The sequence below is a fragment of the Malaclemys terrapin genome, chromosome 10 (assembly GCF_027887155.1).
Source record: "Malaclemys terrapin pileata isolate rMalTer1 chromosome 10, rMalTer1.hap1, whole genome shotgun sequence".
In the NCBI taxonomy this organism is placed as follows: Eukaryota; Metazoa; Chordata; order Testudines; family Emydidae; genus Malaclemys; species Malaclemys terrapin.
This window is the reverse complement of record NC_071514.1, coordinates 74081196-74199575: the sequence shown is the minus strand read 5'-3', so window position 1 is coordinate 74199575 and position 118380 is coordinate 74081196. Positions and strand designations below refer to the sequence as shown.

The 118380-nt window shown below is 42.2% G+C and overlaps 1 protein-coding gene and 1 long non-coding RNA gene across 2 annotated transcripts; one reads left to right on the top strand and one right to left on the bottom strand.

The window, feature by feature from the left end:
• Positions 1–19742: 19742 nt before the first annotated feature.
• FAM20C (FAM20C golgi associated secretory pathway kinase) lies at positions 19743–107780 on the bottom strand. Its single transcript, XM_054042115.1, has 10 exons — positions 106180–107780; positions 103702–103880; positions 92095–92173; positions 40942–41034; positions 37794–37909; positions 27869–28049; positions 27106–27215; positions 22781–22862; positions 22074–22133; positions 19743–20876 (listed from the first exon to the last, which is right to left on the bottom strand). The coding sequence occupies exons 1-10, from the start codon at positions 106725–106727 to the stop codon at positions 20624–20626; spliced, it is 1701 nt and encodes a 566-aa protein (XP_053898090.1). The 5' UTR covers positions 106728–107780; the 3' UTR covers positions 19743–20623.
• On the top strand, positions 107069–116935 carry LOC128844401 (uncharacterized). The gene is made up of 3 exons (XR_008446471.1): positions 107069–107131; positions 115161–115270; positions 115534–116935. It is a non-coding gene; the product is annotated as an uncharacterized LOC128844401 (long non-coding RNA).
• Positions 116936–118380: the final 1445 nt, after the last annotated feature.

Here is a 118380-nt window from a genome sequence, read left to right as displayed (position 1 = left end):
ATGAAGGTGAAACTGATGATGACTTGGAAAAATTGAGGCTGATGGTATTATTGAAAAGAAAAAACACAGACATCTCTGAAGAAAGAAGGGGAGAGAAAATGGCTGTGTAAAAGGGGATAGGTGGGATAAATCAGAAATTTACTTTTCCATCTTGCTCATATAGTTTGAATTTAATTGCTATTAAATTCGGGTCTGGTACATTTTTAACTCCCCTCATAAATGCTATCTGTACTTTGAAAACATTGATATTTTTACATTGACTGTGCTGATCCATTAGGAGGCGCTAGAGGGTAATATGTGCCCACCAGTATGATAAAGTTTAAGGCTGCATACGTGACTGGGAAGTCATGAGATTTGGGTTCCATTCCCAGGTCTGCTGCAGATTTTCTGTGCATCTTGGGGCAAATCGCTTAACCTGTCTGTTCCTCAGTTTCCCCACCTATAATACTTACATACATCATAAGGGTGCTGTACAGTTAAAATAGTTACCAGTGATCTGAGATCCTTGGAGGAAATGTGGGATATTAGCATGAGTGAAAATTAAAATTAAGTGGAAGGGCCAGATCCTTGGCTTCAATGGATTTAAGCCTATTTACACCAACTAATGATCTGGCCCAACAAGTCTGCTTCAGGATACCTGGTGGAGCTCTGTTGCTGGGATATTATTAGTTTCAGATTCGAAAAACACGTTAATTCCTTGTAAATGATGATGATATGCCAAGCAAAAAAATATTCTTTTCTTGCACTTCTAGTGACCTCAGCCTGGACCTGTTAGATTTATCTTCACGCTGGAAGAGACATGGTGAGAGGAGTTACTTCACCAAAGCAGCTGGGAGTCCCTTCAGTGCAGGGAATGCAGTAGCCAAACACATGGTTGTTTTTGCAATAGACTATAGACTTCAGTCCAATGGGTTTAAAAAATGTGTTATCAGAAGTGAAAGGCTGCTTTTAAAAATGGATAAGCAGAGGCTCACAGCGCTGCGTGCCGCCATTCATAATTCACCCATGCTCATTTCCAAAAGAAGATTTGATATTTTTATAAGGTAAATGTATTTTAAATCCATTCTTTAGTTTGCAGTGAATATGTGATTCTCTGAGCTTACCAGAAACAGGGGGGCTGGAAGGAGAGCAGACAAAGAGGGATTGATGATTTTTTTGTAGGTTAACCAAGGGTGGGCAAAAGTTACCATGTTTGGCCCCATAATTTAGTTATAGATTTTGCATCCCTACAGCAACTTTCCTCCAAGAATCCAGTGGCACATTACAAAGGTGGATGGGTGAGTGGGTGTTATTAATCTCATTGTATGGATTGACCAGGTGAGCAGGGAGTGGAGGTTGGGTGCATGGCCAGGGTATGCCTATGTCCCAGTCTTGCATCTGAAGAAGTGAGGTTCTTACCCACGAAAGCTTATGCTCCCAATACTTCTGTTAGTCTTAAAGGTGCCACAGGACCTTCTGTTGCTTATGTCCCAGCTGTTTCCCAGCAATGCAATAGCCCACATGTTCTCTTGAAGCCAAGACACAAGTTATGGCCAATCACAAAGTTGCTCCAACATGCACCCAGGGCTAAACTAGCCCTCAGCGGCAGCCCAGGGTAGTGGCGGCACAAAATACAGCACCCTCAGACCCTGGGCCAGGCTCAACTTTGAATAACTCCCCCCAGAGAGTCTATAGATATGTCTTCCCTGCAGGGTTAACTTGGCCTCTTACTTGGGTGTTGCCTCTAGCTTCGCTGGACCTCCTCCTGCATCCACACACAAATCCCTCTCATCTGAGTTTAGTGGTGTTTTCAAGCCAGGCCTGCTGGCCTGGCTGAGCCTGTAGGCTAAAATCCATGTGAGCTTTCACTCATGCCAGTAACCTGCCCCCTTTGTCGTGAGGACCGAGGTTACCTCACTTGAGTGCTGATAGCCCTCCACTGTATTTCGATGTGTGCCAAGAAAAGACAAGTTCTCCCACAAATCGCTGTGAAGGAATCATAGAGCAGTTCATCTTGCTGAAGAACAAAAGAAAAATGGGATATGTCCCCCCAAATCCTAGCCACACGTGTAGGGGCATTCAGCACCAATGAAGTGGCTGTAACTTGGGTAGCACTTTGCAGGGGCTGCTCACACCCAGGCTATGCTAAGCCGGGCGCCCAGACTAGCTGCTGATCACCCGAATGAACTCTGCAGTGAAGACATACCCTGAGTTACCCTATGCCACTTTCAGTAGCAGAGTCAGGAACAGGACTACAATCTAACCAGAACCTGGGCTCCCCCTGGGGTGTTGTAAACATTATCACATCACACCACCCACCCAGCAGACCATCCGCCTTGGGAAAGGAGTGCGAGTGGAAGTGTAGGGTCAACATGATGGGCAAGTGGCCAATCCTTTGCTGTCATCCAGGCCTTGGGACCAGTTCCCAGAATGCTAGTCTCTTTCTCTGGCAGTGTCATGAAGCCTGTGATGATGCTTCAGTGCTGATGTCAGCACATTGTTATCACCGCGTCTGCTGAACTTAGCCCTGTAATGTGAAGTATGTCTGATGGTGCAAACCAGCCTGAATCAGATATGTTCCTATGATCCTTCAAACCATTCACCCAGCCCTAATTTTAGCCCTGCTTATCAGTGTGTGTGTGTGTGTGTGTGTGTGTGTGTGAGAATGATGTTTACTCTTCAAGAAAGAGCCCCATTGTTTCAGCCCCCATATAATTAGCGGTAAAGTACTATTAGAGCACCTTCCCTGCACCTATTATACAGTCACAGTGTGAGGTGCAGCCATTAATCAGACAAACTGCTGGAGAGAACTACTAATTGAGAGAGATTTGAGTCCCTGAAGTTCCTTTCCTTTTTTTCTCCCAGGGTTTAAATATATAATTAGTTCTATATCATTGGCTCTCATCGGTACATCGGGAGGTTGTATTGTTATACTTTTGTCCTGTGGGAGGCCTAGGGGTGTTTTATTATTTGCATTAGTTGTGTTTACAGGAGTTATGCACATAGGGTGAACCTTCATACATTCATGAAAGGCTATCACTGCTGTGGGGTTTGCATTCCAGTTTGGCTGGGTCCAGTGAAAAGTGGGTGGCTACTATTTCCGGGGGGGCAGATTGCACGCCCCTTTACTCTCATTGGTGCCTAGACCTAAGGTGCCATGTAGAAGAGAAAAGAGCGAGTTCTCTTTCTCCCTTGTTCCCCTCCACTGGCTTACAGTCCCAGCCGCAATCAACCCTCTTTTCTTTGTTGGGGAGATAGGCCCGAACACATCTTAGCACAAATGAGAACAACTGGAGGCATTGAGTGTAAAAAAAGCTGGTCCAGTTTAATCTCCACACCAGAATTTGCTCTCTTCTTCTGCTCTGCTCATTTCCCCACCCCCGCTTTAGGCGTTTCTAGAGCTTAACGATGAAAGCCAGCTTCATTCCCTTGAAGGATTCAATGCTCTTGGCCTATTTTCAAGCTTGATTTATATTTATATTTATTAATTGTTCTCCTGAAATCCTACCGATCTCACAGAAAACGCCAAAGAAAGAAACCTTTGATGGAGAGCAGCACATGTCAAAGGATGACGTACCACCTCAAAAGTTGGCAGATAAATAGAAGATTGAATGTATTTGGGTTGGGAAGCTGTTAGTTTTTTCCCCCCTACATGCATTTTAAAGAGTCTGAGTCCAGGCATGAGGCTCCTGTCTTTTTGGCTTTAGATATTCTCTTTTGTTCTTTGGGCTCTGTTCAGGTCTTGTGGGTCCTGCTAATCTTGGCCTCAATTAACTTTAATTTTCAGTGTTCAATGAATTCTTCCCAGTCACATTGTGCTTCTCAGCTTCAGAGTGCTGTCCAAGCATTAACTCATTATTTCTCCCCATTTCCCTGGTAGGCAGGTGCTGCAAGTATAATGCCCATTGCATTGGTAAGCAAACTGAGGCAGAGACATTTCAAGTGACAAGGCCAGAGAGGGAGTAGGGCTGAGTGCTGGCATTAGAACTCATAGACGCATAGATTCCAAGGCCAGAAGGGATCACTGTGATCACCTAGTCTGACCGCTGTATAGCACAAGCCAGAGAACTTCCCCAAAATAATTCCTAGAGCCGATTTTTTTAGATCAAACATCCCATCTTGATTTAAAAATTGTCACGATGGAGGAGCCAACACAACATGTGGGAAATTGTTTCAACAGTTAATTGCTCTCACTATTAAAAATGTACACCTTAATTCTAGTCTGAATTTGTCTAGTTTCAACTTCCAGCCATTGGATCGTGTTATACCTTTCTCTGCTAGATTGAAGAGCCCATTATTAAATATTTGTTCCCTATGTAGGTACTTATAGACTGCAATCGCCCCCTAATTGTCTCTTTGTTAAGCTAAATAGATGGAGCTCTTTGAGTCTATCACTATAAGTCATGCTTTCTAATCATTTAATTATTCTCTCAACTCTTCTCTAAACCCTCTCCAATTTATCAATCTCCTTCCTGAATTGTGAGCACCAGAACTGGAGACACAGTATTCCAGCAGCGGTCGCACCAGTAAAATAACCTCTCTACTCCTACTCAAGATTCCCCTGTTCATGCATCCCAGGACCACATTAACTTTTTTGGCTGCAGCGTCACTCCGGAAGCTCATGTTCAGCTGATTATCCACCACGACCCCAAAAACTTTAGGGGTCCTGGCTCCCAGCCCATTGTTCAGAGATGCTCATTCCCAGTCAGTTTGGTTCCATTCGAGATACCAGCAAAAGCTTTGGTAATGGTCAATCACTTTTCACTATTGTTTGGGTTGAGGTAAGCACATGGATTTCTAACAAACCCAAATCGTTATCTGGCACATCACGTACATCATATATGAGACCCACATCAAAAGAGAGTTTGCATTTCCTTAACAAATTGAGGTACCCCTTTTGCTGATCACTGCTAAATATCTCCCCTGCCTTCTTTTGGTTTCCAGTCATGTCTTCCTTATTCTGATGTCCCAGTGCCCACAAAATAGCATTTTCCAGTTAGTTTTATGTGCCAATTTTAGATTACAGCCCTTTCCATTTCCTCTCTCTCTCCTTCATGCTCCCTTCTGGCAATATTCTGTCCTACTTATGGATAAAGCTCTGTTTAGCTCAGTTGGAGAATGTCTCTCACACAAGCTATTTAACTGAAAACGTAGGTCATCTTGCTTTTGTTCAAATTAATGTCACATTCTCCATTCTTAGCATTTCCTTTTCTCCCATCAAACTCCTGGTAAATCAGGAAAATGCAAATGAGAAATGCCCTCCTGTAATCTCCAATAGAAAAATGATTTAAACTGCACTATCCTCTCCTCCTGCCTTTGGTAAGGAACCAAATTCTTGTTCCAATACTTGGGAGCATGCTCCTCCCATTGTGACAAGCTCCACCCACATACATACCCATGAGGAGAACAGATTTGCACAAATGTATGGAGGGTAGAATTTGGTCCAGCATATAAGATGGAAACTGCACATACGATTTGACCCAAACCTTTAAACGTATTATTGGACAAAGTGGATGCTTCTCTTCACAGACTGCTAGATCCAATGAAATGCTGCAGATGTTTACATTCCTTTGCAAATCTTTCACGTGTCTCAGGGGCTTCTGAGAAGACTCTGAATTTGTAGACCTCAAACTCAAGTGTCACACTATACTCTTATCTAAGCTATGTCTTCTCTGGGTCTGGAAGCCGATGACTTCACTCTGGCCTTTATTCATTATAGTGCCTTTAAGACCATTGCACTATACAAAAAAGTAGCTCATTAAACATTGGAAAGCAGAGGGAGTGAGGGACCTTTCCTTTGATATGTCTGAGAGGATGAATGAGATTGCAAAAGTCTTGCTTATAGAGAGAAAAATACCACTATAGTAAAGGCACAATTGACATTTTTTCTTCTTTTTCATTTTTTTGTATATAGACTACTCTGCTAGGCACTGCAACTAGCTGAAGCAAACTTTGCACTCATATAATTAATTAATGCTCCTCTTCAGGTTCTTTTACCAGGTACATCACAAGGTCTAAATACCTCTTGTAGCTCTCAGTTAGGCAGGTCTTTCTTGTGTACACTGTGTCATGCCAAAGCTTGTTTTGCCGGCTTTTAGTTTGAATATTTTGTTATCTTTTCATATTTATATTCCTAAAAAAAAAATCCAGGAATAAGGAATTACTGGACAATTTTACTGATACCATGGCTGAATATGTCATATATTTGTATGTCTGACAGAGAGCGATTTGTTACTGTTACTGCAAAAAGAGTCTAGAAGAAACCCTGGCTTCAGATTACAAGTGGGAAACTGCAATGCCAAATTGTTTTTCATTGATTCTGACTCGCAGATCTTCAGCTGGTGCATATTGTCATTGTGCCACTGAAGACCAGAGTCAACAACTCAGCTTCTCTGGCAAAATGAAACTTTCTAACATAAGGGCAGTACAGGAGGCAAAGCCTTCTTGGGGGCCAGTCTGAGTCTGTGGAATGAACTTACACAGGAACTAAAGACTACAGCAAATATCATTACCTTCTGCTCCCAGTGCAAGGGGCACTTTTGTGACCCTTCCTTCTTTAGTATAATGTGTACACTTAAAAAAATCCCCCAAACCAAAATCCTAACAAAATAAAACACTCCACTGCACACATAATTCTCCCCTTGGGGAGAGGATAGGAGAGAGAGAGAGCCGCACAAGACAGATGTTAGTCACATCGCTTAATGCATTACTGGAAGGTGTTCGGATACTACAGTGACAAGGCGTATAAGAACCTGAATAGAACAGAATAGAATAGAATAACTTGCTGATGAGAACTGATTGAAATTTGACATTGTAATGACGTGGTCATTTAAGATATGGAGATATACCTATCTCATAGAACCGGAAGGGACCTTGAAAGGTCATTGAGTCCAGTCCGCTGCCTTCACTAGCAGGACCAAGTATTGTCTCTGATAGGTTTTTTGGTTTTTTTTTTTTTTTCTTTCCCCAGATCCCTAAATGGCCCCGTCAAGGATTGAACTCACAACCGTGGGTTTAGCAGGCCAATGCTCATTTGGACACTTTTGTAAATAGTCTCGACATTTTCTGATGAAACTTTGTTTTTCACTTTTTCATTGACCATTTTGATGTTTGATTTTCATTCTTCATTTTCATTTTGAGTTCTGCTTTCAGAGAGGTTCATGCCGGTTTGGAGTGGTTTAGTGGCTGGATGGGATTTAGCAAAATCAAACACCATTTAATAAAAAATAAGAGATAAAAATGGATTTTGGAATGATTGCTTTTGGGAGGTCCATCTGTACTGCTGAGCACCCACTGCAAGACCCTCCCTGGATCCGCCACATCTTGAGCAGGAAGTGGAGACCTGGATTGCATTCCATGCATTTTCCTGATCTTTCTGACATTCTCTCCTAGCCACCTTTGCAGTTTCAATCCTATGTCCCCACCTGTACTCTAGCTCTTTATATTTTCAATATTGGAGTTGGAGTGAGGGCCGGGGGGATGAATTAAAACTGCCAGTTAAAGAGGTAGTCATGGACACAGCCAGGATCTTTGTTTATACTGAAGTGATTTGCACAGCTTTGAGGTCCTTCAGCATTTTTCAGAAGAGTGTAAGTGACTGATTTGTTTTTTCATCTACAAACACGGCACAAATTACCATAGCAAGGCATGGAATGACTCTGTCATGACCAACCCTTATTTTCACCATTATTCATGCTGAAATTAAAGATTGACATCTTTCTCCACAGTAGAATACTTATCTGATCTATTTCAATGTATGAAAGGACCCTATCTGCTGCTTTAGGCACCGTGCAATCATTATGAAGACATCCAATTATCAATGCATCATTTTAGTTTTGATTAAATGGTGGTAATGATGAATAGCCCTATTTATATTATGTCCCAGGCCCCTCATCATCTACTTTGAGGTCCTCAGATGGAAAGTGCTACAAAAGTGTAAAATGTAACTGACAAAATCACACACTCAGCAGCTGATGGTCATGAGATAAGCAATAAATGTAGGGTTTGATCCAAAGCCTTTTGAAGTCAATGGAGCCTTTCCATTGACTTCAATGAGTTTTGGATCAGTCTCCAAATCTGAAGTGTCAAAGAATGTAGCTTTAATAGCTTGCTTTTCCAAGCACAATAGACTCCATACTTCTAGATACAGCCAGATCAAGCAGATATATATTCAAATAAGAAGATATCATCGGGAGCGGAAGAAAAATTATAATCAGACCCAGTTTTGCTGTTGCATTTGTCCTCTAGGAGCTAAAACAAAATTTCTAATATATTTATTACGAGTATTTGCATCTGCTTTGCTGTTTTTGCATAATGAGTAAATTCCTGATACTTAAAAATTAGCTTCCTTGCTCTCTCCAGGAAATAGACAAAATGAAGCATGCTGTTATTCATGTATTCATTCATTCATTCATTCATTCATTCTTTTTCCTTGAAACATATTGGGATATATATCTAGTTCCCAGGAAAACCCCAGGGGATAAGAAAAGACTTGGCATTCAGTTGTGAACTCAATTACTACACATCTTATCCCATAAATTAGAACACATTTTTTAGGCCAGGAGAAAATGAAACTCCCAATTTCTTAAGGGTTATAAATTCTGCAATAGAGAGAACAAAAACACTTAAGGATGGCAGCTTTGTGAAACACAATAGGCGGAATTTAGGGAAGATCCCCTCTATCATTGCTACATCAAGATGAGATGCTGCTCGGGGCAGTTCCCAACACATTTTGCCATGTCATGATTTGTTACATCAAGCTGAGATCAGCATGGCAGCAATAAGCACGCTTGACATAGATCAACATCGGCACTAAGATCTGGGACACAAACACGATCCGAGCATGTAAGAAAAAGAGCTTGGTTTGCTCTTGAGAGATCTAAGTCATCATCTTGGTTTTTCCTAGCTAGCACAGAACGTTCCCAAAAGATGTTATTTTCAAATGTAATTAAAATGATAAAATGCCATTAGGAGATCCTGCATTCTGATAGGTTGAGTGTAACAGCCCTGGCGACATCTTGGCACAGAGACCCCCGTGTTGTATCTATGTTTGTGTGTTTATTGCCTGAAATATTAGCACATAGGCCCAAGCTCCAGTGCTCACTGCTCCCCACACCTAGTTCTGTGACCCCCCTCACCACCACGGCAATAGGGCTCATTACTTTAATCCTAGGCTTAGAAAAGGTGCATGTAGGGGCCTTCTGTCCCTCTTGACTGAACTGTGCAAGTGGAAGCATGACCTGCCAGTCTCAGGCCCAGCAGCATAGATGCGGGAACTAGGGGTGCTGCAGCACCCCCAGGTTTTATGTGGGGCCCTGGCTGACGGCTCCGCGCCCTGCTCCCTGGCCACTGGCCCCATGCCTGGGGCTCCAGGCCCAGCCCTCCGCTCCCAGCCCCGCATCTGGGGGCTCTGGCCCCACTCCCCAGCTGCAGACCCTGGGACCAGCTTCTGACCCCACACCCCACTCCTGGGGTTCCGCTCCTGAGGCCCTGCTTCCAGCCCCCCACTCCCGGGGCACCACTACCAGGGTCCTGGCCACTGGCCCTGTGCCCGGGGCTCCATTCCTGACCCCGTGCCCGCCCCCAGCCTTAGCCCCCTTCCCTCTGTCCGGGTCCCCCCCTCCCAGAGACATGGCCCTGCTCCCAACCCCAACTTTGAGGGATGGGGAGGGCTTGGACGGGGCAAGGGGAGGCATGAGGTAAAAGGCTTTCAGCACCCCCACTATTAAAAAAGTGTCCCAGCGCCACTGAGCAGCTGTGTCAAGCACAGTCCTCTTTACCCCAAACCATCTGGCAACCCACAACATGGATTTTACCTTTTTTAAATCTCTCACTTTTGGGCTTGTTTTCGGGGGGGGCTTCAAATCCATTTTTCCAGTTGGTGTTGGAGAGCGCGTCAGACAGCTGTGCCCATTCAGGTTCAGCGCCCTGTGCTTCTGACCAACACACCCCAAATCAGGAACTCCTCATTCAGCTCTTCTCATCCCTCTCGGTACTTCTAGTGGGCCCATCCCTAGAGCACCATATACCTGAGGAAAAGATCACATGATTTTTTTCCAAAGATAAGCTAACTCCTCAGCTAGTGCAGCTCAGCATAGCTCCTATCATCAACCTCCAGCGAGGTCTCTGATCTCATGTTAGCTACTCAGCTCAGTGGCGTCTCTTTTGTGGCACGCTTCCAGGAAAATAATGCCACCTTATGTTTTAGTTCTGTTATTGGGGGGAGGCAAGAAGGTTCTTATGCCATTTTCTACAGTTACAAAATCAGCACTAGCTAACAGACATGATGGTATCTGAGCTAACCACAGTTTCCGCCTATAATTGGAGATATCAGTGGCAAGTGTACAGTAATGGGTGGCAAATATTGGCTTTTTAATGGCTTAACGAGACCTGGGCACACAGTGGTCTCTGGTGATAGTGAATGTCACCCCTTAGGGATGTCAGTCAAGAGCACCATGTGACTGTTCCCAAAGAGTCCCTCCCATGGGACTGTCAGTCTCCTTTCCCCTGTCTATAGTAAAGTCTGGCCATGGAGGAAAGAATAGCCTTTGAGACCATTCCAACCTTGCATATTCAGGGCTGTGAAGATGAGGCCAGACATCACTCAGAAGTGATGAGAGGCAGTGAAGAGCTTGGAGTACTGTTGCATGCTCTGGTATGATAAGCAGGGCCGGCTCCAGGCACCAGCCCACCAAGCTTGTGCTTGGGGTGGCACCTGGAGGGGGGCGGCGTGGTGCGGCGCTCTGGCTCCGGCTGCCAGGGAGAGCGGAGCCATGGCGGGCTCGCCACCCCCCCCCGGCCCTCCGACCAGTTGGGGAGAGCGGCCCGCGGCCGGGCTCAGCGCCCTCCCCTGCCGCGCGGGGGGGGTGGAGGGGGGCGGCCGGAGGCTTTTTTGACTGGGGCGGCAAAAAAGCCAGAGCCGGCCCTGATGATAAGCCTCTCCTGGGTCCATCCTCCAGGCAGGCAAAATGCATGATGAATATTAATTTAATGAGTCCTATCATTGCTGCAGTGATGTGGGGGGAGGGTGTGACATGGAGGGAAAGGTTTGGATACAGTGGCACTAAAGATCTTCCTTTTAAAAATAGCAGATATCTCTAGGTTTTTTTTATTTTTTAAATTAACTCTATTTTGCTTAATGTAAAGGATGTTATTAAAATATATATTCTAGTTTTATTACTGATGGTTTCATTATTTAAAATTATTTGAATCAAGCTTTGTAGAGGATCACAGTTATATCCCTTGTTATGCTGGAAGCTCATTATTTCTTGAGTGGCTGCAGGTTAGAGTAGAAGGCTGAGGAGGGAACAGTGGACCCAAGAGATGCGAACAATACCCCAGCACGGCCTACACCAGGCTGTGTCATATTGACTTAGACCACTTCAGGGTCCGCTGCAGAAGAGTTTGTCCGCTGAACAACTGATAGATAAACAAGAAGTGTGTTGTCTGGAAGTAATGGTGGCTAATCAGTCAATTCACCACAATTTATAGCAAAATAGATGAATGCATAATGACTAGGCTGTCATGCTAGCGTGGGATGTTATTAGACAGGAAACATACCCATGAGTCCTCTGCACTGAATGTCTGAATTACCCATTTTGTGGCGCAAAGGGTGGAGACCAGATAAATAAATGTCGGAAGCTTTTAAAATGCTAATCAAACATGACAGGTCAGAGGTAGGGTTCTGTAATAAGAGAGAGGACATGTGCAATGCTCTAATAAATATGCAGTAGCCTGTTAGTCGGGTTGTATTCTCTCTCCAGACTACACAAAACTTGATGCCTTATTTTTCCTTTGACTTCTTGGCCTCATTGCTTGTTGCCTATTTTATTTATTTCTCACCTGTTGCAACACTTTGAACCCCATACAAATAGCTAAAGGGTTATTTCTTCACTTGTAACTACAGAAAGAAACACAAGAGCAAATAAAATGCTATCACAACCATCGATCCTTTTAATTTTCAATATGCTAATTTGAAATGTGTTTTCTGAAGTCTCACGCAAGAACCTCTGTTTCACTGATCCTCACAGTCATTGAGGGCCTGATCCAAAGCCCTCAGAAGTCAATGGGAGGTTTTCCATTAACCTCAATGTGCGTTGAACCAGGTCGTAAAATGAGAAAATCCTACTGCTCTTCCCTGGGACAGTTCTGATTCACAAGGGATGTGGCAGGATTTGGAAGCGCCATGGAGGGGGGAGTCCACGTCTTGTCTTCCATGGAAGCATCCTGTGCGTCAGGGAGAAGTGCGCATTTAAGAGTGGGCCAGGTGAGAACTTGGAGATCCCACAGTCCTGTCTCCACCCATCTCAGAACGAGTTTAGGCTGCGGTAGGTCATCTCCAAAGCCTGCGGGAGGTGGATTTTTCCCACTCACTGTCTTAAATCAATAGGAAGCCTACAGGCTGCACTAACTTGTGCTGCCTGCCAACAACCCTACAAGGCCATTAAGGTAGCCAGGAATCCCTGGAGCTCAGGGACACACCACCCTCAACTCCTTTCCCCTGGCTGTCCCCCCAGTGCTAGCCAGAGGAAGGAACATGGCATATGAGTCTCTCTGGCATTACCCAATGATCTTCTGATGCTGGAATAATCCCACTCAGGTTCCCAGCAGTTTCAGGCCATCTTTGCGGTAGTGGAGCAGCCCAAAGCTGTGCAGTGGTTTCCTGTGGTCTGCTAGGATTGCCAGGGCATAGGGAGAAGTCCATTCCAATAGTGCTTGCAGCCTCTGTCCTGGTGAAGACAGGCCTGTGCCATACTTAATGCAAACGGACATTCTTTACTGGGGCTGTCAGACACACACAGGCCCTGTAGTTCTCCCTGGGTCTTTAGCCTGTCCTGTGTGGTGTTACCGTAAATTCTGACCTGGATTAATCATTTATGAAATACAATGATCTGTTGATCAGATCCTTTTTTTGATACACCCAGGTCTAATAAGACTTATCCATCTCAGAGATTTTGAGAGGCTCACTTCATTAATATCTGGAAATTTCTTTGAGATTCTTAACTGGAAGGTGCTACAGAGCACAATTTATTATTATATACAGACTTTTTCGCCTCTCAGGGAGATTTAATCAACTTGTCTGAAAGTGACTTCCTTTCCATATAGGATCAAGATACAGAAACTTGTTGCGACTAATTTCTTCTAAATGCTATTGTCATCTTTTAAATGAAGCTGCAATTACAATGCAGGGACTCAGCCATGGATGCCTCGATTTATAAATAATGAATTTAGGAAAGGTTATTCAGGCCAAGAAAGCATCCTTTCAATACAGCAATCCAGTGCAATGCAGTGAAGCAAACAGGAGAATAAATATCCAAAGCTATATAGAGAAGACAAATAATAATAAAATCTTCAAGCATATAACTAAGAAGCCTATGAGAAGGTCAGTGAGATCATTCAGCTGTGAATGGGCAGTCAAGAAGGAAATTGGGCCTAATCCTGCTTCCATAAAACTCCCATTTTCTTTACTGATTAAGAAGGAATTATTTAAAATCAGCAGAAAGGGCCATTCATATGGAGAATGGTACAAACTTCACTCTATGGACTAACTGCAAGAGACCTTTATCTTAGTTCTTTGTAAAATTCTCCCAATAGCAGAGACTCTGGGTGCAGGGATAAGACAAACCATCCAACCCTTAGCATTCAGGGAGGCTCTAAAGAAAATACCACTGCAGAGTATATTTCATAAAGCCCATCTCTGACCAAAAAATATACATTTTTTAGCTTCTGTGCAGTGTGTCTAAGGTTAGAGAAATAACACCATGAAACCTGACATCTTGGTATTCCATATTTATTCTCCATCAATGACTTGCATATCAAATTTGCTCAATTTACAAGTCAAAACAAGATTTGTTTCTAACTGCCAGGGCTCAGTCTGAGACCAGGACATCAAGCTGTGTTCCTGGCTCACACATCAGCCTGTGATAAAGATCCTAGAATGAGCTTGCCATACTAGTTTTTATTTCTGCTTGGATCTTCCACAGCTGTATATCTTGTGTGGTGTTGACAGCTTTAATATTAATCTTTTGTCCACTATACACTATTCATCCTTTGAACTATGCACATAGGACTGAGACGTTGCACACAGAGTGTAGGTATTAAGTGATATATAGAGCCTTTTGCAAACATCCAGGTGCTTCACAGAACTGTACATATATAGAGAGCTTCCTCCACTTCAACATGCAGCCACGTCTGGAGTGAGATGCAGCAACCATTAAAACAGCACCAGTCTGGTGGTGTGAGCTTTTAAATTGCCTGGCTTACTGGTGGTGAGTTATCTTGAATTGCACTGCTTTTACTATATATTTTTAAGCTACGTTACGGTTACCTCAAGTGTATGGGTAAGCATCCTTTTTAGCATTTCTATAAATGTAATCAATCAATCAATCAATATCTTACCTAGCTAAACTGGAAGGGGAATTTAAGTAAAATATCCCTGTCCTACCGCCCCAGATCACAAAAAAGTCTTACACTTGGAGGTTTCATATCCAGATCTGATGCTTTCCAAATTTTGGGGTGTTCTGATTCAGCCCAAGCTACCAACTCCAATCTGAACCTGGATCCAGAGCTGAGATTTTGAGTTTGGATCTACCTCTAGCTGAGACCCCAGTGGTTAACAATGCTGTTCTTGTGTTAAATGTAATTGTGTTAAATGTAATTTTTACGGACCACAGCTAATCAATCATAGAATCATAGAATATCAGGGTTGGATGGGACCTCAAGTGGTCATCTAGTCCAACTCCCTGCTCAAAGCAGGACCAATTCCCAACTAAATCATCCCAGCCAGGGCTTTGTCAAGCCGGGCCTTAAAAACCTCCAAGGAAGAAGACTCCACCACCTCCCTAGGCAACGCATTCCAGTGCTTCACCACCCTCCTAGTGGAATAGTGTTTCCTAATATCCAACCTGGACCTCCCCCACTGCAACTTGAGACCATTGCTCCTTGTTCTGTCATCTGCCACCACTGAGAACAGCCGAGCTCCATCCTCTTTGGAACCCCCCTTCAGGTTGTTGAAGACTGCTATCAAATCCCCCCCTCATTCTTCTCTTCTGGAGACTAAACAATCCCAGTCCCCTTAGCCTCTCCTCATAAGTCATGTGCTCCAGACCCCTAATCATTTTTGTTGCCCTCCGTTGGACTCTTTCCAATTTTTCCACATCCTTCTTGTAGTGTGGAGCCCAAAATTGGACACAGTATTCCATACGAGGCCTCACCAATGTTGAATAAAGGGGAACGATCACGTTCCTCGGTCATAATCAAGGTTTCAGTAATAAGGCTTGGCTGAAAGACTGCACCTCTAGCTGCCTGCTCGTTCTTTCGCACAAGTGTTCTCAACCATTTTCATAACGTGGAATACATTTGAATATAGAGACTGTTTAGTGGGCCTACCTCCCCTTCCATTCACAATTCCTTAACATCCACGGGGTGACTACATAGCTGCATGAATGAAAAAAATCCAGGAAAATATTTAATATATTTTAACGCAATTTAGCAATTGGAAATAAGGCAGAACCAATAAAGCATGTCCTCAGAGAGCTGGGTGGTCACAAGTGGCCCCCAGACCATAGTCTGGGAACCTCTGCCTTAGCACCAGGCTGGCATATCGGTTCAGTAATGGAGGGAAGAGTGACAATTACTAAATCAACACCACCACCATGTTGCCAGCTTACATGTAGATTTTCCTCTGGAGGCCTTCTAACCAAGCCCTGACCAGGTCTGAGCCAGCGTAGTTCTTTAGGTCTTTTGACCTATCAAACTGAATTGCTTATAGTTTTTCCACACAGTCCCCAGAGCACTGGATGGGTGTTTTGGTGATATAAATATAGAAGCAAATAGTTAATCCAATCTGACAAGTCCACAGCCTGAGGTGGCATAGCTGTAGGCTATCAATGTGCCACTCTTACAGGCACATTTCTGTATGTAAAAATACTTGCAAATAGATCCAGAATCATCTAATAGGCAAAAAAATCAAAGACCCTTGATGCTAACTTGCCCGGTGCTGCTAAAGTGTTTCCTCCTATATTAATTTTACATTTTAAAATGAATTTGTTTAGACTATGTTTGTGTCTGCCTAGCAACAAGTGCACCTGCAGGAGTGTTCATGGACACTAAATTTTAAGGCAACATTGGAAAAAAATTCATGGGAAGTAAATTTTTAATCTGCAAATGTGTTAGCCCTGGAAATCTGATGCTGAGAATTAGGCTTATTCAGGTCCCAATTCAGCAAGGTACTTAAGCATGTGTCTAGCTTTGAAGAAGTGAGGCATCCCACTGACTTGAATTGAGGGCCTCAACACACATGAAGGGCTCCAATCACAACAGTGAGAATGCTCATGGTGCTTATTTGACACTCCTCCATCTCTTGTATAAGACAAGTCTCACTTGAGCTCAGCCCTTGCCTGCTCATCCAGTAGGACACTGGGAGACAGTCTACTGAGGGCTGGTCCACACTAACCCCCCAGTTCGAACTAAGATACGCAACTTCAGCTATGTGAATAACGTAGCTGAAGTTGAAGTACCTTAGTTCGAACCAGGGGTCCACACGCGGCAGGCAGGCTCCCCCGTTGACTCCGCGTACTCCTCTCGTGGAGCAGGAGTACCGGCGTCGACGGCGAGCACTTCCGGGATCGATTTATCGCGTCTAGACAAGACGCGATAAATAGATCCCAGAAGATCAATTGCTTACCGCCGAACCCGGAGGTAAGTATAGACGTACCCTGAGTTTCCATTTCCAGCCATTGTTTATTTCCCACATGAGAAACACTTTGTGCTGTTGCAAGCTCCTTAAGGTAGGCATCTTAGCTACCCTATGCTCTGACCAGTGCTGACCAGGTTGGCAGCATGCAACAAATACTTAATTCACACTAGAACCATTTATTTGTGAATTTCCTTTAACGGTTAAATAACAAACAAACAACAAAAAAGTCTCTCTCACATCTTGATTACTCAAGAAAACAGCATCACTATTCCAGGCTGTCCGGTAAATTTGCAAGTAGGCATTTTAAAAACCACATGATGTATCTGATCAAATATTTACCACATGCATTTTGCTGAACATGTTATGTCCCTGATAGACTGTAGAAACTTCTTTGGGTGTATTCTTCACATATCTACACATTCTAATGTATGGTATTTTGAGTAATACTGCATTCAGGTACTTTTTTCTATAGTGAATATTTGGCCTGATAGATGTGCAGGACTCCTAAAGAGATGTTCTGCTCTATCATGTTAATCCTCCTTAGTTCATGGATTATTGACCTAATCAACAATGACAGCCCCTTCAGAGCCATTGCATCTCATTGCATTAATCTGGCTGTCACACATGCTTGATAAGGTGAACAGCCTCCATACAGTGTGCACATATAATTTCATCAACCTTAACAGCAGGTACACAAGACCACCCATAGTGAAATCCACCCTGTGCAAAGGGACAGCACAAGGCCTATGTGCCAGTTAAGTCCCCAAAATAGACTTTAAACAGGATTTAAGTGGTTCATAGACCTTGGGCTGGCTCTTTGCCTGTGGATTTCACCACAACTTAGCAAATCCCTTTGTCTGAATGGGAAAAAAATCAGTACATATTTTCAGTGTTGAAAGATAGGGACAGATCCTGAACCCAGACTTCTGTCCACTTTGCATCAGCAGTAAAGAGGGGCAGAGAGCTGTCTTAGCACGACACTGAGTCCTCCTTAGGCTGCTCTGAGCTCCTGGGGGAACTGTTTTGGGCCTGAGCATCAGGGTAGCAGAAAGGTGGCGTCGAGTCACATCCCTCCCCCATGTGCATGTACAAAAACTAAATAAATCAAAACATTGAAACAAGACAAGTCAGTAATTTGAGGGTTTCCCCTCACTGATACCTAGAAGCAGCAAAATGAAAATTAACACACAGTCCCAAATTCTAGTTCCTAGCCTGAGCTCCTGCACATTGATGTGAGCTTCTTGTAAGACATGGAGTAAGGAACTCCTCCAAAGCCCGCTCAAGTTAATTAATGAGAGTCTTTCCATTGATTTCAAGGTGCTTTAGCTCAAGTCATGAGTGCCTTCAATTCCCACTGAAACACAGCTGAGGGTGATAAGCAACTTGCTGGATTGTAGCTGAGGTACTTGCCTACCCTCTGTTACCAGAGCGTTTGATTTGAGTATCACACAATCTGTAATGTACTTATCCTCACAATACCCTTAGGAGGTAGGGCAGTGCTGTTACACCCATTTGACTGATAAGGAACTAAGACACAGAGAAACGAAATGATTGGCTGAAAAGAAGGAAGCCTGTAGGGTAGCAGGGAATTGAGGCCTGGTCTCCCAAGTCTCCAGCTAGCTACCTGCCCATGGGCTAGCCTTTCTTTCAGCTAGACTTTGATGTACAGATCATAAAAAGGTAATGCTATTCTGAAGGTTGAAGCAGAAGGGAAGCACTTCTGGTTTTTGGAAGTGTAATAGGTTTTGGAAATGTTTTAAACACAGGAAGGCATCTATTGGGTTAATTATAGAGCTGCAGCATTATCACACTATGGTCATGTCATATAGTCAAAGTGTAGGGAAGGAGACAGAGAGCAAAGAGTCAGGAGACCATTGAAATAGAGGAATAATGAGTGAATTTTAGTCTAAGATCCCCTAGGAAGGCGGTTAACAACTTACAGACCAGCAGCAGTTTCACATAAAATAAACATCCCTCTCTAGATTCCCCCTATTGTAACTAAGACATCTTTTAATGGAAGCCCTTAACTGGAATCTGCCAGCTCTCAGAACCAGAGTAGGCTCCTGAGCTACTCCACACTTTCAGGAAGAAGAGATCTTCTCAGCTCTGCTACTCCCCCCAGCCTAAACTAAACTCTTGAGGTGTACTAAACTCACAAGCCACAATGAGCTTTTTCAGGACTGGGGGCAGACTTCTGACACAACTGAACTCCTATGCTAGAGAAACCTATCTGATCTGAGGCAGAACTCTGTAACTGAAATCAGCCCCTTCCCTGTGGAGCAGGCTTTATAGTCTGTTAGCCCCAGGTTCTAGCCAATCGGGTTCCTCCACCTGACTCAAAATGGAGTCTCACAGCTAACAACAAACACCACAGCTTCCCCTGCTCCCAGGAAAATCCTACCAATGCATTGTTTACCTCTCAGTTAAATTAAGAGAAGGAAAGGAATAAAATAACAATAGTAATAAACCCTGTAGAGTGCACCCTGTGTTTGCTCTCCTTAGCAGTCGTTAAAGGATTTGAATATACATAGGTCCAAGGGGAGGGGATATAGAGCCTTCCGCCCCTTACCACTTTTGGGGAATATTGGCATTTTGTGCTTGGGAAGAACAAGGACTGCTTCCTCTATGCACTCCTAGGCTGGCTGCAAAGGGCAGGCAGGGAAGAGGGGGGGATATGGCTCTGTTAAAACTTCTGTACCAGTCTATAGGTTTAGCCCAGCACACAAGGAAAAGCAGCTGCACTCTGTCAAAGGGGACTGGGGAAATCAAGGAAGCACAGTGGTTCTAGGAGTCACGTTACCTCCCAGAGCTCTTCCTGGGCCAGTAACCAGCTGTACTCAGGGCTGTAACTAAATACCACAATTGCCTACACAGTAGCAAAGCTGCTGCAGAATTTTCAATGTATATTACCCATCAGTTGTCTGCTCTGGCACAACCACCTCTATCTAGAACTGCAAAATGCGATCACAAATTAAACATCTACTTCCCAAATATGTGTCTATGTTAGTGTATATTTTTCCTTTGAAATATATTTGCAATTTAAATGAATCCATTTAGACACTCTGGCTACACATTTGCCATATCTTTATTGCACTTTTACCACATTGCAAACAATTCCACAAAAATGCTGCAAAAGTAAGCCTAGAAGCTGCCGAAAACAGCTTTTACCCATATATGTATATATTTACACAAAACTATCAAAAGCAAAGTCGGAAAAGTAACAGCCCTACTACGATAGTCTAGAAAGATCAGAGCTGCTACTTTCTTATGGATAAATAGTACAACTTGTCATTTTACATCACGCTGTAAAACCAACATTCAAGTATTCTTGTCAATGCACAGTTATCGAAATCCCCTTCCAGCTAATCACGGTACTTATTATTGTTGTGGCTGTTAGTTTTGCTTTTAAAAAGTTCATGTGTCTTAACCCTTTAAATGCTGAGTAGTTGAAAAACAAAGCATTCAGTTTAAAGTAGGTACAGTGAATGAGAGCACTTAAAGGGTTAACACAAAATACTAAGTGGACTGTCACCAAGATTAAATTGTGAGTCACAAAACTATGCTGTCCCTCTTTTGTTAAATTTGGTAGGTAGGTGCCTGTGGTTTTCATAGATATACCATATATAAATACAAAATATTAAATAAAGGCCTCCTTTCTATACAAAAAGAGTAGGAGGTGTTTTGCCACGAGACTAGCGTCACCTGTCAGTGACCTCAATATTTTCCAAACCTTTTCATATTCTGATTTAGGAACTATTTAAAAGCATCACATTAGACTTATTTTTCTTAATTAACTAATCCTTCACAGAGTCTACACTTTACCTACTTTGGGAACAATTATATCTCATTTTTGAATTCATTGAATTCACAAAGTTGCATACACAGTCTTTTGCAAGACTTTTTTTATCTTCTTTACTTAGCTAGTAAAAATGCAGTCATGTGATTTCACTACCTCTTGGTTGTAATAGTGTTAACATCAGTGTCAAAGTCATTTTCAACCACATTAACATAACCATCTTTTTCTATACAGTCACTAACAGCTTTGAGAACAATCCGTAGCCTCCTGTCCATTGCCTCTAGATGTAGCTGGTAAAGGATGGGTGCAACTTTATCTTTTAGTAAAGATTCCTCCATCAAGTGACTTAGTTTGTATTCCTCCTTGGCTAATAACTGTAATCGCAGATAGGTAGACTTCCTTATTCTAGGAATGAAGGAAAAAGAGTAAATCAGTATTTGAGTTACACTTTATTACATGTGGAATAAAAGACAGAATTGAAATAATCCTTCTCATGATATCGTAGAAGACACTGACATAAGAAAACATGGTACACAAGTAATATGTCAGGCATATATTCTTAACGAATGGCCAACATTTTCAAAAGTCTTTAGTGGTTTTGGGTGGCTCAATTTTTAAATGCCCTCTTGAGATGTATTAAAAAGGCCTGATTTTCAGAAAGTGCTGAGCACTCACCATCTGAAAATCGATCCCCTTTAAAGTTTCTCAGGTTGGGCACCCAAAAAGTAAGGCACCCACTATCACTTGTCACATCTGAAATTCTTGGCCAGTGACATTAAGGATAAAATTTCCAAAACTCTCTAAGTGAGTTAGGAACCTAAGTCCCATTTTTCAAAATGTCCTTAGGTCAAAGAGACTTGACAATCACAAAAAGTTGAAGAAATCAGAAGTTTGCTCTGGTAGTAACTGAAATAGTTTTGCTGAAAATCTCTTTCTACAATTGATGCAATTGAGATATGTACATGAAAAAAAGACTGAGTAACATTTCAAAGTACTTAAATGGCGTCAGAGCCCAAGTCTCATTTTCAAAAGGGACTTAGGTGCCGAACTCTCTCTGAAATCAGTGGGATTTAGGCTCCTAAGTGCCCAAAGAGCATCAGTGCAGAACTTTTTAACAAGAACATACTGCCCATAGCTTTTAAATAAAATTCATGGAAGACTAAAACCAACATTTAGAGACGATTTCTGTGCCCAATAAGCAAGCATTTTAAAAAAAATCACAAAACAATTAAGCTGGAAAGACATGCATATGAACTTCTCAGGCAACTACAGTACATGGGCAGTGGTGTACAATCTACATCTGAAATCTCCTCTTCTAGGTTGAGCTCAGCATGGTGCACATCTAGATGGGAAATCCATAGACGGAAAACCTCTTTTGCATCTGTTTTCACCACATTTGACTGTTGTCACTGCCTCAGCTTTGTAAGCGCCAATTAAACAAACAGATTGTGTTGGACAACAATAGATGCCCAACAATACCCAGAGCACCTTAAATGCGTGGTTTATTAAGCACATGGCTCACTCCTGAGCATTTCAGTCCTGCCACCTGAAAAAACACAGGGCTCATTACAGATTAGGAATAAATCCCAAAATAAAACATACCTGCAGCACTGGTTTAAAGGCACCAATATGGAGAGTTCATCATGGGAATATTTTCCAAACCTATTGAAAAATAAAGGATGAAATGACAAAGGGTATCTCAATGTCTAATTCACACCTGTATCTTTTGATTCCAGAAAATTAAAAAAAGCTCTTTAGGTATATATGGCCTGCTCAGTGAAGGCAATGGGAGTTTTGCCACTGGGTGTACGATCAAGGACTGGCAAGATGGGGAAAAAGGGAGACAATTGTACCAAGTCCCTGAGCTTAGCTCCCCGCCCCCCCAGACATCTGTAATTGGGGTGAAATGTGGGTGAAGTGGGAGCAGGTGGGGCCCCAGCAAAAATGATGTACCAGAGCCTCACATTTTTCTCAACATGCCTTTTCAAGCCAAAGAACAAAACAAAGATTGTGTCGTAAAATGATGGGGATTTACTATTCTGGGTGAAAATTGAATGTAGGTAAATTATATCACCAGAGCAGAAGAATAGTCTTATGATTAATGAACAGGACTGAGGCTCAGGACATCTGGGTTTAGTCCCACCTGTACCACAACCTTCCCCTATCAGCTCAGGTAATTCATATATATTCAGGTAATTCATCTCTCTTGGTCTCAGTTCCCTATCTGTGAAATGGGGATAATAATACTTCCTTTCTCATACTCTGGCCAAAATTATTCCATTGATCAATAAAATTATTAACATATTTACCCTCTTCCATTATCTAAGTGGATAATAAATGTTTCATTTCCAAACTTTTCAAAGGTTTCATAGTGATGTCGATCCATGTTTCCTAGAGAATAATAATAATAATAACAAAAACAATGATAATAATAATAATAGTGATAATAATGATAGAACAAAACCCCACCACTCTAGACTGTTATTCCTAAAGTTTTGTTGCAGGGAATGCAAATCGGCAGACAGTCCAGAAGCTACTTATTTTAGCCATGATCAGAATATTTCTGACTTCCTTAGTTAGCTATGACTTCCTTAGTTAGCTATGAAAAATTATTGTCATTAGTCATTATTAGCTATGAAAAATGCTAACAGATGTGGCAAATTACAGAAGAAGATATTTTTGTTCAATACTTTTTAGCTTGATTCTATATTATCTTCCAACTGAGGACTTTGCACATCAATTGGGAACTCTTTAATATTTATTTCTTTTGATTTATTAAAAATATCACTCTCCTTTCATTTGGAAGCTTTTAGATAATTTACAATGTGCATTCTCATATAACAACAGATGATACATTTCTCATACCATTTTTGAGGGCTAATTTAGGTTTCTAGGTCCCTCTCTCTGGACAGCCTTATCTCTAGTGCAGGCTACTTCTAGTATTCTGGCTGGCTGGCACATTTATGAGAACGAGGCTTGTCTTCAGCCACTCCCACCTTTGCCTGCCCATTCGCCACCCATATGTGTGGGCAGGGGAAGTAGCAGTTCTACAGAGCTCACTCTCCCCCATATGCTGAGACCCATCACACAGGCAGCCCAAGGGGATAAGAGATTTTTGTGCTCCCTTATTCCCCTGTGCAGGTGTATAGGGCAAGCCCTAAATAATTAACCTCCCAGCAAACCCTGTGAAATCCCCAGCATCCCCCTCGGAATTCCTCATCTTCAAAAGGCTTGGAGAAAAGATGAGCGTTTCAACCCGTTTGTGATTAACATATCCAAACTCTGGAGGACCAAGCGAGAGGAAGTGAATTCCCTCACTGAGAATGCCTTGCCAGCTACCCGGTCTCTGTTATAATGAGGGGTTCTGCTCAAGCACCTCAGTTGACCTCAACTTCACAGGGAGACAATCTCTGAAGTAACCAAGTCCTAAACCAGTAAGACCTTTTACAGTTAAAATCAACATTGATGCTCCACCTCCCAGGCAGCCAGTGAGCTCACAAAGCACCAATATTGTATTCTCTTGGTGTGAAGCTCTATTCAAGGAGCCTGTGTTTACACTGGACAAAATGTATCCCATTAGAAAAGGCATTAACTAACATGACTTAACTAACCTGATTTTAAACACGACTTAGTGTCCAGGATTAACCAGGACCAGCTAAACCCAGTGTTCTTATCTACACTAAGGGTGAAATAATATTTAATGTCATGCTAGCCAAAGTTAGGCTGCTAGATAAGAGATTGAAGTCCAGGACCTCCATGGTAGCTTTCTTTGAAATACTTCCAGTTCCTCACACAGGGCCAGTTAGACAGATAGAACTGCAGGGTCTTAATATGTGGATGAGACAATGGTGTTGGAAGGAGGGGTTTAGATTTATTAGGAACTGGGGAAACTTTTGGGAAAGGGAAGCCTATACAGGAAGGATGGGCGCCACCTAAACCAAAATGGAACCTGATTGGTGGCACTTAAAATTTAAAAGGTCATAGAGCAGTTTTTAAACTAAGGGCTGGGAGAAAGCTGACAGGTGCAGAGGCACATGGTTCGGACGGAGGCATCCTTTAATGGAGATGCTCTATGTCCTAGTAAAGAGGAGAGGATGGAAGATGATAAAATACAGAAAGGATCTGATGAGAAACAGTCAAACGAAAAAGAGTCCCATTCTGTAACGGCAGATAGCTAAAAAATGACAAGTGCTTATATACCAATGCTAGAAGTCTAAATAATAATATAGGTGAACTAGAGTGCCTCATATTAAATGAGGACATTGATATAATAGGCAGCACAGAAACTTGGTGGAATGAGGATAATCAATGGGACACAGTAATACCAGGATACAAAATATATCAGAAGGACAGAACAAGTCGTGCTGGTGGGGGGGTGGCACTATACGTGAAAGAAAGCGTAAAATTAAACGAACTAAAAATCGTAAATGAACCAAACTGTACTATAGAATCTCTATGGATAGTAATTCCATGCTTGAATAATAAGAATATAGCAGAAGGGCTATATTACAGACTACCTGACCAGGATGGTGATAGTGACTGTGAAATGCTCAGGGAGATTAGAGAAGCTATAAAAATAAAAAACTCAATAATAATGGGGGATTTCAACTCTCCCCATATTGACTGGGTACATATCACCTCAGGGCGGGATGCAGAGATAAAGTTTCTTGACACCTTAAATGACTGTTTCTTGGAACAGCTGGTCCTGGAACCCACAAGAGGAGAGGCAATTCTTGATTTAGCCCTAAGTGCAGCACAGGATCTGGTCCAAGAGGTGAATTTAGCTGGAGGACTTGGTAATAGTGACCATAATATAATTAAATTTAACATCCCTGTGGTGGGGAAAACACCACAGCAGCCCAACACTGTCACATTTAATTTCAGAAAGGGGAACTACACAAAAATGAGGAGGTTAGTTAAACGAAATTAAAAGGTACAGCGCCAAAATTGAAATCCTGGCAAGTTGCATGGAAACTTTTGAAAGACACCATAATAGAGGCTCAACTTAAATGTACACCCCAAATAAAAAAAACAGTAAGAGAACCAAAAAAGTGCCACTGTTGCTAAACAACAAAGTAAAAGAAGCAGTGAGAGACAAAAAGGCATCATTTAAAAAGTGGAAGCTAAATCCCAGTGAGAAAAATAGAAAGGAGCATAAACTCCGGCAAATGAAGTGTAAAAATATAATTAGGAAGGCCAAAAAAGAATTTGAAGAACAGTTAGCCAAAGACTCAAAAAGCAATAGCAAGAAATGTTTTATGTACATCAGAAGCAGGAAGCCTTCTAAACAACCAGTGGGGCCACTGGACCATCGAGATGCTAAAGGAGCACTCAGTGAAATCCATGGTACACCCATAGCTTGAATACTGCATGCAGATATGGTCGCCCCATCTGAAAAAAGATATATTGGAATTGGAAAAGGTTCAGAAAAGGGAAACAAAATAGTTAGGGGTATGGAACGGCTGCCATATGAGGAGCGATTAATAAGTCTAGGACTTTTCAGCTTGGAAAAGAGATGACTAAGGGAGGATATAATATAAGTCTATAAAATCATGACTGGTGTAGAGAAAGTAAATAAGAAAGTGTTATTTACTCCTTCTGATAACACTAGAATTAGGGCTGAAATTAAATAGGCAGCAGGTTAAAACAAACAAAAGGAAGTATTTTTTTTTAAACAACGCACAACCAGAGGATGTTGTGAAGGCCAAGACCATAACATGGTTCAAAAAAGTACTAAATAAGTTCATGGAGGATAGGTCCATCAATGGCTATTAGCCAGGATGGGCAGGGATGGTGTCCCTAGCCTCTGTTTGCCAGAAGCTGGGAATGGGCAACAGGGAATGGATCACTTGATGATTACCTGTTCTGTTCATTTCATCTGGGACACCTGGCATTGGCCACTGTCAGAAGACAAGATACTGGGCTAGATGGACCTTTGGTCTGACCCAGTCTGGCTGTTCTTATGTTCTTAGTTAGACATGTTACTTAGCATGTTTTCTAACATCTTGCTCTCAGTGGGCAGCTGCAATCTGTACTGGCTTCAGTTTCCAAGTGGTCTCAAACTGTAGCCCCATGTTCAGTACATTACAGCAGGCCTAGGATATGTTACTCTTGTCTAGTGTTTGTAAGTATGTTATTATTGAATGGGTTGCACATAAAAAAAGACTGTTTGTGGTGTGTTCTCCATCTTTCCTGATTGAGATTCAATGGTCTTCTGTTTATCTACCACACCTTATGCACTAGCACTTGGGTGTACAGAGATCTACCAATAATGTATAGCCTGGACATGTACATGTAGAAAGCATCCATTACAACAGAATGACATTCACTGTAAACTGTGTTGTAGAGGCTCTGAATTTCCATGAAGAACATTTCATGTGACTGTCAAAAAGGACATTAATCATTGTGCTTATTTACAATATAGTTCTATAAATCTTTGTTCTTTTAATCTGCACTGATGCAAATATGTCCAAATAAATGTGCAATATTTCACAATTACCCAAATTGCACATACATGTATTTGCAATTCTAGGTGTGCATCAGAAAATTGCTGAACTATACAAAACACTGTATGGAGAACTGTTTCTTACTATAATTAAACACTGCATTTAATTTTAAAAGATCTGAAACATACCCATTAGAAAATCAAAAATTGTCATATCCATTATATCCAAAATTCTGGTCCCACTGTCATAGGGTGGTGTTTGTTTAACTTCTTCACAATAATCCGGATCAACTTCCCATCTGGAAAAGAGATATTGTTGATTGTTTATATCTGATCTAAAAGTTACTTGGTATAACAAAACCTTTCAAAGATTTAGTTGTACTGCAGTGGGTTAGGATTAGCACATGTACAACCAACTTTACAGGCTATTTTAAGCAATACAAATTCTGATAAAGATTGTGCCTGATGAATTAAGGTAAATTTTCTAGAATTCCTAGAAGAATCATGAGTTTAAGGAAAATATCTGGTTCCCAGAGCCAAAAATTGGGAGATCAGGTGTGCCTTCTAAGTAATTACAAAGTCAGATATCTAAACTACTCAACACTTGTTTAGGACTGACTGGTTCACTACTGGACACAGATACAGGCCTTGATCCTGAAAAGACTTATGCAAGTGCTTGTCTTTAGACATGGGCATAGTCCCACTGAAGCCCATTCAAGGATCAGGTGTTTCTTGCAGATTCTAAATATTCCCCCCCCCCCAAGTACATCATTGTCTAGGGGCCTGATTTAATGCCCACTGAAGGCAATGAAAAGGCTCCCACTGACTTCAATGAGTTTTGGATTAGACCTCTGCAGAATTTGTGTTTATTTTTTAATTAACCACTGCTTATATCCTACCCAGCAATACATTAGCTCTGCTGCTGGAAATCCCTTTGGTCTCCACTACTCACTCTGCTTTCTTGCGTTTATGGTAGGAGCGCCGCCATGGATTTCTCCAGGTTTTCCTTTTAGCTAAAGACAGGTCAGGTAGGAAAGCAGCAAGAGAACCTTCGATCTGATCTGGTTTTCCACAAAGAGCATGCTCAGTTGAGCAGTAGTATGAGCACTCGCCATAGAAACAGATGTTGTTTGCTGACAAAGGAAGGGAAACATCTGAAAACTTTCTCTTTTATTAGTGTTTTAGAGTAGGTAAAACACATAGAAAAACACAAACAACCATGAACAAATGTACGATCCTGACTCAAAGCCCACTGATGGCTGTGGTAGTCTTTCCATTGCCTTCAATGAGCTGTAGGGGCCTAATACAGTGTCCACTGAAGTCAATGGAAAGGTTGCTATTGATTTCAGTGGTTTGGAGCGGGGCCTGCATCAGGCCCTCTGTGAATATTTCCAAATTATGTAAAATAAAAAATAGTTTCCTCTATACTTTTCCAACTTCAATATGCCTTTTGAGCAATATTAGTCCCTACAGACACTGACGGTAAGCTCTAGATTTAACATAGTTCCCTCAAATACAGTACCTGAACATTAGATAATAACCAATATTGCTAAGAGTTTGCGCAGCACTTTCTGGAAATCAGGTCCCTTTGATATGTTTCAAGTTGGGAACCTAGAAATTAAGGTATTCAAAATCAACAGTCACTTTTTAAAATTCTGTCTCATTTCTTTGAACACTGACAGCATTTTTTGGTATAAGATGTTTTCATTTTTACAAGGGAGAATTGTTTGTGATACATATCCAATTTTCCAGGGAATCATAGAACTAGCTTTGGCAATAGATATCTTAAATTTCCTCTTTGCATGCTGCATTATTCCATTAGCCAACAAACAGAATGCCTCAACAGCAACTTATCATATTTTACAGGGTCTAGTACTTTAAAATCTCACAACTACCATCATATATTTGAGTGTACTAGGAGTGCCATAATCCACTTCCCAAGGGAATACACTAGAAGGCTGAAGGATGAGTATGTTACCCCCTGAAAGCAACCCAGATTATTAGCAAGAAAAGCAGAGTGATGTTCCTATCATTGCTGTTTTACTACAGGGCTTTAAAAATTTGCTTTGCACAAATGTGTAAAATATAAGTTGTGCAAGATCGTGTCCTCTCCTTACGCTACTGTGCCACAGAGATAAGGCGTAAGAAGCTCCACTCTTAGTACAGCTCACCGCAAGGCCACGCAGTGTAGCACCGCTGGGCTTGAGTGCTGGTTGCAGAGTTGCTCTTCCTAGGGAGCAACTCACTGAAAATGGGGCAGGGATGGGTGAAGCCAGGGCTCAAACACACACATCCCTTCACAGGCTGGCCTGCAGAACCTGCTGTCTGCACACGCAGCTCCGTGCTACACTGTAAAGAAGTGTGGCTAGTTACTTTCCCCCTTATGCCATAGGACAGTTCAAGGTCTCTTGGCCAAATGTCTCCTGGAGCTTGCTCTGCGGTGATGCAGCTCTGCATAACCATTTCGTTGGAGCTCTGTGCTAATGGCATGATCTAACCCCATAGCAAAAGAAAGCATCCAAAGTGGAAACAGAATAGTATGTGGATATAAGGTAGATAATGCAATGAGGAGAAAAGGTAGGGAGGAAGAATGCTAGCACTGTACTGTCAAGGACCACATTGCATGTTTGAAGAGGACACTCCCTCAGACAGATGAAGCAGCTACAATAAGGCTGATGTGTCCTTTTGTAAAGTAAGGCTGAACATACTTTTAAATTCAGGAGACTATGAAAGTGCAGTAAGCTTGTGATGATTCCTTTACTGATTGGAATTGCTCTGGTCTATTATTTAGAGGACAGACTGATTACCATGAAATTGTCTCAAACAATCAGAGTGCAGGGTTGGTGGATTATTACTTAACAGTTTTTCCTAGTTATTCATTTCCAAGCATTTTGGTGGTGGGCATCTGATTTGTGCATTATCCCTATGGTTATTACTTAGCGGCCACATATCATGCAAATCCCTGTACTCTGATAGGCTGGCATCCATTATTAGTCAATGAGGGTACATGAACAATTCCCTAATTGTCATATATCGTGTCCTCAATGTTTACTTACATTGGCTAAGTCCCTTCTGATTTGGTTCCGAAACACAATGTAAACAAATATATATTATGTTTATCCTGAGGGCAAGAGCCTTTTTGACCAGTAGAAAGAGAGAGAGAGAGAGAGAAAAAACAGTAAAAGAAAAAAAAAGAAGAGGAGAAATGATAATAGGGGGGAAAGAAGAGCCAAAAAGATATTTTTGAACTTGAAATAATAATAATAAAAATCTTATGGCAATTTGAGCACCCTTCCTTTTAAAAAATAGTTTTTCCTTTCATTTAAAATGTGAGCATTGCCTTAACAATTTCAAGATAAAAATAATAACTTCAGGAGATTTCCCGTAACTCAGAAATAACCACATCCTTGGCTGATAAGCCCCTTGGATTGATTATTTCCTATAATCACCTCAGCCTTCAGTCTTGCTGCGTGTTCAACAAAGGATATGATTAATAGGTTTCAAACAGGAATAACACTCAATTTATCCTTTAAATAACTTGAAACAGTCCTGTAATTCATATCTATACACTGGCACCTTTGGAAAATATCTTTCACATTGCATAGGAATACAGATCTATCTATCTAATCTATCTATTCTACAATTTAGCTTAAAAGCAAACTACTATAGGCCACAACCTCAGGATCCACATTCTAAAATGTGTACGGGGGTTTATTTCCTCTCTTAAGGCTCTCCTCCAAACTGCCACTATAGTGCTAGTCTGGCTGCAGTTTTCCACAAGGCTACACATGCCCTGAAGCTTTTTAGCTTTGCCTTTGATCACGACTGTTAAATCAGGAGGGTTTCATGCATCCATCTGAATTTTTTTCATAATCCATAATGAAAGGGGGCTGTGGTCTGAACATTGGCTAAATGCTACGGTAAGCTGCAGTGAACTAGGAAACTGGATTATCGCATTGTACTAGGCAGTGGTACTATTAGCTAATAACTCCTGAGGAAAAACATTTGAGATTATGCCTTTGAAAGAAATTAATCTAGACAAACTATTGCAATAGACACCAGGCTAAACACAAAAGAAGATTTGCACAAAATCACACACAGGATCAGATTGTGATCCTTGCTGCAGGATAAAATAGGGGAGTGAGGGGACATAAAGAGACCCCCTGCCTTCCCCCATGCGTCCTACCCATATTGAAGGGGGCAGTGCAATGGGAAGAACAGCCACCCTCTAGCTACTACTCCCCATCCTGTACTGGTGGGCATGGAGTGTGGAGGGCAGGAGCAGGGAATGGGCAGACCCTTGGCACAGCTTACTTGGCCCTGGGCCCCAAACAGATTAAGTGGGCCCTGCTGTAGTATTACCCCCCAAAAAACCTTCATCTTATTTAATGTGGACTTTTTAACAAGTGTATTCGTATGTGTTTTGTTGGTATATTTATTGGTTTGAGGAAATAATACAATTAGTGTTTTGGGGGAGGGGCAAGGGCCCCCCAGAAAGATTCCTGCTTAGGCACCCCAATGGCCTACCACCACTTCTGTGTCTGCTCTTGGGTCAGCACAACTGTGCGTTGCCCCATACTTGGGACAGATTGTAAGATTGCCATCTAGCCCCCATGTTTTAATTTAGTCGAGTGCCAGCATTGCCTGTTCATTTGCTGATGGGGATAATCCACTGATATTTGTCTTGATAGTTTGAGATACTTTCTCTTTAAAGTCTACATGAATCTGCTTACACCTGGAGGGAGGAAACTTATCATCCGTTATCCTGAACCATAACTGTTTTGTAAAGAGCAAAAGACACAACAATGACATTCGTCTGCTGTCATATTTGCCTTTCTTAGAAAGGAATGACATCAAATACCACACTTTGTACTGCAGGATGAATGTGAGTATGACTTGGAATCAACAGAATGCAGTCAGCAGCTTTCCATATTGTTAGTGCAAGCAACCGGGAATAATAATTTGGCATTCATCACGTAGTAGTATCTAAATAAATCCACAGCAAAGTTTCTGGCATATCACCACAATCACATCAACCGCTGCATGGGATGACAGAGCTAACACGAGATGTGCTGGCTGCACTGTGTTTTCCAATCAATCATTGTTCTTATTGGGGCATATCCAGCTATTGATTTTTACACAGAACTCCCATTGACTTCAATGGTCGTCCCACACATTGAAGGATGGCAGGATATGTCCTGTTGTTAGGACAACAAATCTGAAGCAAACCCACAAGAGTATTTCTTGATGATAAGTTACAGTCAATAACAAGGCCTTTACTGCCACCAATGGCATGCTCTGTTGGCCCAGACTAGTTCCATTGGCTTCAAAAGGCTTGCGCAGAGGACTGCAGGATTCTGGCACTGTAGCTCACATTTTAGCATTGTTGAAATGAGAGAAATGCGTTGTGCAAATCTCTTATGAATGGGCGTTTTGCCATTAAAAATATTTGTACCGCTTCTTGCATGCAGGGACTGAGGCAAGGTTGGTTGTATTATTATGGGGGTATATCTCTCTGAATAGCATTCTTCAAAAGGATTTCTTAAAAAAAAAATTCAAAAACACGGATGCCGAATATTTGTAATAATCCACAAGCCCCGTTAAGATAAATTCAAATCGGTTTTTTTTAAAAGTCCCCTTTCGATTAAAGTAGATCATCTGCATTCCCACATGACACATTTATGGACAAATCCCACCTTCCTATGATTATACAGGCGAGTCTCATCTTACGCGGGGGTTCCGTTCCGCGGTTAGCGCGTAAAGCGAAAACCGCGTATAGTCAAAATTACATTGAGCTGAATGGCGGGCAGAATCGTCCGCACTACAAGTATGGTATTAAAATTGTTATTTTTCTCTCTCTCTCTCTTTTTTTTTTTTTGACAACCGCGTAAAGCTGAAATCGCGCATGTTAAATGTGCATAAGATGCGACAGACCTTATAGGACATTAACAGGAGCCCCCTGTGAGGACCCAGGGCAGTATTGGTTTTTTTAGTATATTGTGTGGGGATGCAGCCACAGGGAGAGCACAAAACATCCGCAAAGGATGCAACTCTGGTGCAAGCTGCTTGCACTCTCCTAGTGCAAAGGGTGGTGGGGTGCATCAGCATTGGCATCCCGGAAAGGGAGGGGATGCTTCAGATGGGTGGATGCAGTGAAACATTTCTGCCGTGTCATGTATCAATGTGTAAACTTCCATTTCATTAAATAAAGAACATGAGCAGCAACTTTTTGAGGGGCCCAAAGCGATACTGCAGTACATTTGTGCTATACTTAAGGCATCTGAATATGAATTGACAAGATTTGTGGGTTTTGACAAACTGCCCTGTAATCATAATCAAGTGATCGAAAAATAGGAGTATTAAGGCTCAGCCTGATTATTACAATTAAAATTCAAAATGTGTCTGTGCATCTATCCATCCATCTTGTGGCTTTCATAACGTTACCGGAACAATAATTCTGCTCAGGTAGAAAAGAAAGATTTCAAGATGCTTTACAATCAAATGACTTGGCAGTATCTTTATTTCACTGAAAGTAGTGTTACTTTTAATACTGTGCATTTAGCAATCTCTTTGCAATCACAAGTCTAGAAAGAGGATATAATCCTGAATGCTTACTACAGCAGCACATGAAAAGATCTTTAATCTACCTGCTCAGAATAATAACAGACCCAGATTTGCTATTGTTTGCTAGTGGGGGAAAAACCCCATCCACAATCCCCTGGAATTGGTTACTCTGAATGAAAGCGCTAGTGCTTACCAGCTGTGTAACATGGATTTCTTTAAACTGCTGCCTCAATTATTCCTAAAACGATGGCTGAGATTAATATGTCTCTTTTTGCTACCTTAAGAAGACCTGTGCATAAGCTCGAAAGCTTGTCTCTCTCACCAACAGAAGCACGTCCGATCAAAGAGATTACCTCACCCACCTTCTTTCTTTTTGCTAGTAAGTTACTATTTATTTGTAAGAGTACTAGAGTTTCCATAGCCTCCCCTGCTGCAAAGGATGTACAATTAATTTAAATGATTACTCGTCTATTTCCATGTCTCATGTTTAGTCCAAACTGCCTGCAAGTGCACTTTTTCTGCAATGTGCTTTCTCTTGGAAAGCAGTATAACGTATTGACTGACCCTATTGTTGTCTGATTTCAGGGTTTTACATTTCTCAACATAAGAATGAATGCTTCCCTGATGTGTAGTTCCAAACAAGAGCTGCCTGCCAGTTATGGGCATAGCCTCCTATGATAGCTCTGTCCCAAGGGACAACAGTAGGAGGTGGCCTCGGGCATGGAAACTCTGTGAGGGTCTTTCCCCAAATTGTTCCATTGCAGGATGAGGTTTGCACACTCCACACATCATAGAACAAGCTGAGGATTTGGCCCTAACACCTCCTGGAGTGATCGTTAGATGCACAAGGCCATTTGAGGGTCTGTGCCTCTTCATGTGGCTCTCTCCACACCCCTACAGCATGCTGGAAGTGTGGGTCCATTGTATCCATGCAGCCAGGGATTCCCCAGTAAGGGGTAGTTTCCTAGTCTCGTGGGGGCTCTGTGCAAAATGAATGCCACTTACTGCTGCAGTGACTTTAAGGGGTGCGTGTGGGGAGTTATGTTTATGGAGGAGACAATATATGTCTCCACAGGCCTTACCTCTCCCCATGCACTGGGATAGAGCTGCAGAGACAACATACTCTCTCTAACATTCAGCTACGGGGGGAATCCCATGGAGATCTTGAGAGTTCAATGTGACACAGAGATGTGAAGTATTCTGTGGTTTCTTAGTATGTTCATATTGTATGTACTGAATCTAGCCAGTTTAGCACAAAATACGGCAGAGGAGAATCTTCTAGAGGCAAATCAAGCCCCCACCTACGCTTCTGTAGAGGTACCCCCTGAGAATAGGGGAATTTCTAATTGGGGAAGCTGAGGGCTGGCTTTGATCTAGTCAGATGTTTCACCACATCATGAATCCTGCAGCAGGGGTCTATCAGAGCTATCCAGACTCCTTCAGCTACTGGCCTGAGGTAGCCCCGGTTGATATCTGAGGATTCCCATTTGTGAAGCTAGCACTGAAATCAGTGGGAGCCTTTCAAATGGGCTATTTCGGCTGGGTGTTAAGTCCCCGGATTTGTCCAAAGTGCTTAATTTAGGAGCTTTATTACTTCTGGACCCCACATTAATTAATTAATGCCTTTTAAGGACAAGTATGAGATACAAGATGCAGGCTGTTCTTACAGTAATGTGAGTCTGGCTAATTAAACTACGGATTTGCAGAGAATGGCTTTGCAATTCACTAACATGCTATAAGGAAGGTATATTGATTTAGAAAATCTATAATGCAAAAACACACAGGTTAAGCATTTTATTCTCCAGCAAAGCCTGAGTCACAGTTAATCAAATATTTTAATTGGATGTATCTGAATCACATAAATAGAGGTGGATAAAGGATTATGCTTGGACCTTCCTTTGAATGTCTAAAATTGTAACATGATGAGATAAAGAACTTTATCTTAACTCGCAGTCTTATCTCTGAATTTTGTTGCTTCAGTTGCTTTAAACTGCTCAGATATTTTAGCATTGTTTTATGATTCTACTTTCAGAAATCACACAAGGTAGGTTTCCCTTAAAACCTTGAAATCTAAATTGGAAAATCCAAAAAACAAAGGACCATACACTTTCAAATCTTGCTGACAAGCACGGGAATACAGTGGTTAACATTTCAAGTGAGCAAAACAAACTACATTAACTTAACATTATCCACCAGATTTTCAGCCTAAGTCTTATCTCTAAATTTTGCCCACAGTATTTGCATCCATAATTGATTGCAGTGATTGTGCACTTATTTTGTGCATGAAAATTCACATTACTCCCTCAAGGGCTTGACTGGAGTACCCGCATTCCTGTGTGTGTACTCAAATTGGCTGCATACCTTGGTTTTTGAGCATGGTCAATTAGTTGTATATGTAAAAATGGACACTCAAAACGTGAGGGCAGATTTAACTTTTTGCAGTTATACAATTTGCCAAGTGAAGGTACTGCTATAAATAACAGCATGTTAAAAATGTGCATACAACAATGCTGAAAATATATCATGATCTCAAAATGTAAACATCACAGATGACTCTATAGGTGATTTTATGTACAGACGTGTGACACACACAATAAATAGCTATTTTTGTAATGAAAACCCAAAATGGAGGGTTATGGTTTTCATGCAGGCAGGTAACAATGATGTTCATGGAAACTGAGAGGAAGGATTCTCTTGTGATTAAGACTTGGGACTGGGACTCAAGAAACCTGAGGTCAATTCTCAGCTCTGTCAGAGATTTCCTGAATGATCTTAGGCAAGTCACGTAGACCCAATTCAGGAAAACACTTAAGCACACGGCACATCTTGTAACATCACTTAATAGTAAAGTCAATGGGAATTAAGCACATGGTTTTTACTCTGTGTTTGCATAGAGAGTAGCCCAATGGGGTGTGTGGAGTATTAAACTCTTAAGAATGAGCCTTTGAAAATTCAAATGTTGCATTTTATGAGGCTACTAGAGCTGGGCAAATACCGAAGAAAGCTTTCAGGATCATACTGTGAATAACACCCACCGGTTCAGGGGCAGCTCTATGTTTTTTGCCACCCCAAGCACAGCAGTCACGCTGCTCACACGGATTCGGCAGCATTTCTGTGGGTGATCTGCCGGTCCCGCGCCTTCGCTGTACCTGCCGCCGAATTGCTGCCGAAGTCGCGGGACCAGTGGACCTCCTGCAGGCATGCCACCAAAGGCTGCCTCACTGCCGCCCTCATGACGACGGTACGCCACCCCCCCCCCCGCGGCTTGACGCCCCAGGCACATGCTTGCTGCGCTGGTGCCTGGAGCCACCCCTGCACAAGTTCACTGCAATGATATTCACAACCCTTTTATTGGCTATCCTCAATGTGCAATTTTATTATTTACAAGAATGTTTATGGAGGTTAATACTCTCCCTGGTTCAGACGGCCAGAACAAGGGCTATGCACCAGTTAGGTCACAATTAATCCCTATTCTGAGGATATAAATGGGACTTACATGCTACATAGGCCCTGTGGTAGCCTTTGGAACATAGCTGAATTTCACCTGGAAGGAGTGTCCTTTGTACATATTTGGTCAAGTGTCACACTGCCTTGTTATTGATACCAATGTAAGCATGTGTCCATGAGAATGTTTGGGACCGAGATGATGTATTCAGTTCTCTTCCCATATATAATAGTTTCAGCCATCCAATCAGGGAGCAGAAACAATAGCATGTAACCTATAGTGGTGATCAATCACATAGCAACCAATAGCCAAGCATAAATAATAAATGTGCTAAGTGATAGTTGTTTTGAATAAACTGCAAGTATCTGATGAAAATGCTTTATATAAAACACTTGTTGAATAATTTGCATTAACAAACAAATACACACAAATAAAACTCATTTGATTATTTGTGAATGGCAAAAGGGACAATGTGGGTGAGGTCATGTCCTTTACTGGACCAACTTCTCTTGGCAGAAGGTACAAGCTTTCTGGGGAAGGAAGCAGAGACCTGAAGAAGAGCTCTGTATAGCTTGCAAGGTTGTACCTTCCACCAACAGAAGTTGGTCCTATAACAGATATTATCTCACCCACCTTGTGTCTTTCATATCCTGGGATCAGCTCGGCTACAACAACACTGAAAAAGGGGACTCAGTTCAATACAATAAATTGTTTGCTGTCAATAGAGTTTGACCTGATCCCACAGCTCCCCAACAAACCATATTTGTTTTTATTTAAAGGTATATAAAAAGAGACCTCATATTACAATTAAACAATAGGTGTCTCCCTTGTGACATAGGAAGAGGGCAATGTAATGCATAAAAACTACCTGGTGAAATGAAAAATGTCCTCCACAGTTTCTTGTCACGAGTAACATCCCTAATTTCTCTGGTCATATTAACCAATCTACCTGCAACAGGTGGAACACGACGAAAATCTAGGATCCTGGAAGTGAAATAAAAGGGGCAGTTTACTTTTAAGATTCTTTAAACTACAGCAACAACACCAACAAAACCTCTGATAATTCCTGCATCTAAAAACGTAATTGTGATGCAAACTAAAGAGGTACATTATACCCAGAAGGCACCACCTAAATTTTTCTGTGGCCTTCATATTTCAAAGAGCCCCATCAGATCATTCATGGTGCATAGTATACATGCTCAAGATGTAATGTTAAACGTACTTTGTTACGAGTCTCGATTTAGCCTTATTGTATAAAGCATAAGAACGGCCATACTGGGTCAGACCAAAGGTCCATCTAGCCCAGTATTCTGTCTTCTGACAGTGGCCAATGCCAGGTGCTTCAGAGGGAATGAACAGAACTGGTAATCATCAAGTGATCCAAGCAGAATCACTATACGATTAAAAGTATGGGCATACAATGTTTCATGAAAAAATTAAGCAAAGTAAAATCCTAGAAATCTAAGATACAAGAGACCGGTTTGCTAGTCCAGTCCAACTGCTCACCAATGCACGATTGTTCCCTAAAGAACGTTATCCATTGCTTTTTCACTCCTGTTTTGAGTGACTCAAGACATGGGGTTCCAATGTCTTCGATTGGTAACCTATTACCCTCATTCCAGGATATCCAGAGAAGCCCAAAAGGCCCCAACCCTAACCCTTGTCTGGGTAGCCCTAAGGGTCCCAAACCTAACCCTAAGCCAAGGAGGCCTATAGGCCCTAGCCCTAACACTACACAGGCTCCAACTCTTACAGCAGGCTGGTATTCCTAAGGCCCTCAAATCTAATCTAAGTAGAGAGTCCCAGGGGCATCAATCCTAACCCAAGAAAGGAAAGCACGGTGGGCCTTAATCCTAACCTGGAAAGCCATACAGGCCCTAACTCTAAACTGGGGAGCTCTACAGACCCCATGTTTTACAGTAGGCTGGGGATCCCTAAAAGAAGAGTCCTATGGGCACCAACCCTAACCCTAGGTTAACCAATCTTATGGTATGTCTACATTGCAGCTTGGCGCAAGCTTCCTGACCTGGTAGACAGACCTGTGCTAGCAGGGCTCTTGCTAGTGCATTAAAAATAGTTACAGGGACATCGTGACACTGGTGGAGGCTCAGGCTAGCCACCCAAGCTCAGATCCAGGGTGTAGGATGGGCTTGAGCTTGGGTGGCCAGCTCAAGCCTCCACTGGGATGCAACATCCTCACTGCTACTTTTAGTTTGTTAGTGTGAACACCACTAATGCAAATTTGTCTACTGGGCTAGGAGGCTTGCTTCCAGATGCAGTGTAGACATATGCCTCGGGGCCCCAAACCTAACCTTAGACTAGGGTGCCCTATGGATCTCAACCCTATCCTTAGGGCAGGGAGTTCTAGGGACCCCAACCATAATTCTAGACTGGGAAGCCCTGGGGACCCAATGCAAACCCTAGGTTGAGAAGTGAAATGAGACTCAACCCTTATACTAGGTCAGGGAGCTGTATCAGCCCCAATCCTATCTTAGGCTGGGTAGCCCACCAGATCCAAGGTCTGGGAGCCCTATGAGTCCCAATGCTGTACCTAGTTGGAGAAGCCTTACTGCCCCCAACCCTAACCTTATGCCTGGAAACTTTATGGCCCTCAACCTGTCCCTAATCCCTACCATCCACTACCATAATCTTAGCCCAGGAAGCCCTATATATTGCAACCCTAACCCTAGGATGGATAGCTCTACCATCCCCAAACCCAACACTCTACCAGCCCCGACTCAAACCCCAGGCCAGGAAGCCCTACAGGCCCTGACCCTAGCCCTAGGGTGGGCAGTCCTATGGCTCCTAACCCTAGCCATAACTCTAGAATCCCTATTGGCACAAACCCAACCCTGTATGTGGAAATGTTATGGGCCCCAACCTTTATCTGAGGACTGGAAGTCCAAGAGGTTCCAACCCCAAACCTTGATCTGGAAGCCCAACTGGCTCCAATCATTACCCTAATCTGAGATGTCTGATGGGCTCCAATCCCAACTCTAGCCCAGAACAGTCCCCCGGTCTCAATCCTAGTGTAAACTATGGTATCCAAATGGTCTCAAACCATCATCCTAGCTCCGACTGTCACTCATACCTGAACTTTAACTCTAGCCTGGTGTGTCTCATGGGATCCAACTGAAACCCTTTCCCAGGATTCCCTACAGGTCACTACCCTAACTCTATTATGCATTGTCCAAGAGACTTTCACCCTACCCCCTAGGCAAGAACATTTTATGGCCACCAACTCTGGCCCTAACCCAGGATGTGTAAGAAACTGCAACCCTAATGCTAATCCAGAAAATTCCATGGTCTCTAACTGTAATCCTAGATTGCCAGTAAAACTCACCCATAATCTCTGCTCTGGAGGCTAAATGAGCTCCATTCCAAAGGTTATCCTGGACACACAGATGGCTCCATCAGGGTCCAGCCCTAATCCTGTCCTAGACCAACCAATGGGCCCCATTCCTCATTGTAACTGTGCACCTAGTTATGACCCTAATTCTAAACTTTGTGCACAATGGCCTTCAGCAGCCGGTCCCAACCCCAACCCTATGAAACCACCATCTCTTCTCCCCTCTCTGTTCATCATTTATTTTACTCTTCTCTGAGTGCTCTCCTGTTTATCAATATCTATCTCATATTCATGTGCCTAGAACTAATTGAAGTAGGACAGGTTCAGTCATACCAATGCCATGTATCACCCATGACATGAGACCCTCTCCATATGCAACTCAAGATCACATTGTCATGTGTAGCATTAGGAGCTTCTCTTTAATATCGCCTCTAATTCATTTTGACCATTACTTTTTTCATGTATCTTCCTCCCAAAGTAAACCTTTGTTTCTAATTATTATTCCCCAGTTTCATTCTGTTCCATTCATTTCTTCATGTCGATTGCTCACCCTTTTTATGTTATTTTCTATTTTTAAAGTAACTAAATTTTTGCCAGGCAGGAGGGTTTGGAATAAAATGCATATCACATTTATTTTTTCTTTTAAATATTATTTCGTTTTCCTTACCTGTCCAAATGAAATGCTGCTATTTCAGCATTATGCCTTTCATAGTCTGAGAAATAAAAGAAGTCAGGCGGGGTTTCCTGTTCCCTGGTTTGCCTGCAAAGAAAAACAGGCATGACAAATAAGGGTTAGTATTTATAATGAGCAATGCTCAAAAATCAAGCCCTTTATTCAAAAATTCAGTATTGGTTGCTTAATCGAAGGCCCTTAAAAATACTTCATGTGCGAATTATTCACCATACATTAATTTTATCTTTCTTACTTCTGTAACAAAATTCTGAATTCCAAGCCTATCCTCCTGCATGAAGGCTGCTGTCACAAGTGTTGTTCCACTCAAGATGCTCGCTCTATTTAACAAGATCTGTTTTATTACTCAAACATTTCATTAGTGATAGCAGTGAAGAGAATGTCATTTCATTAAATTATCATTAACTGTAATTATAAAATTTCCAAAAGTAATAAAATTTCGCTTTCATCTTTGGCAGTTGTGGAGCTGCTATCTAAAATATGACTCTTCTTTTGTATTACTTGGATCCAACAATGACATGTTTTCTTCATTTCAGAAGAAATGGAACCATTCCAGTTTGACTGCAATGACATATGTCACATTTCAAAGAACATTAACAAGACTGTGCTCCACAGAAGTGTCAAAAATTTGTTGTTCCTACATTTTAAGCACAAATAAAAACTGTTTTTTTAAATTGAAAGATAAAGCTCAAACATCAAACTCTGCTAAAAATGGAAAGATCATTACATGTAACATAGGGGCAATCTTTGGGCCCTGTGAAGCCAATGGGAGTTTTGCATTAACTTCAGTGGGTCCAGGAATTGGCCAGGGGATGAAATTCACCCTGTGCAGTTGACCAGCACAAGACCTATGCCTCAGTTAAGTTCCACTTATACCCTATTTGGAGGACTTAAATGTGACTTAAATGTTGCATAGATCTTCTGTAGGCCATCTGCTTGGGGTGAATTTCATCCCAAGAAAACTGCCCTATTTATAGGCATTGTTTTTCTTTCTTCAGTATTGTACAGTACAAAGTAGTCTATGCCTTAAATGAAGCATAGCTGCAGACACGTAGAGACCATCAACATATTTATTTTCATGTCACGTGTAGTTCAAATTGTGGGCCATAAGCATGCCTACTGAGGGTACAATACTAGCACTGCAACCGTAATTTTCACACATGTGGTCCCCTGCTCAGCAGAAGTGCTGCAGTGTGGCAATCAAATAAGCAATCACTGCTCTCCATTTGCTCCTGTTGTTGCAAAAAGGCAGTAAAGGATAGAAGCTAGAAGTGAGACCAGGACAAAATAAAAATAATGTTTTCCAAATAGGAACAAGGAAAAAGGTGAAATAGCCACAGGGACAAATAAAGTTGAGTTGGCTTATGGAACAGTATATAATAAAGACAAAACAGCTAGGTTAGCTGCAGCCTCATTGTACGGTTCCATATCAAGTGTATGTTGTAACCTCAGTACTAGAGAAATGAATTTTGACTGTAAATTTCAGAAGAAAGAAATTAATATATTTCTATTGGGCAGAAAAGGATTTTGATTGTTTATTTTTTTTCTGATTTTAATAAATTTTGGTAACTAATTGAAAGAGAAAAAGACACATCTCCAGTATTTTGCAAAGCTTACACCAGTCACGCAATGCAGCTGATAAGCTTCAGAAAATATTAATAATTAGCTAATCAGTACCATCTGCTTTTTATCTTCTAGAGAGATTAAATATATCATGGTTGTTCCTTTAAAAAAAAATCTCGATTGAGAAAATAAGTCCCAAATAAAGGGTAGATCTTAATCCTGAAAGTGCAACTATTCACAGAAAACCATCATAGTTTCTTACTGCTGCATATCTGACATATGTGGCGATCAACTCACTACATAGCTGCAGGAATAGTATATTATCACAAATTTCACTTTTCTATTAGCCCCTTGAAGCTCCAGGCAAAGGTAATGGATATTATTAATTGTAGAATCAGTACTTTTTTTCCCTAGAGGCTTAACTTTGTTTATATGGGTTTTTGTTCTGTCGTTATACATTTTCAAATGGCAATGCACCATCCTAAAGGCCATGATCTTGGATACGTAGAGGAGCAAGACAAGTGGTGGGCAACCTGCGGCCCGTCGGGGTAATCCGCTGGCGGGCCACAAGACAGTTTGTTTACACTGACCGACTGCAGGCACGGATGCCCGCAGCTCCCAGTGGCTGTGGTTCGCCGTTCCCAGCCAATGAGAACTGCGGGAAACAGTGGCCCATGGGATGCAGGTTGCCCACCACTGAGGAAGATACTCATGGAAATGCCCAAATGAGGACAGGACACTGAACTCATGGCTAAGTCTTGACACAAGAGTTACCCATACCTTTTAAATCTTGACTTGATGGCAAAAATAAACTACAGACACTAATTATTTAAAGTCCTGTTGACAGTCCAGCTCACCTGCTCTCTATATATACAGAAAAACACCTGATCAGCAGAAGTGACCAGCATGCATATTCTCTTCCTGTATTTTCACAGAAATAAACATTGGGTACTTTTTGAATTGGGCCCTGATTCAATATAAATCAGAAGGAAGATTTTTCAAGTCCCAGAATTTCTGCAAACCTATGCAGAGCCAAGTTGGGGCAGGCATAGAAGAGCCCACTCAGGGGCCTAAGAATGAAACTCCTCTCCCAAACAACCTCAGCAGGGTCTCCAAATGACCTCAGTGTCCTCCCTAGCATCAGAGTTCCCCCAAGATCCTAGCATTCTCTAGTGACCTACTAGCACTTTTTTAACCTTAGCTTGAAAGCAATTAGAAAACCCAAGAATCCTTTGGGGCCTGATCCCAAGCTAGAACCCACCTGGCATCCCGAAGCCTTCATCTCTGGTGACCTATTGTAATGTCCCGTGGTAGGAACTGACTACTAATACTTAAGAAGGAAATGACTACAATTCATATTGTAAACAACCTCTTGGGCTGACTTTGATATCCCTCAATTTTATTTAAATGCCTGTTTACAGCTAATTGCAGTACACACTAGCAACTGAAAGGTTTGTTGACAACTCCTCAGCCACCAATGAGCTGGATGCCACTCTATGTCTCTAGAGAAAGGTGTAAGAGATGCGATGTGCGTGACAGTAGGTACGCTACAGAATTTAAAAGGCCATCTGCACCTGGCACCATTTTTTGACAATGCTTTCTGAAGAACCAATGGTCACTTCCCAGGGACTGTGTTTATCTGTGTTACAAAGGCATGAAACATCAACAGATGCCCACAATTTAAAGTCTCCTTATTCAAGTTTGTATTATTTATATTTGAATTTATTTTACCAACAATTCAAAACCCGAACCAGTGTGACTATTATCTGGTGTGTGCAGTCAAATTGCTTAGCAGCGTGGTTAGATAAGAATTCTCTGGGCCAAATTCTATTTGGAGTTGTACAAGTGTAGAGTCAAAGCATCAAATTCAGCTCTCAGTTACACTGATGAGACCCCGTTTAGCCCTATGGATTTACTCTGGCTTTAGATAATTTTAAATGAGATCTTAATTTGTCGCCCAATCTCTAAGTAAAGTGTTGGGAAAGGAGTCCTGATTTTTGAATCCGTTCCAGGTCAATTACAATATTACATGAAACCACACTTGACTTAATCCCTCCTGTAGCATGTTTTAAAGCAGAATTGCATTTTTAAATAAATGGAAAAAAAAAGCCTATTGTTTCTGGTTCATTAAGTGATGGTTATTGAACAAAGACTATCTCATACAATGACAAAAGCAATTAGATATTTGAGCAAACAGACCAAGAAGGTAAGACCTCTGCAGAAGTTTAGACCTCTGATTGATAATACATTAAGGATAATGGCAGTAGCTTCTCAGTGCCAGCAATAAAATCGCACACCATCCACTATTTCAGGATCTACTGGTTGCGGAAGGTGGGAGAGAATTTCTGGCTGGTCTTCCTATTTTGCAAACAGTTGGAGTCCAGTACTCCTCACTTTGGGGGAAGATTTGACAGATTTCTATAATGACCGAATGGGAAGTTCTGGAGGAGAGACAGCTGGAGTTCTGCTCATACTGCATAAAGTTAGAATTTGTTCAATGGCACTAGACCAAATGAATTACAACACTAGTAGAAGACAAATCAGAACTAGCAACATTTGTAGAGGAGAACTATCATGAAAAACCAAAGCCACTGAAAATCCTGAACATAACTGGGAGAAAAATAAGAACAAAGCAAAAAGTGGAATTTTAAATTAATGGGAACACATACGGTTTTACATATGATGAGCTTTATCCATGATCTGACCTAGCAATTCACGCTAAAGAAGGGAATAACTAAAACCATTCAAATTAATGAATGCTTTCTGGGATAATCATGGAGAGCTGACTCCATTTCTATTATTATTACCACATGCTTTGTTGTTCAAGAACATTTTGACATTTGACATGACAATTTATGTGCGAAAATATTTGCAAATCCCCCCAAATTTAAAAAACGTTAGCATACTCTTTTTTTGGTTCATAATTTTATACCTGAACTGCAATGTTCATTGTTTCCTGTTCATTACTGGCAATTCATGAAACTCATCCACACATTAAGATCAGCAGCAAAGAAAGCTCATGCTCCAATACGTCTGATAGTCTATAAGGTGCCACAGGACTCTTTGCTGCTTTTACAGATCCAGACTAACACGGCTACCCCTTCGATACTTGACATTAAGATCATAAAGCCATCTCTGGCTCGTTGGTGTTTTTCAAAGAAAACTTCTACAGAAACTAAATCTTTAGCCTAGTAATCTAAGGCTAGCTTCCAAGACCTCTCTCCAACGCCTACCTGTTATCAGTAGTACTAAAATGCAGCACGCCTGTGGCTTCCTCCTCACCACTCAATAGAATTCCATCTACATGTCATACTTCTTCAGCACAGACTGCGGTAAGTTTCAAATCATATGCATAGCAGTCAAAAAGCAAGTTAGACATTACTGATATATATAAGGCAGGGGTAGGCAACCTATGGCACGCGTGCTGAAGGCGGCACGCGAGCTGATTTTCAGTGGCACTCACACTGCCCAGGTCCTGGCCACCGGTCCGGGGAGGCTCTGCATTTTAATTTAATTTTAAATAAAGCTTCTTAAACATTTTAAAAACCTTATTTACTTTACATATATAACTAAACTATTGTTGCATTATAACTTATAGAAAGAGACCGTCTAAAAACGTTAAAATGTATAACTGGCATGCGAAACCTTCAATTCGAGTGAATAAATGAAGACTTGGCACACCGCTTCTGAAAGGTTGCTGACCCCTGATATAAGGACATACACAGTTTGCTGGCCATCCAGAGACATTCCAGAAGCAACTTTGTATCCAAACAACTGTATTTTAACTAATCAAACTAATCAAAGGACTTGTCGTTGGTTTACTATTATGGATTCAGAGGTCATTTCTTTTTAAGGAGGCTATGCTTCCTACATTTTTTTTTTAAAGGAGCACCCAACAGGAATCAGCAGAATCAACTAAAAGGATTACAGAGGACCAGTGGATTACAACAGCATACATCCACAAGGTATCGATACGGCTGAGTGGCTGAGTACAGCGAACAGGTGTCTGGCTCCTTTTGTATGTTATACTCTGGTTTCAGATGAGAATCTGAGCTCTCCAAGGGCAGCGACTATGTCTAGCTGTTGTAGACCATCTAGCACAATGGGGCCCTTGTCCTGACTGGACATTACCACAATACACATAACAACAATAAGTATTTTGGCAGCAGAGAATGGGATTGTTTGGGGAGGAGCGGTGTTAATTCTACAGCAGCAGGACCAGTATGAGACTTAACCGGCCAATGAACACGGATAAGAAAGTAGTTTGGGCTTTCTAACAGATAATTGGAGATTATCAGGATGTACCCACAGGTATCACTTCTTATTATTCTCTTTTTGAAAAGCGATGTTCCTTTGATATGTCTATTCCCATCCTCTGTGAAATATTTAAGATGCTCAAATCTTGTTTCCTCTTAACTGAAGCCACTTTGGCATAACATAAATACAATAAATAAATACAATTATCAAATACAATTAATATAGTACTAAAATATGCCACTTAGTACTAGCTTGCTGTTTTACTAACCATTTTTCATGAACTTATTCTTCTGACTAGCTGAAGAAACAGAATGGAAGTCCAGTGATGGCTTGCCTTTTTTTCTTTTTCTTTTCTTTGTTTCTTGCTTTTTCTTTTTCTTGTTGTTATGTCAAATTGGATTGTGCAGCACTGGAATCTAAAGTGCCCCGAGATAATCTAAAGCTTATTATTCTAAGTGAAGGAGGCAGCCGATAGAAAAAAGGATATCTCTGAGGCAGCTGCAGTCCTGAGTAGGGCACTTAAATTTTGCATGCAGTCATATCACCAGGGAGAGCTTTCTATCAGCAGTTGGCATCAGCTAGAGCAGGTGGAAAAAAATGCCACTTAATTTTATAATACATTTTAGGGGCTTAGTATGTCTTTAGGAAGATAAATGATGTTGCTAATGCATTGACATCTACAGTAGCAAAGATATCTGGCGCCTATTTCCAGCTCCTTATGGAATCTTGGCAACTGATAGCTTTGGCTTTATCAAAGCATTCCGTTATAAAGAGCACTCCTAGGGACTATCCGAGCTGTTTACAAGAACAGAATATGGTCCCAAAAATGAGTGGCCAATCCCGGAATGCAAAGACATGCAATTTAATGTGCTACAGAAAGGATGTTTGGCCCACTCAACTGCTCTCATCCAAATGACAATATGGATTTTTGCAAGATGTTTGGACTTCTCTCATCTCACTACAGTTTTATTATTAGAAAAATGGAAGAATGTTTACCATGGCAGAAAGGCAGAAATTCACACAGGGTTGCAACAGTATAGGAATAGATAGCAAACTACTAAAAGGATAAATTCCAAGACCATGCTACTGCATGTGGGCCTCTTTATTTTCTTTTTACAGTATACAGAAAAGGAAAGCTTGACACATGCCCAAAGACTAGCTAACTTAACATGAATAGCAGAATTGCAGTCAGATGAATGGTGTCCAGCTAAGGAAAGAGAGAAAATTGTATATAGAAATCCTATTGTTATATACAGAAAAAAAACAAACAAACCATGAATTGTCCACTGAACCATCTAAAATGCAGTTGCTGAGATTATTTTTCCTTTCCCACTGCTTTGCCCAATACGTCTTCCTTCCTGAATGCGCATGCTGGCTCCACTCTTCTACCATGTTAAGTTCAAGGCTTTCCTCATTTTCAAAGGTCTCCATGACTTTTCCCCTTAGTACATCTCTATCTTCATGTCTGCCTGCCCCATTTGCCCTCCCATGTTGCTCTCCTTATTCCACCAATGCTCCCTTCTTGATTCTCCTTTGCAGATTTTGTGCCATCTTTCATACTGCCTTGTACTCAGGGCAGAACATCTCAACAGATGTTTGCCAAACTTTCAAAAGAACCTGTTCTCTGAAGTGTTCTATCTAGGGCCCATGTGGTTCTCTGCTTGTGTTCTGTGCTTCAGAATCTTGGAACTTGATCTTTCAAGGTGCTGAATACCATCAGTTCCTATTGCCACAGTGCTCAACACCTTGCAGGCTTGCAAACATTTCAAACTAGGGGCTCCACTGATTCCTTAGCAACAGTTCAGCTGTTGTGCAGAGCTGTGCATACTGGATGGCCTGTATACATGTTAATCCATTGGGGTTTTTTGTTTGGTTCATTAGAACAACATTACAAAAATATTAGAAATGGGACAAAGCCAGGACCATTTATTTTAACACCTCCTTCTCTCCAAACTGTAGTGGTTTGGATAATATGGAATCCAGATGCAAACAAACCCTGATTTGGATATGCAAAACCAAACCTCATCCCAGGAGATTTTGCAATACCCAGACCTCCTCAGGCCAATGGTAATAAAATGTTACTCAAATCCTACCCCCAAAAAAGAGAAAAAATACAAATATCATGCTGCATAGAACACAAGTTACTAACCTTGATTGTAAAACCCTATAAACTATAACTGCATGTACAGTACATGTTTCAATGTCAGAAAAGCTATGTAAAGTTATTTAGGGATCTCCAATAAAACATCAGAAAAAAATTAAGAGGGTCTTTACAGATGTACATTTTTCCAGCCATGAGATTTTTATTTTCTCTTGTAATGTTCTGGATGTGGGTCCCAATCCTTCCCTGGTTTATACCCTGTCCATCCCATTGACTTTATTGGGATTGTGCTGGGTATAAAGTCAGGGACCCAGTTTGCCATACCGGCTCTAATCTAAAACCCTATATAGTTTATCAAAGAAAGGGCCATTAAAGCATAAGATAATTCTGTGAGATGGAGCAGTTTTTACAGTCATTCTGTCTTGCTTTCAGATGCACAGAACAGGAAGGGAATTTTTGATTGGAATAAGAAGCATGACGTTTGACCAGTTTGGAAAATGCAATTCTATTTCAAGATCTGCCAAACAAGTAGCTACACTTCCTCATGAAAAAAGCAATGGCAAAATATTAGTATTCGTGTAAACGCATTAGTGAAGATGTCTAACAGATCTATTAGACTTTTTGGCATGAGCCGGGCAATATTTCATTCTCATTCTTTCTGGAACCCTCTTGACACACCAATGTCACACCTACAAGATTTCAAAGCTAAAACAAAAAGTTAGCTTGATGGAAAATATATTGACAGGAAGGTGAGATTTTCAATTCACAGATTTTTTTTTTTTTATTGAGAAACCAACTAAAAAGGATCCAAAACAAAATTAGATACAACCCATGTAAGCCACACTAAACAATTACAGAAAACGGAACGGAATATAATGGTACCTAACTCTAAGCAGATGTATATGCGTACCTTTGCTGTGTACACTACATGTACCACAAGATCAAATACTCTGCATTCTGTGGTAGCTTCTGACATAATGAAATCAGACAAGTAGGATCATTTCTTAGACTTTGTCTATACCACCCTTCTTTTCTGCAGCAAATATTTCAAATCTAACAGTCAGGCCTACAGTGTTTAACCACGCATGCAAGTTTAAACAGTTGAGGTGAGGTGAATTTTTCCAATATCATGGGCTAGATTCTGCTCTGGGTTATTATTACACCAGCGCAACTCTGTGGAGTACTGGTATGACTGAGAGCATTATTTGGTCTTATGCTTTTTTAAATTACTATTTTGTATTTATTTAAACATATTTAAAATACCATAACAGAGGTGGTTTTCCTCACTTGTAAATGTCCCCATGACTTTCCCCCCTTAGTGCATCTCTATTTTCATGTCTGTCTATTCCACCCTTCCTCCCATATTGCTCTCTGTGTTCCATACATATATGGTTGGAACTACCAGAGAATACAGAGTATTTGATCTTGTTGTACATGTAGCAAATATAGCAAATTTACATGCATACATCTGCTTAGAATTAGGCATCATTATATACAAACACCATAACAGAGGCTCAAAATAAATGTATACCTCAAATTTTAAAAAAAAGGTAAGAGGAGCCAAAAATATGCCACCATGCCTAAACAACAGAGTAAAAGAGTCGATGAGAGGTAAAATGGCATCCTCTAAAAATTGGAAGTCAGCTCATACTCAATGAAATAGAAAGGAGCATAAACTCTGGCAAACCAAGTGTAAAAGAATAATTAGTCAGACCAAAAAATAATTTGAAGAGCAACTGGTAAAAGACTCAAAACTTAACAGCAAAAAAAAAAACCGTAAGTACACCAGAAGCAGGAAGCTGCCAAACAATCATTGGGGCCACTGGATGATTGAGGTACTAAAGGAGCACTCTAGGAAGATAAGGCCATTGTGGAGAAGCTAAATAATTCTTTGCATCGGTCTTCACTGCAGAGGATGTGAGGGAGATTCTCACACCTAAGCTATTCTTTTTAAATGATAAATCTGACAAACTGTCCCAGATGGTATTCACCCAAGAGTCCTGCGGGAACTCAAATATGAAATTGCACAACTAGTAACAGTGGTATGTAACCTACTGCTTAAATCAGCTTCTGTACCAAATGACTGGACGATAGCTAATGTGATGCCAATTTTTTTTTAAAAAAAAAGGCTCCAGAGATAACCCTGGTAATTACAGGCTGGTAAGCCCAACTGTAGTACCAGGAAAATTGGTTGAAACTATAGTAAAGAACAGAATTATCAGACACATAGATTAACATGATTTGTTGGCGAAGCGTCAACACAACTTTTATAAAGAGAAATCATGCCTCACCAATCTATTACAATTATTTGAGGGAGTCAACAAACATGTGGATAAGGGAGCTCCAGTGTATATAGTGTACTTGACTTTCAGAAAGTCTTTGATGAGATCCTTCACCAAAGGCTCTTAAGCAAAGTAAGCAGTCCTGGGATAAGAGGGGAGGTCCTCTCCTGGATCAGTAACTGGTTAAAAGACAGGAAACAAAGGGTAGAAATAAATGGTCAGTTAACAGAAAGGAGAGAGGTAAATAGCAGTCCCCCCCAGGATCTGTCCTGGGATGAGTGCTGTTCAACATATTCATATATAATCTGAAAAAAGGGATAAACAGTGAGGTGGCAAAGTTTGCAGACAATACAAAATTTCTCAAGATAGTTAAATCCAAAGCAAACTGCAAAGAGTTACAAAGGGATCCCACAAAACCGGGTGATTGGGCATCAAAATGGCAGATGAAATTCAATGTTGATAAATGTAAAGTAATGGATAATGGAAAATATAATCCAAACATATAAAATGATAGGGTCTAAATTAGCTGTTACCACTCAAGAAAGAGATCTTGGAGTCATTGTGGATAGTTCTCTGAAAACATCTGCTCAATGAGCAGCGGCAGTCATAAAAGCTAATAGAATGTTATGAACCATTAGGAAAGGGATAGATAATAAGACAGTAAACATCATAATGCCACTATATAAATCCATGATATGCCCACAACTTGAATACTGAGTGAAGTTCTAAAAAAAGATATATTAGAAATGGAAAAGGTACAGAGAAGGGCAAGAAAAATGATTAGAGGTATGGAACAGCTTCCATATTAGGAGAGATTAAAAAGACTGGGACTGTTCATCTTGGAAAAGAGACAACTAAGGGGGGATATGATAGATGTCTATAAAATCATGAATGCTGTGCAGAAAGTGAATAAAGAAGTGTTATTTATCCCTTCACAAAATACAAGAACCAGGGGTCACTCAATGAAGTTATTAGGCAGCAGGTTTAAAACAAAAAAAAAGGAAGTACTTCTTCACACAGTGCACAGTCAACCTGTGGAACTCATTTCCAGGGGATGTTATGAGGGCCTAAAGTTTTATTAGGTTCAAAAAAGAATTAGACACGTTCATGGAGGACAGGTACATCAGTGGCTATTAGCAATATGATCAGGGATGCAACCCCATGCGCTGGGCTTTCCTAAGACTCTGACTACCAGAAGCTGGGACTAGACAACAAGAGATGGATCACTTGATAATTGCCCTGTTTTTCCCTTTGAAGCATCTGGCACTGGCTGCTGTTGGAAGATGGGATACTGGGCTGGATGGACCATTGATCTGACCCAGTATGGCCATTTTTATGTTCTTAATAGCTGCTATTAACAATTCACACACTCACACCCCCCTACACATTAATTGGGTAAGTAATTAATTATTATTATTATTATTATACGCAATGGCCACTTCTTGGTCAACACTGGGGACCTACAGTGCGACAAGCATGAGACTCTACAGCTTGAACTAAACTCTCAGGATGAGAGCTGAAAGAAATCCTCCTTGCATCAGGCACAGAGAGTGATGCATAACACACTTACCAGCAGGTTACATGTAGACACTTAAATTGGGTGTGTTATTACAGACAAAAGGATGTATCTATAGTGATTTACTGTAAATTCTCTTTCTTTTTTAGATGGGTGGGGGGAAGAGGACCAAGTGGGTATCAAAGCCACATAGGCTAACTGGCTATGCAGGTTAGAAATAAAGGATTCTTAGCCATCAGCCATAAACCGCAGTGCTTCTATGAAAATGAAGGACTCATGGTATGAAAAGAAAGACAAGTGCTGGGAAACCCCTGTCACTAATTTACTTTGTGAATAAGAAAAATCTTAATCCAGAAATAACATTTGATGAATCTTCGAGATAGAAACCTGGCTTCACATACAGGAATCGGAAGATTAAGAGGCACTTGACAGCACTACAAAACAGTTCTCTGTAACCACATTAATATGGTCAATGTTGTTGCCACAGCAGGGAGAAAAGAGTCTCGTAGCAATTAAATAAGCAGAAGAGATCATTAACGAGGGGCTGCAATGATATTTTGTGCATCTATTTAATGCATCTGCATTAGGAAATTGTAACACATGCAAATCTTTTTGCCTATATAATTGACTTTCTCTTTTAGATGCTTTCATTTTATGAAGATGGTGGTGTGTGCATTTTTGCCAGGACTAGCCCATGAAATCTGTCATTTCTCTCACACACACCCATCTCCTTGGAGGCCCTAGTTATATATTGTCTGCTCACCATAAACAGCAAACATGAAAAATGATACAGCTGCAAAAAAAGGGCTTTGCAAAAAATTGCCAATGCAAACATAAGCGTAGTTTGTGCTCTTGCTGTCTCAGATTTCCTTCAGAGAAGGAAATATAGAATATTTTGTACAAAGAAGGGGTTTGAATATTTAAACATTTGTAGTGCTCTGGCATGGATGGAAGAAAAACACCATAAAATCAGAGGTTTAAGCTGTCCTTCAGCACAGAGAATGTTGTATAATATGTACTGTGTCTGGGGTCACTCAGGGGTAAAGATTTAAAGGAACAATAACATTAAACGAATTAGAAACACCAAATAGCTCGAGTTTCCTTTGACAAAAAGAGGGAGATTTTTGCAGTACAATGCATGTGCCACAGATACTCCAGGTTTGAAGAGAACTACTTCTTCTATTTCTACATATATTGCAAAAAAATAAAAATAAAATAAAAAAATAAAAAAGACCCTTTGAATATGTTATGAACATGATGAACTGAAAATCAGGTATATAATGTCTGTCAACCTATTCATCAAGCTCCTAATGTAGCCCCCACCACTGTGGTATCTTACAGCATCACAAATATTAATGAATTTATCCTCAAAATGCCTCTGTGAGACAGGAAAGTGTTATTCTTCTTTTACAGGTGAAGAACTGAAACACAGAGATATTAAGGACTCAGGTATGCCATGAGTAAACTCATCTAGCAAAGCACTTAAGCTCATACTTAACTTTAAGCACCAAGTGGGCTGTAGCCCATGAAAGCTTATGCTCTAATAAATTTGTTAGTCTCTAAGGTGCCACAAGTACTCCTGTTCTTTTTGAGTAGTCAATGTGTCTAACCACGTTCCTTACAATTAAGCACATTCTTCCGTGTTTTGTTGGATCTGGCTACAACGCTCAGTACTTCGCAAAATCAAGCCATAGGTGACGTGACTAAAGTCACACAAGCAGATTTTGGTAGAGCCAGAACCTAGAGCTCCTGACACCTGGTTCAGTGCCTGGACTTCAAGATCTTCATGCTTTCCAGTGCATGCATCCGATGAAGGGGGTTTTTGCCCACGAAAGCTTATGCCCAAATAAATTTGTTAGTCTCTAAGGTGCCACAAATACTCCTCGTTCTTTATGCTTTCTTCTCTTATTCATGGTACCAAATATTTTGGGTGAAATCCTGCAAACCCATGAAAGTCAGTGATATATTGGCCAGGATTTCACCATTTAGATTTCATTCAGGTTTTTGTGCAGTGAGTTGACACAGCACAACATGTAACCAAACACTCAGCAACTTCAAAATAATTAAGTCCACACGAAACTCCTCATTTGCAATGTTATTTACTATGACTGCTTGTGTAAGTAAGGGTACGTCTATACTACCCGCCGGATCGGCGGTTAGTGTTTGATGTATCAGGGATCGATTTATCGCGTCTTGTCTGGAATTAGACAAGATCAAGTGCCTGTACATCCAAATCAAGTGCCTGTACTCCACCTCGGCAGGAGGAGTAAGTGGAGTTGACGGGGGAGTCACAGCGGTCGACTCGCCGCCATGAGAACGACCAGGTAAGTCGAACTAAGATACTTCGACTTCAGCTACGTGAATAGCATAGCTGAAGTTGCGTATCTTAGTTCGAACCCCCCTGCTAGTGTAGCCCAGGCCTAAGATGAGGAGAATTTGGCTATAAAGAGGCATCAAATCCTGGCTCTCATGTTTTCTCCATGAGGAATACACATTTACCACTACGGCCCATAATATCTCTACACTGCCCTCTGAGTGCCAGAGACACGTAGACACCACGGATGAATAGGACGTAGTGCAAGGACATGGACACTAGTCCTAACCGATATGATCAAGCAAACTCCTCTGCAGCCTGACATATAGAAGTTGCATTAAACAAGTGTTGGAGGAAGTAGAAGTGGGTCTATTTCTTTACACTCTGTACTGCTCCTATTGGCCAGAGCTTTTGGGGTTTCAGAGTGGTAGCCGTGTTAGTCTGTATCAGCAAAAAGAACAAGGAGTCCTTATAGCACCTTAGAGACTCTAAGGTGTCTCTAAGGTGCCACAAGTACTCTTTGTTCTTTTAGCTTTTGGGGTGTATTTCAAAATGTAGCTCAAAGTCAGAATGTCTTCCTCACTCTGTCTCTTTCTCTATATATTAAATGAAGTGCTTGTAATTCTAAGATCTAATAAGAACAGATTTCCGTCTCTGTTAGCTGTAACATGCAATCTCACCATTACATTTTATGGTAGCATTGCAAAATCAATCAATACATAATAAAAAGTCCCTCAGATCCTGGTTGTGAAATGGTTTAGTAGCACAATATCCATCTCTCCTACTACGCGGTACCTCCAGCATCGGCCAACCATATATTCACAGCTGTTCCAGGAATGTTCCCATGCCCAGTGAGTTCCAAGCAGCTGAATATTCTGCAAAACAGAATAAGGTGGGCCTCTAGGTGAGTGCAGTGCTCTGTATTTATAGTTTCCCATTGCAGGGCTAGCTGATAATTGTGTTGTACTGAGCTATGATATTTATTCTGACAAAAGCCAAGTGCCTAAGATTTTGCAAATATATCTGTTATGAATCAAGTGTGGAACTACATGTCCTATATGTATATACTGAATATAGAGTGGAATCTACTGATATACAATAACAGTTCTCCTTTCTGCAGAATGCCTACCCAAGGTTTATTTGCCACTTACTAGTAACACCTACCTCTTGTGTAGTGCTTTTTAGCTATAGAGTTCAAAGTGCTTTACAGAGGAGGTCAGTATTATTATCCCCATTTTACAGATGGGGAAACTGAGGTGGGAGAGTGACTTACCCAAAGTTACCCAATAGGCCACAGCAAGAAATAGAAATCAGATCTTTTGAGTCCCACTCCAGTATTCCATCCACTAAGCCATGTTGGCGCTTGCTTAAGTCCTCTTTAAATCCTCAAATAGGGCTTAAGTGGGACTTGAGTAGCTCACAATTCTTGTGCTGGTCATCTGCCCAGGGGACAATTTCACCCTTACAGAACTGCAAGTTTTCTTTCAAGATTGTCTTTGTACAAAATCCAGAAAAATCTTCAATAATTATGCCATAGATGAGAGCAGGCCTGTGGTTACTGCAAGATAATCGCTCCCTAGGGCTAAGCGTTTCTAATTCTTCAGAGGTGTGATTGCCCAATAAAGTACACACACCCTTGAACTTGCTTTATTAACATGCTTTAATGTGTGGCAAAGGGTGATATGCCTCTCTGAGCTGGAAAGAAGATGTAATTGCCTGTTTCAGACTCCCTGGTGGTTACAAAAGAAATGAGAATTGCTTTGATATGGTATGATATTTCATTACTCTAATAAAACAAACTGTTCCACCGCCCTCTTTTTATTGTTACTTTAGGTCTGCTGTACCATTGCCGCTCTTCTGCCTGGCAGCAGATGTGATCTCTGCGAAGGGTATCTAACCTTTTCCGTGCTTTTGACTCACGCTGTGACTCAGGGCAAACTTCCATTTCTTCCACTGGGAGTTTTGCCTAAACGAGGAATGTAGATTAATACCCCCATTTACTTCATTGCATCTCCTGTCTTTGTGTGGACTGCCTCTAACTCAGGCTGTATCTCAGCAGAAAGATGAAACATCCATAGAGCTTTAAAGACTTGTATGGGCATGGGCCATCTACTGCTATTGAAAAGAAAGCACCATTGATCTGTTAATCTGCTGGGTTTTGTTTAATGGATGGTAACACACAGCATCTACCATGGCTAAGCCATTCTGTTCAAAGTGTTACATGTTTAGGAGTATCATGACATCACTAATTTGTCATTCTGAACATTACAGATTTAGGAGCACAAATCTTCCAATGGACTTGCGCTCCTAAATCCTTTAAGTCCAGATCCTCAGAGGTATTTAGGTACCTAGATACCTTTAAGGATCTGGGTGTAAGGTGCTGTTGAAAATCTCGCCCCACATCCTATCTGTTCCAGGCTATCACAAACGCCACTGCTAGCCCGTACTGTAAATCAGGAGCACCACGTTACTCACAATTAGACTGGAAAGTGTATATAAAGATCCATTCAGTTTCCTATTCTCTGGATAAATGGCTGGATCGCCCTCTGCTAGCCTCCCCATCTCCCTGTACCTGCAAGGGCCCTTGCCTTACGGGAAAGCTTTATTCACCTCCAGAGAAATTCAGGCAGTATTGGTAACACTGCCCTCCTTCGCATTTCCACTGAGGAAGGGGTGCTGTGACTTCTCTGAAGGCTGCAGCCGAGGTGCGGGGAGTCAGTGTTTTCCTAGCTCACCAAACAGAACAATTTTCCAAGTGTCACTGGAGAATTTTTAACTGTTTTACTAAAAGATCTGCTCTAGGAATTATTTTGGGGAAGTTCTGTGGCCCATATAAAACAGGAGGTCAGACTGGATGATCACAATGGGTCCTTCTGGCCTTGGAATCTATGAATAGGATGGCTCTCTACGTTTAATCCTAGTTAGTGGACGTTGCCTTAATTAGCTAACTGATTGTGAAGATGGAGAAGAATGTAAGGAGCTACAATACTTTCCTTATTAGACGGACCCTAGGGGTTGGATATTCAAAAAGTGCTCAGTGTTAGCCTAATTTTACCCCCATTGAAGTCAGTGGTAAAACTATTGAAACCCTTTAAAATCTTACCCTATAAAGAATAAAGTGCACTAGGATGCCAGAATAACTATGCTGAGCAACACTAGGTAGAAAGAAAGAGATTATGTCTTTATTTCAGCAGGAACTCTTGAGGCGATTGCTAGTTTATATCTGCCATCCAGGGAGAATGTGTTCAGTGAACTACCGTTCTCAAAGTGCACAGTAGTATATTTATTCATGCTCCATGGATCACAAAATGTCTACGCCTAGACTTCAAGCAAAGTTTAAGAAGGGTGGGGGAGGGAGAGGAAATACTTACACTGAAATGATTGAGCTCCGTACATGTAAAATTTGACACAGGTGTGCTGGTTTTAAATCAGTTTAGGTCAATTTTAAATGAAAGTGCTATAGCGTAGATTGTTTTGTAAAATGAGAATAAGTACATGTTAAGGCCAACAAAAGTAGGATACAAAAGAAAAGAAAGGAAAGTTTATGAAAGTTGGGCAGTAAATCACATGTAAGTGACATACATGAAATACCATTGTTGCCAGCAATGTTTTATTAAGCTGATTTATGATATGCACTGCTTTTCAGTAACTGTATATATTTGTCAAGTATCAGAGGGGTAGCCGTGTTAGTCTGGATCTGTAAAAAGCAACAGAGAGTCCTGTGGCACCTTAAAGACTAACAGATGTATTGGAGCATAAGCTTTCGTGGGTGAATGCCCACTTCGTCCGACGTGTGGACGAAAGCTTATGCTCCAATACATCTGTTAGTCTTTAAGGTGCCACAGGACTCTCTGTTGCTGTATATATTTGGTCACTCCTAGAATATTTAAGTTTTATTAAAATGTCTCTAAAATATGCAACTTACTTACAGTACAGTGTCATATATATGTGAAACCCACATGAGTTCTTGATCACTGACATTCACATCTAGTGAGTTATCCTCATATTTTTATAGTGCATTTAATGGACCTACCAAAATATGCACATAACAAAATTGAACGGTCATCTGATTTTAATACTGTAATCCCTATCCGTCCTTGTTCCTCTCCCCTAATATTTATTATTATTTCGCTGGTTCTGATCCAACACCTCTTGAAGTCAGTGGAATGCCTCCCTCTGAGGTCAAGGAGCACCGGATCAGGCTCTTTTAGAGCCATGTCTTAAATTAGGATCCAATCCTTTACACACTAGCACAGCACCTGATCTAATGCCAATTGAAGTCAATGGAAAGTTGCCCATTTATATCAGTAGACTTTAGATCAGGCACTTGCTTAAGTCAACAAAACTACACATGATATGAAACACTATATAAATACTATTCAGATCTGGCCCTATGCCTTTGATCAGACACTATGAGAAGGCAGGGACCATGGCATATCTATATAAAGTGTCTAGCCTAAATTTGGTCATTGCATAAATAATTATTAGACTCTAGTAACCATCAGGCTGGATGCCCTTAAAGTGAAATATAAACAAGAAGGGGTGAATTGATTCTCATATAATAATTAAAACTGGTACCTCAGCCCTGTCTCACAACCCATCAGGCCCTTAGCATTTTTAAGGTTGAGATCTGTGGACAAAAAAATAATCCACAAATGATGTTTGCATGACTTCTAACAGGTCACTCCAATATTCTCCTTCTGTGTCCTCCGATAGGAGGGAACTACCAGCTGCCAAGGCTAATTCCAATAGAGCTGGGTGAATATCTTCATTTTAGCATGAATATTTGTTTTAATAAAACATTGAATTGGCTCTGGATGCTTTGCTTTCCAGGCATATTCTTGCCAGTGAATTTGCTGGCAGGGAGATACAAGGAAGCAATGAACTTTCAGCAAATATCAGAAAACTTTCTTGGAAAGTGAATTATAAACTCGTAATACTGAATATTTGCATTGGACACCTGGTTCTAGGGATGATGCTCATCCAGTCAGGAGACTGGAACGATACCATGTGACCTGCTCCAGTCAGAACTAACCATCACATTTCAAATTATGAACACCAAGTTCTCACAACAAATTGCTCGTGTCCACTCTAACAGGCTGAGGTTTATTCAGGGAAATTATAGGGCAGATAATTTTTCAATAACGAACTCGACAAAGCTGTAATCTGCTTGCTGACAAATTGCAAATAGAAAAAGAGGCTAAACTCATTGAGCAAAGTATTCACTGCATATTATCATCCACCCTTTCAGAGGTTTTGACCCCTTCTTCACCTGCTACCTACACCCTGGGGCCTGGCAAGTCTTTGGTCCCTCTCCCAAGCCGTAGGTTGGGCCCCACTGATCAATTCACACACCTTTCTCTGTCAATTTCTCCTTGATTGCATTGCCTGCCAGATCCTTCTGTCTCCATTAAAGCTTTTGATCCTAGCTGAAAAATGACCACCCAGTGCATTCTAGGGACATAATTTATGGGAAATCCAAGATCATTTGATTTTAATGGCTGACCCAGACTCCTCCAATGGAGTGAGAGATCTGCTGAGCCAACAGTAAAATCTTCAGAAAGCAATAGTGGTATTTAATCTAAGTTGCCACTGTCAATACCAAAGCTTGGTCTGGGAGTGTGGCACTAAAGACTTTGTCACCTTCTGCTCCAAAGGCAAGATGCACTTCTTCAACCTCCCTTCTCTAAAAATAAACACAGAGCCGTGTATACATTAAAAAAACAAACTCACAAAACACAACCCTACCAAAACAAACCAGTAAGCTGCATTTACAATTCTTCTTCTGTGGAGAGGATGAGAAAGAGAGAATGAAGCTCACATGATAGATGTTAGTCACATTGTTCAATGCCCTACTGGAAGGCGCTCAGATACAACAGTGATGAGGGCAATATAAGAACCAATATAGAATAGAAAAGAATAGTGCTGCACGGTGCAGTGGTGTGAGCCAAGACTCCCGGCTGTTATGCACTAATTCAAGCCCCTTTATAGTTTGACAGCAAGAGCTCCAGAGTGATGGCACCAAAGGGTCAATCTTTAGAAACTCCCTTTCAATAAAGTTATTTCTTAAACTGTGCAGTCCAGTGTGAATTAGTGTATCTGAACAAAATGCTTCCGATTGATTTCCATTCATTTTTATCTACTGTGAAGATCTTTTAAGGTAACATTTCCAGACATAACCTTTCTATCCCAACTTATGGTGAGTCTTGAAACTGTTTCCAAAATCAGACTTCCTTTGTAACAGTATGATAAGCTGGTAAGTCAAGTCACTGGGCAAATAACGCATCTATTTTTAACGTAGCCCTACAGGCTATATTCTGCCCTTAGATATGCGCACACAGCTCCTATTGACTAAAATGAGAGTTGCCTCTACAAATCAGAGCAGAGTTTTTTTCTAATGGTTAATGTGATATAGTTTCATCAAGTTTAATTAAGACATTGTTTCAAATCATTGAAAAGGCAGACGGTGCTTGCAAAACAAGTTACTTGCTAGAGGGATGGAGACTCCCTGCTGAAACAAATGATTATTGCTGCACATTTATGCATTTCCAAAGACTTGGTCATACTAAATTATTTACTTTTGCCTTTTAATTTTATGCTTCTGATTGTTTTTCTTGCCCTTGTGCTTTTCCATTTAGAAGCGGAAGTTAGCTACAATGCATCATTAATGATAATGACTACGTATTACATCTGCGTTTGTATTGTTTTTGATACCTCGTTCTGCAAAAGGCATCAAAGAGCCAGTGACTGCAGTAATTGATTTTAATCATAAAAGTAAAGATGAAAAATCAGATAGAGACCTTTTCTTTAAAGCAGCAAGTCATTAGGGCTCCTTGAGTCATTCTGAGAAATCCAGCAGAAACTCTTTGAAGCAACAGTGAAATTTAAGGAGGTAGTCGAAATCTCATTTTGTCACCCCTGAGCAAAGGATCGACACAGGGCTTATGCACTAGTTAAGTTCCACTCAAGCTACAAAAATGGGTCTGTTACAAAAACACACATCTAGGATTGACAGATAGGAAAAAGAGACAAACTTCCCAAAAGTGGGTGTGGTCCACTAACAACCAGAATAAGTGCATCCAGGTTGGCAAAACTGGTCAAAGTGCTCTTCACGCAGCATCCAACTAAATCACTTTACCTTGGTGATGGAATAAGTAAGGCACATGGATATATTTATCTGCCTTGTGAGGGTTTTAAGCAGATCACTGAGCCACAACTCCCTTGCACAAGAATAACTATGCAGCCAAATGATGTTCAGAATTCATGGGCTCACAGGAAATAGACAGAATGTTACCCTGGATTTTGAAAATGGTGACACCAAGAAATCTCAGGGAATTGTTTTGTATGAGGGTGCCAAACAGAGGCGCCGACTTCCTGAATTTTCAGGGGGTGCTGGACTCCCACTTCACCCCTTCCCCCAAACTCCCCCCCCACCCCCTCTCCTGCCTCTTCCTATCCCCTCTCCTCCTCCTCACCTCCAGCACCTCCTGCACACCGCTGAACCGCTGATCACAGTGGGAGAGAGGGGGGAAGAGCTGATCAGTGGGGCCTGCCGGTGGGCGAGGGGGGTGGAGGGTAGGGGGAGAAGCTGATCTGCGGGGCTGCCGGTGGGCGAGGGGAGTGGGGGCAAGGGGAGAAGCTGGTCTTTGGGCCTGCGGGTGGGCGAGAGGGGTGGGGGTAAGGGGAGAAGCTGGTCTGTGGGCCTGCGGGTGGGCGAGGGAGGTGGGGGGTAGGGGGAGAAGCTGATCTGTGGGGCTGCCAGTGGGCGAGGGGGGTGGGGGAGGGGGAGAAGCTGATCTGTGGGGCTGCTGGTGGGTGCTCAGCACCCACTATTTTTTTCCGTGGGTGTTCCAGCTCCAGAGCACCCATGGAGCCAGTGCCTGTGGTGCCTTAGGCCTGGTCTACACTACGACTTTAATTCGGATTTATCAGCTTTAATTCGAATTAACCCTGTAACCGTCCACACAACGACGCCATTTAATTCGATGTAAAGGGCCCTTTAAATCGATTTCTGTACTCCACCCCAACGAGCGGAGTAGCGCCAAAATCGATTTTAGCAATTCGAATTAGGGTTAGTGTGGCCGCAATTCGATGGTATTGGCCTCCGGGAGCTATCCCACAGTGCATCATTGTGACCGCTCTGGACAGCAATCCGAACTCGGATGCACTGGCCAGGTAGACAGGAAAAGCCCCGCGAACATTTGAACTTCATTTCCTGTTTGCCCAGCATGGAGAGCACAGGTGACCACAGATACCTCATCAGCACAGGTAACCATGCAGGCTGATAATCGAAAAAGAGCACCAGCATGGACCGTGAGGGAGGTACTGGATCTGATCGCTGTATGGGGAGAGGATTCAGTGCTTGCAGAACTTCGTTCTAAAAGACGAAATGCAAAAACTTTTGAAAAAATTTCCAAGGGCATGATGGAGAGAGGCCACAATAGGGACTCTGAGCAGTGCCGCGTGAAGGTCAAGGAGCTCAGACAAGCCTATCAAAAAACAAAGGAGGCAAACGGTCGCTCCGGGTCAGAGCCGCGGACATGCCGCTACTACGCCGAGCTGCATGCAATTCTAGGGGGGGCTGCCACCACTACCCCACCTTTGTTCGTGGATTCTGGGTCGGGGATAGTCTCGACGCCTGAGGATTCTGCCGATGGGGTAGAGGAGGAGGAGGAGGAGGATGAGCTTGCAGAGAGCACACAGCACTCCATTCTCCCCAACAGCCAGGATCTTTTTCTCACCCTGACTGAAGTACCCTCCCAAGCCTCCCAAGCCAGTACCCAAGACTCTGACCCCATGGAAGGGACCTCAGGTGAGTTTACCTTTTAAAATATAAAACTTGTTTTAAAAGCAAACGGTTTTTAATGATTACTTTGCCTGACTTTGCATTCGCGGTCAGTTCAGCTACTGGAAAAGTCTGTAGCTACTGGAAAAGTCTGTTAACGTGTCTGGGGATGGAGCGGAAATCCTCCAGGGACATCTCCATGAAGCTCTCCTGGAGGTACTCCGAAAGCCTTGCCAGAAGGTTTCTGGGCAGTGCATCCTTATTCCCTCCTCCATGGTAGGACACTTGACCACGCCATGCTTGCAGCAAGTAATCTGGTATCATTGCCTGACAAAGCCTAGCAGCGTATGGTCCCGGTGTTTGCTGGCATTCAAGCAACATCCGTTCTTTATCTTGTTGTGTAATCCTCAGGAGAGTGATATCACTCCTGGTAACCTGGTTGAAATACGGGAACTTAATTAAGGGGACAGAGGTGGCCGTTCCTACTGGGCTGTTTGCCTGTGGCGGAAAATAAATCCTTCCCTGCAGTTAGCCAAGCGCAGATGGGAAATTGGCCCTGAAGTTTTCCGCGTTTGGCTAGCAGGGTTCTTCCCTGTTACCAGCCACGCGGTGGGGGGAGGGTACCGTGATCATCCCAGAGAATTCATGGCGAGGGGGGGGGTCGGCGGCGGGGGGGGGGGGTAGTTTGGTGCCTGCAGGGATCTTCCCTGATACCAGCCATGCGGTGGGGGGAGGGGTACCGTGATCATCCCAGAGAATTCATGGCGGGGGGGGGGTTAGTTTGTTTTCTGGTGCTGCTGAATGTTAACAGAAAAACCGCAGCACTCTACTTGCCTGAAGGGGCCCAGACAAGCCCCCCCACACTGCCCCCCCCCCAACTGGCTGAGATTGGCCAGGCTTCTGCAGCACTCTACAGGCTATGCTTGGTATGTGGGAAAGGAGGGTGCATAAGCTGTAAAACAATGGCTTACCATGGCCGCATGCAAGCCGAATTCTGTTGCCCAGACCTGTGATCTCTAGCAGCAAAGCCACAAGCACTCAGCATTAAGAGGCAAAATGCGACCTTGCACAGAAATCACATGTGCTATGTAATGTGAACAGTGTTGGTCACCGTGAAAGAGTATAAGCATTGTTCTGCAAAATGTAGCTTTTAAAACAATTCTCTCTTTTTTCCCCTCCCTACAGCAGCTGCAAATTCCTCAAGCCTCCCTCCTCCATCCCGAAGGTTATCACAGATAAGGCGTCGTAAGAAGAAGACGCGGGAGGACATGTTTTCTGAAATTATGCAATCCAGCAGGAGTGACAGAGCTCATCTGAATGAGTGGAAGGAAACAGTTTCAAAGTATAGGAAAGAAGTCAGTGAACGTGAGGAGAGGAGGGACCAACGTGAGGAGAGGAGGGACCAACGTGAGGAGAGGAGAGACGATCGAGATGAGAGATGGCGGCAGGAAGACCAGAGGATGAAGGATGCAACGCTGGGGCTGCTCCGGCGTCTGGTGGAGGTTCAGGAGCGGCTGCTGGAAAACAGACTGCCGCTTCAGCCCCTGTTCCACCCTCCCCCCTCCCCATGTTCCGTATCCTCCTCACCCAGACGTGTAAGAACGCGGGGGGGGAGGCTCCGTACACCTTCCCATTCCACCCCAGTAGACAGCCCAAGCAAAAGGCTGTCATTTTTTTAACCTTTTCTTTGTGGCTTTTTCCTTCCCAGCAATCCTCCTCCCAAATACCACCCGGGTTCCCTCCCTCTTTTTCTAATCTATTAATAAAGAATAAATGATTTTTAAATGATAGTGACTTTATTTGGTTTGAAAGAAAGCTGGGGGAAGGGGCAGGGTGGGTTCCTTACAGAAAATCAGTCAGTAAAGGGGGAGGGTTTTCATGAAGGAGAAACAAACAGATATTTCACACGGTAGCCTGGCCAGCCATGAAACTGGTTTTCAAAGCTTCTCTGATGCACAGCGCTTCATGGTGTGATCTTCTAATCGCCCTGGTGTCTGGCTGCGCGTAATCAGCAGCCAGGCGATTTGCCTCAGCCTCCCACCCCGCCATAAAGGTCTCCCCCTTACTTTCACAGAGATTGTGGAGCACACAGCAAGCAGAAATAACAATGGGGAGATTTCTTTGGCTGAGGTCAGAGCGAGTCAATAATGAACGCCAGCGACCTTTTAAACGGCCAAATGCACATTCTACCACCATTCTGCACTTGCTTAGCCTGTAGTTAAACAGCTCCTGACTCCTGTCCAGGCTGCCTGTGTATGGCTTCATAAGCCATGGCATTAAGGGGTAGGCTGGGTCCCCAAGAATAACTATGGGCATTTCAACATCCCCAACGGTTATTTTCTGGTCCGGAAAGTAAGTCCCTTGCTGCAGCCCTTTAAACAGAGTAGTGTTCCTGAAGACGCGAGCGTCATGAACCCTTCCCGCCCAGCCCGCGTTGATGTTGGTGAAACGTCCCTTGTGATCCACAAGTGCTTGCAGCACCATTGAAAAGTACCCCTTGCGGTTTATGTACTCGGTGGCTTGGTGCTCCGGTGCCAAGATAGGGATATGGGTTCCGTCTATTGCCCCACCACAGTTAGGGAATCCCATTGCAGCAAAACCATCCACTATAGCCTGCACATTTCCCAGAGTCACTAACTTTCGTAGCAGCACCTGAGTGATTGCTTTGGCTACTTGCATCACAGCAGCCCCCACCGTAGATTTGCCCACTCCAAATTGATTCCCGACTGACCGGTAGCTGTCTGGCGTTGCAAGCTTCCACAGGGCTATCGCCACGCGCTTCTCAACTGTGAGGGCTGCTCTCATCTTGGTATTCTGGCATTTCAGGGCAGGGGAAAGCAAGTCACAAAGTTCCATGAAAGTGCCCTTACGCATGCGAAAGTTCCGCAGCCACTGGGAATCGTCCCAGACCTGCAACACTATGCGGTCCCACCAGTCTGTGCTTGTTTCCCTTGCCCAGAATCGGCGTTCCATGGATAGAATCTGCCCCATTAACAACATGATCTCCAAAGCACCGGGGCCTGTGGTTTCACTGAATTCTGTGTCCGTGTCCGTGTCCATGTCCTCATCATGCTTGTCGCTGCGCTGCCGCCGCCGCTGCCTCCTCGCCTCGTTTTTCTGGTCCTGGCTGAGCATAAACTCCACAAGAACGCGCGAGGTGTTTGCAATATTCATGAGTGCTGTCTTGACCTCAGCGGGCTCCATGCTTGCCGTGGTATGGAGTCTGCAGTGTTCACCCACCCAGGAAAAAAGGCGCGAAAATGGTTGTCTGCCGTCCGTTGCTTTCATGCAGGGAGGGAGGGAGGGAGGGAGTGAGGCTGTACCCAGAACCACCTGCGACGATGTTTTTTGTCCCATCAGGCACTGGGATCTTAACCCACAATCCCAATGGGCGCAGGAGACTGCGGGAACTATGGGATAGCTATGGAATTGCTACCCACAGTGCAACGGTGCAGAAATCGACGCTAGCCCCGGTACTTGGACGCACACCACCGAATTACTGTGCTAGTGTGGCCGCACTCATTTCGACTTTATACAACCTGTTTCTCAAATCCGAATTATCTAAATTCGGATTAATCCCGTAGTGTAGACATACCCTTAGAAGAAGAGTGTTGCTTCTTTATAAATGCCGCTACTGTAATGTTATTGAACTAAAAATAACTGTCAATTCGAATGCAAAATTGATCATCCCATAAATAGGCAGATCATTTTTTCCTCTTCTAGGTACATAATTCATGTACTTTCTATTTGCCACATGCATTTAAACTCTGCTCATGTGTAAGTAATGCTTGTGTATGATAGACATTCAGTTCCTTTCTAACGTACAGTGCACTCCTATCTAACAAATAAGATATTCAGGACTCAACTTTGTCTTTATGTGTTGGATGATCTTTGTCTTCTTCACACTGCAAGAATTAGCAATTCTGTTCTGAAAAAAATATTGTACGTTGTTAACGAGGGGCGGGGTATTTCAATTACATGATGTGTTCCTAAACAAACAAAGAAACAAATAGATCTATAATTAATTCATCATTAATTCGAAAATGGTACAATCAAAGTTTCATTCTTATCATGGCTATTGACTAAAAGGTATAGCCAACTAACCGACTATGCTTGCAGGTCAATATTAAAAATGGCCAAGAAGCCAAGTACCAAGCTCAGCCAAATGGATTGTCTAAAGAGAAAGCAATGTGGTACAGGAGAGAAAGAGTTAATACATCACCAGTCCTTCCCGAGAAGTGGAGTCATGCAGCGTATTCAGTTTACCTTACACAGAAGATGTGCTTCCCAACTGCCCCCTTAAACTAGCCATCTTTGATAGCATGGCTGTTTACAAGTTACAGACCACGTTCACATCCCTTAAAGTTTACATTTAACTAGCCAGCTTTGTCTTTGGTGCCTCCCTGTACTCTCCCATCTTTCATTGGAATATAAAATTTCAAACATTAAGGGGCATGATATTCCCTGCTACAAAGCACTCATATATCTTACCTTATTTCCTGGTACCACATTGTACCTTTGTTTCATAACACTCATCCATCTAGCTTTTGACAGTTTTTGTACTTGCTTAAGCCAAGTGCTGAGCTATATTTATCCCGGGGCATTGAGGAATATATACCTTAGCATAGGTGAGCAAGAATAAGCATGCTACAATTTAGCACAAGTACCCAACACATATATATATTAATATCACATGCATAATGCCTATTCATGTGGTGTGTATATAACCGAGATGCATGGCTAACATGGCTACCAATTGTATGTATTTGGGATGCTATAGGGGGAGCAGAGACATGCTTGGTTTAGGATATAAATAAACATCTCTGTTTATTTTACCACTCCAAATCCCAGTACTAGGTTTATAAATTCAATGCCCTCTTTGATGGATCACAATTTAGATTTGAACCACCGTGTATTAAGTTAAATGCCAGTCTCATTCCTCGCTATAATTATTGCAAACAATTTCATTGTATTTCATTGAATTGAAGCTTTATGTATTAGCTGATGCTGTTTCTGTCACTGTTCATCACATGAACATTCTTTTTACCTGCTGTGTGTGTGTAGCAGAAAGAACCCTGGGATTTTTAATAGCATAATATCCTAGGAAGAACTGAAAATCAGCACAGCATGCTTTGCATTATTTATAGATGGAGTCCTACAAATGGCTAGAAAATATTGTAGATTTCCCGGAAGATAAATATATTCATTACACTGGAGTCTTTCATATAATATACTACATGTCACTGAAGGAATTTAATTACTATCAAGAAAATATCTCCATTTCACTAGATTTGTAACAACAAAAGTTGTGATAAGACACTTTCTAATTCAACTGCACAAGAATCCTTGCCCATCCAGAACAGAAAAATAACCCATGTTGATAGATTGAGCAGTATGTCCCACTGGTGTTGCTAATCAGTAGAAACATTTGAGCTTGAAATAAATTGTTGGTCTTGCCAATTGGGAATACTAATGACAAGAACCATAAACTATTTTGTAACACCAATTAAAACTAAAGGGAAAAGAGAGTTTTATCATAGATCAGCAGAATATTTTGGTACTGTGCTTGATTTAAAAGTAGGGCTCCCGTATATGATCTGGGAGCAGATTTGCAGAGAAGGATGCTCACAAATTTATAATTGGCAGTTACTTAATGGTGGTGATCCCATAATGCATCTGGGGGATACATGGTTAGCTAGGATTTGGTGCGCAAGCTCCATTTGGGTCCTACTCTGGCCGAGACTGATGATTTGTCAGATCAGACATTGAGTGAACGTCCGCCAAAGTCCACTGAAACCAGTGGAAAGATTTATACTGAAATTGAAAGTTTTGGAGGGATAGCTCAGTGGTTTGAACATTGCCCTGCTAAACCCAGCGTTGTGAGTTCAATCCTTGAGGGGGCCACTTAGGAATCTAGGGCAAAATCAGTACTTGGTCCTGCTAGTGAAGGCAGGGGGTTGGACTCAATGACCTTTCAGGTTCCCTTCCAGTTCTATAAGATAAGTGTATCTCCATATATTATTTAGTGGGCTCTAGATCAGGCCCTGAGCCAGTCTGCTATATGCAATCTGGTCATAAAAAGGGATCTGATAATTGGGAGAATATCTTTTTCCTGAGCCTCAGATACACTTGCTTATCACCCCTGAGCAGAGCAGCCATCTTAACAATGCCAAACAGCCGGATCCCATGCTAAGCAGTAATACTGCCTTCTTACCTAACAGATTACGTTCTACAACATTCATCAGAGGAAGTAGCCATTTTCTATTTTTCACAGTAAAACATAAACTACAGTGAATTTCAGTACAGTGATGTAATTTCATCAGCCTAGCTTACAACCCTACTCTTAGGTGTTCTCGTTAGTAATCTGTTCTGAAGTGCCTGTCATTTTAAAAATTCAGAGGCCAAAAGATAAATTGAGAGCAGGAAGAAAAATCACTGTAAGTTACAAAATAAAATAAAATAAATATATATATAAGACCCCTCTCCCCCAAATTTAAGGGTAAAATCATACTTGCCTTATTCACACAAATAATGCCATTGACTTAATAGGACTAGTCATAAGGGGAAACATCAGTACTGCCAACTGTTGCAAATTCATCATGAGTCTTGTGATATTTGATGAGTTCCTTACAGCCCCACTGGATGAAATGAAGAAACTGCAGGAGAATCTCCGCTTTCTTTTTTTTTTTGTTTTAAGTAAGTTTCTAGCCCTCATGGCTGAAGAGAAAAGCTTAAAAACACAAAGCTAGTGCACTCTAAAGGCTCAGAACCAGAAGGCAAACAAAAAGAACCAAAAATGTATTTTAAAAAAATTCTCATGATTTGTAACACAATCTCATGAATTTTTGGGGGGCTGACCCATGATTTTTGCATGCGGAAGGTTGGCAATATCGGGTGAAATCCAGCACTGTACAGCCAACAGAAGACCTATGCAAGCCTTAAATCCCACAAAAGTCCTCCTAGTAGGTCATAAATGAGGACATAAGGAATGCACAGTCCTTGTGCCAGACGTCTCTGTAGAATTTCACCCAAGGCAAGCAACATTTTCCCATAAGTTGGTTAAAATAAATCTCTCTCTTCAACACTGAGAAAAGTGATCAGTGTTCAGCTGACAAGTTTCCAGCTAAATAGCGCTTTGCTAATGATGTCTGCATTTAGATGACAAATCACACTCTTTTAATTGCTTCAGCATCCATGTCCTTTACAAGCAGGGTATCTAGGTAACCATTCTAATGCTGCTTCTAGGTGGGAGGGAGAAGGGAATCGCTAATTTCTTCAGCTAGGTGGAAAATTATTTCTGAAGAGATTTATCTAGCTTGGTATGGTCAATTTGAAGAAAATCAATTTAAAAATAATTATTTAAAATGTATTTAAAATTGGTGGTTATGCAAGAAGGAACAGAATAATCATAGTTTTAAAAAACTCTAATTTTCAGGCTTACCTGTGCAAATATTTTTAAAATCTATTTTTTTCTCAGCATAAAGCCTCTGATATTTTAAAATATTTCAGTATTAACCCACTGAATAGATAAGGGCATGACTGAAATATTTTTATGTAGAAAAGAGGACATTCAGAAACATGAATGTTGAATTTCAAGTGTAATTTTTAATCACCTTTTATTTAGTATTACTATACAATAGATCTTTTAAAAATACCAGCAACTACTTTTTCTTTTCTCCAATGACACGGCAAGATGAAAGTGTTAACACTTGGCTAAAGATGTGTTTGGATTTATTAGCCAAAAACAAGCTATTTGGTTACATTAGAGCATCATTTGGAATTCTGAGTTACACTTGCTCCTTACTTATATTACTGCTGGTTAAATCTTTCAAATCGTGCCTATGATGACATTTACCTGGGTGGGGACAGCTGGCCCTCTACAGTACTTAAACCCTGCACAGAGTCTGTTCATGGCTCCATTCACTAAATGATCAGACAGACATTCCTACACACCCTTTACATACTGAAGAATAGGTCTTTCCACTGGCCATTTGTAGATCAGCATGGCAGGCCACATTGGGGATGGGTCAGGAGAGGGAAGAGGAGCTGTACAATAGACCCACATCCTGGTCCTGGGTTTGAGTGGGTAGATTTCTCCTCTTCTGCACTCCATCCACATGGAGTCCAAAAACTTGGGCTTTAGGCAGGTGGACTGGATTACATCTGCATATTTTTTGCTGGATTGGGCCCAATCTTACAAGGTTGTCTGTGAGTGAATGTAACAGATGTTATCAACTTGGCTTTCCATATAGCTCCTGTTGAAATTCTTCCATCATTTTCAAAGGGAACTGGGTCAGCTCCTAAATCCCTAACGGCTAGATGTCACAGCCTTATATTCAGCCGTATAGGCGACTGAAAGGGGAGTAAGGTCCCTGCTCAGATCACAACTTAACCATGATGGGGAGAAAGGGGCTGCTCCTCCTATTCCTCCTGCCTCCTATGAGCATGTAGGCAGAGAAGGGGTAGACAGGTGCAAGGAGAGGGAGAAGTTCTGGCTCCACTACCCTCCAGCTCACCTGCCTGAGTACTTGTCTGGGTATGCAGAGGGGAAAAAATGTTTATCAGAAGTATCTGAAGCAATCTATTCCCTCTACAAATTAAAGGGAGGGGGGGAGTTGGGGCGGAAATGTCCCAGTCACAGTTTGCACCCTTCTCTGGCCCTGGATTGGTGCATTTATGCCTTGCCCCTTACTCAGGGCAGACTTTAAAGATATTATGTAGCTATAAATTTTCATTCCCTCACCAGAGCAATGATAATGTTTAGAGTCTTTCTTGTTGCTCTGCTTAATCTGACTCCCTTTTGTAATGCTATAAAATTTTAAAATACACATGAGATCTATTGTAATATCAACTGCACAATACAAACAACCTCTGATATCCCTTTCCTTGAAAACAATTTTGGAAAAAGTGACTCATTTACTTCTCTTCTAAACAAGAGAAGTAATATTTTCCAGTCCTCCCTGAGGATACATTTAACAAACAACTAAGCCAGATGTAGAAACGCCTGCAAAGCTTTTGATTCTCTTCATAAAAAAGCGGCAGAGTGAGGGAATAGGTATTATTGTGTTTTAAAACACTGTTAGCCTTTTGGTTGGCCTTAAAATCAGATCAGATCACAAAGAAAACACAGCCTATGACCAGCTAGAGAAGGTCACATTGAAAAGGAATTCAGGTGGTCTCATTTTTAACAGCTAACCTAACAGAAGCACAAATTCTAGTCACCACCTGGTTCATCAATTGCCACGTATAATGTCTGATGAACTGAAACATCTCACTGCTACAGGATCAATTCCCAGCAGGCTATGGCTGAAGGAACAGCCACACAGTTCGGGGGGGCAGGGAGGGAAATCTTTCATTATTACAGCCGCCACTTACTTTATTCACCAGAATTAAAACCTCTTCGCGGATAAAACTAGGGGCTTTTTTTCACCCTACAAAGTAATTTTAGATTTCTATAGAATCTTTCAAAAGCAAGCTAATTAAAATCCTGCTCCTGTTGTTGGATTCATATTCCTCGCAGTGAGAGCAGTTTTTGAAATTCAGGACTGTTGTATTTAATTCCTTAGAGCTCAAGATACCAGAAAATTCCTACCACACATTCACAGATATTAAAATGGATTTGGTAACACAAAAATACCTTGCAGGCCAGCAGGTATTCAGATATAATGACCCACTGCTATGAAGAACCAATGTAACATAATTTCCTTTTTTAAAATGGATGATTCTTTTTCTGGGGATAGAGAAGCTAATAAATACAACAGCAATACACTTAGGTAAGAGATTCTATCTATCTATCGATCTATCTGCCTTTAGATTTGTTTTTATATATATATAAAAAAGTTTAGTAGGGTTATATATAGATATAAAGAAAACAAATCTAAAGGCAGCATCCCGACACAACCTTTGTCATGGCAAGGCAGGATGAAAGACAAGTGGCAATCGATGTGCTTTAATTAGGCTGCAACTTCATACACTTAACATAACCAGGAATACCCAGCAATAAATCCTGCAGGGCAGGCCATCATTCTTTCCTTAATCATTTCTATCTATGTGGGAGTACTGCCTTCAGCCCCTCTTCCTTCCCAACCTGGTCCCAGTCATCCCATTGCTGGGATGCCACCACCGTCCCCTCATACGAGGGTTAAGGGGGACTGGACAAAAAGCAGGGGGTTGCCTCTCAGCTGTACCAGAGGTTGGGAGACCAGTATTCTTAGGGGATGCCTCCCCTTAAATCCACTTCCAGCTCCTGTTTATCAGGAAACAACGAGTACCTGCTACTATAATGAGTACCTGCACTGGACACCTACCAAAAGGAAGTGCCAGGAATTAGCTTGTCTGCTTACCCTCTCACTGGGTTTCCAGATAGTTAACAGTTGCCTCCTTAATAGCAGCCAAAACTGTCTCCACTCCCCAGCTGGAGAGGTATACCCCATCGTCCCTCGATAATGCAGGTACCAAATATTGAGATATCCAGAGAGTCTCTGCAGGGTATAAATACCCTCCCTCACCCCTTGGTGCACATGGTGGGTCAGTGGTCCCACTTTGTCCAGCTCCTTCCTTTTTCCCACTTGGATCTACTCAGTTACGTCTGTCCCCAATTCTTCTCCCTCCTAACCTAAATACAATGGGGACCTTTAAAGGAGCCTCGGGCTGCTGCCACGACAGAGTCCCTGCATCCAGTGGTGGTGAGTAACTTAGACTCATCTAGGGCAGAGATCTTCAATCCAAATGTGCCTTGAATGCTGGTGCTTGTTTTGGCCCCCTCCTTACCTAACAAAGGATTCTTTTATTTTATTTTTAAAAGTTAATTCAGGCAACTGCCAGCAAAATAGGATACCAGGAAGGTGTAAAGTGACAGGGTTTATCTATTCAATCTGAAACCACAGGGGCAGGGGGAATGTGGTACATGGTGCATTGTGGGTGAAGTAATATGAGCTGAATAAAAGGAACAAGACATGCCAAATATTCTTGCTCCTCAGAACTGCCTGTCATACTAATGCCATCTTGTACACTGGGCAGGGCTCATCCCCTGACAGATGCTGCAATGTAGCAACAGGAGAAGCATTGGGACAACAATGGATGATGCAAATCTTGGTAAAGCAGTAGCTAACAACTGATAGGTGACTGGCTATATCGGCTAATTGACGCCACTGTATTATCCGTATTGGAGGCCTCTCGATTGGGAAAGCCTTTCAGGAGGCTATGATATTTGTGGCCAAGCAGAGGTTCTGTTTTTAGACCCTGAAGGCAACCCCATATACAGCCATTGAATGACTCTATTGTATGTCCTTGAAAAGCCAAGGCAGGGAAGGGAAATAAGGTAGAGCTACAACTGTGGTGTTCTCTGACTTATGAGACCATTCAAGGCTACAGGGCACAGGTATGGAGCAAGCTCTAAATAATTAGAGACAAGTTTGTTTCCCAGCTAACTTGGTATAAAACTTGACTGAGGTCAATAGAGTCACTCTGGATTCGCACTGCTGTAGATGAAAGTAGAATCTGTCCCTTTCATTTCAGTTCTACACGATGATCCTGTGCAAGTTTAGACAGTGTTTTATGCAATTTGGTCCAATCTGGACAGAAGCAAACCATTTTATAAACAACTTTTGGGGAAAACTACTTTTAGGTGGGCTTTTCCTGTCCAGAGGCAGGACCATTCCATGTTAAAACTGAGATGAGAGAGCACTAGGCTGGGACTCAGTGACCGGGCTTGCTGGATGGTCTCTCTGTGTCTCATGTGTAAAATAGGGATAATAGTACTTAGCTCCTGTGTCAAGCACATTGAAAGCTGCCGAGTCGAAACACTATAGAAGAGCGAGGTATTGTTATTACTAATTGTGTTGAGCAACCATGCTTATACAGAGCCAATTTTATAGTGTAGCTGGAACCCTTATTGCTCACAAATCTAAACCCTATATCTCAGGCGATAAGATGAGATGAAAAGACGATGAAAAAAGAGTTTTTCACCAACCTCAGGGTAATGGATACGTATATATTTCCATAGGCACGAAATCATGTTTGTATAGAGGCTGCCTGGAAATGAATGTGGCAGAAGTGAGGGGCTATAAAAGGTTTGCTTACCAGCTCTGCCCTCTTTATGAGCTTCTTTGGTCCAAAGGCCATGCCAGTCTGAGAGGGACCTGTGGTGTAGTGCAAACATAGATTCCTAGGTTCAAAGGAATCATAGAGTCCAGGCCTACAACCACAAGAAGTTCCTTCCTCCCTCAACCCCTCCTGATGGGATGAAAGCCAATTAGTGAGCTGTGAGTCAGCACAGAGAGCACACAATGTGTGAGAGTCCATTAATGGCTATTAGCCAGGATGGGTAAGGAATGGTGTCCCTAGCCTCTGTTTGTCAGAGGGTGGAGATGGATGGCAGGAGAGAGATCACTTGATCATTACCTGTTAGGTTCACTCCCTCTGGGACACCTGGCATTGGCCACTGTCAGAAGACAGGATACTGGGCTGGATGGACCTTTGGTCTGACCCAGTATGGCCGTTCTTATGTTCTTATGAGAGTAAATGAGCTAAGAAGCTGTTTTGGTGGTTGTCTTTGACAGGCCCCCCTCAGAGCGTTTTCCTCACTTTCCCTAACTTACTTGCAGGCACTGAGGCAGCGAAGCCTTTAAACACTGCTGTGCCGCTGTTCTCAAGGAGCCCCCTGGATGGTCTCCAATCCATTGGGCATCAAAATGGAAGGCAGCTATGCCTCTGACTGAAAGCGAGTGCGGAGCTGCTCTGGATTAATGCACCCTGGGAGAAACATCTAATTCTAATCCAAGCGCTAACCCTTCTTCAGTGCAAAACACCTGGGAAAAATAAAGAGAAACTCATTTCCATGGGGGAGAGAATCCCTCCTAAAAGGCTCCTCCCCATAGGGTGTGGAAGAGGAAAAATCAGCTTTCCTCAGGGGAGAGGGAGACAGATAGTGGGGAGGGTGTGGTGGACAGTTTAAAAAACATGCCCACAGGAAGGTCGGGATGGAGGGAGAGGCGCTCTCTCTGTAATGTCTCTGGTGTGATATTAGACTTCGACACAGCTAGCACAGACACACAACCCAGGGGGTTCCTTTACTGCTGCTTACTCAGAGATCACGCTGCAATTGCATGTGCTACACCTGGATCCAGCCAGCTGCACTTCCTAGCGTGGGCAATCACCCAATCTCTTAAAGGGACAGTCCTGTACTCTCCTTCTAGTTGGATTAGCTAGAAAGCCCCATGACTTATTACTTCTGTCCAGAGCAGGGAATCAACTGCGGGAGACAAACATTTTGTGACCATGAATGCTAAAATGTTCTCCCTGAATAAAGAGCTGATGGATTAAAGACAACACCTGAACCTCTATTTTATTTAGTTTACAAATCACTCAGATTGGTTAGAGGACATGTTTAACTGATGTTTGTGAAATGTTATTGTGCCTGTGCCTGAAATTATATGCTTGGCACTACAGTGCCATCTATACTGCTAAAGAGAAAACCGAAATAAATAACCCTAAAGTACTCTGTGTCCAAACTGGATTTAAGGTGTCCTTATTTCCTTCCGCTCCTCTCCCTGTGTAACTAAAGAGATATAACCTCAAGATGGACAGCCATTTGGACAGTCACAGCTAGAAGTTCTGCCCTCATTACCCACACCAGATGAACATGAACGGTCTCTTGGCAGCCCATACATTCATGCCCATCTGTTTGGATGGCACTGTGCCTGCTCACAAGTTGTCAGACACTTTAATGGGTGCCAGAAGAGCATGGATTTGAATCGGTAGCCAGAATACATTGCAAGAGCCATCATCTCTTCTGCACAGAGCCCTGCGTCTCTAACAGCACACAAACATTGGCTGTAAACATGCCTCCTTATGCTTATGGAGTTACTCCCGCCTCACACTAGTATGAGAGGAGAATCAGGCCCATAGTACTGTAACAGTAAGTGCACAGACTTTGCACCTTCTTCTGCCTGCCAACAAAGCAAGGCTCTAATGTAAAGAGTGCCACAATAATACATAAGGAGCAGCCGCTAAAACACATGGTAGGATAACTCCAACTCATCATGGTCTAACCTGAAACCCAAAGGACTGGCTCTCTGAGGCTAAGACACAAGACGAGCAAAATTACTGAGAATTACTTAGTCAGTGAAGGCTATGTCAAGCAGAGCAACTAGGGCACGTTTGGGGCCAGATTCTTAGTTACTGCATTCCTGTGCTTGGGGCAAGAATGGTGGGAAAAGTAGGAGTAAAAATGGTTTTAAGATATCTTTGTGCTCCCTGAATTCTGGGGCTGTGCAGGGCCCTGCTCAGCACCCCTGCCATGCATGTTAGAGCACCCTCAGGGCTGCTCTAAATGATGCTCTGCTTACGAGGTCCCTCTGTGAGCCCCGTGAAATAGAGAATAGCTATAATGCAGTGCACGCCTGCCACCCCCTCAACTTGCACACAGCACATCCCTATTTCTCCTCCTACATCTTGGACTGGAAACAGGGATGGTTTGGAGCTATATGCCAGCTCTAGGGTTGCCAACTTTATACTTGTACAAAAACGAACACGCTTGCTCCGCCCCCTGCCTCGCCTCTCCTCTGGGGCCCCGCTCCTTCTCCAAGGCCCTGCCTCTTCTCCGAGGCCCCGCCCCCGTTCACTCCATCCCCCCTTCCTCTGTCACTCGCTATCCCCCCTCACCCTCACTCACTCACTCATTTTCAGCGGGCTGGCTCAGGGAGTTGGGGTGCGGGAGGGAGTGAGGGCTCCAGCTGGAGGTGTGGGCTCCAATGCGGGAGGGATTTGGGATACAGGAGGGGGCTCTGGGTTGGGACAGGAGGTTGGTGTGCGGGAGGCGGGGTGGAGGGCTCCGGCTAGTGGTACGGGCTTTGGGGTGGGCCTGGGGATGAGGGGTTTGGGGTACAGGATGGTGATCCAGGCTGGGACCCGGGGGGGGGGGGTTGGAGGGCGGAGGGAGATCAGGGTGTTGGGGCGTGGGAGGGGTGCAGGCTCCAGGCGGTGTTTACATCAGGCAGCTCCCGGAAGCAGCAGCATGTCTTGCCTCTGGCTGCTACGCAGAGGCACAGCCAGGTGGGTCTGCATGCTGCCCTGTCCGCAGACATCGCCCCCCCATCTCCCATTGGCCACGGTTCCCGGCCAATGGGAGCGGCGGAAGTGGCACTTGGTGCGGGGGTCATGCTGGGAGCCCTTTGACTGCCCCTATGCCTAGGAGCCGGAGGGGGGACATGTCACTGCTTCCGGGAGCCACGCAGAGCCAAGGCAGGCAGGGAACCTGCCCTAGCCCCGCTGCACCGCCCACCAGACTTTTAACGGCCTGGTCAGCAGTGCTTCCCAGAGCCACCAGGGTCCCTTTTCGACTGGGCATTCTGGTTGAAAATTGGACACCTGGCAACACTAGAGCAGGGCAGCTCTGTGCCATCTGCACCTAGGGTGACCAGACAGCAAATGTGAAAAATCGGGATGGGGGTGGGAGGTAATAGAAGCCTATATAAGAAAAAGACCCAAAAATCGGGACTGTCCCTGTAAAATCGGGACATCTGGTCACCCTATCTGCACCCCTCTTTGCTGGGGGCATTCTTTGCAGGGGCTGCTTCTGCCCTCTGCTTTACATTGACAGGGTCCCATAAAAAGGCCTTAGCCTAACAGAGAATCAAGCCCCTTTATTCTAGAGAAGAAAGTTTCCTGATAGTGGGAGGCACAGCTAAACGTCAGAACAGAGAAGACTGACAGCACGGTTCTCTCTCTGAGCATGCTCTGTTGAAACGCCATCATGGCATCACATGGATCTTCTTTCTATATCTGGGTATGGGAGAAAACGTGGCCTCCTTTTTGGTGGAGTTGCCAAAACTTAAATGTTCAGCTTAATGAGAGCTGTACTGAGAAACATTTAGTTCCTAAACATAATTGAAGTCTGAAAGTCTATGTAAACTCTGTGGCTTAAATGACAGGCGTCAGACTTTCTGGTGAATAAAGCGCTGAAGAATCAGATGAAAAATAATTCTTATCCAAAAGGCTTAGACAAATCATATGGTCTTCCATACACAGTAATGTAAATGACAATATAATATGTTTCCTTTAGGATGTGGGAGGGTAATGATTGGATAATATGATAATAATGATAAGCTGAATGTGAAATTTTATTACCTTGCATCACATCACAGTATTACAACAAAACCAAACAACTACAAACAAAAGAAAATATAATAATGATTAGATTTGCCTCTAAATGAGAGAATTAATAAAGCATTTTCATCTCCTTTTTTGATTTGGTGGTAGCATAGCAAATAGGTCCAAAATACAAGCAATAGATATATTGACAAATTCACTTATTTCTGAAGTCAGTATTTCTGCCAACTTTTATATATGTCCTCTCTCACTCATCTCCTTAGTATTTCACTGGCCAGGTAACTACCATTGCAGTTGGAAGGTGGACCACAGATTAGCAAGATTTACAAAGAGGTTTTATAATGCTGACAGAGGATCATCTTGATTCTACTTCTGTGAGTACTATCTGGTTTAAGTGCCAGTGTGAGATATTTTACCATTCATAGGGCACAAATGAATGCATTTATTTACAACTGTTCATATGCACACATAGAAAATGTATTTAGGGCTTCTTTTTTATTCTTGCATGCAAATTAGTTTTTCAGGCCTTTTCAGTTTTACATACCCACGTGCAGAACATTATCATTGACAAAGCCCTGGCTGGGATGATTTAGCTGGGGATTGGTCCTGCTTTGAGCAGGGGGTTGGACTAGATGTCCTCCTGAGGTCCCTTCCAACCCTGATATTCTATGATTCTATGATCATAGGCTGGAAAATTGTACTATCATTATTGAGATAGACACTTGACATGACAGAAGTGTCCAGAAAGTCTTAAAGATATATTTTAACACATTACTTAGTGAGATTATTAAATGCACTTTTTTTTTGTTATGTGAGTCATTGGCAGCATAATTTGGGCAGGCACTGTGCAAGCTCTCCTAAGCTTCTCAGCTCTGTCAAAGCCCTTCTGTCTTGACCTGCATTACCCTCTTATTTCAGATCTGGGTCTCTCCTGAGCGGAAGCTACCACTCATGCCACAATTGCAGGTTGGTTTTTGTGTCACTAGCCAGTGTGGGACTGTGTCAAGTAAACTCATCTGGCTCCTGACCTTTGGCAGATTTGGACCCAGGTCTCTAGAAACTATAGATGCTGCCTTGTCACCCCTTCTTCACCCACTGCTATTTGTTCCCTTTTCCTCTTTTGAAAAGCCACATGCGGGATGCTGACTGTTACTAAATACATATGCAGAAATGGGAAATGAGTTATGGAAGATGGACGTTTAAGGAACAAACATGAAGCTAAAATAAACAGTTCAAAGAACCAGATCCCCAACCCTCTTCCCTCTTTCCCCCTGCCCTATTACCCTCCTCCACAGCAGTGGAAGGTCCCAGATGCAGCAGAATCAATGCAGTTCTATTGCATGAAGGGACAGGATGGAGACGGGGCTAGTGAACTTGTAGACCCCAAGCAAGGGTGCCTGCACGAGCAAGCTCTGCTGCATGAGGATTGCCTGCACATGGACGCAGTGTGGCCTAGTAGATAGAGCACAAGACAGGAGACGGGCGTTCTATTCCCAGCACTACCACTGGCCTGCTGGGTAACCTTGGGTGAGTCATTTCACCCCATAGGTAAAATGGGGATAATAATGCTCATCTTCTTTGTAAAGTGTGATGGCAATGCTAAGAAATAGGTATTATTAATATGCAGAACCTGCTTGCTTGAAATGAAATACTGATGGCACTTCTTTCATGGAGTAACGACTAGGGTTGCCAATTTTGGTTGGACATATTCCTGGAGATTTAATCACATGACATACTCTTTAATTAACGATTTAATCTTTAATTCCTGGAGACTCCAGGCCAATCCTGGAAGGTTGGCAACCCTAGTAACAACATGACATTAATTAGTGAATCAGGATCTAATCCCTGACAGTAAACTGTCATTCAAAGCAACAAGCAAAGCAAATAGCAAACACCATTACCTCTTCACTCCCAAAGACTAATTAATTAGAATCTACAAACACCTATGATGGAGAGAGCTAATCAATAGAGCCCTAAAAAATCCAAAGTCATGCTACCAGTGTAAAACAAGGCTACCCATTTAGTTACAACTCAGAAAGCAAGCAGGTACTGTCAGTGCCTAGATACTGTGGTGACTGGTGCTATATAAATGCCTTAGTGAGACAAGAGCAAGAAATAGATGTTGTAGTGTTCCTGGACCATTAACAGATCTTTCCACTGCTGGAGTGGCTAGGGACAACCTCACATTTGTTGTAGCCACTGTACAAGGCCCATTTCAGGACAGATCATTTTGGAAAGACGTTGATATCCACGGGGCCGGGTGGACAAGACCATCAGTTTGGGGATACATATACATTCTAATCCTGCATCCTATAAATCCTTGTGAAATTGGGGTCAGAGAGTTAGAAAAGGAAGTGCTTATCATGGGGACATAAACATTTGTAACCCCAGAACATCCCACTCAAATGCAAAGGATCCCGGTCCAAGACTAGGGTTCCTAGATGCTACGATAATACTAAGAATAAATAATTAATAATAATAATAATAAGAAGAAGAAGTAAAAGGCTTGCATGCAGGCACACTCTTCACAAGGCACATTCCAGCCTTGACTCTGCAGATGCTATTAATTCTGACACCTTCCCAAGTTGCAGAGATGCCTAAGTCCCCAACTTCTCACTGCTACCTCATGCCGTCTGCCATTACACCCACCTTTGTCAAGAAGTGCTCATTATACAGAAAGTATTGTCAGAAGGAAGCAAGACACAAGAGAAAGAAATTGCTAATGTTCAACAGAAAACAACCAATTTGCTGAAAACACACGTCTTGAATGATTGTTACAACTGTCAACTGGAATGACCCATAGGATAATCCTAAATAACACCACCATGGGTTGAGCACAATATTGCAGGTGTGGAGAGACAGGAAAAGGTGTTCCCTATTTTCCTTGTCATTGCCACCAGCCAAGTGAAATGGTCCAGTTCTGATCTTGCCAAGTGGCTCTTAACCAATGATGTCACTTAGAACCTCTAGGTGCTACAGTTCTATGACTACCACTAATAACAGAAAATATATGTGCTGTGACATCATTCCTCCACAGGAGAACATTTCAATGAAAACCCTTTCTAAAGATGATCAAAAAGAACGGATGAATCTTGGTATTACACCCTGATGATACTACAATAATAAATAAACATCAGGGATGTTTTCTTGAAACTCATCTCACTGCACTGAATAATCCTCCTCTAAGTTACCTTGAGTATGAAAATGTTTACATGGGAGTAAATATCTAATGATATTTCTAAAAATCTTAGAACAAATTGCACTATGACTGAATGGGTCTAAACACCAGCCAAGACTTTCATTTCCAGAGGTGAATCTCCATGACCAGGGCCGGCTCTGGCTTTTTTGCCGCCCTAGGCGTAGCAGGGGAGGGCGGCGAGCCCACCGCGGCTCCGCTCGCCCCGGTGGCCAGAGTGCCAGGAGGAGGGCAGAGAGCCTGGCCGGGGCTCTCCGCTCTTTCCGACCGGCCGGAGCGCCGGAGCACATGCTTGGTGGGCTGGTGCCTGGAGCCGGCCCTGTCCATGGCAAGGATGGACTACACTGAATGGGCAATATGGAGTAGATTGCATTCCTATTTGCAATGCTATAGAGCAGTGGTTCTCAAACTTTTGTACTGGTGACCCCTTTCAAATAGCAAGCCTCTAAGTGCGACCCCCATTATAAATTTAAAACACTTTTTAATATATTTAACACCATTATAAATGCTGGATGCAAAGCGGGGTTTGGGGTGGAGGCTGACAGTTCGCGACCCCCTATGTAATAACCTCACAACCCCCTCGGGAGTCCCAACCCCCAGTTTGAGAACCCCTGCTATAGAGGAATTTAGTCTGAACAGGGCTATCAACTTGGGCCCTCTTCAGAATCTCATTGAAAATATTGGAAATTCTCCAGTTGACTTCAATGGTCCTTGGATTGGGCCCCCTCATGATTTCTAAATCCATTTAAAATTTGTATTGAGATGATGTTTTATATGGAACAAGTACAGTCTGATGAAGATATGATAGGGAGAGAAAGTAACTTAACACGCAGTATGTGGGATGTTTAGGTAGAAGTTCTGTTTTATGCTACTACGTGCGCTGGCGAATGTACAAGCTAGGGGACAAATCCTGCTGTCCTTACTCAAAGTCATAGTCACATCCCACTTGTACTAGTGTAAATTTGGCATAACTCTCTCAGATTTACACTGGTGCAAGTGAGATCAGAATCTGGCTGTCAGGCAAAAGTCCCAGTAGGGATTGGAGGGTAAGAACAGTAGGATTTGTCCCTACAGAGCCAGTAACTCATGTATGGGGCCCTTGGAATGTCTGTTTATTGACTGATACTTGCATACCCAAAACGAGGTGTTTCCTTTTCATAATTTTGTGAGATGTGATGCCTATATATTTTAAGCAGGCAGATAAGAGCTGAATAGTGTGATTATCAGTGTCAACCCTTCGTGTCAGTTTGTCACTCCATATGACTGAAATAACAGCCCCTTACAAGGTGCTAGATTTCTGCAGTGACAACCACAGTAAAAATTGCTTCGAGCTGATTCACCAAGCAGAGTGGTTTTGTTTGTGCCTAGACCATGGATTGCTTAGTAGGGCTTTATGCAATGGATTCCAATCTGCCAAAGTGATAATCCTGATAGGCAGATAGAATAGCAGCTACTGAATGGATATCTCACTTCTGTAGCTGCAATTTGATTTAATTGCTATGTTGACTTATAACAATACTGCGCAGGAATTTAAATTTGACCCCTTTTGGAGGGGCATGTTCTGTTCCCCTGCCACGGCCTCAGGCTGGGAAGAGCTCACTCTCCCCCCACCCACAGCCGGGCCCCAGGAGGAGCTTGGTCCCTCTTCTCCCCCACACCACCACCTTGGCCCCAGGGCCAGAGGAGTTCTGTACCTCTGACGATTATGGTGGGGTTTGCCCACCCTTGTGCACGCCCTGTAACAGCATGTTCATATTGGATGTCTGCCAGCTGAAACCCAACAGGTTTGCAAAATGTATTTCCTCAAAACAGCAATATATGCAATGTACTAAGGCAAACGAATCATGCAGTGTGTATAGACAATTGGCCCTGATTCCAAAGTTCACATATGCCTGTGTAAATCAGAAGTAATGCCACTGAAGTCAATAGAGTAACACCAGTGTAAATGAAGTCATAATCAGGCCTAGAGGCTGTATTTCACAGGTAAGTAGTCACACTACAACTTCAAAATCTGGATATAATTGTAGAAAATTAAAGCAATTAACAGTTGTTTCTATTAGAGCAGTTTTATGTCTTATATAATGCCACTACCCTAAAATGCAGTATTTGTATAGCACTCTCAAAAGGCAAATCAAAGAGAAATTTTAAAAATGCTGCTAATTGTTTATTTGTAAAAGTGTGCAATTTAAAAGCCAGTAAAATAGCCAACAAATATATTTGAGCATAAGCTTTCGTGGGCTATATATATAAGCTTATGCTCAAATAAATTTGTTAGTCTCTAAGGTGCCACAAGTACTCCTGTTCTTTTTGCGGATACAGACTAACACGGCTGCTACTCTGAAACCAGTAAAATAGCTGTCCTTTGCCAACTAAAACAACAATATTCATTTCCCTACTACCTTGGTCTGAAATAGCCCAAATTTAGTGACCTTCAAACTATGGTGCAAAGCCCCTCCCTTTGAAAGGAATTCGAGGTGGTCTGAGAAGATAGCCTTTTTAAGGAATATGAGATGGGAATGTATTTATTTTATTTTATTTTTCCTGCCTGGCTATTTTTTCATTCTGTGGGAACTGCCATCATTTTATTTCATCTGTTGTTACAGATAATATCTGCAAGGATACTTAGAGCTTGTCAAAGATGAGAAAATGCACGGTATTAACTAAAGTGCTAGTTAAAATATGTTTCTTGACAGGTCTCTAACACGACACATTTTTCCAGTAAAGACAAATCCTTAGACACCAGGACTCCTGTTTTTAAGGTGTTAAATTGGAATGTAAATAATTAAAAATAATAAAATTCTTGCACCTGAAAAAAAATGGGAATACTGGACACTGATTAGCTACAGTCTTTTATAGATGACTATAATGATGCACCTTTTATCTATCCTGTGTTGGTACTTACAAAAATAATTCACTTATAAGAAAAATATGTATAAAAAACATGTAAGGCTTAATTTTAACCTCCTTAAACCACTGTAAATCTGGAATAAGATTCTGGTTTCATCCCAGTTTAAATCCAGAGTGACTTCAATGATTTCAAGGGCATTTCTCTGGATGAAACAAATAGGGGTCTACTGACATTATTCTAAAATTCACAGATTTCATAGTGAATGGTGCCCTTTGTATAGGGATTTTAGAAACAGCCTGTAAAATTGTATAGGAAAGATATAATTCTCTATTAAATTCTGTAGGATGGCTCCAAAAAAAACTCTAGAAAAGATATTTTATGTTCAGTTCTACCTGGGAATTTTGCCATTGACTTCGATGGAGCAGACTTTCACCCTTCCAAAAAAAAAAAAGCCTTCAAGAGAGAAAACCGTTGTCTCTTTTGTTGCTAAGCTGTTTCACTCCCCCAGTTAACAACAGCAAAGAGAAAATAAATAAAAATATAAAAACTAGGATAGTTTTTAGCCAGATAAGCCAAAAGCCTTTTAAATTTATGACCACTCTCTCTCTCTTTCTCTCTGAATAAGTTATATAAGGAATCTTGACTTGAGACATTGCTGGGCATCTCGATAAATTTTGTTTACAAAGCTAATATACTAACAGGAAGGAGCTTTAGGGTTGGTGCGAGTTTGGGGTTTTGTGATGATGACAGTAATATAGTACAATACAGTTGTAACAGGCTGAACAAAGTTACATATTAACTGTTAGACACATTGCAAGTACATTCAAACTTCCCTTAAGTTTGCAAGCACTATGATTCATTTCTGTGACTTCTATGATTCCTTTGCAATTAGCTATGGAACTTACTTTGAGCTATGGGATTTTTAAATAGAAATGGCTCACCTTGTAATCCTTTATGTGCAATTATTTCACAGTGGAAAATGCAGAGCTCCAAATAAATAAAATAATTGTAGATGATCAGGCTTTATTTATCACAGTGACATTCTCTTGGCAATTAAACTCCTCTTTCCTGATTTTGCTCTGCTTGCCTGAATAAATGACCCGATGGTACAAGATTTGTGAGGCACTGTCAAACAGTTAGCACAGGGGATGGATGGTTTCTCCATTTCCAAATACTGGCTGTGCTGAAGGATTCTTTCATGAGCTGGCTCATTTTATAGATGTAATCAACAAAGGATTCGGCCGCTGTGAAATGCAAACTAACCAAGGCCTGCTCATGAGTTCTCCAGGAGTTAGAACAACTTGCCAGTTTCATTTCACTGTAACACTGCTGCAGAAACCATCTCTGAAGTGCTATGGAATATCCATTTAGTTAATAGATATCTGCCTGCATTAGTAAAGAGTTAGCATGTTCTTCTCATTCCACCCCATTTGCACCAATATCATTGCAACTCTGAAGAATACTGAGCAGGTCAACATGTGTCAAGAAGGGTTCACCGATATTACAAATGGAATCAAGTGCAGACAGGGGGCTGTTCCCTCACTACCTGAATCTGAGTCCTGCAGAAATAAGGTGTTTAGCTTTAAACTGACTAGAATAATAGACAGATTGGGACACTTTTGATCAAGAATTTTCTTTAGGAATCAAACTCAATATCCTGCTGGTTCCAACCCCCTCTGGTATATTAAAGAGTAGCTCAGTTCAAACTTCAGGGACAGAGTTGCAACTCTCATTGTCTTCACCCCTTTATTTGACAGCTGAATTGAGACCACAGTATTTATTCACAGGCAAGAAATGCTACATTATTTAACTGCTGTTCAGACTGGGCTAGAAGCATAGTTTTTCACAGGGAAAGGCATATCCACTCAGACGGAGACAAACACATCATGAGTCCTTCCCATGTTCCATCTCTGATGCTGGGAATATGCATCCCACAGGATTTCCTAAAGGCTAGAATAGCTATTGTGCACATCTCCAGAAGAGTAAATGGTCCTGGATGACCTATGGGACTTCTTGTGTAGTGCATACTCCTACGTGTTGATCGGTGGAATGCAGTCATGTGGCTTGTATCACAATTATGGAAGAAGAGTGCAGGGGCCCATGATGCAGGTCACTTTCCTGACTATCAAAGTGAAAGCCTCTTCAGCTTGCCGATCCCAGAGCTGAGAGTCAGGGAGTTGTTTTGTGGTCCATAAGACTCCTTTAAAGGTCTTCTCTGGCTGTGACTAAGGTAGGGAGGAACCTACCCATTGCATTAGCACTGATGATGCCCTAAGAACATGTAGAACATTCTTTGACATCATCCACGTGAGTATCATTGCCATATGACTAGGGCTCCATCAAATCACCGGCCATGAAACGTGAAATCTGGTCTTTTGTGTGCTTTTACCATATATTATACAGATTTCATGGGGGAGACCAGCGTTTCTCAAATTGGGGGTCCTGACCCAAAAGGGAGTTGCAGGGGGATCACAAGGTTATTTTAAGGGGGTCGTGGTATTGCCACCCTTACTTCTGCACTGACTTCATAGCTGGGGGCAGCTAGCAGTGGCTGTTGGCTGGGTGCCCATCTCTGAGGACAGCGCCCCACCACCAGCAGCACAGAAGTAAGGGTGGCAATACCATACCATGCGCTGCTGTCAGTGGCAGCTCTGCCTTCAGAGCTGAGCTCTTGGACAGCAGATGCCACTCTCCAGCTGCTCAGCTCTGAAGGCAGCGCCGCCATCAGCAGCAGCGCAGAAGTAAGGTCTGCAGTACTGCAATCCCCCCTACAATAATCTTGTGACCACCCAACAACTCCTTTTTGGGTCAGGACCCCTATAATTACAACACCATGAAATTTCAGATTTAAATAGCTGACATCATGAAATGTACTGTTTTTAAAATCCTGTGACCGTGAAATTGACCAAAATGGACCATGAATTTGGTAGGGCCCTACATATGACACCTTGCCTGGGAAGGAGTCAGACATAAAGCCTGAACCAAAAGTGATATCCCCTCAAAAGAGGGAACAGCTTAAATTTAGAGAAGGCTCCTTTCTGCTGGATAAGGCCCTTCCATGGGAAGTCCTGTAGATTTAACAGACTGTATTTTTAAAGTTTTAGGATGGAAGTTCCATGGAAGGAAATCACTCCATATATCTCACCAAACAATTCACAGGAAATAGATCATAAACTGTGGGAAATTGATATAGTCCCATTTAACTCAATAGAGCTACAGTAAAAGCTGTTTTATCCAGGACTTCACCAACCAAAAAGCTCTATAAACCGGCATTTCTGATCTTCAATGCAATTCCAGTTTATAGTCCAGTTGGCATGGGGCCGGCAGGGGTGTGGGGTGTGGCAGGGGGTGTGGAGTGCAGGCTCTGGGAGGGAGTTTGGTTGCGGGCAGGAGCATGGGGCACCGAAGGGGGTGCGGGGTGACGGATCCGGGGCCACTCACCTTGGGCAGCTCCCTGCAAGCAGCGACTTGTCCCGGCTGCTCCTAGGCGGAAGCGCGGCAGGTGGCTCTGCACATTGTCCCTGTCCTGCCCCAGGTACTAGGAACACAGCTCCCATTGGTTGGGAACCATGGCCAATGGGACTTTCAGGGGGCGGCACCTGTGGGCAAAGGCTCAGGCAGTGTGCAGAGCTGCCTGCCACGCCTCCGCTTAGGAGCAGCTGGGACAGGTCACTGCTTGTGGGGATCCACCCAAGGTGAGCGGCCGTGAGATCAGACACCCCCACACACACGCACCCCGAACCTCCTCCTGCACCCAAACTCCCTCCCTCTTAGTTAACTGGCATTTTTCACATACTGGCACCCCCCATTCCCCCAACATGCCGAATAAAACCGTTTTTACTGTATATTGATTTGCACCAGCTTAGGATTTGGCTCCCTGTTCATAATGAAAACAAATGCTCGCAAATGTCCTTAATTAAAAAAAACTAAAGTATTCTACAGCGATCATCTGAAATACAGTCGTGTTGCCACTGTAAGATGGAGTATTTGGGAACACAGTTGTGGAATGCTGCAGTGTTTTTTTCCTAAACATCTATTTAATCAGTTAGAAAATAGCATTTTAACACCCTCAAAATCAAGCTGAAGGGGTGATTAAGACATCGTCATTTTCTGCTATTGTCCCCATGGATGGCAATAATTGCTTCTGTATAGGAAACTGGTTATACATCCATTGTCATCCATCATCTTGCCAGTGGTGTATATAAAGCAGTACACATGGTAAACTTTTGATTTAACCTCATTAGCATTCCCAGAGCTACAATGTCGCAGCAATGATAATGATTTAAAATATCTGCATCTAAGTAAATGGAGACAAGAGGAATCTTGTACCATGTGGAAAGCCACCAAGGCCATCACTCTTTTACCTAATAATTAAAGACAGCTAGGCCCTGTCATATTCTCAGAAATTTCCCAGGGAGGGAATAGTGATAAATGATTTGGAATAGTGATAAAATGTGTCAGATAAAATGTGCTGGGAAGGGAGTGGGGAGAGGAGTTAGAGCCTCAATGGTATCATCCAAATCAATGCTCTCAGCATTGCTTTTATAGTTCCAGTGGTTTTGGAATGGTCCATTTAGGACATGCTTTGGCAACATCTCCCTTCAGACTTGTCTACATCATCTTATGTAGATTCCCTCTCAGAGATCTGAGCCTCCCAGCCCCACAAGAGGAACCAAGAAGAATGTGAATCCAGAGGAAGCCAGCCTGAATGGGAGGAATTTGGAAATAACGTGGGACCACTGGGCCTTTGCACAAACACTTTGGGGATCTGAGATCTAGGGGATTTCTTATAGATCTCAGGACGCACGTGAATAAGAAGATTGATGCGAAGGAAACTCATTTACCTATTCCTTCTGAAGTCCATATAAGGCCTGATCTACCTTAGGCACTTATATGGATTCTGTTACTGTAGTATCTGAGCATTTCACAGTCTCTAATGCATTTATTCTCACAATATCTCTGTGAGGTAAGGTACCTCCCTTTATTATCGCCATGTTACAAATGGGGAATAGAGGCACAGAGATAGTAACTGACGTACCCAAGGTCACATAGGAAGTCAGTAGCCAAGCAGGAAATTGAACCCAGGTGTCAAGCTAACCCCCTGCCCACTGGACCATCCTTCCTGTCTACATGTACAATATAAAACAAATGCATACTGAAAACCACATGTTCTGTGCTGCTTTATTCCTTTACAGACCACCTTAAAGGAAATGAAGTGAACTTCCTTATAGGGGGAACAAAGAAAGGAAATGAGTTTATTATTATTCCAGTAATACCACTGACACAGAGAGTGAGTAGCTTCATTAAACATTCTGCAGCCTCAAGTGATTTTACTAAACCCTGTACACTAAGCACACAATAATTTTCATTATTATAATACAAACATATAGGGCCTGATTCAGAGCTCACTTACATCAGTTTTACACCTGTGCAACTCCACTGACCTCCTGCTTTACACAGGTGTAAGTGAGAGTAAAATCATTCCTGTTCCATCCAAGTCTTTTCTCCTCACTCCTGCTTCTCAAAGAACCTCATTTTCACAGCTACAATACAGCCTTAGCAAACAGTAGAGTGCACCTCTAATACCAACAGCAATAAATCAAAGGATGAAATTATAATTCATCAAACAAACACTATTTATGTCTTCCTCTCTAATAAATCTATTCTGAAAACCTGGCCAAAACTCGCACGCTTGCTGGTAACATTTCCAAAATAAGTGATGCAATACAAACTGCAAAATATTGGAGCAAGTGTGTTTTGAATAAAGATCCACATAAGAAAGGAACTTTGAGCACATCCTGTATTTTTGTGAGTCAAAGAATTCACAGAGAACAGTGTGCATGACATCTCATATAAAACCACAATATACCTGGTGTCATTTAAGGATCTAATCCAAACCCCATTGTAGTCAATGCAAAGACTCCTATTGACTTCATGTGGATCAGGCTCTAAGAATGCTGAAATTCCTCATGCCTTAACATGCCTCCTCTTCTTAACATGCCTACAATTTACATTCAGTGGGAAGCTTAGATAACTAAGCACCACAAACTTAGAAGACTTAAAAACTTAAAAGTGATCTTTTAACAGCTGTCAAGAGGGTAACATGCCACGGCTGTGTAAATCAGCTTTAAAATGGAGCGAAACATTTCTTACTTACTTCATTGGTTTAAACAATGCTTGTCCATAATTTTGGAATGTCATGATCAGTTTTAGTTGGGTGCCTCCGGATTTCATTGCTGTGGGAGAAAAGTAAAACCATTTAAAATCACAGTGTACATTTCTACGTACAGTCAGCAGTCTTACACTGAAAGAGCACATCTCTCTCTAGCTAAGCTTTTATATGTGGTGTCTGAACACCCACTTATATGTGTATAGGGCACTCTTAAACAGGGATAAAGACTTCATTAGTGGATGAGATGGGGAAATGCAGTCTAGAGTAGCTGCTCACACTGCCTGAACCGGAGTAGAAAGGGAATCCTGCATCCTGCATCAGCTTTCCCACTGTTGGCCCAATCCTACAAGTGCAGAAACACCATTGGCTTCAGTGGGAGTTCTGAACGCTAAGCGTGTGTAGGTACAGGTCCCTACATTCTCACTTCCCCCACTCCCTATGTTCTTTCGACTTGAAACCATGAAAAGGATGCATGATGGAAGAAGAGATTGGGTGTGTCTTGGCGAACACCAGAACCATGGCTGTACAAACGGGTGAGTAGCAGCCAGCCTTTAATTAAAGACACGAACAGATGTCAATTGCAACTCCTATATTATGCTGTGATTAAAGAATTTATTATTCCTGAGCAATATGTATATATATCTTTTATATTCTCCATGGGCATTATCCAAAGCTACTGAAGTCAATGGATATCTATGCATTGACTTCAGTGGGCTATGGATCAGGCCCTGCATTAGGTGATATGTACATAAGCGAGAAGTGACTTCAATGGAAGCTTTGAGTAAGGAATGAATAGTGACTGAGGGCTTGGCTACACTGTGAGTTAGAGCACATTAAAGCATCCCCGGGTACCCTAGCTCACTACCCGTCCACACTGGCAAGGCACGTAGAGCGCTCTGACTCCAGGGCTAGAGCGCTCCTGGTACTCCATTTCGGCGAGAAGATTAACGCTTGGTGCGTGTTGACTGAAACGCCTGGGTGTCAGTGTGAACGAGGTGTTGCATTACTGCGCTCTGATCAGCCTCCAGAAACGTCCCATAATCCCCTTAAGTCAAGTGGCCACTCTTGTCATTGTTTTGGAATCACTGCAGGAATGCGGATATGCTCTTTGAAAGCTCCGTTTCTGACAACCGGCATGCTTATCTGCTCCGAGACAAAGCAACCATTACTGTGGAATGCTGTGTGTGAGAGAGAGAGGTGTGTGGGGGAGAGGGGGTCTGCTGCTGTCTGAACTTACAAGACAGTATGCTGACATGCTCTCAGCCCCCCAAAAACCCACTCTCCCCCCCACATACACACAATACACTCCCTGTAACACTCCACCCCACCCCTCCCCATTTGAAAAGCACGTTGCAGCCACTTGCATGCTGGGATAGCTACCACAATGCACTGCTCTCTGTGGCCGTTGCAAGAGCTGCTAATGTGGCCACGCCAGTGCGCTGTCAGCTGTCAGTGTGGACAGATTGCAGCGCTTTCCCTACTGCGCTCTACGAAGGCAGGTTTAACTCAAAGCACTCTACATCTGCACGTGTAGCCACATCCTGAAATTTGGCTCATGCTGCACATTGTAGACCATTTTTGCTTGACTCTCAAACACCATCTGATGGTGAATTACTGTAAGACTGACATTTATTCCTAGCAACTGCACCATTTGTACAATATCACTTTAACAGTCGGATGATGGTGTTTTTAAACCTGGACTGATACTTTTTTTGTATAAGTGGAAAAAAACATGTCACTTAAAAAACCACGCATTACATGAGTAAAAGAGTTCTCAAAGAGTACGTCTTATCTGATGATATGGTTAGTCAAGGGAGGTAAATATATGCTTCAGCAAACCATCTGCTCTCTTCCACCAGCCAAGAACACTTCGAGTAAATGAAATGACCTACACCCAAGCTCTTTAATTCACTTCTGCATTGTGCAGTGATGGTCATGTCAGTCATCTCAGTGTGTGCAATTCAGTCCTTTTTAATGCTTCCTCTGAATGATCAGATAATCCCCTTCTTTAGAAATCAGACAAAAAAGGTATAAATTTAAGAACTATGTAAAATGTCATGTTATCTTTTTCATAAATTTTGCCTTAGAGCTGGCCTTATTTGACCTGTCTAATGTCTACATTTGCTTTCCCTAACCAATACCATTAGTTACACGTCCTGTTAATTACTCCTCTCTGTGCCTTATTACTGATGGGTCACCAGCTCTCTTTCAGTGCTTGTAATCCGTATATTTTTGCAACAAAATGCTATGCAAATCTGGTCAGTTTAATTACTCTTCTTCTGGAAGAAAATCCCTCCAGCATTGCTATTTTGCTGACCCCTGCCTTCTGCATTACTCGGCTATCCCAATGGAACAAATAAATAATTAGAAATTAAAGGGCATTAAACAACTCACATTGAACAGGTAGACCAGAAACATGTGGTTTTCATATATTAGGCTCACTCTGCTGCACAGAGTAGGTGAGATCCTCATGTACACCTGAAGGGAAGTAGGGGAGGTATAGATGGTTTTCCAGCCACAAACACCCTAAATCTTGGGGGCAACTAGAGTTAGTTCAGCCCCTAGCATAAATTAGAGCAACCTGAGGCTGCTGTAGTATGTGCTATCAGTGACGTCTCAGGATCATTGTAGCACAGCTTACTCCGGCAACAGCTCTGCTACACACCTAGATTGTCATCTATACTGAGTGGTCAAGAGCATGGGGTGTATCATTAACTACCCCACCATTACACCACCCAGGAGTCCCCAAATGACAGTTTAAGCTAGCCTTCCATCACATTTCACTGCCAGATTACTGTAAAGGACCTAGAATGGGGCCAACGTTGTGACTCTCATTGGCCAAGTTCTATTGTCCCGTACATCGGTTTAAATCCACAATGTCTCCATTAGGTTGACCAGATAGCACGTGTGAAAAATCAGGACAGGGGCGGGGGGGGGGGGGGTAATAGGAGCCCATATAAAAAAAAGCCCCAAATATCGGACTGTCCCTATAAAATTGGGACATCTGGTCACTCTAATCTCCATTGAGTAACAGAGATCGGAATTGCATCCTTAAACTTAGATCCTCAGCTGTTGTAACTCAGTGTGACTCCCTTGCCCACTGTGACGCTACACTGATTTACACCGCTGAGGAGCTGCCCCTTGTCGCTGGCTGGCGCGGGCTGAGGGACGTATTGGCTGCCGCTTCCAGCAGCTCCCATTGGCCTGGAGCAGCAATCCGTGGCCAGTGGGAGCCGCGATCGGCCGAACCTGCAGACGTGGCAGGTAAACAAACCGGCTCAGCTCGCCAGGGGCTTTCCCTACACAAGCGGCATCCCAGTTTGGGAAACCCTGCAATATGGGAATGTTATGCCCAAAGCAGAATCAGTGTTTGAAAAGCAGGGTCTAGTTTCATATCCCTCCACATAAAGCCGATTTTGCACCATTTCAACAGAATACTCCCATTTAACAAAAAGTCAGGGTTCTACACATGGCATGACCTGGACCTGATACAACCATTAAGCGTTATGCAGCCACATGATTGGGAAAGCCCATATTGACTGGGAAAGGGAGATTGTTCAAGGCCAAAAGGGTGTAGAGATGGAGGAAAAAAAGGAGGTTCCCTCACAGCAATTTCTAAACACACAGTTTGAAACACTCTAAGTTTACTAGGATGCACAGCATGTTAAAGCAGCACAACAGATTATTTGGCTAGCAACCTCTGCGGCCAATGACTTTGGCAACAAGAAAGGGGAAAACTTTATGTAAGGTTCATGAAAAATTGCTCTGATCTGTTACACAGGCGAGGCCTGATTTCCAGACCAAAAGAACTGGTCCATCCTTTGTGTGCGGGTGCAAGGTGAGAAGATTAAAGGTTCCCTCTGGCCTTGTCATACTCACCCACACATATTGTCTGCACAAGCTGAATTGGTTGCAGTAGCACTCCGGAGCACAAGGACTGCTGGAGTTTTGTGCCATTGTTGAGTTTAGATGTAGGACTTCATGCCTCCTAACTAGTCCTCTGCAGTGCAGGGTGGGTGGACACATGCTACATACTGATTGAAGGTGGCACAGCAACCGCACTCCCCTTTAGCTTCTAGAGGCATTGTGCCTTGCCAGGGAACAATCTGCCCTATGCAGCTCCACACTGTCCCTTACTCTTGCTCCCAACCATTTTAACGCAAAGGCTATACAGTGGAGTCGCATCATAGGCGCATTTAACTTACGCAATTTTAATTATACGTGCTTGGCAAAACAAAACGAAAAAGAGAAAAATAACAATTTAAATACTGTACTTGTAGTGCGGGCGATTCCTCCCGCCATTCCACTCAATGAGCGTTTGACTATACGTGATTTTCGCCTTACGCGCTGACTTCAGAACCTAACCCCCGCGTAAGATGCGACTCCCCTGTACATACAGGTGCCTACCTACATATGCAAAAATGAGGATCGTTAACATGAATTATACAGTGCCGTAGTTGTGCATGACACGTCACAGCTGAGAAAGAGGTATGGTCTGAATCCAGTGTGCTTTCAATCTAAGGTCTTGACCCTGCAGACAGTGACATGTGTGCTTAATGTCTGGGATTGGGTGCATGCAAAAACCTTGATTTGCATGGGCCTATGTGGTAGTGCATGTCTAAAGCAGGGCTCACATTCATGGAGACTTTATCTGAACATTAGGCCTAGAGATTTTTCTCCTCCCTTCAATATCAAGCCTGCTTGCTTGGCTTCTTTTCATCTTCTGACATATATGAATCAGACAAGGAACATTCCACTTTCCACTTATGTTTCTCAGTTCAAACATGTTTCCCTTTATATTATGCCAAGGAATAAGAGTCCAATCATGTTCTAAAGCCTTGTTTGCTTGTTTGGAGATGCCCTTGAGACTTCAGCTGCTACCCAAATAAAAATTTCATAAGGATTTATAATACACAGGATTAGAACATACAGTATTCAGAGATGAACACATAATGACACTAAGCCATTACAGCCTGTCACATCTATGATCAGCATACTAAGACATTTCTAAGAAGGCTTTAAAATATAAGGCTGTTCTGACTCCAAAGGTGTCCTCCCTCCAGGGTCATAATTCACATTTTAAAAAGTGTCGGAATATGCCTTTATGTTACAGACGATGAGCAGCTCTGGAAAACTTCTTAAAAACTCGCTGACACCATATAGTACATCTTGAGTCAACTCTCGTCCAGCAATTCTTGGACATATTTATATAATGGTAAAAGTAAATTCCAGTACAAAGATTACATTTAATCTTTAGGCAATTCAACTTGTCAAAGAAAGAAATAAAGCTAAAGGTTAATATACTCCAGCCTTAACATCCTCTTTCATCTCAGGTATTGCAAGAATTTTACAGCCTGATTTCCAAATTTCAAGAGGCTTTGGAACAAATCCCCAGTGGGGTTGACGTTACCAGGGACATTTTGGGATTGAGGGCCTGGTCCAAAGGCCACTGAACTCCATGAGCGTCTTTCTACTGATTCTTCTGGGCTTTGGATTAACTGTGTAATGATTTTCTCCCATGCTCACCTGTCATCCTTCTCCCATGTGCCCCGGGGGTTCCTAGTCAGTCATATCTCCAACTTCTCCCCCACCTAGTCCCTCCTGAAAACACATGTCCATGTTTTCTGCAAACCCTACACCTCCCCTTTGTGAAGTGTTCAAATAATGAAACCCTCTATGGAACTTATGAGATGTATGGCACCATGATCGCTCAGTCATGTTTTTATAGCTGTCCATATGTGGTTTCTTGCACCATCCTCTAAAGCATTTTGTACTGACTGCTGTCCAAGACAGGACATTGGACTGGATGAACCACTGGTGTGTCCTAGTATGTAATTTCCTGGATGTTGTTGCAACCCGGCCCTCATCCTCCCAATTCATTTAGATCGTAAGCTCTTCTGTAAGGGCACTTGTCTTTGTAAAGTGTGCACTGTTGGTGTTATAAATAATAATAATCACTATTATTAACAATGGGAGTGGCAGGGCCCTGAATATCAAGTTAAGATATTCCCCATAGTCTTTTGCAACACCAACAGGAAGAGATAAAGGACAGACAGCAAGCATTAAGTCTGAACTTCCTTTCTTTTGACAGTGTCTGACATACAATATTCCATGTACTTATGCTGCCGATATATGAGAGAGGTGGGACTGAGCTAAAACTTGCAGTGTGATAACATCTGAATAAGGGAAAGTTCAAATCCAGATCTAGATTTCAACTTTGTAAATCAGACCTAAGTTTAACATAAACACTTCCACCTCACTAGCAGATAATAGTCTGCACAACCTAGGTAGGCAACCTATGGCATGTGTGCCAAAGGCGGCACACGAGCTGATTTTCAGTGGCGCTCACACTGCCCGGGTCCTGGCCACTGATCCGGGGGGCTCTGCATTTTAATTTAATTTTAAATGAAGCTTCTTAAACATTTTAAAAACCTTATTTACTTTGCATACCACAATAGTTGAGTTATATATTATAGACTTATAGAAAGAGACCTTCTAAAAACATTAAAATGTATTACTGGCACACAAAACCTTAAATGAGAGTGAATAAATGAAGACGCGGCACACCACTTCTGAAAGGTGGCCGACCCCTGACCTAGATGCTTGTTTCCACACAAACTGTAATAAGGAACAAATTTCAAAACAAACTCAAGCCTCAATCACTTCTTAACTTGTTCTTGCTCAGCCACGGCTGCTGACTCATTTCTAAAGGCCTTCAGGATGATAAAAGCAGTTTTAAAAGGTGGAGAGATCTGTTAAAACATCCAAAGTCTTCGTTGTACATTTTAAGTTCTTCCTCCCTCCCTTTCCCCCAGCCCCATTCAGGCCAGTAAATTTAATCAATCTGCTGATTCTTGGCAGATTCATTGTTTTCTTATAAAGTAAATCAGTGGCGCTACATTTCATCATGTTTTTCACACATTCTTTCCTTGCCTTTTGACAAGATATTTATCATTTTACTGAGAGCCAGGATCTAGGTTCAGTATTCATAGCACTCTCTTTTATTTTGCTGTTTAGCCAATGTCTACCTTCGTTAATTGTACCATTTATCCACCACATCAGTAATTTTGTGCTCTAGCTTTCTAATTATTGCCTGCACAAATTGAATGCATCATAGGCTTTAGAAATGAACTGAATCAGGTAATGTTCCCAAGGCCTTTCAACCAGGGAATTTAAATAAAAAACAACCCACACAGAAGCCTGTTTTGCTCACATGCAAGCCAATGGCAAAACTCCTGTTGACTTTAATGGGAGCAGGATCAGGCCCACAGCTACTGAACGGATGCATCTAACTGCTCTATGCCATACAGTGCTTCTAGTTAAACTGCTCATGCTGCTGTTGTGATTATGCACATGCATAAATGTGCAGGAGAATGGCTAATTACAGTAATTTGTACGGGCCGTTATGGCAATTCTCAATGCAAAGCAGGTGTGCCGTACTGCATGCATATGTGCATCCACCTTTTCTGAAAACTGGGTTTCAATATTCAATAGAAAATATTAATGTTTAGGCTCCTGTCTTGCTCCCTTTTAAGTCATCAGAAGTTTTGCTTTGGATTACATGTGAACAGGATCAGGCCCTTTGCACTGAACAAAATAAATAGCAAACACATACTGATAGGCAAGGCTTTGAATATATACTTGGCTTAAAGCTATTCTTAACCCTGTCCTTTTGAAGGCCACCTCTGGGTGTCACTGTGGGAACTAGATGTAATGTTCATATTCAATTTTCCATAGTGGCATCATCAATGGATTTGTTCCATTTAAACTTTAACCTCAAGGAAATGTCACCTTGATACTCTCTGCTCTTGTGAACTAAGCAGTAATTGCTTCTCTCACCATTTTCATTTTAAGGTAACTGGATGGGTTACAGATTCTTGCAAGCAGTTTTGATTGATCCAGCGCTGTCTATTTGGACATGACACTTTCCAATTAATAATAAAATTAAGCAGATGCATCTGACTTGGCTAAGAAGGCAGTTTAGCTACAGTTCAGGTTGCAAACAGTATCAAAGCCTGCATATCAAAACCACATAAGCCTATTAAAACCTATACATAACATATCAAAATATTAGAAAACCTGCTGTAGATAAGATTCCTTGCACTAAAAGGACTGGATAAACTAACAGGTCTTTTCCATCTAACTTCTAGGATTCTATATATTTAATTGCATTGAATGTCAAAAGAAAATGATGATTCTCAGGCACTATGAAGATTTCAATTTGTTTTACACTTTTAACCTGGTTGTCATCTTCATAGCTGCCTTTCAAAAACAAACCACCAAAGGAACCATGCAAATTAATTTGGCAAATGTGCAGAATCATGTGAAACAATGCAGTGATCATTCATGTGTCCTTTGATAATACACGTCAGATTTTATTCATCCATTCAAAAGCTTTGGAGTCCTATTGCTTCTACGCACAAAAAGTGAAAAGTGGACAGGTGTTAATATAATTAGAAAAAAAAAGCTCTAAGAATTTGCAGTGTAAAACAAAACATACTGCACTCTACAAATATTAATAATATAAAATAAGGTTCTTTCTTTCTTCAAACCTTGCTATAACCCTGTTACCAGAGGAACAAACATGGCTTGGTTGCCAGTGGTTTGGGCCGGATCCTACCATCTTGGTGCAGGCAACCCTCCAACTGTAGCCAGGAGTGGGACCCCTGATTTTTATAAGCTCACTTTAAAGGGCTAGCTTGAGTTCATTTCTAGGAACTGATCTTTACCTATTTTTCAGACAGAATCTGCACTTCTTTGGTTAAGGAACATTGTCTAATGAGATGCATTGTTTAGTATTTTTGTATATCCAAATTGCAAAGCATTGTTGTGTAAATTACTCTTATTTAGTATTTTATTGCAGCAACATCTTGAGGCCCCAAGCTCATTGTGCAAAACACTGTACAAGCATATAACAGAATATCCCATATGCAATACATAATATAATAAATATGATTTTGTGCATCTGTAGTCCTTTTCCCCAGAGGATCTCAAAGCTCTAGCAAACCTTTAATTAATTAAAGCCTTACACGACATCTGTAAGACATATAAAGTGAAATCAAGGCCCCAGTGAAGTCAATGGCAAAATTTCTATTGGCTTCATTGGGGCTGGGATTTTTCACTCGTAACTTTTATAATCATTTTGCTGATAGGTAACTGAGGCAGAGAGGTATTAAGCAACATCCCCAAGAGTACAGAGCAGGTCAGTGGTTGTGACAGAAGTAAACTCTAATATTTCTGATTCTCATTCCCCTCCTTCAATCACTAGCCAACACACTCTCTATGACAAACTGAGAAAGACGATGTAATAAAATCTATTTGATAAGCATTACATTATGGTCACATCTGAGCATGCTGCAAACCATGGTTTTCCTCTGCATAAGCAACATACACTATATTTAGATCTTGGAGAAAAATATATAGTTCAGTAAATTGTGAAGCGATACTATTGAGCAGTGCAGTATATTCAGCAGTGGCCACTTTAGTCCAAATGCATTTTGAGAGATGCATGGTGCTCTTACAGCAAATCAAAACACAGCTGGTCAAGTGTTTCAGATGCAAAATCTTAAAGGACCTGGGGTTAAGCAAAATTGTTGCCCTGAAGCTGTGCAAGGTGATAGATCACGGAAGTGATACCACCACTCTCTAGGGTGTGGAAGGGGTAGGAGGGGACCCAGCTGATATTTCTCGTCCATCTCCTGATAGATAAGTGAGGAGTGCCTTTAAAATCAACATAGTAAGGAGCTGTCCCCACTCCCCAATCCAATTGCAAGATGAATATTCTGTGCATCATTCCTGACTGAGTGAGTGGGTCAGGAAAGGGGATTGTTGTTCCTCACAAAGACAAGGCAGTGAAAATCACTTAGAACTTATTCCACTGTAAATTATCCTTGTTATCCCGAGGCCTAGACTGCAGGAAGATGAAAAGCATTCGGTATTATCTAAAGAGAGTGACTGCTATTTCTATTATGTTAGGTGTTATCTAAAGAGGGCATATATACGGCACGATTCTCAAACCTGGGCTCCTTAATAAAGCATCTCAATCCAGAGGTGGGGCAGAAAACCAGCACACATGCTCATACAAATGGCATTTATTTATGCACTTTACAGCCAATTTGATCATTCACTACATTGGTCTGCAAAAAGAAGAACAGGAGTACTTGTGGCACCTTAGAGACTAACAAATTTATTAGAGCATAAGCTTTCGTGGACATCCTGTTAAGGCAGCATGGTTTGAAAATTGCTCTCTTTGGGTGAAATTCCCCTCTACGCAGAGCACAAGGCCTAAGCACCATTTAAGTTCCACTTAAAGCTTTGGTGTGTCTCTCTGCATAAAGTTGAATTTCATCCACGTAGCATTCCCCAAATCTTGGCTCCTGCTATCTTGACTAACTAAATCAATCCCTCCTTTCTGATCAAGAATCCCACTTAATCCTAGTACTGTTCAGAGAAAACTATGGTTCATAGGATGGAAAATGTAACAGTGATGCTGATTTACTGGGGCAAAATTCCCATTAAAGCCAATGGAAGTTTTTGCTGAATAAGATTTCAGGGTCAAAGCCCAGCGACCTAATCCGGTAGTGGAAATACAGATTATCAGCAGTTTTGTAGAGCTTCTACTATTTCATCATTGTGGAAAGGTGAAGAGTACTTAGGAAGTTGGTGTTTAATAGAAATTGCCTAATTTTTTATGTGCCTAAAACAACTGGACAATTATCAACCACCAGAAATAAAATGACATTAACCGGTTTAGAATGTCAGGCCCCTGTTTTGTTTTCTTTTGTTGGTAACTATAAAGCCATATTCGAGAGCACCTAAACCTATCATTAATCGACCCCATAGCAAATATTTCCATGTGTTCCAGATCATTAAATGTACTGCATGGTCAACATAGTATCATCTCAATCATGGGTTTATAAACAGAACAAACAGAGTCGGACTATGGACCCCATCCTGCTCCCCTGATGCTTGTTTCACTGTCTTTTGAAATCAGTGTAGATCTGGATGTACAAACACTGCAGTACTGCTATAAAGCTATGGCAGAACTGGAGCACAATGCAGATTGGCAAGAGCTATAGAGACACTGCGCTTTGTTGCTTCATTCTTTAAACACCTTCTGCAGGTGAAGATGTTGCTCCTCATCCCACCCACCCACCCCCTCAGGATATTTTTTAAACACCAAACTCTTTGTTGAGAAAATTCAAATAAAAAAAAATCAGACTTTTGAAAAATTCAACTTGTTTTTTTACAGTTGAATGAGCAGTATTCAACCATGTTGTAACTGTACCTCGGTAGTCAATAGGTTTACCTCAGGGATGAATCTGGTCTAATATGCTTTGCAGCTAGAATCTTGCTAGCATCCACAGCAATACAAACGGCTTCTCAAATATTCATGCACACAGAACTGGCAAGATATATTTATGAAGCCTCTTTTATATTTAACAAGGAAAATAAGTGCAGACTAATGTATCCAGGAAGCAATGTTTTAGAAACATCAAGTATAAGTAATGGAAAATACTCATTAATATTAAAACAACAATGAGGTCTTGAATAAGTAAATAGTCATAAAAAAATATATGTATCTGAACCTACCAACACTGGTTATCTTCTGGGAGACCAGGTCTTGTAGCAAAGCTTCAATTGCAGGATTGTGTTTGGAATACAACTCATATCGATTAATACCAATATGGAATTTTAACCAGTTTGGGTAGGAATCTACAGATGTTTCTGCGGTGGGTAAAAATTCTTCATCTTCATTACCTTCATTTTGCCTATCACACAAAAAGGAGAGAGAGAGAAGTATTATTATTTTTTATCTGCCGGTTCCCCACAAAGCAACTTAAAAGAGGGCTTCAAAATGCAATGATGTGAAAAGCAAACAACATAGATGTGAGAGAAGGGTTTCAATTTGTCCCTGACGTGGATTAAAGGCCTGCTTCCACTTCCAGTGAAGCCATTGGGAGCTTTGCCATTGACCTCAATGAGAGCAGAGTTGTGACCTAAATTATTAGTGCTTGATCCAAAGACCATTAAAGTCAGTGGCAAAGTTCCCATTGACTCCAACAGACATTAGATCAGACTTGGTGTTATATTGCACTGTTCTAAAACTCCAAAAGAGTGTTGGTTGAATTCGAGGTAGATGCAGTATATTTTATTTTTTAATTCAGGGTTCAATGTTAAAAAAAAACCAACCCAGTGTTGTTTCTATTTATTGTAGAGTTGTTGAAAACAACTTGAACGAGTTGGAGACAAAAATAGAAAGGTTATCCCAAATCTTTATTTAACAATGAACATGTCCTGAAATTATTTGATAATTGCCTTGTTACATTCAGATATTATACTTCATATTCCTTTTTTGATCTTATTATTCCCAGGGGATCAAAGAAAGTGAAATGACTTTTGACTACTTCCTAAATGCAAATTCTATTTCCCATGTCTGCAAGAAAGCTTGCTTAGCTTCAAGCTATTGTCATAGCAAAGAATGTTATGAATTAATGTTAACTGCTAGATTTGTTTTTAATTATTTAAACCGTGGGAGCAATAACAAGCAGAGATCACATTGCTATCACATGTCTTGATCGAAGGGGTCAATTGTACCTTTAGCCATCTCTAGAGTATATTCCATACATTATTGTCATATGCTGGTGACAGAGATTTTCCAGAGAAATTGGAAGTTTTCTAAGCTAGTGTGCTTTAATTTTGATTTTAATTATGATACATTGAGGGCCTTTGTGATTCATAAAAACTTGAGGTTGAAAATGAAAACATTTACACTATATTGTTAAAGATTCAAATCCAGGCTGGTTGGCCCACTGCTTGTCAGAGCTTTTGCCTGGCACAATACAGCTGTTTAAACATTACAGAGTCACTGTGTTTGAAAGAGGGTGCTGTTGTATTAGAGACATGCCTTTTGATTGTTCAGCCATTCAAGTTTCTAAGCATTTCTTATATATCAGTGGGGCAGAGAATTTATAGATGAAACCAAATGCATTAAAAGTTAAAGACAGAAGCACTGGGCTTTAGAATGTCAAAAAATAATTCAGAGCAGAAAATGTTGTGTCACAAGTCAGATCCTGAAGGTTGAAATCCCATTTATATCTGTATATTATGGACAGTTTTATGACCTTTGAAGTCAATCTCTCTGCTTCCGAGAGAAGTTAATATTTTACTGCTCTGTCTTGTGTTCTTTATTTTGTTAGTTTTGGGGAGGGGGGGATAACCAGCCTGCTTTAAACATGTTATTTTCTTATCCCATTTGTGACACTTGAATTATATCTCTGAAGCTTTCATTTAATCTGAAATAGCTGCTACTCCAGTCTTGTAAGTGACCTGTTAAAACCTATATTTCTTTACAGACACAAAACAACTATTAATTTTATTTCCAGCTACTGGCTTTGACATAGTTTGAAACCTACAACATAACACCGCAAATAGTCTCCGTTTTCTACTTATAATGCTATTTCTACCCTCCTCCGGGTTTTAATAAGAAATGATGGTGCTTCTTAAATTATGTGTAATACATGTGGTCTATTGTTTTTTTTTTAAAGTACTCAGTAGTCTTAACATACACATCAGCTACTTTTGTCACTTATAATTTTGCATCCAGGCAGAGCTTTTTGACACTGGAATGTAAGCGAACTGCATTGCCATTTCAAACCCTGTGTGCAAGAAGCAGTGACTCTGTTTCCTTCACACACCCAGTATATTTTTAAGGTATTGTAATTGAAAGGAAGAGCCCAGATCCAGTTGCCACACCAGGGGCTGTTGCATCAGTAGCTTTACTCTGAGCGAAGTGAGAAGTTACCTCTCACCAACCCAAGGCAGGATCATATCATCCCCAGTGTCAGGGTAATGCCACATGAACCTAACCCCAATACTCTGCTGCTGGGGAGAAACCATGCTCTGCAGCGCTGCATACAATGCTGAGACTTTAGCCTTGCTGTTGCTAGCCTCGGGGCCTGATCCTGCGCCCAGTGAAGCCGCTGGCTTTACATCCCCTTTGCTTTCAATGACAGCCCGCTGGGGACCCACCGCGTCGAGTCCCCCCAGCCCCAGCCCCGCTCTACTCACCAGTCCTGGTTCTCGGCCGCTTTCGGGTTAAATCGGATGTCGCTATTGACGTTAAACAAGACATCCTCCTCGGCCAGCTCCGGGGGGGCGATTTTGTAGAGGGGCTGCTCGAAGAGAGCCGCGAGTTTGGAGTACCCCATCCCCACGGGCTGGGCGTTTAGACTCCCATCTTGCATGAGCGGCTTATGCCCCAGATCCCGGCTTATGCCATTTTGTTCCAGCCTCTTAAAAGCTTCGGCTTTCTCCGAGGTCTTCTCCAGCGAGTGGGAGGTGAGGTTGGAGTTGGGATCGCTGCTGAAATCCTGCAGGATCCGCAGCGTGTGCTTGTTAGGCCAGTCCGGATCCGAGCCGCCCTTAGTCCGCTGCTTCCCCCAGCCCTGAGCCTCCTCGCCCGGGGGGTGAGAACACGAGCAGCCCGCCTGGCCCTCGGTCCTCGCAGCTCGCTTCTCCAGCTTTGGTAACAGATCGATCATGATATGCATCGTGCAAGCGATCAGAAACACCATCAGGATCAGCACCCTGAATTTTCGGACTAAAATCATCTTCATGGTCAAGGGTCCTCCTAGGAAATGATCGGGGGGGGGGGGGGGTGGTAATTTGAATATTTAAAGGAGCTCTTTCACAGAAAAAGCGTGTTTGTTGGTTTCTGAGCGGAGGGAGAACAAACGCCAACAATCAAGTGGATAAAGTTATCTCCATCGGCTGTTCGAAATAAATATTCTCAAAGCAGTCGGTCCTCGCGTCTGAGTCTCATCAAGTACTGAGCAAAAACAACAACAACAAAAGCAAGTCTTTAAAAATCAATAGGACAAACAAAAGCCAACAGCCGTTCAATTTATAAACCCATCTGTCCCATTTTTTCTTATCTTTTCTTTTGTTTATTATTACAGGGATCACAACGGGAAAGCAAAGGGATCATTGAAGAGACCCCAACATCTGAAGCTTTGATTGGGTAAGAAAAAAAGACAGTAAGGGGAGGGGGCAATAATAATAATAAAACCTATTAAAAATAAAAGGCTTTCAGGAGAAGCAAAAATCATCCATAATAGTCAGATGTGCTGGAAACGCTTCTGCCCATCCTTTGAAATTGACCAGTGATGCAGCAGTGAGACACACACTCACTCTCTCTCTCCTCCGCGAGACTGTTTAAAAACATTGGCTGGAAAATGATTTTCTCAGACAGTTTCCAGATTCTTCATCCATCGCATCCAGTGCTTGGGAAAGAGAAATATTCAACTAGGATCAAATCAAGGTGGTTGCTGGATCCAAGCTGGGGTTCCGGGGTTGTTGGTTTTTTTTTTTTTTTTTTTTTTTTGGTTGCAAAACTGATGGCACTACTGCAACGTAAAGCTTAAATATGGCACGAAAAAGGAGAGAGATTCGAGGAAAGAAACTAGCACAAATCAGTAGCGGTTCTTCTTAGCGAGGGAGGTGCCGTCTTTGATCTCTGCTGGGTCAAACAGATCTGCCTTGAGAGAGAAACAGAGAGAAACAGAGGGAGAGAGAGAAAATAGAGAGAGAGAAGATCTTTGGCAGGTGCAGAGTGAAAACCCCTTTCAGCTACAGTGACTGCTTTAGACTGGTTGGACTAGGAGCGCTGTAGCTCCAGCCTTCAGTGGGTGTGTTAAATATTATGAGCATGCCATGAATCCAGACGTCATAGTTAAGAGATTGGCTAAATAAACGTTACAATGATAGTAACAGGAAAGCCTCAACCACAAGCTTTTCTTTCTTCCCTCCCCTCCCACCCCCCCCCCCCTTCTACTGCAGCTCCAACTGGGGCAAGGAGAGGGCGTCTGTTTCTCAAAGGTTTTTTGGGGGGAGAGAGGGGGAATCTATGCTAATAGCATTGCAAAGTATTAGTACAGTCTGGCTGCCTAGACTCAGGAACATGAATTCTGCTATGTCATTGTCTGGAGGGGAGAGAGCATTTTCTAAAGCAAATCTGCTTCTTTGCCTTCCCTCCCCACCTCACCCCTCTATACCAAGGTCAACATGTAAAGCTCTGCTTCTGTTCCTCCTAAGGAACAGATGAATAATCTTTACTTTGAATCTGGATCCTCCGGGCTGTAGCAATGTTCAAAGGTGCTGCAGTGTAATAATACATCCCTCTGGTTACATTAGCCGCACATGCTTACAACATAGCTTAATGGAAAAGGAGATTAGGTTACCAATATTGTCCTCCATCCAGGAGAGATTCTGAAAATTGACCAAGAGTTTCTAATAAGATAAATTAGAGAGGAAGGATAGGATTGAGACTCGGAAGATTTGGTTTCTGCTCATGGCTCTGCCACAGATTTCATGCATGTCCTTGGACAAGTCACTTTGGCCCAGATTCCCCCAAGGCATTTAGACACCTAGATCCATTGAAATTAGGAGTTAGTTTAAATACCTTGGCGGATCTGGGTCTTTAATCTCTCTTTGCGTCAGTTATCCATCTGTAAAGTGGGGATAATCATACTTCATTTATCTTGTCTTTGGGGCGGGGTCTGTCTCTTATTGGTGTTGCACAACAAGGCCTTGATATTGGCTGAAGGCTCCTTGTCACACTGAAAAGTAATAAACTAAAACACTGATATCCACCACTTGCTATCTTTACACAGGAACACATAAAAGCTGTATCTATTTACTTATTTTGACATGTAATGTGTGCTACAAATGCATCACACTCTGAACCCTCATTATAAGACTGTTAAGCCATCAAGATATATTACAGTGCCTCAGGGCTGGCACAACCCATTAGGCAACCTAGGCGGTCGCCTAGGGCGCTACAATTTGGGGGGCGGCGACCATGGCGGTATTTCGGCGGCGGGACCTTCCGCCGCCTCTGTGGGGGGCGGCATTTTGGGGCGGGACCTTCCGCCGCCCAGGGTGGCAGAAAAACTGGCGGCGCTCCTGCAGTGCCTTGTGCTTCCATTAAACATATATCTCTGCTCTTATAACATCGCCACACTGGAAAACTTTGTTTTCAAAGGTGGTAAATGACTCTGAAAAGTGCAAGGCTATATATGCCCTGATCCTGCAAGCTGCTCAATGCAAGTTTGCCTTTGTGCTCCTGCAAAACCTTATTGACTTCAGTGGAGCTTGGTGTGGGTGCAGTGGTCCATCCACATGGACTGCCTTGCAGAATTGGAACAGGCATTTGCCCAGAACATTTTTAATGCCGTGCTGCCATATAGCAACCTGTACCTTGAAAATTCCTCACTCTGTGTGTGGAGTGTGGAACATAATCTTTGGTAGACCGTCCACCACATTTCTATCAAATGCAGGCAAGGGCAGATATGTCTTACAATAAATCTCATTGAAGTAAAGCTTATTGAACTCATGCTGGGAATTGGGCATTATCCGCTTGTAAAGAATACCTAAAGTATGTTGTTGTTTTTTTGACACTGCAAGCACAATATGAACAGGATATACATTCTGGGGCACATCCTGCTGTCCTTATTCGGGCGAAATTCCCATTGAGAATTAGATTTCCTGAACTCTGCAACTGATTTGTTAGTTTGATGGATGTTGGGCAAAGCATTTACACCTCTAAATGCTTCATTTAGCCATCCATCAAATGGGAGCAATAGTACTTACCTACCGGAGAATAGCTCCAAGAATTTGCTTTCAGATCTTCTTAGTCATAGTTCCACTGGCCCTGCTCCCCACACCTTCCCTTAGGCTGCCCTTCGCCTCCCCCGCCCGCCAAGCACAGCTGGCTCACATGGCTGTGGAGTCTACCACTCTGAGATCATCATGGAAAATCATGTTTCGAAATGGGCAAATGGTGATTTGTAGCCCATGGCATAACTAAAGTGGTCCAGGGGAAGATGGCAGGAGAGTTAGGGTAACTGAGCTGTCTCGATCTCTGAATATGAATGTCCATACTTTCAAAGGGTTGTGTTTCTTGTAAGTGTAACCATGCAGAGGGTCGTGGGAAGTGAAGATTCCCTTCCTCCCTTCGCTCCACCACGAGCTGTAACAGATTCTTCAGCACCCTGACATCTCCAGCCTCCACAGCCCACAGGGATTTGAATGCTCATCAAGGCACCTGTGCCCTGTAGGCCTTAGAGGCCCCATTGGGCTCCCCTTTCACATGAACCTTAGAAGGCTCATCATTCCCCTTCACGGGTATTTTGCTCTTCAGTGGACAAGCTTTTCAAGTGATCTGTGTGACGTTGTGCAGTCTATATGGTTTTATAAAAACATGATAATAAGTGAATATAATGTAACTGGGATAGTTTTAGAAAAATATGGCATAACGTAACTGGGATATGCTTCATGCAAAAGGTCTCTTGTAAGGTATCATTACAAAGCTTATAATCTACTGGGTGTGATCATCTGATTTGTATAAATGTACCATTCTTGTATCTAAAACTAGAAATATAAAATATAACTCTGAGGGCCTATTGTAATTATGTAAGGTGTGGGCCATTAATGATGGTTTGGAATCTTGATGATTCCCATTGTCTGCAGATGGCTGGGTTTACCTGTGAGTCTTCCTGTATATGTGTGTGCTGGCAAGTGAGTAATGAAGTCTTGCAGTGACATGTGATCATGTCACCTGAACTGGAATCCATCTTTAACCTGGTGCTTTTCCAGTGAGGTGGGGTGGAAACCCAGAGGGACAAAGGGTTCCCGCCTTATGCAAAAGATATATAAAGGGGTGGAAGAGAACAAAGGAGGGAGAGGAGCCATCATGAAGAATCCCCTTGCTATCACCTGAGCTGCAACAAGAGCTGTACCAGGGGAAAGAATTGTGCCCAGGCCTGGAAGGTGTCCAGTCTGAGAAAAAACTTACTGAAGCATCTCTGAGGGTGAGATTATCTGTATTCAGTTTGATTAGGCATAGATTTGCGCATTTTATTTTATTTTGCTTGGTGACTTACTTTGTTCTGTCTGTTACTACTTGGAACCACTTAAATCCTATTTTCTGTATTTAATAAAATCACTTTTTATTTAGTAATTTACTCAGAGTATGTATTAATACCTGGGGGAGCAAACAACTGTGCATCTCTCTCTATCAGTGTTATAGAGGGCAAACAATTTATGAGTTTGCCCTGCATAAACTTTATGCAGGGTAAAACGGATTTATCTGGATTTAGACCCCATTGGGAGTTGGGCATCTGAGTGCTAGAGACAAGCACACTACTGCGAGCTGTTTTCAGGTAAACCTGCAGCTTTGGGACAAGTGATTCAGACCCTGGGTTTGTGCTGCAGCAGACAGGAGTGTCTGGCTCAGCAAGACAGGGTGCTGGAGTCCTGTGCTGGCAGGGAAAACAGGAGCAGAGGTAATCTTTTGCACATCAGGTGGCAGCTCCCAAGGGGGTTTCTGTGATCCAACCCGTCACAATCTGTTGCTATTTTGATTCTTTAAACACACTATGAATGAGTTCCCTTATGGTTGTAGCTTATCCTCTGCTTCTGCTAGTGCTGATGTAGAGTAAAGGACACCAGGGAATCCTGCCCTGGAGAACAAGGAAATGCTGATTGCTCCTGTTTATCTCACTAACTTCTCCTATATGTCCTGGGCTATTCTTGTGTGGGAAGGAGGATATCCACACTCCCTGACATCATCCCCTTCTCAGACTCATCTGACCTTTAGGGAACCTACTACTTCCTCTTGGTTCATGGCCCCATTCTACGTGCTCTCCTTCACCTTCACCTTTTGTAGTCTATAGGCTCTGAGCACACTCATTTTCCCTTTGAACTGCTCTGTGCCTCTCATGATCAGGTCTTTCATATTTGGGATGACAGGGCAGTGCCATCCAAAAGAGATCTTTAATTGGTGTCTTTATTCCATGGAAAAAAATGCTTAAAAAAGTCAAGGAATTCTCTGTGTTTCCCGATTTTGATATTTAGAACCCTATATATCCACAGAGGAACCATCTCCTTTGTATCAGTGGGGTAGCCGTGTTAGTCTGGATCTGTAAAAAGCAACAAAGAGTCCTGTGGCACCTTATAGACGAACAGATGTATTGGAGCATAAGCTTTCATGGGTGAATACCCACTTCGTCAGACGCATCTCCTTTGTGTTACTCACAAGGCATTCTCAAAAAACAGCAAGTTCTTTCTGAATGTGTATATCCAGAGACTCAGTGCGGCTTCCATGCTTGTAGATCAACTATTGAGGTAGTCTTTGCACTAAGGCAACTGCAAGAAAAGTATCAAGACCGCTCTACATGGCCTTCATAGATTAGACCTGGCCAGCAGAAAGGGCTTCTCCCAGTTGCTAGAGAGAACTGTTTGCCCCCAAATCCTTCTCAATCTGATTCAATCCTTCCATGATGACATGAGGCCAACAGTACAGTATGATGGTGATCAATGTGACAGCTTTGAAAACCAGTGTTATTAAGCAGCTATGTATTTTGCCACCAACAGTCTTTGGTATATTCTTCTCTCTGCTGCTTTGTCATGCTTTTTCATCTAGTGCCAAGGGTGTACATCTCCATAGGCGATCGGATGAAAAACTCTTAAATATTGTACATCCAAGACCAAAAAAGCAAAGTTAAATACCTGATGCTAAGAGAACTTCTTGTTGCCAATGATGCACTGCTTGTTGCACAAAGTGCAGAGGAACTGTGGCAACTTTGTAATAGTTTTACACTTGTAATGAATTCAGACTAACCATCAGTTCAAAGAAGACCATGATTATGGCACAAGTTGCGTGGACAGTACCAGAAGTTTTAATAGCTAGCTCCTTGCTAAAAGTTGTGCACAAGTTATGCTATCTGAAATCATCTGTATCAGATAACTTATCTCTAGATGATGAGCTTAATTCTTGGATTGGAAAGGCAGCCACTGCATTTGGACAACTGACCAAAAGTGTGGAATAACAGCAAACTAACACTCAACACAAAGCTACAGGTCTACTAGACGTGTATTCTGAGCATGCTGCAGTATGGTGGCCAGACTTGGACTGCCTACGGCATGCACAAGAGAAGTCTAAGCATCTTCCACACACACTTTCTTCATTGTATTCTAAATATCAAGAGGGAAACCAAAGTTCCTGACACCAAAGTACTTGAGAAAGCAAAATTGCCAAGTCTAACCACTATTCTTAAAGACAGACCTCTCCATTGGCTTGGTCACTGCACTGGATGGGTGATAAATGCATTCCAAAGGATCTCTTGTATGGAGAATTTCAGGATGTTCCCAGGCCAATGGGCCAACCTAGGCTCAGATTCAAGAACATTTGCAACCGGGACTTGAAAAGCTGGATATCACAAGCTGGGAAGATGCAGCTACCAACAGGCCACACTGAGGGGATGTGCTGCACCAGGGAATTAAAGAGCTGAAGAGATGTGGCTGAGAAAGAGGCAAGCAAAGAGGAAAGCACAGCAGGTCTCAAGCACATGTCATGAGCTGGCTTCATCCTCTGGCTCTGTGCCTTATGCCTACGTTATCTGTGGTAAGGACTATTGCTTGAGAATTGGTCTTTTTAGCCACTCGTGATGCTGCAGCATGGCACACAGTAACTGTACTGCTTTGGTGCTTATACCTTCGTCTTTCAAGATGGATGGCTGCCGTTGATTGATATATCCACCAACACCACTAAATAAACAGGAGTGGCTTGACCAGCAAATTACTCTATGGCTTTTGCTCTGAGTAAGGGGCAGCCCAAAGCTGCGCTGCCTTAGGAGCAGACCAAGTGGGGAGTTGTGACTCTCTGTGTCACAGTTCTCTCCCTGTCTCTTTTCTTACTCCAGTGTTATCTGTTGATACTCAAGTTAATGATCTATGCCAGCAGTACATTAATCCCCCTCTGCACCAGCTAAATTGTACTGCTTGGCAAACCAAGGGGATGGAGCCCAAAATCCCTGGCCTAACTCCTTTGTATGGGCTACTTGTCCGCAGGTTCCAATGCAGTGAGGAAACAGCCTCCCTGCCTCACATGCATAGGGTGTAGAGTAATGGTTCTGCTGGGGCTGCTTCCCCCCTCCAGCTGGAACCTCTTTTCCATGTGTAGCTCATGCAGGGGATTAAGGGGCTGCTTACACGCCCTCACGGCCGTGTGTGGGTGTGTAGGGCTAGGGATGATCTTGGCTTATGTTTGCATTCCAAGCATTTGCCGTACCTGTACCTATGGGGCTGACAGAAAACTAAAGATTGCATTTACTATTTTCTCTCATTCAAACTGGTGCACCAAACAGGCTTTGCTCGAGCGGGTCTATGTACTGTACAGCCACAGGGCCGGTATAATACTACCACGCTTAGATCGGTTCAGAAATTAGTTAAGATTGTGGGGTTGCTTGGTTTTCTGTTTTTTGTTTTTATTTTGGAGGCGTAGAGCTCAGTAAAAAAAAATGTAAATGTTTCCCCTTATCTAAACTCCGAGACGGCAGAGGGGACTTTAGTACAGGGCCAGCAGCTCTTCATTTCTGCAGTGTTGCTTGTTGGACGAACATTACCCTTGATAATTCCTAGCATTATGTAAACAAGGAACTAATGAGCTCTTAATGGAATATTATGACATTAATACATTATTGCACGCAGATCATTTCAATGAACTGAAGTCCCTTCCATTATCTTCGTTTGATTTTTTTGGCTATCGCAATAAATGCAAGTCCTCTGTTTTCTGTGAAGTATTGTTTGAAGGGGGAGGGATAGCTCAGTGGTTTGAGCATTGGCCTGCTAAACCCAGGGTTATGAGTTCAATCCTTGAGGGGGCCACTTAGGGATCTAGGGCAAAATCAGTACTTGGTTCTGCTAGCGAAGGCAGGGGGCTGGACTCAATGACCTTCACAGTCCCTTCCAGTTCTAGAAGATAGGATATCTCCAAAAAAAAACTGTATTGAAATTTCACATGAAATAGCTTTCATCACAATGTGTGATTGGTTTGCATATGGAACATTTTGTGTCATGAATGAACACAGAGCATCTTTTTTTAAAACAAAACAGGCTGGTTTTGGTTTCACGGTGCCATATAAGCACACTGAAATTCAGGGGGCCCTCATCTTCATAAATCATAGCATTTCTTCCTCCTTTCTTTTCAGCATGAATTAACAGTTGCTGATAAAGTCTAAGTGGAATCTTGATCTATCTCATTTCTCTGCTTGCATTACTGAGCTATGAGGAGGGCTGCAATACATGACAGTTTAATTTGGTAAGTTAATTAAGCATAGTTTTTTGTGAGTACACATCCTGCGCAATAAGGCCCAGATCCTCAAAGGTATTTAGGCCCCTAACTCCCATTGGTTTCAATAGGAGTTAGGGGCCTAAATACCTTTGAGGATCAGGCCTGTTTTTCTGCTGGCTTCTTTACAACCTTGTCATGTAAAGTTCAAACACAGTGGGGCAGATTGTAAACTAAGCCTGGTTGAAAATTTTCCATCAACACTTTTTTTTGTTTTGTTTTTTTTATTACAGGAAAATAAGGATTGCAGCAACATGAACATTGGTGCAGAAAGTACCTTCTGGTGCTGAAAGTTCTGCTGATTTGATGTTGCTTGCACAGTCTCTTCTGCAGGTAGTGTCATTATACAAAACTAGGATGCAGATGAACAGATGCTCTCCCTCCCCAAACAAGGACCAAACTGCTCACTCAGTTCTTCCTTGCTGCTCCCTTTTGTGAAGACACACTGCTACGTCCTGTGTCTATTTTTATTAACACACCCAGCAGCAGGTAACACAAGCATAAAATGGGGGTTGCATGTTGGGCTGCTCCACTATAAACTAAGCATTTTTAAGGTTTGTGTTTGAACCATCAGTCTCCTGGTTTTAAAAAACAAGATCCCAAACATGCAACCTTATAATAATCCTGATTGCTGGCTTGTTTATGGAAGATAAGCTTCAAAAGTTTGCAGTTCTTGTATGCTTAACAGTAAAGCAAACATACCCAAGGCATCATTTTCATTGCCTTTCAGCATAGGACCTAGTTAGATGCTTTATATTTTTTGCCATCATGTCCAAATCTCCCAGAAAATCAAATGCACTGCCTGGCTAGTCATCCCTTTCCCCTAATGGTTTTGCTAAGGTTGATTGCAGGTGCATTGAGCTGGGAGCCTGAGCTAAATAGTATTGAAAGGAGTGACATATGATAGGCTTTCATTGTTATAAGTTAAGCTGGGCTGCCCTGTCTCAATGTCACAATACCAGGCAAAGTTTAGCCCATTATGGGAACACATCACTGACTTTGATTGATTTCAGGGGGCCCAAATCTTCAAACTATGGCACATTCTCATTTCGAATATACACTTTCTTTTATGAATGCATGCAAATGTTTTGTATGACCTAAACTGTATGTGCAAATTTAGAAACTGTTGGAAAATGGGACCCAGAAAATCCATTTGCTTGACTGGGTCAATGAAACAGAACTCTCTTGCCTGTTTATTTATTACTGAACAGCTGTCACAATTGCAGAGATAGGGTTAGATCTCCAGCTGCTGTAAATTGGCAGTGATTTCAATGGTCTAATTACACCAGCTGAGGATCTGGCCCAGAATGTTTCATTCTTGTCTTGAGCAGAACAAAGAATTGGCTGGCTGTAAGAAATCAAGACCTGTTATTGTTGTTTCTAAAGCAATTTGGTTTGGACTATGCAGGTATGCACATTTCCTCTATTCATCCTAGTGTAGCAGTAATCTTATATATTGCTATAAAGTAGGAGGTCTGAAAACTTCACGTCTGAAGTAATAGGATGTCATATAGAAGATTGTCTGTTAGGAAAATGTGTTATTATCTAAAAAAAAAGATTATTTTAAACCAAGTCAAAACAAATTATCTTGACATGCCTGACATAATAGCATATGCAATTTGAATGATCACAATTACATCCTGCTATATTAAAATTGATTCCTATAAAAAGGTGTGAAATCTTATCTATTGCATTCCTTGTGGACTTTCTTGAAACATTCTAAACTCAAACAATAGCATATGTGTGTGTGTGTGTGTATAAATTACAAAATATAGCTCAGTAAATTACACACAGAATCATTTTTGTAGCTTGATTGACGTCAATGGAGCTACGTCAATTTATGCCTGGAAAGAATGTGTCCTCATGTTAAATCAGAATATATAGATATACACACATATACACTCATCAGCGGAGCAGACCAAGCATTCGGGGAAACGCATACTGCACTCCATTAAGATGGATAGCAGTATATGCATGTCTACTAAGCAATGGAGAGGTAAAGATGCATTTTGTGGGGCTCCCCACTGCAGGCTTTGTGCCTAACCTACTCTGTGAAGAGAGAGAGAGAGAGAGAGAAAGGAGACAGATGGACACACACATCCATAGGACAAGTATTCTGGTGACTCAATATTGCAGTATTATTAAGCTTATTGTGCCCAGAAAATACATTAGCACTAGAAGAAACAGCGTCAATGCTGTATTGTATTTATACTTGTTGCACCATACTCAAGAGGGCCCAGCTGAGATCAGGGTTGCATCATACACTTATCCAGTTAATTTTACTCGATCTGCCTAAATATTGAAGGGTAGTTTATTTGTTCATTAAACAGTCTCTATATTTCTGCAAGCTTTTTTCCCTTTTGTTGCTGTGCAGTTTTGGCTTCTTATGGATGATTTGACTCCTTATCTCGAGTCTTTCTCCTCTTGTTGACTGAATATTCAGGCAACTTGTAATAAAATATTTTTGACTTCTTCAGATTTTACATCGAAAGAAATGCACAATATCATATGAAGAGTGTCACAGCCTGGAATATAAAATGAGTGGTACAGTCCTACAACCCTTCTCCTATCTTTATTCCCAATCATGCAAATTGGTATTCATGTAATTTTAACCAGAGGAATACTGCCAATAAATTCAGTGAGACTACTCATGTTCGCAAAAGTTTGAAAGATTGGGGTCTTAGAGTGAACACATGGATACTGATTCAGGAAAATACTGAAGCTGTGCTTAATGTTGACTTCAGAGGCACTACTCACATGCTTAAAGTTGAGCATATGCTTAAGTGCTTTGCTGAATTGGGTCCATACAGAACCAGATCTATTGGAGAGCTATTGTTACTGACTGATAGAACTGGGTGGCAATTTTAATCAGAACAAAATGATGACATTGTTTATTATTTTCAGTTTTCTGATCAGTTCTACGGACAGGCAATTCCATTGAGTCCACTGTCCATCTGGAAAAAAGGATTTTGAAGGCAGCTGCCTGCAAAGGACATTTGAACTCAAAGTGATTTTTTTCCCCCTCAAACAATTATTCTAAACAAGGGATGCCAATAAAAACACATTTTTTTTTAATACAG

Bases quoted from the DNA above. Each gene is read 5' to 3' on its own strand.
- FAM20C (XM_054042115.1), bottom strand. From the start codon at position 106,727: ATGAAGATGATTTTAGTCCGAAAATTCAGGGTGCTGATCCTGATGGTG. The intron at 92,174-103,701 runs GTAGGTTCAGAT...TTTCTCCCACAG, and splicing joins CCAGAAGATAACCAGTGTTG to CAATGAAATCCGGAGGCACC. The intron at 37,910-40,941 runs GTAAGGAAAACG...TTTCACTTCCAG, and splicing joins GCAGCATTTCATTTGGACAG to GATCCTAGATTTTCGTCGTG.